Source organism: Myodes glareolus, chromosome 2, assembly GCF_982192425.1.
Source record: "Myodes glareolus chromosome 2, mMyoGla1.1, whole genome shotgun sequence".
Taxonomy (NCBI): domain Eukaryota; kingdom Metazoa; phylum Chordata; class Mammalia; order Rodentia; family Cricetidae; genus Myodes; species Myodes glareolus.
The window spans coordinates 414,900-559,078 of NC_142027.1; the positions used below are offsets into that span (position 1 = coordinate 414,900).

Sequence of the window (144,179 nt, forward strand, 5' to 3'; positions counted from 1 at the left end):
GATAGATATGGATCTATTTTCATTCTTCTACAGGTTGACATCCAGTTATGCCAGCACCATTTGTTAAAGACGCTTTCCTTCTTCCATTGTATACCTTTAGCTCCCTTGTCAAAAATTAGGTGTTCATAGGTTTGAGGGTTAGTATCTGGGTCTTCTATTCGATTCCATAGGTCGACTTCTCTGTTCTTATGCCAATACCAAGCTGTTTTCAATACTGTAGCTCTGTAATAGATTTTGAAGTCAGGGATAGTAATGCCTCCAGAAGTTCCTTTATTGTATAAGATTGTTTTGGCTATCCTGGGTTTTTTGTTTTTCCATATAAACTTGATTATTGCTCTCTCAAGGTCTGTGAAGAAGTTTGATGGGATTTTGATGGGGATTGCATTGAATCTATAGATTGCTTTTGGTAGAATTGCCATTTTTACTATGTTGATTCTCCCAATCCAAGAGCAGGGGAGGTCTTTCCATTTTCTGGTATCCTCCTCAATTTCTCTTTTCAAAGGCTTAAAGTTCTTATCAAATAGGTCTTTCACTTCCTTGGTTAGCGTAACCCCAAGATATTTTATGGTGTTTGTGGCTATCGTGAAAGGTGATGTTTCTCTGATTTCCCTCTCCATTTCTTTATCCTTTGTGTATAGGAGTGCCACTGATTTTTTGGAGTTGATCTTGTATCCTGCCACGTTACTAAATGTGTTTATCAGCTGTAGGAGTTCTTTGGTAGAGTTTTTGGGGTTGCTTATGTACACTATCATATCGTCAGCAAATAACGAAAGTTTAACTTCATCATTTCCAATACGAATCCCCTTGATCTCCTTATGTTGTCTTATTGCTATTGCTAGAACTTCAAGCACTATATTGAAGAGGTATGGAGCGAGTGGACAGCCTTGCCGTGTTCCTGATTTTAGTGGAAAGGCTTTGAGTTTCTCTCCATTCAATTTGATGTTAGCTGTCGGCTTGCTGTATATTGCTTTTATTATATTTAGGTATGATCCTTGTATCCCCAGTCTCTCCAACACCTTTATCATAAATGGGTGTTGAATTTTGTCAAACGCTTTTTCCGCATCCAATGAAATGATCATATGATTTTTTTCTTTCAGTTTATTTATATGATGGATTACATTGATAGATTTACGTATGTTGAACCATCCCTGCATCTCTGGGATGAAGCCTACTTGATCATAATGGATGATTTTTCTAATGTGTTCTTGGATTCGGTTTGCCAGTATTTTATTGAGAATTTTCGCATCGATGTTCATGAGTGAGATTGGCCTGTAATTCTCTTTCTTGGTTGTATCTTTGTGTGGTTTTGGTATTAGGGTAACTGTAGCTTCATAAAAGGAGTTTGGCAGTGACTTTTCTTTTTCTATATTGTGGAATACATTAAGGAGTATAGGTATTAGCTCTTCCTGGAAGTTCTGGTAGAATTCTGCATTGAAACCATCTGGTCCTGGGCTTTTTTTGGTAGGAAGATTTTTGATAACAGCTTCTAGTTCTTCACGACTAACAGGTCTATTTAGATTGTTCACCTGGTCTTGGTTCAACTTTGGTATATGGTACTTATCTAAAAAAATGTCCATTTCTTTTACATTTTCCAACTTTGTGGCATATAAACTTTCGTAGTAAGATCTAATGATTCTCTGAATTTCCTCTGTGTCTGTGGTTATGTCCCCCTTTTCATTTCTGATCCTATTAATTTGCAAGTTCTCTCTCTGCCTTTGATTAGTTTGGATAGGGGTTTGTCAATCTTGTTAATTTTCTCCAAGAACCAGCTTTTTGCTTCATTGATTTTTTGAATTGTTTTCTGTGTTTCTATTTTGTTGATTTCAGCCCTCAGTTTGATTATTTCCAGTCTTCTACTCCTCCTGGGTAAATCAGCTTCTTTTTTTTCTAGAGCTTTCAAGTGTGTTGTTAAGTCTCCAATGTGTGCTTTCTCTGTTTTCTTTAGGTGGGCACTTAGTGCTATGAACTTTCCTCTTAGCACTGCTTTCATTGTGTCCCACAGGTTTGAATACGTTGTGTCTTTGTTTTCATTATATTCAAGGAAGACTTTAATTTCTTTCTTTATTTCTTCCTTGACCCAGGGGTGATTCAGTAGTTGACTGTTCAACTTCCATGAGTTTGTTGGCTTCCTGGGGGTACCATTGTTGTTGAATTCTAATTTTAATCCATGGTGATCTGACAAGACACAGGTGGTCACTAATATTTTTTTGTATCTGTGGAAGTTTGCTTTGTTACCAAGTATGTGGTCAATTTTCGAGAAGGTTCCATGAGCTGCAGAGAAGATGGTATACTCTTTCCTATTTGGGTGGAGTGTTCTATAGATGTCTGTTAAGTCCATTTGATTCAGTACCTCCAGTAAATCTCTTATTTCTCTGTTAGGTTTCTGTCTGTTTGACCTGTCCATTGGTGAGAGAGGAGTGTTGAAGTCTCCTACTATTAGTGTGTGTGGTTTGATGACTGCCTTGAGTTCTAGAAGAGTTTCTTTTACATATGTGGGTGCCTTTATATTAGGGGCATAGATATTCAAGATTGAGACTTCTTCCTGATGAATTGTTCCTGTTATGAGTATGAAATGTCCATCTCCATCTCTTCTGATTGATTTTAGTTTGAAGTCGATTTTGTTAGATATTAGAATGGCCACACCCGCTTGTTTCTTAGGTCCATTTGCTTGGAAAACCTTTTCCCAACCCTTTACTCTGAGTAGGTGTCTGTCTTTGTGGTTGAGGTGTGTTTCTTGTAGACAGCAGAATGTTGGATCCTGTTTTCGTATCCAATCTCTAAGTCTGTGCCTCTTTATAGGTGAGTTGAGACCATTGATATTAAGTGATATTAATGACCAGTGATCGATGACTCCGGTCATTTTTTTGGGTAGTAGCGTGTATGTGTTTTCCTTCTTTGAGTTGTGCTTGTGAAGGGTCGCTAGATGTCTGAGTTAATGTAGGCAGTGTTGGGAATGTTGGATTCCTTGGGTTGTGATTTTCCTTCTAGTATTCTCTGTAAGGCTGGATTAGTAGCTACGTATTGTTTAAATTTGTTTTTATCCTGGAATATTTTGTTTTCTCCGTTGATAGTGAACAATAGCTTGGCTGGGTAAAGTAGTCTGGGTTTGCATCCATTGTCTCTTAGTTTCTGCAGTACCTCTATCCAGGACCTTCTGGCTTTCATGGTTTCCATCGAGAAGTCTGGTGTAAGTCTGATAGGTTTACCTTTATAAGTTACTTGACCTTTTTCCTTTGCAGCTCTCAATATCCTTTCTTTAGTCTGAATGCTTTGTGTTTTGATTATTATATGACGAGGGGATGTTTTTTTCTGATCCAGTCTATTCGGTGTTCTGTATGCTTCTTGAACCTTCATAGGAATATCGTTCTTTAGGATGGGAAAGTTTTCTTCTATAATTTTGTTGAGTATATTTTCTGGATCTTTGAAATGCAATTCTTCTCCTTCTTCTACTCCTATTATTCTTAGATTTGGTTTTTTTATTGTGTCCCACAGTTCCTGAATGTTTTGTGATGAGAATTTGTTGGATTTGCTGTTTTCTTTGGACAGAGTGTTTAATTTCTCTATGGTGTCCTCAGAGTCTGAGATTCTCTCTTCTATCTCTTGTATTCTATTGGTTAAGCTTGTTTCTGAAGTCTCTGTTCGTTTACCCAGATTTTCCATAGCCAGCCGGTCCTCGGTTTGTGATTTCTTCATTGACTCCATTTCAGTTTTCAAATTTTGAACTGTTTCTATTACCTGTTTGATTGTTTTTTCTTGGTTTCCCAGAATTTCATTTACGGATTTACTCATTTCTTCAAACTTTTTGGTATATTTCTCTTCCATTTCTTTACTCATTTCCTCAATTTTTTTGTTATACTTATCTTCCATTTCTTTACGGCAGATTTTCACCTCCTGTTTAAGTTCCTCTATTATTTTCATAAAGAAGCGCTTAGAGTCGATTTCTTCTATTTCTTCTGGAGTAGGGTGTTCAATTCTTCTAGTTTCGAGCTCCCTGGATTCTGGCGATGTCATGTTGCCTTTCAGGTTGTTGGAGGAATTCTTGCATTGGCGCCTGCCCATCTCCCCCACTCTAGATGAAACTCCTCAGCACTTTCTGGATAGAACTCCTCAGCACTCTCTGGGTAGGACTTCACAGCACTCTCTGGATAGAGCTCCTCAGCCCTCTCTGGGAAGAACTGCTCAGCAGTGCAACAGGGCTAGCTGGTCTTCCCAGGACTCAGGAGACAAAGGGCCCGCAGCAGTGGGGGGAGGGGAGGGGTCCCTTGGAACACCGAAGACCCTGCAGCAGAAGCTGAGGGGGGAAGGGCTGTCCTCCCTTCCCAGAGAGGCAGGCAGGCTGCCCAGGCTAGCACCCACTCACCTCTCTGGGAAGAACTGCTCAGCAGGGCCTCAGTTTACTTTTAGATATAGTAATTTCTATCAGGAAATTTCTAACAGGAAATTCAGATCACCAGGCAAGAAAAATTATACTCTGTATACTCTGTTATCTTGGGTGCTGTGATTGAAAATTAATAATTATTTCAGTCATATTTGTTGAAACAATGTGTAATCATATAGAATCCAATAATAGAAAAACTGTATAGTCATACATTCATTATGGATGGTAATAATAAAACACAGTAAGATAAAGTGTGTCTACAGTAGACTTCGGGTCACTTCAGTATTTGAAGAACTTTCAAAATTCCAGAACTTTTATTATTTTAACTTGCTATATAATATAAAATATTTTTTTAAAATTTTAAGTTTTATAAAGTCAATTCTTTATGAAAATGTGATCTTTATATTTAACATATCAATTTACAAAAATTCTCTGGTTGTGTCATTTTGTGTTAAATTATTTCTGAAGGATTGTCCAACTGAAAATTCTATGTTTCTCTCAATTTTTTTAAAATTACTAACTGGTGAATACATACATGTTGCTCTCTGGCTGCACTTTTAAGAGTTTCACTATTTGTTTTTCTCAAGCAACTACAGTTAATGTTCAGAAGTATAATTGTTAAATAACATTAAAAGAAAAAGTAATCCTATATTAAATTAGTATAATTTTACTTTTGTTGAAATTTAGAAGCAGGAAAAATAAAAATATGTGGTAGCATGTGTTAATTAACTCAATTTAGCTGTTTTAAATGTGCATATATAATGGTTTGGATACAAAAATGTATTCAGAAGCCTCATGAGGTTAAAGACCAGCTGTTGGTCACTGAGAGTTTGAAAGGTTACTGGGTCCTGAATAATTCATAGATGAATTCATAAACTGAATTGCTCTGAGAACTTGAGGCTGCATTGAAAGAAGTAGGTTATTAGGACAAAACTTTAGAGACTATATATCTCCTCCGATCTTTACTCTCACCAGTATTTTATGTAAATTAATTACTGTGCTCAGCCACACACTACATAACATGATGTTCAACTCCACCATGCACAGACTTAGAAGCAGGAGACTCACTGACAATAAAATGAAGCCTCTTACTCCATAAAAAAATTATTATTCACCCTTAGAAACTTTTTTCACCGGTTTTTGTCTACATTGATTAAAAACCAAATCAACTCAACCCTCACACTTCAAGGAAACATGTTATTCATGATAAGGATATAAATTTGTATTTCTCAATTAAACAGAGGCAAAACTAATATAAACAGAATGAAATATATAGGACTTAGCATCTTGTGATAGTCATATGTGCGGTTAGATGTTGAAGTGCAATCAAGGACAACTGCACATTCAGCATTGGAGAGGTACTGAAAAATATTTAAGGACAGAAACAGTTTTAAAACTATAGGATAGATGCTTTGAATAGCAATATGACTGAACGTTGTGAATATGTTGATGAAGAAATGTATTTCATTCAATAATTTATTTTATTCAATAATTATGAATGAAATATATTCACTCATGGCAGCAGTATATCTGGGAATAAAATTATTCTGAGAGGTAATATATCCCTTGAGGATTTCAATTTCCATTCATAACTGCTGGAACCTAAACTATCACAAAATGATTTAAGTTACCTAGCCTTTGGCATGGTACACTGATAACATGAGACAAGTCTGCATATTCAAATCAAAAACATGGTATCATGTTATTTTATAAGGAGAGGTCAGCAAAGTTAGACTGAATGCTGATGACGATGTTAAAACAATTAGAAAGATGGGATGTATTGACAAAGACAAATTTGTTCTTCCTGTCTCTGAGACTCTCTTTTTCTCTCTTTTTTTTTCTCTCTCACATTGTATGTAGGCAAAAAAAAAAATGCATTCTATAAAACTGACTTTTTGTTTTACTTGTTAGTCCTGACTTGGAATGGAGATAAAAAGCAGCAAAGCTATGGTGGTAAGCCATGTCTGTGAACAGAGACCTGGTGCTGAGGACAGTGCAGGAAACAGAGACGAGTTAAATTTTAATGAGCAGTATTGTGGTGGTTTTCATGAGAATGTCCTTCATAGACTGCTATATTTAACTGTTTGGTTTCCACTTGTATTGTTTTGGGAAGGGTTAGGAACTATGGAGGAGATGTGTCACTAGGGATGAGTTTTGAGGGATGCCAAGCTCAGTATTACCCTTCAGCCTCTAATTTTCAGATGAGATGAAAGCTCTCAGCTCCTGCTCCAGTGTCTGCTTCCCTGCCAGCTGCCATGCTCTCCAACATGATGGGAAGGGACTCACCTTTGATCCTGAAAAAAGACCCCAATTAAATATTTTCTTTCTTAAGTGGCCCCAGTCATAGTGTCCCTTAACAGCAATAGAAAAGTAGCTAAGACAAATACATCATCATTAACTCTGTTCATACTATTTTACTATCAGACCTGAGTATTTAGGGAAAAACAATGAAAGCAGTTGTTCCTGCTGCCATGGGGAACTTCATGCTTGAGGCAACAACTTTCTGCAAAGGACTACAATTGCTGATGAAATGACAAGATTTTGCAAATGGAATTATGTAAAATTATTTTTTTTCTGATGAGTAGTAAAGATAATGGGAGAAAATTCTAGACAGCTATATTTCAGACACTTTGTTGATATCTATACTGTATGGAGAACTGAAAATAAATAAATAAACCAAGAAGTAAATAAATAGCAAGAAATCAAATATAGACTCCATATGGGAGAAAATGAATGAGTAGGTAGTACTCCAAGGATAAAGTACAAATGGCTAAAATCCATGAAAGCATTTATTATCACTTCCTATGCTTCATAATTTTCTCATTGTTGTGGCTGAATAAAAAATGGTTTAAGGTAAGAGGTGTTCATTAAGGCTTAGTATTTGTCAGGGCCATTCCTTCATGACTGGGGAAATGGGTAGTAGGCAGGTTAAGAATCAGGAGCAGGATACCTGCTGGTAACAAACATCCTTAGTCAGCACACAGTGAGTAAGAATCAAGACTGGGTTCTAACTCCTCAATTAAGTGTCTTCTCCCTACATCTACTTGTCCCACAAGGCTCCAATACTTACAATATCACAACCTCCTCAAACAGGGACATCTAAATATTCAAAAACATCATCCTAAGAAAAATATTTTATGTTCAAATCACATTGCCCATAAGGAAATGGAAATTTAAGATGGATCAAAATTCTTTCATATTCCAATTGCAATGACAGTCATTAAAAAAACAAATAACAAATACTCCTAAATATGAAAGAAAAATGGGCAATAATGTACAAAGTGAACTGGAATGGTCTTATCCAGTATATAAATTAGTATAGATATTCCTCCAATACTAAATATATGATATTCCTGTTCCGTTATTCTGAAGGATTCTAAGTCTAAAGAAATACTTCTACAAAGTCAATGTTTATTGCCACACTCTTCACAATGTAAAGTTATTATATCAAACAAGCTGTCCATCAACAGAACGTGATAGATACATACACTGGAGTTACATCCAGCCACAATGAACAGAGCTATATTATCTATATTAAGATTATCATATTGAAGCAAATTAATACATAGACAAATATTGCATACATGTATAGGTTTTTATATAGCTACATGAATCGTGGATGTTTATATGTCAGGAGGATTAAGTGAAAGTTAATGATTGGAATTAACTTTCAAATTATCGGAAATTTGGAAGAGAAGCCAGAAAACAGAGGATTAACTGAAGATAATACAAGGAACTTGGTCAAACTGTGTACACTATTATGAAAATGCTATTACACCGCAAGTTATTGCATAGTGATATATGCCAATTAAATTGTGGAATCAATGCAAATGAAATAACTTCATAGACACAGAGCTCAGTTATATTATTTCTTCTTTCTCAAATTGTATTTATATTTCATGTATGAAAATGGACACATCTATAGCACTTTTCTTCCCAAAAAATCAATATGTCACTTGCTGATATCTTATTTTGATTTGGCTCCAGGGAAGTTTCCACCCTTGAGAACACACTATTATTACAGTTGGTGGATAAAAATGCATTAAAACTGAATTAGTATCTTCATCATTGTAGAATCAGCCTCAAAGGATGAATCTGGGATGAAAAAAGTCGGCCTCAAGCAAGCACTCTATGCTCTTAACAGTCCTAGATAATACCCAGAGAACAGATACTCATAATATTTCTCAGAAGAAGCTAAATAAAACATTCTATTCTCATCCACAAATACAATCATCTGAAAATAGAAAGAGAATATTAAATGAATTGGTAAGTCTCCATTTGGCTTCTCTTTAGTAATTGCTCTTCACTTATAAGGCAATATATCACTTAGTGATCTAGGAAGGTTATGTCTCTTGTAGGCTCAGAGAGTCTAAAAGTTCCTTCTAATTCTTTCTATGGACACAATAAAAGTTCTGGTCTACACATTTGATAAAAACTGGATAATTGCTTGAACTCCCTTGTTTATATTCCTAGATTTCCACATGATTAGATAAAAATAAACTGGGATAATTCACAGGTTCTATCTTCTCTGAGAAAGTTTGTTTCATGTCAGTGAAATGAGGATGAATTTTAGAAGATCACAGATCACCCTATAAGGTATCTGAGAAACTTGACCTGTTCCCCATTTCCAAAGCATTGTGAAAACAATCATCTAATCATCATTCTACAATGGTGAAGATATTACTTCAGTTTTATGCATTTTCATTCACCAGTTATAATAATAGTGTGTCCACAAGGGTGAAAACTTCCCTGGGGCCAGATGAGATTAAGGCACACCAGGTGAAATACTGATTTTCTGGGTAGAAAAGACTATTAATTAGATTAAGACTTCATGTACAGATCTCATCATTTTATGGAATTAGAGTATAGAAAAAACTTATAAAATATGATGAGTGCCCTCCCCTTGAGTTGTTGTTCTGAAGTTTCTCAGAGATTTCTGTAAAAGACAGGGCTACAGATTTCACGAGCTCAGAGAAGTTATTATTAACACAAGATCAATTCATCATTCTAGCATGGAGTGTGAAGGGGTTCATGAGCCCTTACCATTAACTGAGGAGTTATTGACACTTAATGGCTTCCAGAGAAGGGACAATCTATTTTTTTTTAACTTCGCAGCTTTTAGTAGGTCAAACAAGTTCCACTGGATGGCCCTACAACTAGCACCACATGGCATTGTAAACTGGAGTCAGTGAGCTATAAAATCAAGAAAAGGAAGACATGAAGTCGGGATAGTTGTGTAGGAATATGAAGCCATATCTTTGAAAAGTTAGCTGGAGGAGTTGAATATGATCAATATATAAAATTATCAAATAATTAATATTTACTAAAATACGACAAGTTTTATTGAATTAAATTTCTTGAATAAAGAATAAAAGTTTTTACTCAGAGGGACATGCTTGCCAATGAGGCTTATTTTTTTTAAAAGTTTAACTTAGTTTTTGTCTTTCAGTGTTTCTATCTTTTTTCATATCTTGATTTACATATTTGTTTTTCTAACTGTTTTGTTTATGTTTTGTTTCTCAAATACCAAAATATTTTATGTTTTTATTAGTTAGTTTTTATTAGTTTCTTTATTTTGGGTCAAGGTCTCACCATGTGTCCAGGTTGCTCTCAGATTTGCCTTAAGTCAGTATTTTTCTTCAATTCCTTCAGTACATTTATTTCTATTGGCTTTATTTTTAGTTTATGAGTTTTGTTCTCACAGACATACACCATATCTAAAAAACTGGTGCAATTAATCCATCCTTGTTTGAATAAATACTTCTGGAGATTAGATTTATAAAACTTAGAGAGTTAACTGATTTTCTTCTCTTCAATGGAGTAGCCTTTTAAAAAAGAAAGTCTATTATTTTTCTATTTATTTTATTTATTGTTCTCTTATACATTACATGCAAACCAAAGCTTTCCCGCCCTTCTGTCCTCCAAGTCCTTATCTCTATCTTCTTTCTTCCTCAGATCTATTCATCTTCTCTTTCACTTCAAAAAATGGCAAGACTCCAACAAGTTTCAACCAAGCATAGAATATCATGTTGTCAAAAGACTAGGCACATCTCATACTAAGGCTAGATGAACCTACAGAAATAGAAGGAATAGGATCCAAAAGGCATGCAAAATTATCAGATACAGTTTCTACTTCCACTATTAGGTGTCCTATAAGAACACCAACCTATACAACAGTAGCGTTGATGCAGAGGGCCTAGGTCAGACTCCTGAAAGCTTCCTGATTGTTGCTTCAGTCTCTGTGAGTGCCTAGGAATCCAGGTTAGTTGGTTCTGTGTTTTCTCATGTTTCCTTGACTCCTCTGACTTCTACAATCTTTCATCTCCTTCTCTCACAGCATCCCCAAGCTCTGAACTATGCCTAATGTTTAGCTGAGTGTCTCTGTCTCTGTCTCTGCTCTGCCCTTCAGTTGCTTGATGAACATTTTCTGCTCTCTGATGACCATTAGACTAGGCTGTAGTCTACAAGTATAGTAGAGTATTATTGGGAATCATTTCATGGGATTTTTTTTAAAGAATAAAGTTTGTTTTTATCCTAGATCTTGGTTCATAACCCTGCAGATAATGTCAGGCATGGTTTCAATTGAACAAGTAGGGAACCCTAACTGCTCTTTGGCCTGGAAAGGGAGGGGGAGGAGGAGTAGGGGAGGGAAGTGGGAGGAGGAGAGGAGGTGGAAATTTTTAATAAAAAAAAAAGAACAGAAAAATATTGAATAACTTTGTTAAGATTTTAGGAAAGTTTTCTTAAAAAATGCAAGAAATTTAAATTGCCTCTTACATCCTATCCAGTGACCTTGGATTAAAGAGTGATCTTAACAATAATAAAACAACAGAAATCCTACAAACTCATGTAATGGAACAACTCCCTAATGAACAAATACTGCGTAAAAGCAGAAATAAAGAAAAAAATTAAAGACTACCTACAATTCATTGATAACGAAAGGATAACATACCAAATTTCTGGGACACAGTGAAAGTAGTGATAAACAGATTGTTTGCCAGGAGCAAAGATCTATATTGGTTATTAAGCCATCTTAGTTCACAAGTTAAGTAAGCTATTCACCAGAAACCTCGGCTGTGCAAATTCTGGGCCCAGGAAATATCCCAGTATTTCCTTATTTCTGCATCCCTTTGTTAATTAACATTTAGAAACTCTCAGTATTTCCTTACCTCTTCCTATCAGTAAGGGACGTCTACATGCCTGACATTCCAGTTAGAACAATTGCATAGCAATCTACCCACCCCCTCCCAGCCCTTTTGCTATTTAATGCTCCTGAGAAAAACTGAAATTTGCAGCTTGATCAGAATACTGACTTGCTGTCCATTTTCTTGTGTCTCTTGTCCCTCCATTTCCCTCCTCCAGAGTCTAGGTACCCGATTCGTGTCCTGCTGGTCAGGACAATTGTTCATAGAGCTAAAACCTTCATAAAGAAATTGGAGGGATCTCATACTAGCAACTTAAAAGCATACTTGAGCAATCTGCTTCACACTGAAGCCTGAACAAAGGAGACCTGTAAGACCACTCCCACAGTGAAAGCTTCCTCCAACAAGACTACACCTTCAGTAGTGCCACTTTCTTTGGAGGTCATTGATATGGGACTCCCCTCTATATGCTGTGAGTATGTTTATTACCACTGATTAATAAAGAAAATACCTTGGGCCTCTGGCAGGGCAGAAAAGAGCAAGGAGGGAATTCCAAGCAGAGATAGAGGAGAAAAGAAGGTGAAGTCTGGGAGATGCCATCTCGTCACTGCAGGAGACAGATACTACACAGAGCCTTACTGTAGGTATGTCACAACCACCGGTCAATACACAGATTAATAGAAATGGGTTAACTGCCGGGCAGTGGTAGTGCAGATAGATCTCTGAGAGTTTGAGGCCGACCTGGTCTTCAAGAGTTATTTTCAGGACAAGCTCCAAAGCTACCAAAACAAACAAACCAAAAAAAAAAAACCACAAAACAAAAAAAAACAAAAAACCAAGAAAAGGGTTTATTTAATATATAAGAGTTATTCAGACAGAGCTGTGTGGTGGTGATGCTATCTGTTAATCTCAGTACTCGGGAGGCAGAGGCAGGCAGACCTCTGTGAGTTTGAGGCCAGCCTGGTCTATGGTCTACAAGAGCTAGTTCCAGTACTGGCTCAAAAACTACAAAGAAACCCTGTCTCGAAAAGAAAAAAAAGAGTTATTTAGGAATACATCTAAACTATTAGCCAAGCAGTGTTATTAATTTCTGTGTGATTATTTTGGGTTTGGGCAGCGGGAATGAATAAGCAGTGTCCACCTACAGGCCATTTTCTTTCAAACCACCACAGACTTGCATGACAAGAACTTCAAGTCTTTGAAAAGAAATTGGAGAAGATATCAAAAACAGAAAGATCCCCCATGTTCATGGATAGGAAGGATTAACATAGTAAAATGTGCCATCTGCAGATTCAATGGCATCCCCATCAAAATTCCAACATAGTTCTTTAAAAACCTTGAAAGAAAAATACTCAACTTCATATAGAAAAATAACAAATACAGAATAACTTAGATAATCCTATATGGTAAAAGAACTTTCAGAGTTATCACCATCTAGGATTTCAAGTTGTACTACACAAATATAGTAATCAAAAATGGCAGGTTGTTCAATGGTATTGAATGGAAGACTCAGACAAAAATTCACATATCTATGAATATATTATTTTGAAAAAATCAGAAATATACAATGGAAAGTAGATAATATCATTTTTTTTACTATGCAATGAACTCTGGACATTTATTTCTGTATTGCATAATTCCCCCAACCCCCATAGGTGGTCTGTAGTAGAATTCCAGATTCTGGAATCAGTCACAGTTCTGAGACATATCTGGCGTTTACCAGGTTTGTTTCCATTTCCTCAGGCTTAGGCATTCAGTTAACAGCTGCCAGGCACTGCAGAAAGGACAAGGCAGCAGGCTCAGTGGGCCTAATATCTTCAACAAATAGTGTTGTTCTAATTAAATGCTGGCATGTATAAGACTGCAACTCAATTTAAAATCTATCATTCTGCACAAAACTAAAGTCCCAGTGAATCAAAGACTTAAAGTCAGATACACTGAATTTAATATGAGAAAATAGAGAATAGCCTTGAATGCACTGGCACAGGAAACATCTTCCTGAACAGATCAGCAGTAGTGCAGAAACTAGGATCAACAATTAATAAATGGCATCACATGAAATTGAAAAGCTTCTGTACGACAAAGGACACTATCAAGACAAAATGACAACCTACAGAATGGAAAAAAAAATTACAAACCGAGGGCTGATTTAGAAAAATATATAAAGAACTAAAGAAATAGACATAAAACAATAAATAATCAAATTAAAAAATGGGTTCAGATCTAAAAAGAGAAGTCTCAAATGTTTGAGAGAAAAAAGAACTATTCAATATACTTACCTATCAGAGAAAAGAAATTTAAAACTACTTTGAGATTCCATCCATCTTACATCTGCTTGAAAGGCCAGGATTCAGCAGTTAGATACCCCAGAGATCTAAGATAGAATCAAATATGAACAGAAAAAAATCAAATAGATGACTCCTAATGGTATTCTCCTTTTTTCATAGATTTGTGCCTATCTAAATCATCTTTCTGATGAGGCTTCATCCAGCAACTAAAAGAAACAGATACAGAGACCCACAGTCAAATATTAGGCAGTGCTCTTACAAACCTGTGAAAGATGGGGAGGAATGATTATAGAAAACAGAGGGGGTCAAGGACATCTTAAATTCCATAGAATCAACTAACCTGTGTTCATAGGAAACCACAGAGTCTGAACCAATACAGGGAGCCTGTATGGTAATGACATAGGCATTCTGTATATATGCTACTGTTGTGTAACTTGGTATTTTTGTAGAAATCCTGACAGTGAAAGCAGGGGTTGTCTCTTACTCTTATATCTGCTAGGGGGACATTTCCCCTAATACTGGGTTGCCTTGTTTAGCCTTAATACTAGTGGAGGTGTCTAGTCTTCCTTTATATGTCATGTTTGGTTGATATCTATGGGAGGCCCACTCTCTTCTGGAGAGAAAAGGAGGAGGAATGGATTGATAACAGGGGGAGTGTGAGGGTAGGAACTGGGTAGAAAAGAGGGAGAGAGAACTAAAATAGGGATGTATAACAATAATAATCATAATAAATAAAATTTATCTGATATATCTGATTCATTGTAGAGTTTGATTATAGTGAATCAAGTAATTTTAATTGAGAGTAAAAGTTATGATGAATTTATAATTTTGTTGGAATACCCTGCATTTAAAGTTCACCATGTCTATTCAGCTCTCTGAACTTGGTGTAATATGGAGAACTCCCTTTACAGCATGACTCCATTTCTACCTTATTTGGATTGAGTCTCTAGGATCACATGCCTGACTTTATTTAGACCATTACCTTGCATTAAAACCTTCCTGCAAATGCTGTTTGACTCTCCACACAAGCCCCTTCCCTTTTCCATGCTATGGAATTTGAATGGGTTCACCATGTTCTCTTGTCCTCAATCAAGTCTGCATATGTAAATTAGGTACATTCCCTTCCTTGTTAACCTCCCCTGACCTGAACCATATGAACCTGCCTCCTGGCTTCATTAAACTGAGTTATCTTACTAAGGCTGGCATCTGAAAGTTCTTTCAGTCATACTCACAGCTATCTGAACCGTGCTTGACTTTACTGTTCTTTCTTCCTGGGCCTGATGCCAGCAAACATAGAGGAAGAAAGAGAACCATAGTATTTATTACTAATTTTTATTTCAAAGTAAAGAACAGATTTATGTCCTTTGTAGGAAGATAGATCAAGCTGGAGATCATGTTAATGAAATAAATCAGAGTTACAAAAAAATAGATTTTTCTCTTATATGCAAGAATTGGATTTCAGTATTTATATTTGTGCTTATATAGTAACTTATATTTTATGAACCTACAAAGTGGCAATATGATAGTATTGAACAGGTTGAACATAGTCAGAATCAAATAAGCACAATAGAATACATACTATAAAATGTTGAAGATGGGGCATTCTGAGAAGAAGGGAACCATTGTGTATAGACCATAGTATACAAAAGACATTTTAAAGAATAAAATCAGTAAAGAAAACATATTTGTGATCAAATAACATAACAAAACAAACTACTTTGTGTGCTCATTAACATACAGCAATATAAAAGGTAAAATTAGCCTACGATAAAGTTACAGCCAAAAAGATAACAAGAAGACATGATAATAAATTTAGTGTAGCATAGTGCAATAAATCCAAGAGTTAAAAAAAGATTAAGTAAATTCCCAAGGATATGAATTCAGGACTATATTCTGGAGTACAGTTCACAGTGCATCAAAATTGGTTTATTACTAGTGGTTGACTTATAGGCGGCCAAACACAAGGGATTAGGAATGCAGAAGATAAGAAAAGGTGCATAGAAAAGGTATAAAATACTTAGTCACAATTATTCATTAAATCCATGTCTATTTTAAATAATAAACACTTTCAAAAAGAAAACTCATAGCAAAAATATAATAAGGTGTCATGTTTATATTAAGTTGATTAGTACTGGTTTTAAAGGAAATGTCAAGTAGTTTTAAAAGATGAACCCAAACCCTATAACAGGTCTTAATATCTCTGGGTCTAAGTTAAATGGAGACCCCCTAAGACCACTTATGTGAGGCATCTGTGAGGATGCTGTGCATCATCTGCCTGTTTTAGTCACCTCATCTATAAAAGTGACATAGAAATACTGACCACATTCAACTTTATAAACTTGGATTATGACAGTAATTATTGTAAGTGTATCACTTGGAGTGTAGAGAGAACTCAGCAGTATTCATCATGTCTCTCTCTTCTGTGGGGAAACTCAATGGTGACTTCTCACCCTTTATTGTATCTGTACTGAACTGTAGAAATAAGAAAAACATCTCTTATGCCACCTATTTACATATTACACAGAGGTAATGCCCAGTAGTAGCATACATTGTTCATCAAGAAACTTGAATTAAATATTGTTATCTTAGGATACACTGAATCACACTGATTAATTTTATAACTCATTATACTAATAATTGAATCTCAAGAGGGAGTAATTTCCTTGCTGTTACAATGATATTCCACAGAGATTGGTGCTTGTTTTCAGAAGCTTAGGATCATAGGCTTTGGGGATACACACACATAAAGACGATAGCATTTCTGTACTGATAACATCAGGAGAAGAGGGTGGCATGTGATGTTTGTTTGACAGATTGGTTGGTTGGTTGGATCTGCATAGATACATTATTTTGTGGTGGAATACACTACAATAATAGCTTCTTACAGTTCAATATTTGGATTTTCCCCTATTGGATAATACTTGCCTTAGAGTCTGGTTATATTATAAATTCTTTATTAAAACATAAGAATAAAATTATTCAAGTAGAATGGAAAAAGCAAAACATGCAGTTTATTTTCACCCTATAATTATCATGTTTTGAACTTATGATTTTCTCTTGTATTTTGTGAGATCAGATTATGAAAAAATATAAAATCAAGTAATGTGTTTTCATAATTATTAGTGAAATTTCAGAATCACCCTCTTTTGTCCACTTGATTTATAAACTCTTTTGTTGTTATCTTTGTTTTGGGTTTTTTTTTTTTTTTTGGTGGCGGTGGTGGTGGTGGGTTGGTTTGGTTTGATTTTGGTTTTTATTACTCTGTGTAACTGTTGTGGCTATCTGGTAACTCATACTGTAGATTAGGCTAACATAGAGACACTCCTGTCTGTTCCCAAGTGCTGGAAATAGAGGTATGAACCACTACTGCCCAACTGATTTATATGCTTTAGCACATTAAATAATTTACAATTATCAGTAGGCAGTCTTCTTAAAGATTTTCGGTCAACATCTTGATTAGAAATTATCTTTGAATTTCCCAAGAGATTCAAACCATTATATTTTTAAAGTCGTTAAATATATATATATATAGATAGATAGATAGATATATAGATATATATGTAAGCTGAAGACCCATGAACAGAAGGTGAAAAATAGCACTCAAAGATGTTTATTTACTGAAGCATGACCGGAAATAAGTCTTAAGATTACCTAAATCAGTGTAATTATTTCACAGTTGTAAATGACAGTATAGAAACTAACTTCATTCTCCCAATTTTAAAATTACTTACAGAAGCAAATAACTCATCACACCAGCCATATAAGTTTCTCTGGAGACAGTAATGGCCACCTCTAAACTTAGAAGGGAATTCCAGGACCTTAATATTTAGAAAATATGTGTCTCATTATCCAGATGAGACTTCTGGGTGGATGGAATATGAATTTTAGAGATCAGGGAGTTAACTAAAAAAGTAATGCTTCAAACTTTTTCCTATAGAGTCACAATTATGAAAAAAAAGTAAAACCATTACATACAATGCACAGATCTTAATTTTGCTTTGATTGCTGAATTAAACTATAGACTTTATGCATTTATTATCAAGGCCTTGGTCAAAGATAAATTCAGATAAACATTTTCTTATATCATTACAGATATTTATAACCCCACATCCAGAATCTCTTTGTAGAAGAGAGGCCAATCTACATTTTAAAGCACATGATAAAGAATAATGTAGTTCTTTTCTCCAACCACTTTTAAATGTAACACATGGTTGAGGGAAACTGCACCTCTGTGGCACAATTCATTCTCCATGGATTTTCAGATGTCCCTGAGGTGAGTGTTGTCCTCTCTTTGGTGTTTCTTCTCATTTATGGGGTGACTGTCTTGGCCAACCTGGGCATGACTGCCCTGATTCAGTCACCCCCCCCATGTACTTCTTCCTCAGCCACCTGTCATTTGTGGATTTCTGCTACTCCTCCAAAATGCTGGCTAACATCTTCAATCAGGACAAAGCCATATCGTTCCTGGTATGTTTGGTCTAATTCTATCTATTTTGCACATGTGTGATCACTGAAATCTTCCTGCTGGCTGTGATGGCCTATGATTGCTTTGTGGCCATTTGTATCCCACTACTGTACAAGGTCATCATGTCCCCAAAGCTCCGCATGGTGCTGGTGTCTGGCTGCTACCTCTGTGCACTAGTGTGTTCTCTGATTCACTTGAGCTTAGCCCTTGAGATCCCGACATTTAGTTCAAATGTGATAGACCACTTCTGTGATCTGCCTCCTCTCTTAAGTCTAGCTTGCTCTGATGTCACTGTTAATAAGGTGCTGCTGTTTGTCATAGCCACCTTCAAACAGAGCTTGAGTATTGTGATTATCTTCACCTCCTACTTGTTTATCCTCATCACCATCCTGAGAATGCACTCTACAGAGCAGAGGTACAAAGCTTTCTCTACCTGTGCCTCTCATCTCACAGCCATAATTGTATTCCATGGAACGATTCTTTCCATTTATTGTTCTTCCACTTCAGAAAACAGTGGGGATGCCGACAAAGTGGCCACAGTGTTCTACACTGTAGTGATTCCCATGCTGATCCCCTTGATCTACAGCCTGCAGAACAAGGAAGTCAACGGTGCTCTCAAGAAAGTTGTAAACTCTAAGATAAATTCCTAATGAGCATTGTATTGTCAATGTTCAGAATTCTATGGTAGATGTTGACAGAGGGATTAATAGATGAAACAAGGTTTTGCTACAAACTGAAGAAACAAGGCATTTCAGAGTGACTCTTTTTGTTTTGTGATTTTTTTTTCCATTTTGTGACTCTTAAATTACAGGCAAACATTTTAAAATATCACAATTGCTTTTAGACTATTGAAAAATATGCAGTCTTCTAAAGAAAATATTTTTTAATATTGAATAATGCATTTTTTTTTCAAATGTATTGGTGTGTGTGACTCTGTACATGATCTGTGCGTATGAGTGTAGTGTCCACAGAGAACAAAATAATCTTAGTCTTCTGAGACACCTGATGTGTGTCCTCATTATGATTTTCAGGACACCTGAAAGATAAGAAAGGCATTGTAGTCTCTGAGCCATCTCAACAGTTTGTTTACAGGGCATAAAGCATGCATAAGAAACCTTGAATTCCTAGAAAATGAGTGCTTCCAGCCCATTTTCAGTATGTCAATTAAATACTGTCATTGTAAAGAAATGAACACTGTAGAACTAACAGGAGAACACTGTTAGTGCAGGCATTAGTTTCAACAATTAATAAATGGGACCTCATAAATTTGATGGCTTCTGCAAGACAAAGGACACTGTCATTCAGATAAATAGTACTCTACAAAATGGGAAGACATTACTATCTCCACATCTGACAGAGGACTACAATCCAAAATATATAAAGAACTCAATAAAGTAGATATTAGAAAATAATAATCCAATTAAGATGGTTTACATATGTAAACAGAATTCTCAATAGAGGAAACTCAAATGGCTAAGAAACACTACAAGAAATGTTCAACATCCTTAATCATCAGGAAAATGTAAATCAAAATTACTTTGAGATTCTATCTTATACCTGTCAAAACACGAGAAGCAGCAAATGCTGGCAAGAATGTGGAATAAGGACTTATCCTGTAGCGGAAGATCCACCAGAAGGGTCCTTGGCCAATAAGGGAACCTGATCCTGTACCAGAAGATCCATTGGAGAGCATTTGAAGGAAGAGATGGGCAGGTGCCAAGGCAAATATTCTTCCGACAATCTGAAAAACAACATGAAAACAGCAGAACGCAGTGATCTTACAGCAGAAGGACTTGAACACCCTAATCCAGAAGAAGTGGAAAAAAGTGACATTATGAAAGCAATAGAGTCCCTTTAACAGAATATGAATAACTCCCTTAAAGAAATGGAGGAGAAGTATAACAAAAAGTTTGAAGAAAAGAGTAAATTCATAAATGATACCCTGGGCAACCAAGAAAAAACAATTTAACAGGTAGTGGAAACAGTTCAAGAATTGAAAACTGAAATGGAGGCAATGGAGAAAACACAAACTAAGGGCCAAAAAATATGGAAAATCTAGGTAAACAAACAGTGACTACAAAAACAAGCATAACCAATAGAATACAAGAGATAGAAGAACGAATCTCAGATTCTGAGGACATCATAAAGAAAATAAACGCTCTGATCAAAGAAAAAAGCAAATCCAAAAAATTCTCATCACAAAATATTCAGGAAATCTGGGAAACAATAAAAAGACCAAACCTAAGAATAACAGGGGTAGATGAAGGAGAAGAATTGCAGATCAAAGGCCCAGAAATATATTCAACATAATTATAGAAGAAAACTTATCCAACCTAAAGAACAATATTCCTATGAAGGTTCAAGGAGCATACAGAACACTGAATAGACTGGATCAAAAAAAATCCTCGCCATATAATAATCAAAACACAAAACATACAGATTAAAGAAAGAATATTAAGAGCTGCAAAGGAAAAAGGTCAAGTACCTTATAAACATAAATATATCAGACTTACACCAGACTTCTCGATGGAAACCATGAAAACCAGAAGGTCCTGGATAGAGGTACTGCAGAAACTGAGAGACCATGGATGCAAGCCCAGATTACTATACCTAGCCAAGCTATCATTCACTATCAATAGAGAAAAGAAAATATTCCAGGATATAAACAAATTTAAACAATATGTAGCTACAAATCCAGCCTTACAGAAAGTAATAGAAGGAAAATTTCAACCCAAGGAATGTAACATTGCCAGCACTGCCTACAATAACTCAGACATCTAGCGACCCTTCACAAGCACAACTCAAAGAAAGGAAACACACAAACTCTACTACCCAAAAAATAAAAAATAAAAAAATAACCAGAGTCAACAACAACTGGTCATTAATATCACTTAAAATCAGTGAACTCAATTTACCTATAAAAAGGCACAGATTAAGAGATTGGATACAAAAACAGGATCCAACATTGTGCTGTTTACAAGAAACACACCTCAACCACAATGACAAACAGCTACTCAGAGTAAATGGATAGGAAAAGGTTTTTCAAGCAAACAGACCTAAAAAACAAACGGGTGTGGACATTCTAATTTCTAACAAAATTTACTTCAAACTAAAATCAATCAGAAGAGATGGAGATGGACATTTTATACTCATAACAGGAAAAATTCATCAAGAGGAAGTCTCAATTCTGGATATCTATGCCCCTAATATAAAAGCACCCACTTACGTAAAAGAAACACTTCTAGAACTCAAGGAAGTCATCAAACCACACACACTAATAGTCGGAGACTTCAACACACCTCTCTCGCCAATGGAGATGTCAATCAGACAGAAACCTAGCAGAGAAATAAGAGAATTAATAGAGGTGATGAATCAAATGGACTTAACAGACATCTATAGAACATTCCACCCAAATAGGAAAGAAAATACCTTCTGCTCTGCAGCTCACAAAACCTTCTCAAAAATTGACCACATACATGATAACAAAGCAAACTTCCACAGATATAAAAAAGATATTAGTAACCACCTGTGTCTTGTAAGATCACCATGAATTAAAGTGAGAATTCAACAACAATGCTACCCTCAGAAAGCCTTCAAACACATGAAAGCTGAATAGTCAACTACTGAATCACCCCTGGGTCAAGGAAGAAATAAAGAAAGAAATTAAAGTCTTCCTTGAATTTAATGAAAATAAAGACACAACATACTCAAACATATGGGACACTATGAAAGCAATGCTAACAGGAAAGTCCATAGCACTAAGTACCAAATTAAAGAAAATGGAGAAAGCACACAATGGAGACGTAACAGCACACCTGAAAGCTCTGGAAAAAAAAGAAGCAGCCTCACTCAGGAAGAGTAGAAGACTGGAAATAATCAAACTGAGGGCTGAAATCAAAAATAGAAACAATATTAATAGAATAGAAATAGAAACACAGAAAACAATCCAAAGAATCAATGAAGCAAAAAGCTGGTTCTTGGAGAAAATCAACAATATTGCCAAACCCTTATCCAAACCAATCAAATGGCAGAGAGAGAACACACAAAATAATAAAATCAGAAATGAAAAGGGGGACATAACCACAGACACAGAGAAAGTTCAGAGAATCATTAGATCTTACTACAAAAGCATATATGCCACAAAGTTGGAAAATGTACAAGAAATGGACATTTTTTTTTAGATAAGTACCATATACCAATGATGAACCAAGACAAGGTGAAAAATCTCAATAGACCACTTTGTCAAAAAGAATTAGAAGCTGTTATCAAAAACCTTCCTACCATAAAAAGCCCAGGACCAGATGGTTTCAATGCAGAATTCTACCAGAACTTCCAAGAAGAGCTAATACCTATACTCCTTAAAGTATTTCACAATATAGAAACAGAAGAGTCATTGCCAAATTCTTTTTATGAAGTTACAGTTACCCTAATATCAAAACCACACAAAGACACAACCAAGAAAGAGAATTACAGGACAATCTCACTCATGAAGATTGACACAAAAATTCTCAATAAAATACTGACAAACTGAAACCAAGAACACATTAGAAAAATTATCCATTATGATCAAGTAGGCTTCATCCCAGAGATGCAGGGCTGGTTAAACTAACAAAAATCTATCAATGTAATCCATCATATAAATAAACTGAAAGAAAAAACCATATGATCATTTCATTAGATGCTGAAAAAGCATTTGATAAAATTCAACACCCCTTTATGGTAAAGGTGTTGGGGAGATTAGGGATACAAGGTTCATACCTAAATATAATAAAAGCTATTTATAGCAAGCCGACAGCTAACATCAACCTAAATAGAGAGAAACTCAAAGCCATTGCACTAAAATTAGGAACACGACAAGGCTATCCACTCTCTCCATACCTCTTCAATATACTGCTTGAAGTTCTAGCAACAGCAATAAGACAACGTAAGTGAATCAAGGGTATTCGAATTGGAAAGTAAGAAGTTAAACTCTCATTATTTGAGGATGATATGGTATTGTACATAAGCGACCCCCAAAACTCTACCAAAGAACTCCTACCACTGATAAACACTTTTAGTAATGTGGCAGGATACACGATCAACTCCAAAATATCAGTTTCCCTCCTATACACAAAGGATAAAGAAGTAGAGAGGGAAATCAGAGAAGCATTACCTTTCATGATAGCCACAAATAGCATAAAATATCTTGGGGTAACTCTAACCAAGGAAATGAAAGATCTATTTGTCAAGAACTTTAAGTCTTTGAAGAAATAAATTGAAGAGGATACCAGAAAATGGAAGGACCTCTTTTGTTCTTGGATTGGGAGGAGCAACACAGTAAAAATGGCAATTCTACCAAAAGCAATCTATAGATTGAATGCAATCCCCATAAAATTCCTATCAAAATTCTTCACAGACCTTGAGAGAACATTAACTAACTTTATATGGAAAACCAAAAAACACAGGATAGCCAAAACAATCATATACAATAAAGGAATTTCTGAGGACATTAACATTCCTGACTTCAAACTCTATTACAGAGCTACAGTATTGAAAACAGCTTGGTATTGGCATAAAAACAGAGAAGTCGATTTATGGAATCAAATAGTAGACCCGGATATTAACTCACAAGCCTCTGAACACCTGATTTTCTACAAGGTAGTCAAAGTAGACAATGGAAGAAAGAAAGCATCTTTAACAAATAGTGCTGGCGTAACTGAATGTCAACCTGTATTTTTAAAAATAGATCCATATTTATCACCTTGCACAAAACTCAAGTCCAAATGGATTATAGACTTCAATATTAATCTGATAACATTGAACCTGATAGAAGAGAAAGTGGGAAGTAGTATACAAGACATGGGCACAGAAGACCACTTCCTACATAGAACCCCAGTAGCACAAACAATAAGAGAATCAATGAATAAATGGGATCTCCTGAAACTGAGAAGCTTCTGTAAAGCAAAGGACACTGTCATTAAGACAAAACATATACCTTATGACTGGGAGAAGATCTTCACCAACCCCTCATCAGACAAAGGTCAGAACTCCAAAATATACAAAGAACTCAAGAAACTAGACACTAAAAGTCTAATTAACCCAATTAAAAAAATGGGGGTACTGAGGCAGGGAAACTTTCAACCAGCAAGTAGCACTGATCCTGTAGCAGAAGATACAATGGAGGGGTAAGTGTGTTCCTGATCACCACACAAGTCCAGTAAGGGAACACACAATCTTCCCACCATCCTTATCTTTCTGGCTACTCCAAAGGGGCGGCTTCCCCCAGCTAAACCCTCTCTCCTCCTACCCTATCCTGGCTTTCTGCCTGGAACCCCTACCCTTCCTCTCTCCCTTTTTTGGGGCTTAAAATCCTTCAGCTCAGTCTGTGTGGGCACTGCCAGGACAGTGAGTGCAAACGGGAGGGAGTTCCTTCGTTTTAATAGCCTGCCTGCAGCAAGGTAGGACTGCAGGCAAAGTGATTCCTGGATAGCAAGGGGCACTAATCCGGTAGCAGAAGACCCAGCGGAGGGAAGAGCCATTGGAGAGCATCTGAAGGAAGAGATGGGCAGGCACCAAAGCAAGAATTCCTCCAACAATCTGAAAAACAACATGAAAACACCATATCCCAGCGATCTTAGGACAGAAGGACTTGAACACCCTATTCAGGAAGAAGTGGAAAACAGTGTCATTATGAAAACAATAGAGTCTCTTAGACAGGGTATGAATAACTCACTTAAAGAAATAGAAAAGAAATATAACAAAAAGATGGAAGAAATGAGAAAAGAAATGGAAGAGAAATATAACAAAAGTTTGAAGAAAAGAGTAAATTCGTAAATGATACACTGGGAAACCAAGAAAAAACAATCAAACAGGTAATGAAATCAGTTCAAGAATTGAAAACTGAAATGCAGGCAGTGAGGAAAACACAAACCGAGGGCCGGCTGGATATGGAAAATCTAGGTAAACAAACAGAGACTTCAGGAACAAGCATAACCAATAGAATACAAGAGATAGAAGAACAAATCTCAGATTATGAAGACACCATAGAGAAAATAAACCTGAATGTCTATGCCCCTAAAATAAAGGCACACACATATGTAAAAGAAACTCTTCTAGAACTCAAGGCAGTCATCAAACAACACACACTAATAGTAGGAGACTTCAACACTCCTCTCTCACCAATGGACAGGTCAATCACACAGAAACCTAACAGAAAAATAAGAGAATTATTGGAGGCATTGAATCAAATGGTCTTAACAGACATCAATAGAACATTCCACCCAAATAGTAAAGAATATACCTTCTTCTCTCAGCTCATGGAACCTTCTCGAAAATTGACCACAACTCGGTAACAAAGCAAACTTCCACAGATACAAAAAAATATTAGTAACCACCTGTCTTGTCAGATCACTATGGATTAAAATTAGAATTCAATAACAATCCTACCCCCAGGAAGCCAACAAACTCATGGAAGTTGAACAGTCAACTACTAAATCACCCCTGGGTCAAGGAAGAAATAAAGAAAGAAATTAAAGTCTTCCTTGAATTTAATAAAAACAAAGACACAACATACTCAAACCTATGGGACACTATGAAAGCAGTACTAAGAGGAAAGTTCATAGCACTAAGTGACCAATTGAAGAAAACAGAGAAAGCACACATTGGAGACTTAATAGCACACTTGAACGCTCCAGAAAAAAAAGAAGCTGATTCACCCACGAGGAGTAGAAGACTGGAAATAATCAAACTGATGGCTGAAATCAACAGAATAGAAACATAGAAAACAATCCAAAGAATCAACGAAACAAAATGGTGGTTCTTGGAGAAAATCAACAAGATCGACAAACCCCTATCCAAACTAATCAAATGGCAGAGGGAGAACATGCAAATTAATAGGATTAGAAATGAAAAGGGGGAAATAACCATAGACACAGAGGAAATTCAGGGAATCATTAGATCTTACTACGAAAGTTTATATGCCACAAAGTTGGAAAATGTAAAAGAAATGGACAATTTTTTATATAAGTACATTAATCAACGTTGAACCAAGAACTGGTGAACAATCTAAATAGACCTGTTAGTCACGATGAATTAGAAGCTGTTATCAAAAATCTCCCTACCAAAAAAAGTCCAGGACCAGATGGTTTCAATGCAGAATGCTACCAGAACTTCCAAGAAGAGCTAATACCTATACTCCTTAATGTACTCCACAATATAGAAACAGAAGAGTCATTGCCCAACTCCTTTTATGAAGCAACAGTTACCCTAATAACAAAACCACACAAAGATACAACCAAGAAAGAGAAATATAGGACAATCTCACTCATTAACATCAATGTGAAAATTCTCAATAAAATACTGGCAAACTGAACCCAAGAACACATTAGAAAAATTATCCATTATGATCAAGTAGGCTTAATCCCAGAGATGCAGGGCTGGTTCAACATATGCAAATCTATCAATGTAATCCATCATATAAATAAACTGAAAGAAAAAACCATATGATCATTTCATTGGATGCAAAAAATCATTTGACAAAATTCAACACCCATTTATGATAAAGGTGTTGGAGAGACTGGGGATACAAGGATCATACCTAAATGTAATAAAAGCAATATACAGCAAGGTGACAGCGAACATCAAATTGAATGGAGAGAAACTCAAAGCCTTTCCACTGAAATCAGAAACACGACAAGGCTGTCCACTCTCTCCATACCTCTTCAATAAAGTGCTTGAAGTTCCACCAATAGCAATAAGACAACATAAGGAGATAAGGGGAATCGAATTGGAAAGGATGAAATTAAACTTTCGTTATTTGCAGAAGATATGATAGTGAACATAAGCAACCCCAAAAACTCCACCAAAGAACTCCTACAGCTGATAAACACCTTTAGTTATGTGGCAGGATACAAGATCAACTCCAAAAAATCAGTGGCCCTCCTATACACAAAGGATAAAGAAGCAGAGAGGGAAATCAGAGAAACATCACCTTTCATGATAGCCACAAAGAGCATAACATATCTTGGGGTTACTCTAACCAAGGAAGTGAAAGACCTATTTGACAAGAATTTTAACTCTTTGAAGAAAGAAATTGAGGAGGATACCAGAAAATGGAAAGACCTCCCCTGCTCTTGGATTGGGAGAATCAACATAGTAAAAATGGCAATTCTACCAAAAGCAATCTATAGATTCAATGTAATCCCCATCAAAATCCCATCAAACTTCACAGACCTTGAGAGAACAATAATCAAGTTTATATGGAAAAAAAAAACCTAGGATAGCCAAAACAATCTTATACAATAAAGGAACTTCTGGAGGCATTACTATCCCTGGCTTCAAACTCTATTACAGAGCTACAGTATTGAAAACAGCTTGGTATTGGCATAAGAACAGGGAAGTCGACCTATGGAATCGAATAGAAGACCCAGATATTAACCCACAAACCTATGAACACTTAATTTTCGACAAGGGAGCTAAAAGTGTACAATGGAAAAAGGAAAGCATCTTTAACAAATGATGCTGGCATAACTGGTGTCAACCTGTAGAAGAATGAAAGTAGATCCATATCTATCACCATGCACAAAATTGAAGTCCAAATGGATTAAAGACATCAACATTCATCTGTCCACTTTGAACCTGATAGAAGAGAAAGTGGGAAGTAGTCTACAAGATATAGGCACAGGAGGCCTCTTCCTAAGTAGGACCCCAGCAGCACAGACAATAAGAGAAACAATGAATAAATGGGACCTACTGAATCTAAGAAGCTTCTGTAAAGCAAAGGACATTGTCAGTAAGACAGAAAGGCCACCTTCTGACTGGGAGAAGATCTTCACCAACCCCTCATCAGACAAAGGTCTGATCTCCAAAATATATAAAGAACTCAAGAAACTAGACACTAAAACTCTAAATAACCCAATTAAAAAAATGGGGTACTGAACTGAACAGAGAATTCACAACAGATGAACTTCAAATGGCCAGAAGACACTTAAGGTCATGCTCAACCTCCTTAGTGATCAGAGAAATGCAAATCAAAACCACTTTGAGATACCATCTTACACCTGTCAGAATACCTAAACTCAAAAACATCAATGATAGCCTATGCTGGAGAGGTTGTGGAATGAGGGGAACACTCATCCATTGTTGGTGGGAATGCAAACTTGTGCAGCCACAGTGGAAATCAGTGTGGCGGTTTCTCATGAAACTGGGAGTCAACCTCCCTCAGGATCCAGCAATTCCACTCTTGGGAATATACCCAAGAGATTCCCTATCATACCACAAAAGTATTTGTTCAACTATGTTCATAGCAGCACTATTTGTAATAGCCAGAACATGGAAACAACCTAGGTGCCCCTCAATAGAAGAATGGTTAAAAAAGATGTGGAACGTATACACATTAGAGTTTTACTCAGCAGTTAAAAACAATGACATCTTGAATTTTGCATGCAAATGGATGGACATAGAAAACGCTTTACTGAATGAGGTAAGCCAGACCCCAAAAGAGGAATATGGTATTTATTCACTCATAAGTGGATTCAAGCCATAATTAAAGGTCTTTGAGCCTATTATTTGTGATCCTAGAGAAGCTAAATAAGAAGGTGAACCTGAAGAAAATCATGTAGTTATCCTCCTGGAGATTGGAAATAGACAAGAATCCCAGGTAACCTCAGGTGCATGGGGGGGTGGGAGGGTTGTTGGAAGGGGAGAGGGTTAGAGAGAAGGGAGTAGGGGACGAATGGGGAAAGCTCGGGGGACTGGGATTGGGTGGAGGGAGGAAGGATGGATATGGGATCAGGGAAGAAAATATCTCAACTAAGGGAGTCATTTTAGGGTTTACAAGAGACTTGATTATAAATGGGATCCCAGGTCCAAGGAGAGATCCCCAGATTGTTCTCTGGACAGAGGAGAGGGTGCCTAAATTGTCCTTGGCCTATAACCATACTGATGAATATTTTGCTTATCACCATAGATCCTTCATCTGGCGATGGATGGAGATAGAGACAGAGACTCACATTGGAACACTGAACTTAATTCCCTAGGTCCAAACGAGAAGCAGAATGAAAGAGAATGTGAGCAAAGAAGGCAAGACCAGAGGAAACCTTCATCCGACGATAGATGGCGATACAGACGGAGACCCACATTGGAGCACTGGACTGAGCCCCCCAAGGTCCAAATGAGGAACAGAAGGAGGAAGAACATGAAAAAGGAAATCAGGACCATGAGGGTTCCGATCACCCGCTGATACAAGGGGACTGACCTATTGAGAGTTCACCAAGGCCAGTTGGACTGGGACTGAACGAGCACGTGATCCAACCCGATTCTCTGAATGTGGCAGGATTCTCTGAACGTGGCTGGCCTAGAGTCTTTCTGAAAAGCCATTGACAATGACACTGGGACTTGTTTCCTCTGCATATACTGGATTTTGGGGATCCAGTCTGTTTGGATACTCACCTTCCTGGACCTGGAGGGAGGGGGGAGGAACTTGAACTTCCCACAGGGCAGGAAACCCTGACTGTTCTTAGGAATGGAGAGGGAGGAGTAGGGGGATTGTGGGGAGTGGGAGGGTATTGGGAGGAGGGGCGGAAATGGAAACTTTTATAATTTATTAAATTTCAGACAGTTGAAAAAAATCTTAAAAAAATATTAGTATATGTATACTATATAAAATATAGTATAAATTTAACCTTCAATAAAATATTAATGCATTTAACCAATTTAAAAAAAAATAACATCAAAGCCAATTTATGTCACCTAACAACTTTTGAAAATCATTCAGGGTCTTTAAATTATCTCAATTCTACCTTTTGTGGAATAATTTGTTTTTCACAAACTCGTGCTTCGAGATAATTGACCATCTTATCCTTTTGTATTATAGAAGGGCTATAGACAGTCCCTTCTTTTTAAGCAATTTAACTAATCCACATGGGCCTGGTACAGCATTTGTTCTCCTTGCTAGGTGTCATGCAGTATCTCTTCAAGGCTTCCACCTGTGCCATAGTAAAAGAGACTGTAATCCCATAAGTTTTCATAGATTCAGCCAAGGACTTAATCACCTTAAAATCCAGGGGCTCTTTGTACCTATTTCCTTGCGAATCTTGAAACACTGGATATGCTAATCGCAGCTCAGTTCTCACTGTTTTTCAGATACCCGGACAAAATGTGCATCCGGAGCCACCCTGACCTCTTTCCACATAAGATGGAGGGGCAGAGGGTGTCATGGGGTGAGGTGTCAGAGCCTTTGAACCTCCTTTTTCCTTTTTTCTCTCCCTCTTTCTCAGTTTTGCCTTCTCCAATTTTTTTATGAGTGCCTGCAGTTCCTCATCTGACTCAGTTGATTCCGGATCTCCTTTCTCTGACTCTTTTAATTCAGAGAGGTCTGGGTATAACTTTCCCTGCTTCTGATGGTTCCTTTCACTGCTTGCCTTCTTTGACTTTTCTGATCTTTCCTCTTGCAACATCTCCAGCATTGCCTGTCCATTTTCTACCGCTTCACTGTAGCGCTGGTCCTCAAGACAGCCTCCAACTAGTTTCCAAAATGGCCTGACCCCACCTTTAAGGGTCCCTTTCTCAAAGGCAAAATCTAGGTCTCTCCCTAGCTTCTCCCAGGATATCAAGAGACTGCCTGAAATGGCGAACTAGGGTGCAATGGTATTGCACTCCTTCAGAAACCTCTCCAAACTACTTCGTTTTACCTTTAAATTCTTTGAACGTAGCAGGTCGTTAAGAGCCAAAAAAATTGGGTGCGACTGAGAAGCACCCATAATTGAGTTATTTTTCCTTTTACTTTCGGTTCATCAACTTGCAAAACCGCTCTTCGCTCTCTCTTTATCTACAGAGTAGAGCAATTAACCTCCGCTCTTATCGCGGATTCCCAACTTATCTGCGAACTTACCAGTGCACTGCCCTGGCTGCAGAGAGTTCAGAGTCCTTTACAAGAGGAGTCCCTGTACAGGCCACCACTTGTCGCGTTCGCTTTGGCCAGCAAAGACGACACAGCAGACTCTTCTCTCTGCAGTTTATTCAGGAACCTTGAACAATTTTCTGACCCCAGGGAAAGCCCGTTTGAAGCCAACCCCAGCAAGCCACATGGGAAATGCGGATAGGCCCAGGTATGCAGAAGCAAGCCTGATTATAAGTTTTGGCCATAAATGGAAATGTTTATGATTAGAGAGCACTCACCGATCGGGGGGTGGAAGGCAGAAGCAAGCACCATCTTTAAGGCGTGTCACAAAGCAGCTCTCTACAATTTCCCAAATTTTCACATTTCTCAGCTATGTCTATGCCATTAACAGTTTTGTATTATACCTTAGCATTTATTCCAATTTTAAAGTACATTCAGTTGTTGATAGAAGAATTTCTCCTTACATCTGTAATGTTAATAAAGCAAAGGACTGGAGTTTAGGGAAACCAGGTTGGTGTCTTCATTCTGATTTTTAATTGCCATTTAATTTATTTTCATTCATTAACTTTTGAAGGTTTGTACAAGCACCTAAGTAAATACTTCTAAACACATATGACAAAAAACATAGACTGTTTTTCTTTTTAAGATTAGCTTAATACTTGCAATATGATTACATGTATTTCTTACAAATGGCCTATTACATGAATTCCACTGTATATAACATGTCATTTTTATCTCTTCCTCAGTTTTTGGACACCTATGCTAAACTTCCACGTTTATTCTATTGTGAATAGTGCTACAATAAATGTTGACTTTAAAAACTGTTGTTAAATTAATTTTTTTTGCTGTGGTGGAAAACCACTGGGGAATGCTCTTTGTAGAACTTTCCAACCACTACTTCAGCCCAATGAATTGAAAATTTTCTCAGCAAACAAATTGAAATTCAGTCAACATCTTAGTGGCTTCAAGTGTAGAATGCAGGAAAGACATTTACTTGCTTACATCACAACAAGAGTGCATTGTTCTCCTTATGTCTGGACATACAGCATAGTTATTTCTCTAACATTGCTCTAAGTTTATCCTTTGTTGGTTTAAGATGTTTAAGTAATATATGATACAGAGGAAGAAAGTCTACATAGGAAAATTATATGAAAAAGCTTCTGCTTTCTCCAGAATACCATTAATTAATATACCTTATTTTCTCAAAAATTACCTTGCTGAGGTGACAAAATGCAGAGTATAGAGTGTGGAAGAAGACAGAAGGGAGGCATAAAAGACTCAACTGTAATGCTTCAGATTAGATATGTTTATATTTATTTTTGTGGTTTAGCTTAAAATAATGTATTCAAAGCATATAATTGGCCATAAAACTATGAGGAATTTTTTTTCTTTAGTACAATTCCATGTTATAAAATCACCTTATCTTGACTAATATGAGATGATAGTTCTATAACAACCAGATATTTAGGGAATTAAAGAAATTTTAAAAGAATAAAATACAACCTATTAACTTTCAATGATACTTTTGACTACTTTAAGTGAGGCTCCTATGAAAACAATATGATCCTCCTTCCATGGGATTCTAATGTTTTTTTAATGATTTAAAACTCATTCACCCTATTAATAAGATAATAAATATGACATAATTTGATAAAGTCCTTCAATTTTATGTATGATATATGCTTTTAAAATGTCTTATATACATATTTCTAAATTTTTGAAGCTTAAGGAATACAAAGATGCCAGTAACTATTGTTCCATTCAAGTTTCTTCTAAAAAATTTTTATGCTTTTTGTATTCACAATTCAAATTACTGCTTTTTCCTGTTCTCTTATAAATTTTAATTAGATGTTTATGAGGTATTCATCAAATGAACATTTCCAATATAAATGCTAGCATCTACAGCATTACTTATTGAGTTTAAAGTTTAAAACATTCCTGACAACAACGCTGATACTTCAAAAAAAATTCCTTGTTATCACCATCAGCATTTATACCTGGTCTTGATTCACCATTTAACATCTTGGTAGACATCCAAAGTCTCTTTAAGATGTGTTTTCGGAATGCTTTTGTGTTAAAAATTACTTTTCTTGAAATGACGCTTTGCACATGAACATCTTAAAAGGCATTACATACATCTAACAATACACAGAAAAGCACAGCATCAAGGTCTAGATTGGTATTTTAAAGCAAGAAGAACACTCAGGTAGAACAGGTAGAAATGCAGCTTTCCATCTACAAGTTATAACACTGTGCTGACATCTCTTTGAGTTTATGCCTTTGTCCATAGAGTCAAGCAGATGGGGAGTCCAGAAGTCAAAATTGTGCCATTTCTAGCAACTTATTTTGATTTTATCAATGACTTCTCACTGTTTTTCCTTTGTAAGACTACCACAAAGACTACACTATATTTTGGTTGACTATGATGAGGTTAAAATGAAATAGAATTTATACAAACTTTAGGAGAATCTAATTGTATATTATTATTATTCACTTCTAATCATTAGAGGGTGGTCCCAGCTGTGAGTTAAAATGTTTCCAAACAATATGATAAAAGAAAACTTTATAAGAAATACGCATGTAATGTGAACTATAGTGCTCTCTCTCTCCATACACACACACACACACACACACACACACACACATTACATACTACATCCATTTAATTTGATGTTGTTTTTATGTTCCAGGACTGATCATTTTGTATATTTTAAGATATGTAATAGTTTGACATTTTAATTTTCATAATAGTTAAACATATTTGGGGGAATTCTGATGTTTTGACTGCACACGTACATTATTCAATTATCAAGTCAGAGCAATCCACCTGCTCTGCATACAATTCAAGTTTGTTTTACAGTGAGAACACTGAGCTTTGATTCTAAGTCATAGCAGTGAGGCAGAAGCCAAAGTGTCACACTGCTCTCCGTATCTGCCTAAGACATCTTTGCAGTGATCTTCTCTCAGATAATGCTGGGAGTCTTTACTTCCCTGCAGAAAAGAATTATCTAATGGTCAGTATGAAGGAGAGATGGAATTTATTTAGTGTTCAGACAATGAATAAACCACACCTAACTGTGGGTGCTTTCAAGAGAGTGTCTCGGTCAAGTGACTTTATAAGAATTTCTGTGACTTCTGAAATTACACTGCAAATCCTTAATATGGAAACATAGATTTGATAATAATGCTAGTAATAATAGTCATTGGATAGGTTTACTCTTTTAAGATAAATCTCTAGGTCCCTAAGGTTGTTCATAAAATTAAATGTTTTCTTTCTATGTAAAAGTTCAGTGTTTTGTTCATGAGATTTCTAGAAATTTCCAGGAAATGTTTATCTATGAAACAAGTGAGGGACTTATTAGTAGGGTCAATAGACTCAGACACAAGAACAACTTCTTAATATTTTAACACTTTACTTGAAAATATCTCCAGTTAAATGAGTGTCATTTAATCTTTATAATGGTAAAAATTCAGTTCAAATGATTTTTTTTTTACATGCACTTTATGTTACTTTAACTAAACCTGGATGGTTCCACAGAGAATAATTTTTAGTCTTTTAGGACATACATCTTTAGTTCAACTTTATTACCTTTATGGCACAGAAGTTAGGCTTTGCTTTCCATAATGGATCCTTTTCCCTGGAGCTTAATTTACAGAGAAAACTCTCTGCTTATGAGAAATGTTTAAAATCTCCCATGCTAGGGAAAAAAGTCTCAGGTTTGTTCAAAAACAGAAGACTCTAGCAGCCAGAATTTAGAAATGGACACATTTTATTGAAATTTTCATTTTAAAATGTGTCTTGCTTACCTGTGTTCTAATGCAGGTTGCACAAGAGAATGCTTCAACTTTACTTGTTGCTTTATCGAGAGACAGTTGATGATGAATGAGAATCGATTTTACTGATAGCAAACATTTTCAGCATAAGTTTCAGACTACAAAATGTAGTAAGAAGCTTTGGGCAGGCCTGCTTTTTATCCTGCCTGGCTCCCACACGGCTAGCTTAGCCCTGGGAACAGCAGCACACATATTGTATTCATTTAAACACTGCCTGGCCCATTATCTGTAGAGTTAATTACTGGCTAACTCTCACATCTTGATTAACCCATTTCTAATAATCTGTGTAGCACCACGAGGTGGTGGCTTACTGGAAAATATTCAGCATATCTGACCTGGTGGCTGGCTCCATGGTGTCTGCCTCATTGCCGTCTTCTCAGCATTCTGTTCTGTTTACTCTGACTACCTAATTTTTTTGTCCTATCAGAGGGCCAAGGCAGTTTCTTTATTAACCAATGAAAATAACACACAGACAGAAGGACCACCTACATCATTTCCCCTTTTTCTATTGAAACAAAAATGAAAGGCTTTCACTTTAACATAGTAAAATTACATATAACAAAACAGTTATCAAGCAAGAATTACAGTTACAATATTTATATCTATTTCATCTTGCATCATAACTAAGGAAAACTATAACTTAACATTCTTCAACTCCATCAAAGACTCCAGAAGGATATAATATTACCTAATTAAACAAGAAATAAGCAACTTCTAAAAATCCAGAAATGACAGAGACATCTCACTGCCTGTACAGTCACCCAAAGTTCTTTTGTACCGTTCGGGCATCCATCTTCAGCCTACAGGCCCATAGTATCCAGAGACATGAAGCAGGAAATTTCCACGAAGCATGAACTTTTAAAGACAGTTCAGTCACTATCTGCTGTGTCCTGCACAATGTCTTGCATACTCTTTCATGAATCAGAAACAACGAAAGATCAAATCACCTTTTGGCAAGTTCAGCAGTCCTTTCTCTGTGGGTTCTTTGTGTCCAGTCTATGCATCAGTCCAGGCAAGAGCAGTTTCTTGCCCAAATGGCTATCAAACTCCATAAGGAGCCTCTTCAATGCCCATCTTCCTCCTGAAGTAGATTGGTGCCGCCAGGAGCAGATGTGTCTCATTGTCATGAAAAGCCCTAACTTATTAAAACATTTAATGCCATGTTCTGTAGTCTTTTAAAGATATGAAGAATGCCTATCTTAAATATATCTATGCACATCTAGAAAATCAAACTAACATTACTACTAGCTTGACTATTATCGATGATTATCCATTAACAACCTATATTTTTAATTTTACATTGCATTTTTAAATGAACTACACAATCACAATACCTCAATCAAGATCAGAAATATATATACATATAACAAAATTGTCCTTAAAATCCATACTAATGCAAATTATTCATATATATATCATATCCCCCTTTAAATGTAAAAGAACATTTATAAGCAATATTTGGGAATATGGACATAGTTATTTCTCTCCAAACTTCTTCCTGCTGTATAGGGGCACTGTTAATCAGGTCTTTTATGGTATAAACTGTGTGCTAGATTCATCTCAGTCAGCAGTTGAGAAAAGTAATTTCTTGAGGGTGTTCATAGCAACCTTTCAGGAGGATGGATTCTATCATACCATGTTGGGATAGAAGCAATCCATAGGGTTTCATCCTCTGTGTAAACAAAGAAAGAACTTTTCCAATGCATCATAACCTTAGATCCAAACTTTAAAGTCAAAGTATTTTCAAAATATCTATCTTGGATTAGTTCAGCAGTATTTATCAATAAATATCTTTTAGCAGTTGTTGATTCTTCCTCAGCATTCACACAGTTCAAAGAGAGCATAATAGCATACAGTATCAAGATTCTCTGTGTATTTTCCATCTTTATGTGGCTTTACTTTAACCTCTATTTCTTTTATTTTTACCTTTACTTTTTGAGACAGGTTCTCTGTATATCTTTGTCCTGGGATAACTCTGTAGACCAGGCTGTCCTTGAACTCACAGAGATTCAGTTGTCTCTCTCTGCCTCTCAAGTGCTCTACATTTTTCTGTTCTTCTCCCTACCTCTCCCCTCGCCTTCTACACTCTCCCATGGTTCCCATTCTCCCAATTTATTCAGGAGATCTTGTCTTTTTCTACTGCCATATAGATTAGAGTCCTCATTGTTGTCAAGGTTCTCTGGGATTGTGATTTGTAGGCAGGTTTTCTTTGCTTTATGTTTAAAAGCCACTTATAAGTGAGTACATATGATATTTGTCTTTCTGGGTCTGGGTTACCTCACTCAATATGATGCTTTCTAGATATATTTTCTTGTTATTCTCAAGATGCTGTTTTATTTTCTGTTGTGTAATTCTCCATTGCGTAAATGTATCATATTTTCCTTATTGATTCTATATATTTAGTGGAAGTTTTAAAATTATTTTTGCTTTTGTTTGGAGGATTATAATAATTACATTTCTCCCTCTATACCCTCTCATATATTTCCCCCAGCTCTCCTTCCATAGCCTCTATTGTCACTAATTATCATTACATATATATATATATATATACATATATATATATATATGTACATACATATATATTCCTAAATATAACCTGTTCTTTCCATATTGAGTTACTGGTGTGTATGTTTTCCAGGTTGATATTTTTAGCACCATGCAGTCAAGTGATGAGCTTTTTCCTGGAAAAGAGTACCTTCATGCTCCAGCTTTAGTCAGTTCATTGTGTAGAGTTGAGGCCTGATGGGCTTTTCCTTGCTCAATTTAGCATGTTTGTTAGTGTCTTCCCTTCATTTCTTCCTTCCTTTTTATTTAATTTTAATTCTTTTTTTTTGAGACAAGGTTTTTGTTCTAACCCCAACTGTTCATTCATAGGGTTTCTCTCCAGTATGGGTTCTTTTATGTGTTTGGAGAGCACAGTGATGTGCAAAGGCTTTACCACACTGATTACATTCATAGGGTTTCTCTCCAGTATGGATTCTTTCATGAGTTTGAAGATTACCATGCTGTGCAAAGGCTTTACCACACTGATTACATTCATAGGGTTTCTCTCCAGTATGGGTTCTTTTATGCCTTTGTAGATGACTGTGATGTGCAAAGGCTTTACCACACTGATTACATTCATAGGGTTTCTCTCCAGTATGGGTTCTTTCATGCCTTTGTAGATGACTGTGATGTGCAAAGGCTTTACCACACTGATTACATTCATAGGGTTTCTCTCCAGTATGGATTCTTTCATGCCTTTGTAAATTACTGTGACGTGCAAAGGTTTTGCCACACTGATTACATTCATAGGGTTTCTCTCCAGTATGGGTTCTTTCATGCATTTGAAGAGTACTAAGATGTGCAAAGGCTTTACCACACTGATTACATTCATAGGGTTTCTCTCCAGTATGGGTTCTTTCATGACTTTGAAGATTACTGTGATGTGTAAAGGCTTTACCACATTGATTACATTCATAGGGCTTCTCTCCAGTATGGGTTCTTTCATGCCTTTTAAGATCACTGTAATGTGCAAAGGCTTTACCACACTGATTACATTCATAGGGTTTCTCTCCAGTATGGGTTCTTTTATGTTTTCGAAGACCACTGTGACATACAAAGGCTTTACCACATAGTTTACATTCATAGGGTTTCTCTCCAGTGCTTGTTCTTTTATGCATTTGAAGATGACTGTGATGTGAAAAGGCATTACCACACTCATTTTCTTCATAGCATTTCAGTCTAGTATTTGTTTTTTCATGATTGTCAAGATGACTGTCACATGCAAAGGTTTTAACACATTGAGTATATGCAGAACTTATTTTTCTAGTTTGACTTTTTTCATGCCTACAATGATAATGGTACATGTGAAAGCATTACTACATTCAATACATTGTTGAATATTTTTATCTGAATAAATTAATTTTACAATTTAGTCCTATTTTAAAGAGGAATTATATGTTAAGGTTTTATCACCATGTTTACAATCTTCTTTTTCCCCTTCATTAAGGCTTGCTTTTCATCTTTGAAGATAACTAATAACAGCTTTTAATACATGGTTCACATTTACAGAATCTTTTTTCTGTATGAGAATTTGCATGTATTTGAAGAGAACTGAAAAAACTCAGAGCTTTAACACTCTTATTGCATTCATAACATTTCCTATACTGTGAGTGATCCTACATTTGCTAAATGAACTATGACACAGAGAAGTATTTACACAGTTCTAGTACTCATGGTGCTTTTCTGAAATTTGAGTTTGTTGATATATTAACAGTTAAACTAGAAAACCAATTACTTGTATACGTGTACATCAAATTCAATAAGTATACTCAACATGGAGACTGCTACATATTTTCTATTTGTTCTGAGAGAGAGGTATGTTATATCTTTTCACATCCCTATGCTCATGTGTCTTGTATCCAGAGTAAGTAATAAATGATGTACCTAGTAAAGGAAGAATAACAAATATAAGGTTTCCACATTGAGTTCACACAGTTTGACTTCTGTCCTCATAGACTTTTGATATACGGATTAAGGCAACTACAAAAAAGCTGCCCCTTGATTTGTAACTCTAAATGCCCCCTCACTAAACTTACACAGTCACAAGTATATGGGTTAAACTACCTTTTCTATGGACTATAAGTGTAAGAGATAGTTTTAAAGATCTACTTATCACCTATTCAACATGTATATCTTTTATAATATGAATAATTTGAAATAAATGGATTGACAACTTTACAGTATAGCTCTCATTGTATTATGATTCAAATGGTACTATAGGTCAGGACATTGTTTTCTTAACTTCTTTCTTAAAAGAATGGCTTGCAAATGTAGTTCACCTATCTGAAATTAAGGTATACGATTTTGTGAGAATTTAATAAACATCAATGTAGTTTATTATTTACATGTTGCTTTTGCTTAAAACATATAGGATTAATTACAAATTCTTCAGAGGTACATTTGTTTCAGCTTATACATGAAAATTACCTTTCATGTCTTCTAGAATTTTGACAATGTTCTTCAATATTGTGGTCTTCCCAACTGTATCCTAAAATATAATGCCAGAAATTGTATGAATTATATTAAAAATTGTAAAAAATTTAGTTACCATTTGAAGCAAGCCTTACAACCATGCCTGATTTATTTACCCCATTCTTCTTTCTCAATTATATTACAAAAGAGCATCGGTAACCAATGAATAGTTGTCCCCTTATACGAAACATAAAAGATAATACAGTCTTACCTATAGTAGTGAGGTTTCTGTAGGTCTCCACCATCACATCTTTGTAGAGACTCTTCTGGGAAGGATTCAGCAAAGTCCATTCTTCCCAAGTGAAGTCGACATGCACGTCATCATAGGTCACTGAATTCTAAAATATCCCATACATGTGTACAACAGAAAGTATGATTTTGACAACACTGTAAATGTGTAATTCTTTGATAGTATAGTCATAGAATTCTGGTGCTCCCCATACTTATTCCATGACAAAGACATCATAATTTAATCACCAAGACACTTTAGAAGCAAACTGAATAGGAGGTTCACCTCTGCCATTCTGAACCCTTTGAATGGGATATCACCTTGCAAGAGAAATGCCTACTAACCAACAATGAAAGATACATAAACAGATCAACAGTACAGAGTACAGATATGAAAAATTGTATGAATGATTAATTCCTAACTACAAAAAAGAAAATAAAATGAAAAAACTGATTGCATTGAATCTTGCCTCTAATCTTTGCACTCAGAAGGCAGAGATATGTATTTCTATCTACCTCTGAGTTGAATACCAGCCTAATCCATGCAATCACTTCAATGGCAGCCAGAAATACATGTTAAATACCTGTTTCACATGGGAAAAAAAATCAATCAAAAAACATAAAAGCTAAAAATAACTCATAGGCTTTTGCTGAAGTTTCTACAAAGAGTTACACATTCACTTCAACTCTTTATTCATCTACCAGAAATCTGAAGTGCCCCAATTTAAAGTGCAACATAAATGAGATTTTACTGAAAGGCATTCTGTATTTAAGAAATTATAAATGGACAAATGAAAGCAACAGAAATTAATATGCTGATTACAAATAATCAACACAGAGCAGGAAAGATGGCTCAACAGTAAAGAGTCCTCCTGGTCTTGCATACAGGTAGGCTCAAGGACTTACATGGGGGAATCATAACTATCCATTATTCAAGTTCAAGGTTTCTAATACCATCTTTTGATCAATGTAAGGACCAGGTACTCACATGGTGCATATCCACGCATTCAGGTATAATACTCTTTTTAAAATAAAACTTCCAAACAATCAAAACAGGCAGAAAGAAGGTTATGCACCTGCAATCCAATAACACAGAAGGCACAGGCAGTATTAATGTCATGAATACATGCCATCCTGGGAAACATAATGATACCCTCTGTCAAATTTTAAAATTAACGATATGGGTGAAGCTCAGTACAATAGCATATGCTCGATAAGAACAAAGCCACCATACAACAATATAAAAACTAAAAAGCCCACCTTTAATCCCAGGACTTGGGAGTCAGAGTCAGAGGTTCTCTGAGTGTGAAGCCAGCCTGATATATTGAGCTACTTTCAGGACAGCAAGGGCTACACAGAAAAACCTTGTCTTCAAAAAATAACAAACAAAAATGAAAACAGTAGGCTACCAAACCACCTTAGCACCAAATAGCAGCTAATTCTACTGAATCTTGTGTGATTTAGTGATACAGTTTATGATGGTGGAAAGTTATACCAGCAAAAGAAGAAAGCTGACTGATTAGTTTCAATTACAACACAGCAGGCACAAAGAACAGGTTGAGGATATAAAAACCCATTTTACCTGGTAAGTCAGAGCCACATGGCAATATACAAATTAATAGAAATTGATTAAATTAATATGTAAGAGTTAGCCAATAAGAAGTTAGAGCTAATGGGCTAAGCAGTGATTTGATTAATACAGTTTCTGTGTGATTATTTTGGGACTGAGCAGATGGGAACTAACAAGCAGCTTCCCACAACAAACTAATGCCAATGCTGCCAACTAAAATCAACTTAAAATCTTAGAGAGCTAGGAAAGGAATTCTAGACACTAAATAATGAAGTTTAGCCACATTTATTTCCCCAAATGGGACTTGCTCACTGGTAACATGCTGCGGCTCCTTTTAGAGAAGTTTTCCTGATTTAGAGGTAGCAGAGAAAAAGCTGAAGATTTTCATATAGTTATCCTCCTGGATATTGGAAGTAGACAAGATTGCCAGGCAAACCTTGAGTGCATTGGAGTGTGGGGGGTGGATGTAAGGGGAGATGGGTAGAGAGAAGGGAGAAGGGGAGGATTTGGGAAAGCTTGGGGAAATGGGATGGGTAGGATGGAGGAAGGGTGGATATGGGAGAAGGAAAGTAATTATCTTAATTAAGGGAGCCATTTTAGGGTTTGCAAGAGACTTGATTCTAGAGGGGTCCCCAGGTCCAAGGAGAGGTCCCCAGATTGTTCCTTGGGCAGCAGAGGAGAGGGTGCCTGAACTGGTCTTGTCCCATAGCCACACTGATGAATATCTTGCATATCACCAGAGAACCTTCATCTGGTGATGGATGGAGATAGAGACAGAGACCCATATTAGAGCACTGGACTTAGCTCCCAAAGTCCAAATGAGGAGCATAAGGAGGGAGAACATGAGCAAGGAAGTCAGGACCATGAGGGGTGCGTCCACCCACTGAGATTGTGGGACTGATCTAATGGGAACTCACCATGGCCAGCTGGACTGGGACTGGTGGAGCATGTGATCAAACTGGGCTCTCTGAATGTGGCTGTCAATGAGACCTGACTGGGAGGCCAAGGACAAAGGCATTGGGTTTTGATTCTACTGCATGGACTGACTTTGTGGGAATCTGGTTTGTTTGGACGCTTACCTTGATAGACCTGGATGGAGGGGGGAGGACCTTGGACTTCCCATGGAGCAGGGAACCCTGATTGCTCTTAGGACTAGAGAGAAAGGGGGAGGTGGGGAGGTGGAGGGAAAAGGGAGGTGGGGAGGAGGTGGAAATTTTAAATAATAAATAAATAAATAAACAAATGAATAAAACTGAAGATTTTGAAATGCTGGCTTTCCGTATTGTGCTGCCAGTGTGAACTCTTACTCTTCCTGGAGGACTGACTATGGGATCTGTGAGCAGATTGCTAATGACAACTTAGACCCCGTGTATGCCTGAAAATGGGGCAATGTACATGGCTCTTGGAAGCAACAAATATACCTCTGCCATTTTGTACAATGTGGAGAAAGCAGGCAGGCCATATTTACTCTACCAATGGCACAGCTTAAGTTCATAAGAAGTGCTTAGCATTTTAAGAAGCGCTCCTTATTTTTCAAAAATAGAAGATAATGATAATTTCTAGGATCTAAACAGTTGTAGCTTCCAAGATCATATAGGATTCGCCTCTGTAAGCTGTAAATATGTTTTATTCCCATTGGTTAATACAAAAAAAACTGCTTTGGGCTTATGGCAGCACATGATAGAGCAAGGTGGGAATTTCAAGCAAAGATAGAGGAGAAAGAAAGGAGAGTCAGGGAGATACTATGTAACTGCCAAAGGAGACAGATGCCTGATGGAAACTTACTGGTAGGCTACAACCATTGGAAATACACAGATTAATAGAAATGGGTTAATTTAAGATGTAAGTATTACTTAATAAGAAGCCAAAGCTATTGACAAAGCAGCGTTGTAATCAATATAGTTTCTGTGTAATTATTTCTGGACAGCCAGGAAACAAAGAGCCTCTGTCAACAGAATGGTGTCAAAATGAGGCAACTTCATCAACAAAATACTTGAGAAAGTTAAAAAAAATCTAGACACAAAAGAACAGAGTGAAGTAAGACTTCTTGGAAGCCACATATTTTTCTAGATGGGCTTTGTTAGCTGACAGCAAGCAAGGGTGCCACAGCTCCTATAAGAGAGATCTTCCTGACTCAGCATTGGCAACAATTGATGCCCAGCTTCTTTAGGGAAGGGTTTCCTGCTTCGTGATGACACAAATAGCTCTGACTCTTTTGGGAGGAACTGCACTGAAATGGGGTCTGTGTGCACCATGTAAGAAATTGCTTAATGGAGACATAGACACACCAAGTTCCTGGAGCTGGGGCACAGAGAATGGCTCACAGAGCTGGCAATAAACATACCTCTGCCATGTTGGACTAAGTAGAGCAAGCAGGCAGGGCTGAGGAGTTGGTCCTAGCCATGCCTGTTCAGCATTTTAAAAACGTGCTTCTGGTCAGAAAATAATTACAAATGTGCAAATAAACAGATTCAGATTAAAAGACCTGTAAATGGGTCACAGTGTATAAATGTAAGCAAGCTTGGGAGAGAAAAGACAGTTACAGATTAAAGGAGTAAAGAAAAATAAGCCATGTAAAGATGGGAAATACACAGAGTATAGATTATATGTATTATTGTATTTTCTTTGAGTTTTTTGATTGGGAATGAGTTAAGTACAGAGAGACATTTCATTTTATGGGCTGCTAAGCCAAACCAATATATAGTTTAAAGGTATTTTGACTTCAAAATTTGGGTCTAAGGATGTTGCTTTGGAAAAAAGGTTCTGCTTTTGTTTCTGCAGAGGATGAGAACCTGTTGATTCCTTCCAGAATAAGGTGGTTTGATGGACCAAGATCCCCTGATAGGTTCCATGAACCCTCAAAAATACTTAGCCCAACAAAAAGCAGAAAGCAGTTTGGAGAAAACTACTCCAAAATTCCCAAATATTGTTTATAAATGATTATTTACATTTAAAGGGGATATGATATAGAAATAATACTTTGCACTTGTATAGATTTGGTCTATTGATACAAATTTAAGGTCAACTTTGTTAAATGAATCTTTGCTCTTGTTTAAGGTATTTGTTAAAAACAAATTAATAGATAGTCATTTATAATAGTTAAATTTGTAGTCATATTAGCTAGGCTTTCTAGATGTAGGGAGATAGAGTTCATATGGATAGATATTCTTCAAAGCTTTCAAAGACACACAGAATATGGCATTTTAAATGTTTTAAAAACAGGACTTTTCACGACAGTGAGACATGTCTCCTTCTGGTAGCACCAATTATTTCAGAGAGGTTGATGGGCATTGAAGAAACTCATTATGGAATTTGCCTTCAATGTGACAAGGCTAGCCATTTGGGCAAGAAACTGCTCTTGGCTGGATTGTTTGATGGCATGTTGTATAAACTGCACATGCAGGACCTACAAAAAAATGACAGTCAAAGTTGCCTAAAGAAGGTGAGACTGTACCTGTTTCAAGAAAGAGTCTGTTAGACATTCTGAAGGACACAAAAAAAGGTGACTGAGAAACTGCCATTATAGGTGGAACTGTCTTTGAAATTTTCTGCTTCATGGAAAAGTCTGCCAGACACTTTGGGCCTGTAAACTGAAGATGGATGCCCCAATGTTACAAAAGAACTTTGGGAAACGGTCCAGGCAGCAAGATGTCTTTGTCAATTCTAGAGTTTTGGAAGTGCTTATAACTTAGGAAATATATATTCATCTGGAGTCTTTGCTGGAGTTGAAGAAAGACAGTTTTATAATTATAATAGATGAGATATAAAACTTTAGACTCACAAAGATTGAATATATGATAGAGTATTTTCCTTAATTTGCCAAATTAAATGGACTAAATATTTTAACTATAATTCTTGCTTGATGATTTTTTTTGTTATATGTAATCTTGCTATATCAAAGTTAAAAACCTTTCTTTTTATTTAGATAGAAAGGGGGGTATTGTGCAATTCCTCTCTGTATGCTGTGAATATGTTTTATTCACATTGGTTAAAAAGGAAACTGATTTGGGCCTATGGTAGCACAGAATAGAACAAAGTGGGAAGGCCAAATGGAGATAGAGGAGAAAAGATGGCAGAATCAGGGAGATGCCATGTAGCCACTGAAGGAGACAGATGCTGAATGGAACCTTAACAATAGGTCACAGCCATGTGGCAATGCACAGATTAATATAATGGGTTAATTTAATATGTAAAAGTTATTTAATAAGAAGCCTAAGCTATTGGGTATGCAGTCTTATAATTAATAAAATTTCTATATAATTATTACAAGTCTGGGCAGTGGGGAATTGACCAAGCACCCTTTGTCTATAAAAGGATATAATGAAGTATGCGAGCTATACAGCACACATAAGATTAATATCTAAGTTTAATTGTCCTGTTAAGCATTCATGATTCCTTGACTACTAAGGGATCATACAAAGAAGCTCAAGTCAGCCTGAATGCTTCACTGCTTGAGGGAATGCAACAGTCTGTCAGGAACTGGGAGGTATATAGTGACCCAAGAACCATGGACTTTAACCTGGTCTCTCAAGGGAGTTAGGCTGGGCCAGCTCCATGATTCCATGAAGAGCCTACTGCCCAGTAAAATCCTATGACCTTTACCTTCACTGTCAGCCATTACTTGCAACATTTCTATCTTCTAGGTCCTACAAGAACAGATGATTAAGCTCTTTGTCCAGTTTTCTAATATCTTAAGCATTCTTATAAGAGTCAACATTCCCAGATCCTTTGCAACAACAAAATCCTCTGAGTCCCATTTATGTTTCAACTTTCTTCTCTGTTGCTGTTATTAAATTATGCAATCAAAAGCAACTCAGGTAATGAACATGTCTATTTGGTTGTTAACCCTATTTCACAATTCTTCCTTATGAGAGCTTAGGCTAGATACTCAAGCTAATAACTAAAGGCAAAACAAGTGGAACAATTGTTTTCTGGTTTTCCCTCTTGCTTTGTCACTGCCTTGTACTCAACTAGCTCTCCTATCTATCCCAGGGCTGCTTGCTCAGATATTGCCAACTCAGTGGAAGAGCCTTTCTATATCAATCAAAATCAACAAATCTCTCTCAGATACCTAAATCAGGTATTCTGAACTAGGCATACTCTCAATTGGTATTTTCTCAGATCAATCTAAGCTATGTCATGCTAATAGCTGAGGCTATCTAGAAAGAGACAATAATATACAAGAAGGTTTTAATGATTTAAAGGCAATGTATTAATCATATCAATCACTTAAGCAGCAAAAACACAATCAAAGATAGATATGCCAGGATATCGAAAGAGGCAAACATCTAAGATAAAGAGAAAACTAAAACTGTCTCTCCACAGAATCTTTCCAAACCAACAAAAACACAAAGAACTCATAACATGAGAAATCTGAATACAAAATTTGTGAGACCATTATTTTCCAGAAAATAAGCAATATACTTAAATAACAATGAATAAAATCAACAACACAGATGGGTATCACTGACAAAGACACAAAGACATAGTATGCTCCTTTAAATAAAAACTACAAGATACTAACCAAAATCAAACTCTAAGAAATCACTTGAAACCTTCTCATGTCTTGCTTTTATAGAAAGTGGCATTGACTACTAAAATAAAATCTCATTATCCTATAGTAAAGAAAAATATGTCTGTTAGGATCACTTAGATACCATTTTGCTCTCCCTGACTGATGATTGCCTGTATGTCTGCAATCAGAGTGAGGAAATGAAAACATTTTAAAACAAAATTCAAGATAACAGATTTTTAAAGAATCAGTGGACACCTAAAGCAACTTGTTTTACTCTAACTGCTTTATAAGTCACAAGCACTTTGAAAACAAATTTATTGCTGCTTTTTGCTATGCTTGCGCATGAGTGAGAATGTCTTCCATATGTATACAAGTAATATACAAAACAGAGGGGTTCAGATGCCCTGGATCTGAAATGGTAGAGTTATGAGTCTCACAACTTGAGTGTAGGTATCTGATCTCAGGTCACCTCCAAAATGAATATGTGCTGAGCCACCTGCCAACATCCATAATACCTTTAATCCAATAAACCAAAAGTTTCTCATAGATTAACAACAAGAACAACAAAACCTAAATATATAAAGTAAATAAATGATCCTTGGAAACGTGATGCATTAAAATGAAGATAATGTGTATGGTAAATCTGTACCATAAATGAATACAGTACAATGACAATTCTCAAAAATTTACAACAGGAAAGCTGATTACAAAGCTACATTCATATTGGAAGCACTCAGAGTAATCAATGGAATTATGAAAAAATAATTATGAAAAAAACACACTGACATACTATGACTTCTTTTTGGGTGGTGGTTGTACATACCTTTAATCCCTGCACTCAGGAGGCAGAGACAGGAGGATCTCTGTGAGTTTGAAGCCAGTCTGGTCTACAGAGAGAGTTCCAGGACAGGCTTCAAAGCTACAGAGAAACCCTGTCTCAGGGAAAAAAAAAATTACCACAAAGCTGAACAATCAAGAATGTGTAAGGTATTTGGGAAAGAGGATGGAGAGAGAAAGCCAAGAATAAAAGCAGAAAAATATAGTCAGCTATTAATCAAAAGACCAAAGGAAAATTAGTCAGGAAACGTGTGGTCTTGACCAATGTTAGCCAGCTACCTATGATTCTATGTGTATAGAAATTAAATAAAGACTTCACAATTTTCACAAAATTACTTCAAAGTGACCCCGAAACTGTTGTTTCTGACCCTTCAGCTACTGGTATTTCTTCTAGTGAGGTCCCATGCTCTAGAGCCCTCTTTGCAAAAACAGATGATCTCTTGCTATGGTTTTGCAGCCCTTTAGACTTCCTGGTGTTTTCAGGCAAACCCAGCCCCAATGATGCCCAATCCCAATATAGAATAATATCTACTTCCTGTCAAATGGATTATAGCACAACGTGTAGATTCTGCTCTATCTACCTGCCCAACACCATACACACCTAAGAAACCTCCGCAGCTCAGAAACTCCCTTTGGCCCTGGAACTAAACATCACTGAATCACACCATTGCAGCTGGTGGTAGGAAAAAGTTAGAGGCATTTTAATCATGTATTACTAAAAGACAATATCACCATAGTTCTACCAGCTCTTAAACTATTTAAAACATTTATAAGACAAACTTGAAAGTAGACTGCATATTCAAAACTTCTAGAAATCAGATTATCAGTTTCCCAATCTGTCTACCCACTGCACACCAAAATCATGACTCTGTTTGTACACTGGGCAGTGAAATTACTAGCATAATATCCTACCATATCAATGTTTGGCTGCAGTCTCCCTCTCCACAGGTATTCCATACACAGGGAGGCTCAGAGGACAAGGAGCACTGTGCAGGTCATTACATAGAGCAACATAACCATAGCCTGGCTCATGGTCCATCCAAATCCCAGCAGAAAGAATAGCTCAACAGACCTTCCCTGAACACCCTACACTCAGCATGGCATAGCTTATAGTCTTCCTTACAATTCATCAAAACAAAAGTAGAGAAGAATCCTGGAAAGAATGTGCAACCTACCTGCCACTACTATTCCTGATTGCTAAGACTTTCAGAGTACCTCATTGGCTAAGGCCACCCTGCTGGCCTCAGAATATTATTAGCTCCCCTAATGGGTGATCAGAGATCACCAGACAGCACAGTACTTCCCTGTTCTGCCGTTCCAGCCCAGTAGACAGGGTTCTAGTCCACAAAGTTTATATTTTAGTAGAGATTCATCAACTTTCTTAGAGTATACTCTGTTCCTCATCCAAAGAACAGGGTCCTTTGTGTGCACATTTCATTACACACTCAATGTGCAATGCAGTTAACCCATCCCCTCATACCTGGGAAATCCTGCAGACAAATACAAGTCACATTCAAAACTATTCTTAAAGAAAAATGGACCATGAATTAGAAGATAATAGGGGGTCATGGTGAGGCTTGGAGACAGGAAAGAGAATGTAGATATGATATAGTTAAAATCTCAAAAAATTATTTTGAAAATAGTGAAACAGGGTTTATGGCCATGTACTTCAGAAACTGGGGATTTATATTAGGCACAGAAAGATTTCCCAAACCTTTTATCTCAGGGTGTACATTTAAAACCAGTAAAATAACAGTCCTGTTAGGCAGGGCCACATTTTACTCAGATCTATTTTGGTTGAACGACTGCAACTATAGCAATTTGGTTTCATGAGGTCAGTTCTTTATCCATATTCTTGATTGCTTTGGCCTGTGGACAACAAGAAATGGCCAACAAGACACTTATGGAGCATCTAAAATTGATTACCTAATTCCTAATTAGGCAATCAGTACATAGTTAAACATTACTAATCTCTCAACTACTGTTGAAGTAGGAAAGTTCTCAACCACTGCCTGTCTCTCCCTTTCTGCACTGTGAATCTACCAGCTTCAGGCTTGATCTATAAACTCAATTCTTGCACAGATCCCTCTTAATTTATAAGCAAGCACTAAAAGACAGAGATACTGTAGGTCACTCACTAGCTGTTCTATTTTTCCTTCTCATAGACCAGTCAAGGCCCAGTCCTGCAGGAGTTGCAGGACTATCTATCTAGCACTGGGCAGCAGAGGCAGGATTAGTTGTTTAAAGTAATTTTCAGTTACATAGCATGAGGTAACAATAATATAAGCTCATAGTTTCCCACACCAGTATGGCAGAGTCTCCCCTTCCCCCAAGGAATCCACACTCAACAAAGCTGAGAGGCCGAGGGCCACTACCCAGGTCACCACTCAAATTAACATAACCTGTCTGGCTCATGGTCCATTCCTTTCCAAGCAGCTCTGACAGCTCAGCCAACCTGCTCTTCCTGGTTTGGGCACAGTGGCTCCTACATTCACCGTGGCATGGCTTTGTAGTCCTCCTTACAGCTCCCTTCAGCAGAACAAGAGAATCCTGTAAAGAATCTGTAAACTACCTCCTACTGGTGCTCCTGATTGCCTAGAAGAGTCCTTCATTAGCTAGGATCACCCATCCTGGCTTCAAAACATTAGCAATTATCCTACTGGGTGAATAGAGATCAAATGTCTTAGAGTACAAAAACCCTCCAGGTTTGTCCTTCCACACTATGGTGAGACAAGACCCTAATTTGTAGTTTAGTAAAATCCTCCATTCTCCCAGAGCACTTCCTGTTCCTCCTCCAAGGCACACAGTCCTATGTGTACACATTCCATTATACACTCAATGTCCAATGTAGCCATCCCTTTACTTCATAGCTGGGAGGTCCTGCAACCAAACACAGGACACATTCAAACAGTAATTGTTAAACAAAAAGAGGCCATAAATTAGAATATAATAAAAGGTTCATGGGAACAGTTGGAAGCAAGAGAGGGATAGTGAAAATAATGTAATTATAATATCAAAAAAATATGGTTAAAAAGAAGAAACAAGCTTCATGGTCATGTGCTCCAGAGATTAGGGATCTGTATTACAGCACACCAAGTACAACTCACATCATTCTCTCAGGGTATACAGTCATGATAGGCAGAACCACACCATTTTATCCAGTTCTTCTAGTTTGCAACTATGATAACTAGAGTAATTTGGTTTAATAATAAGTTCAGTTTTTATACCGATTCTTGAATGCATGGTCTGTGGTGTGTCACTTCTCATTGCTAATGTCAGCTACTGTCACAGCAGGAAAGCTTTCACCCTCTTTCTTGTCCATCCCCTTTTCTGTTGTGACTATGCTTGCTTTACAATTGGTCAGTGAACTAAATTCTTACACCGGTCTTACTTCACTTATAAATTCACAATAAAATATGGAGAAGTTGGAGGATACTCTTTCACTAATCTATTTCTCCTTCCCACAGACCAGGCAAGGTCCAGCTTGGAATGAGTTGCAGGACTGTCTTTCCAGCACTGGGTAGCAGAGGCAGGATTAGGTGTTCAGAGCATTTCCCAATTACATAGTGTGAGGGAAGCCTGAGCTACAGGAGACATTGATATAAACCAGTTGTTCTCAATCTTCCTAATGTTGTGACCATTTAAAACAGTTCCTCCCAATGTGTTGAACCTCCAACTATTAAATTATTTTCACTGCTACTTCATAACTATATTTTTGTTACTGTTATGAATTATAATATAAAATATCTGTGCTTTCTGATGGTCTTAGGCCAGTTCTGAGATAGGGTCATTTGATTCCCCAAAGGGATCTGGGACTACAAAGGTTAAGAAAACCTCCTTTAAACTGATATAAATAAATAAACATCACTTAAGAAAAAATAGAATGAAATTATTAAACTAGGAAGCATTGAAAAATATAGCAGTAATGCATTTTAAAAAATGAATATTAAAAATGATACCAATAATTGATGATTTAAAATGATTTAAAAAAGTAGAAAATTTATCTATACTCAATCTGAAATGGAGTAGGCTTTTCCCTGATAGAGAGAATGCCATTAATAAGAGATTATATGACTTTGTTCCATGTAAAATATTAGGTACTGAGTGCTGTAATGTGATGGTGTTAGAGTCAATTGCCTGTTTCTCAAACCTTTCAGCTGACTTAACTATGTCAACTAAAGTTGTACATATCTGCATAGGAGAGTTCTCTACTTGGAAACTGAATATTTAGTAGTTCAAGCTGTCCTCCCTAAATTGTACACCCACCAACTCTGTCTGCCTTGATTCACATGGAAGAAATTAATACATGAAGAGAAATTACAAAGAAAGTCACTCACCATGCCCCATCAGTCCTTCTTTGTAATGGAGATTCCTGCAGTGCAGCCTGTGACCTAGCCATTATCTAGTGTGTTTCCTCCTGCAGTGAACACAGAACAATGTTCCTCCTCTTCTGGTCTAAAGGAAGAAGCCATGCTCCACACACAAATCCTTTCCTGTTCTGCAATGAAAAGTCCACTATGTGACGCAAACACAATTTTACAACTGTGTGGTGCTGCAGACGTGTAATCCAAGGTTTAGTGTTTAGTCAAGATGAGAACAAGGGAAATGCCTTGTGGGGCTACGGACAGGGTTCAAGCACATCTCAATCAAAATAGGAGACCTTGACACAAAATTAGTTTTCAAAAAGACTGGAGATTAATTCTAGAATTAATACCTTTATGGCACAACAGAACTTAATGTTGGTTGTGACCCTGTAATGGCCCCTTGAGCAGCACGTAGAAGCCAGTTTTTTAATGGAAGGATGGTCATTTGTGCTGGTTGTAAATCAGGCTTGTCTCCTTTGTTATGGGAATGTAGTTGGTTAATCCTGGGAAACAAACTTTTATATTTTATCATACTAATCTCTAACAGGTTAGAATAACATTACCTTTGGGGTATCTGGGGTGCAGCATTCCCTTGCTTAAATTCTACGTTGTGATTTAATGTTTCCCAAAAACTGGAAATTTTATTTCCATCAATTCTACTCTGCTACATCACAGTTTAGCAGTGGAGTGCTACTCTATACAAGAAATACTGTTTAAAAGCTCCACAGAATTAACTCAGGATGGATCCTAAACCTAAATATTAAATGTTCAATGTGCAGAACTTCTGGAAGATACTAGAGGGTCCAGGCTCTCTGACCTTGGCTAATCTGTGTTCCATTGCGACGATACGAGCTCTAAGGGAGCCTGCACTTCACAGTGAAGTCAACAAGGGTATTTCAAAGCACAGTCCGTTCCCAAATCTCTGAACAGGCGCAGTAAGGAGAGTGTAGTCACTCAGAGGCTATCAGCCAGCTCGGGAATTTCAAAAAACATGCAGAATCACGGAGGATCACGCAGACCCTGCTGGGGCATGCAGGACCCGAAGGACCAGGCAGAAACTTGGTGAACTCTGCACCTGGTCACCGACTCCTACCCGGCCAGAAGAGGATCCACAACACTGTCTCCCATGGCTCAGCTAGCTGCTTCTCCCGGTCTGAGAATAGCCGCAAGCTCACCACATTGTGATTTTCCAGCTCGTCCATGCTTTGCTCAGCTTACTGCACTCACAGCAGAGAACAAAAATCCGCTGACGCAGACTTCTCTTCAAAGTCAAGCTTGAAAACGACTGCTGCCGGAAGAATCCTGCACAACTTATGACTGGCAGGTCACCTGAGGGCCTGATTGGCTAGTGAGGTCTGAGTGACAAGAACACCTTCCTTAGTGGTACAGTATACTTAAAGACACAGCACAATTTTTCCTGGCTGCGACTTCCAGCCAGCCACAGAACTTTTCCAGCCACAGGCTGCCGGATTAGCTTTGAAGAGGAGCTGGCGCCAGCGATTTTGGGGCTGCAGTGTGATCGCTGCTGCAGGAAGCTGCGCGGAGAGTTTGGGAAAGCCGAAAAACCACCACGTGGTGAGAGCTGGGCTGCTGGCCCCAGAGGGGGCGGAGCAGATGAAGAGGTGAGGGAGCCAGTATTGAGGGTCCTCCCCGGATCTGGGTGGGAACCTGCAGCAAGATTCTCTGCCCTGTGAGGTCTCTTGCAGCCCTTGCAAGTCCTTGGACCAAGAGGCAGGCCTTTGAATAACAGCTCCGTGGGCTGAATTTACTCAGAGCATTAGGTGTAGGGAGCTGTATGTAGAAACATCTTTCTATTCAACTTCTGCGTGCTTTTGGTGCTTCCATGAAAAGCAGGTTGCCAAACTCGGAGAGGCCTAGATTCCCCAATATCTTCTAGACCTTCAGCACTTTGCATTTAACCTCTACCTGTAAGATCTATTTGATTAATTTTGTGAAGGTTGTAAAAGGTATCTCATGTGTTGTGTAGCGCTCAACTACCCCGAGTCTCACAAAATAGAATTTAGCTGGGGGAGGACCCAAAAGCATATGCAAACTAAGCCTATTAGAGATGCTAGAGTACACATTTGTTCACCAGGATTTTCCCAACATTTGAATCCAAATCATTACAAAGAAGCCCCCCAACCATGTTTTACAACCAGCCTCTAGACCCATCCCCATATATCAAAGAACAGGCCTCTAAGTTGCTCAAGGTGGCATTACAGGGTCACCACCAGCCTTAAGGCCTGGTGTGCTATAAAGTTTAAGTTTTCCTCTTGAGAAAATCATAGTTCTAACAGATCCACAGTAAGACACCAGGTACAAGTATTTTAAAAGTAGAATTTGTCGTGTTCAGGATTGGCCTGATCAAGCAAGGTTTTCAGTTAGGACCTCAGGCAGGGAGGTGGAACAGCCTGAAGCCTACGCCTTGAAAACTTTTCCTATGGCCTGAGGTACTGATAATAAATCAGAGCTCCTTTGAAACCTGAAATAAGTTTGGAACCAGGGCCTTTGTGGAGAGGTTGCTTCAGATCCTGAGAATCCAAATCTTTCCACCAGATGGAGCTATGGTGATCAGTCCCAAGGCTACTGTAGGTTTAGTAATTAATGTTTTGAAATATTCTGTTCCCTTTGTGTAGCATTGCTTGATTAGCTTCCTCCTGAATTTGTCCCACTACTGACTTCATAGAAGCCTCCCATTTCTTTCCATTTTCCTAATGGAACTAGTAAAGACGCTATTTTTTTCTTGAGAAACTAACTTGGCATGGGACATAGCTTGTGCTAGACCTCCCCAGTCCAGCTTTTATCTTTCCACTTTCTGCTTGTCTTTTCTTGCTCATACCCTGTTACCTTCACTATAGGACCCTGCCACTGAAGAATGACCTGCTGTTCCAGGTCTCTGAGAATATCTTTGCTGTGGAACTCTCCCATCTGCCTAAGTTCCTAGACTGGCAAGTTGCCTGTCTCTATTTAAATTGTTGAAAGTGTAACCTGGAGTGTGAACCTAAAAGACACTGAAGGATAATGGCATATGTGGGATGAAAAATCTGTCTAAGATGGTTTCTCATTGAGCATCAGTTAGAGATGGATGCATAACATCATTAGAGAGATTAGATTTTTCTTTATTAATCTCTAAGTGTGTGAAGTGATTTCACACATGTTAATATAATTAATTCTAGAATAGCTGCATTTCCATCCCATTAGAAAAAAAATGTTTCTGAGACAAGGTTTCTTATGTTGACTCAGGTTGGTTTGATTTCAGTCTGTTGCTCTCTATGGCAATGACCTTGCTGTCCTCTATATTACACCTTCAAAATTCTTAAGTTAAATGACTGTACCATCTCAGAGTTTTAAAATTATCCATTTGAGTCATGTAGTCGACTATCTAATGCCGTCACAAGAAGAGGATTCACATGTGGAACATTGCTTCTGTCATCAGACCAAAATAGGAGAAATAGTTTATTATGTTCTCTTTAGGGAAAACAGGCTAGGAAATCAGCTGCTGGAGTCACTTTTATGAAGTAGGACCTGAGTGTGGTATGAAGTGCAGAGTGGTGATTTTGTAATTTCCCAGCATGTTTTAATTCATGTCATGTAAATGAAAACAGACCAGATTGTGTGGGTGTGCAGTTTGGGAGGGTTATCTTGAGCCAATAAATGTTGAATTTCTAATTAGGCAGCTCTCCTATGCAGATATGTATGTTCAATCCTGCTTGGCACAGTTGTGTCAGCTCAAAGGTTTGAGGAACCAGCCATTGACTATAACTCTATGTGTCAGGTTACAGACTTCAGCAGCCAATATTTACATATGGGCAATATCAATCTTATTAATGACATTCCCTCTACAAGGGAAGAATCTATTCTTTTTCACAACATCAATGTATCTAAGTTTTTTGGTTCTTAAAATACACTATTTTTATCATTTTAAAATCACTTATGGGTATCATTTTTAAATATTTTCTTTAAGTGCATTATGCTCTTATCTCCATTTGTTTCTGTTCTCTAGTGTTCTAGGTAATTAATAGTCTTATTCCTTTTCTCTCAAGTAATGGTGATTATTGATTTCTGTGTAGAGCAATGTCTCCCATAGCTTAGGCTTGCCTCATGCTATGTAACTGAGAATTTCTTTGAAACCCTAATCCTGCCTCAATAAGTAGGAAAAATGGACAAGTTAATGGGTGTCCTCAAATCACTTTGACTTTTATTGGGAACTTAAAAATGAAAAGAGACCTGTGTAAGAATTGAGTTCATTGACCAACTATGAGTCATAGTGAAGAAATGGAGAGGCAGGTCAGAGGGTGAGAGCTTTCCTACCTCAACAGTAGATGAAATTAGCAATGCAGAATTAGGCAGTCAATTTTAGATGCTCTGTAAATGTCCTGGTTGGTCATTTTGTATGGTCTACAGGCCAGGGTAATCAAAAATCTGGGTAAAGTATTGACCTTATCATGAAACCAACTTCCTATAATAAAAGTATTTAAACCAAAATTGAAGATCTGAGTAAAATGTTATGGCCCTGTCTAGCAGTACTGGTATTTTTCTGGTTTAAGATATTTATCCTTAGAGAAAAGGTGTGAGAGATCGCTAGTCTCTGGATGACATGGCCATAAAGCTTGTTTCAACTTTTCAAAATAATTTTTGAGATTATAACTATATCATATCCACATTCTCTTTCCTGCCTCCAAGCTCTACCATGATCCCTCATTTTTTGTTTTTTTTCTAATTAATGGCCTGTCTTTTTTTAACAACAGTTACTGTGTAAATGTAACTTTTGTTTGTCTGTGGAACTTCCCAGCAAAGGTTTCTCTACACTGGAGATTGAGTGTGTAATGGATTTTGCACACAAATAACTTTGTGTTTTGGATGAGGAACAGAATGTGCTCTAGGAGAGTGGAAGAATGTCTGTTAAAATACAAACTTTCTAGACTAGGACCAAGTCTACTGGGCTAGAAGGACAGAGCTGGAAGGACTGTACTGTCTAAATCATTTAATCTCTGGTCACCCAGTAAAGAAGCTGTTAATATTCTGAGGCCCAGCTGAGTCCCAGTAGCCCATGAGGGATTCTGGGGAAGTCTACCAATCAGGAGTCCTTTGTGGCTCATGTGGTCTTGGAAACTACCTGGACCCCCAGGTACCTGCTTGACTAATTTGCTCCATTTGCTGCCTTTGCACACAGTATTGGAAGCAGAGAGCTGTGTGCTGAAACATCTTTGTTGTTAAGGTTAACATGCTTTTTGTACATCCATGTGAGCAGGTCTCCAAATTCAGAGAGACCTAGTTTCTCTAGTATCTTATAGAAGTTCTGCACTTCACATTTAATATTGAGGTTAAAGATCCATTTGCATTTAATTTTGTGAAAGTTGAAAATGGTATCTCTTACCTTAGGGAACATTCTACTTCCTGTGATGTAGAAGAACAAACTGGTGATATAAAGGACTTCCCAATGCTTAGGAGATAGTCACAGAAAGTAGAACTTAGCTAAGACATGAATGCCTCTAAAATACCCCAAAGATAAGTATATGCTATTGAGGACTGTTAGAGATTAGGATGCTAGGATACACATTTGTTCACCAGGATTTTATAGACATCATTGCTCCAAACCATTATGGAGACACTCCTGATTTACAACCAGCCAGTAGGCTTGTCACCATATCAAAAACAGGCCTCTGACAAGCTGCTCAAGGGGGCATTACAGGGTCACAGCCAACATTCAGACCTGGTATGTCATAAAGGTTCAGTTTTCTTCTTGAGAAAAGCATAGTACTGATAGATGGACAAGGGGACAACTATTTGAAAAGGAAAACATTGTCATGTTGAGGGCTGGCCTGATCAATAGGACTTTCCCTTTATGCTTTCACACAGGGAGAAAGAATGTGCTTGGTAGAACCAGAAATTGTCAGACACCTAGGCCTTGGGAGTTATCCCAAGGGACTGATGTTTTAAGAATAAAAAAAGAGCTCTTTCTCTACAACCAGGAATATGTTTGCAGTATAACAGTGGTCTGGGTCCAAGGCCTTTGTGCAGGGTTTGTTTCAGATTCTGAGAACCCTATTCTTCCTACCACATGGGGCTATCTATGTTTATCAGCCCCAATGTTTCTGTGGGCTTAGTCAGGAATGTTCTTGAGAAACTCTATGTTCCCTTATGCAGCATTGTTTGATTAGCCTCCTCTTGCGTTTGTCCCATTGTATGATACTTTCTGCTTACTTGAAAGAATTTCCCATTTCCTTCCATTTTTCGCTGTTCAAACACTAGAAATGCTGACCCCACTACTAGTGAGCCCTCAGACAGCCCCAGCCATACAATTGTCACCCACATTTAGAGGGCCTAGTTTGGGCCTCTGCAGGTTCTCCCACTATGAGTCCAGAGTTAGTGAGCTCCCACTAGCTCAGGACAGCCAGCCCAGCTTTTATCTTTTCTACATTATACGTTTCCTATCTCTCTCATCCCTTGGCACCTCCACCTCAGGATCCTGTCACTGAAGAAAGTTCTGCTGTTTCAGGTCATTGGTGTACTTAAGAAATAATTTTGGTAATTTCTTTGCTGTGTCAGTCTCCCATCTGCCTAAGTTTTAGACTTGCAGCCTTCAGTTCCTATTTAAATTGATCAGAGTGTAACCTGGATTCTGAATCTAAAAGACACAAGAATGACAGTATAGGTGGAATGCAAACTCTGTTCTAGGGTGTCTCCCCTTTGAACATTAGCCGGAGATGAATGCACGCTATCATTAAAGATAGTTTCCTTATTAGTCTCTAAAGTATATGAAATGATTTCTCCCTGACAAAGTATGTTACTTCTAGAAAAACTGCACTTCCAGACTTTTAGAAAAATTATTTCTAAGACAAGCTCTCTTTGGTTGACTCAGGGGACTTTGATTCCGTTCTGTTGCTCTGCAGGGCAAAGACATTGCTGTCTTCTACATTACACCTCCAAAAGCTTAAATTAAATGATTGTACCACCTTAGTGTTTCAAAATTAACCTTTTGAGTTATGCAGTTGAATATTTCAGTACAAGGAATGGGATTTGCATGTGGAGCATAATTTCTACATTCATAGCAAAGTAGATGGAATAATTTATTGTGTACACTGCAGGGGAAACAGGGTAGGCAGTCAGCTGCTGGAGTCACCATTATAAAAAGGGACCTGATTGTGGTTGCGGCAGTGATTTTATTATTTCCCAAAATTTACTAATTCAGGTCTTAGTGAATGAAGACTGACCAGACTTACTTATTGTAATTTGGGAAGGTTGTCTTGCACCAAAGAATACTGAATTTTCCATTAGGCAACACTACTATGCAGATATGCTCAATCCTGCTTGACATAGTTATGTAAACTCAGAGTTTTGAGAAAAGGCCTATGACTGTAACTGTGTGTCCAGTTACAGATCCCAGCAGCCAACATGGGCATATGATCTAAATCAATCAGTCTCTTATTATTAAAACTACATTACCTCCTCTAGAGAAGGTCTTGTTCTTTTTCAAGTCAATATTGCTAAGCTTTTTTATCTTAAAAATAACATTATTTTTACCATTTTTAAATGTCAGTTATTGGTATTATGTTTTAACATTTTCTTTAAGTACATTACCACTTTCATCTGTATTTGTTTCTATTCTCTAATGCTTCTAAGTCATTAATGTTTAATTCCTTTTCTCTCAAGTGCTATTTATTATTTATTTCTGTTTAGGGCAATGTCTGCTGTAGCTTAGTCTTGCCCCATGCCATATAATTGAGAATTGTTTTGAACATCTAATCCTGACTCAAGTTCCCAGTTCTGGGAAGACAGTTCTGAAACTCCTTCTAGTTTGGACGTTAACAGCTCAGTGCAAAGGAAAAAATGGACAAGTTAATGAGTATCAAGTGGTCTCTCTGGCTTTTTTCAGAGGACATTCTAATGAAGAAGACCCATGCAAGAACTGAGTTTACTGACTGTGAAACTGGGGTAGTGACAGTACAGAAAGGGAGGGGCGGGAAGGAGGTGAGAGCCTCTGTATATGTGTTGCTTTTATTAGTTAATGAATAAAGCTGTTTTAGCCAATGGCTTAGCAGAGTAAAGTCAGGCAGGAAATCCCAACAGACATATATAGAGTAGGTAGAGTCGAGGAGAAGCTGTGTATCTGCCAAAGGAAAGGGGAAGGTCGCCCACCAGATCCTTACCAGTAGACCACAGCCTTGTGGTGATACACATTGATAGAAATGGACTTATTTAAGATGTAAGCATTAGCTAGGAATGTATTTGAGCTATTGGCCAAACAGTGTTGTAATTAATATAGTTTCTGTATGATTGTGAATGAGTAGTCTCCGTTTGCAGTTTCCTGCTTCAACAGTAGCTAAGATTAGCAATGTGGAGTCATGTAATCATTTTGAGATGTTCTATAATTGTCCTGATTGGCCTTTTCTTGGGGTTCACATAGTAGAGATTCAACATTCTAGATAATGGACTGATCTTATCATGAAGCCAAATTAATTACATTAGTTCAACCTATATAGAAGATCTGGGAAAATTCTGCGGCCCTGCTTAACAAGACTATTATTTTCCTGTTTAAGATGAATGGCCTCAGATAAAAAGATGTGAATAATCCTTGGTTTCCTCTGAAACAAATTGCTAGTCTCTGGAAAACATGACCACAATTTTTGTTTTAACTTTTGAAAAATAGTTCTTTGAGATTATGATTGCATCATGACCACAATCTCTTTCCTGTCTACGAGCACTACCATTGGATGCCCATTGTTTTCTAATCCATTGCCTGTTTTTCTTTAACATTAGTAACACAGTAATAACAGTTACTATTTGAATGAGACCTGTGTTTTGCTACAGGACTTTCCAGCTGTGAAGCAAAGATTTCAGTGCACTACACAGTCAGTGTGTATTGCTTTGGAAGAGGAACAGAAAGTGCTCTAGAAGACCCATTAAGGTCCTGTCTGCCCTTATGTTGGAAGGGCAGAGCTAGGTAGACTCTGCTGTCTGTGTCATTTGATCTCTGGTTACCCACTAGAGGAGCTGCTATGGTTCTGAGTCCCAGCTGGGTGGCCTTAACTAGCATGGAAGTCTGAGAAGGCTTAGCAATTAGGAGTACCAGTGGGAGGTAGGTTTCAGGTTCTTTCCAGGATTCTCCTCTGGTTCTACTGTGAGGGAGACCACAAGCCATGATAGAGTGAGTGTGGGGACCTCTGACACCCAGACCAAGAGGAGCAGTTCTGTGGAGCTATCGGAGCTTCTGTGACTTGGATAGACCATGTGCCAGACTGTGGTTCCATTGATCCATGTGATGACTTGGGCAGTAGCCCTTCTTCACTGAGACTTCCTGAGTGTTGACTCTGTAGGGAGGGGAAGACTGCTTCACTGGCTATGGAAGGCTGTATGTGTCCAGTGTGTATACACAAGCATTGCTTTAGTGGGAGGCAGGAAGATAGATTGGAAAACTGAAGGTCTGGTTTCTTGGAGTTCTGAATATTGCACTCCACTTTCAGATTTGTCTTACAAGTATTACAAATAATTTAGAAACTGGTAGAAAAAAGTGTTGGGAATTATCCTTCAGTAATATGTGATTAGAATGCTTTAAAATTTCTAATACCAGTCTTAACTTGATTCAGGGAAGTTCAGTTCAAGGGGAGAAAAGTATTTTCTGTGCTGTAAAGATATTTCAGGTTTGCATGTTGCTGGGCAGGTGGATAGGGCAGATTCCACATTGTGTGCCATAATCCATATCACAGGGCATAGGCATTACATTATTCTACACTGTTTTGTGATTGGACATCAGTTGGCTGGGTGTGCCTGAAACCACAAGGGGACATTAGAGTTTGCAGAGCCATAGAATGAGATTACCTCCATTTGCTAAGGGAACTCTAGAGCTTGTGCCCTCCTTGTTTGGAAAAAAATATCAGTAGTTGGAGGATGACACTTTAAGAGTCAATTTGTGTTAATTTTGTGGGAGTTGTAAAGTCTGTGTTAATTTCTACACATTTATAATTTATAGGTGGTTGGGCAATGTTGGTCAAGATCACACTTTTACTGGATGCATTTCCTTTGTTCTTTTGATTAAAACTTGACTATATTTTTTGGATTTTGTTCTTGACTCTTTCTATCTCATTTATTATTTCACAATTTATACTTATTCTTGATTGTTATAGCTAAGTAGTAAATATAGAAGTCATATGGTATCAATACTTTTTCATAATCCTATTGGGCATTCTGAGTCATGTTATGTGTCACATTAGAATCAGAAATCTTCATAAATTTTTGAGAATTTTCTTTGGATTGTATGCATTTCATGTTGCAAATTTAACAAGCGCAGCATCTTAATATTGATGTATCATGTTTCCATGGTTCATTCATTTACCTCTTTGATGGGGAAAACCTTGTTAGCCAATTTTCTTTAAGAGGTGGATATAAGTTAAGGCATGGCTTCCCAGGATTGAGGGAAAAATGTGTGCACTCCACAGATGCTCTCTCTCTGGGTGATTCCCATGGGACACAGTGGAACTTGGTCTTCTTGTTTCCTGTTTTGTGAGTTTTTTTCCCCTTATAATAAATAAAAATATAATTGTTTTATCCTTTAACTAGCTTGGTTATTTCTACACCTCTTTGTTTACTTAGATTTTGGTGTTAATCTGTAAAAGACTTATTTTATTAGATAAAAAGTATTATTGGGCTGGGCAAGTGGCACAGCATGTAATCTTCTTGGAGATTACCTGAGTTTATCCCAGTATCCAAGTTGGGAGGCTCATAACCACCTGCTACTCCAGATTCAAGGGATCTGACACTCTCTTTTCTTGTGTGCCTCCTGTATGCTCAAGGAAGACCTTCTGTATCCCACAAACATACAAAAAGTGTGGGGATAACCTTGGTTTCAAAAGCTTTGCGACTCTCAAAGCAATTAGAGCAAAACTTTCAGTGTATAATATAAATTATACATTGTTTCTTTAAAAATTTGTTATCGTGCATTTGCTTTGGAAAAGTTTCATTCCCTCACTCTGATGCAGATTTACAGACAATCATCAGTCATAGGAAATAAAATGGTGCCTAAGTGATCCAAATGTATCATTTTCTTTATTATAAGAGAATGATATCCTTTTAGAAATCAAAGGCATTATAAAGTCTATAAAGTTTAAACATCAGAAAGCTTCAAGCAAATCTCTCCAATGTTGGTGGAGCAGCTCTCCTTGCCCAATCCATTTCCTATTATCAGCAGAGCATAGAACTGGAGTGCGCCTGATGAGTGCTGATCAGGGATTTCTTGTGGTTTAATTTTGGTTAGAATATAGTCATTCTGGTCATATTGACAATGTCCTTTCCTTTACAGAAGCGTCTCAGTTTCAGGAGGTTCCAATTATTAATTGTTGTTCTCAGTGTCTGTGCTACTAGAGTTATATTTAGGAAGTGGTCTCCTGTGCCAAGGTATCCAAGAGAACTCCCCACTTTCTCTTCAGTGAGGTTCAGTGTGGTTGGTTTTATGTTGAGGTCTTTGATCCATTTATACTTGAGTTTTGTGCATGGTGATAGATATGGTTCTATTTGCATTCTTCTATATGTCTATAGGCAGGGGAGAAAGGAAGAGGAGTGGGGAAAATACATACCTCCATTAAAAAAGCAACAAAACATAAAAGAAAATCTTGTTAAGGGACCATTGTGTGTGTGTGTGTGTGTGTGTGTGTGTGTGTGTGTGTGTGTGTGTGTAATATGTCTTTTTGACTTGTTTGGTCAGTGGTGCCATCTATGTAGCTGATGTTATTAATTATCTAATTTTTTGTTGTTTCTCTGGAAAATGATAGGTGTTCACCCATTTTTTTCAGAAAATTTACTGTATTATATTATGAGTTCCTTGAAATTTTTGTTAGTTTGGGAAGTTCTTGGCATATCTGAGTTTTCCAGTTGTTACTATTTTCATGTTTGGGATTTGGCTACTTAAGTGATTGATAAAGTTACTACCTTGGTTTTGTGTGTTTAAAACCTTCTCTTATATTAGTGTCTCTGTCTTAATTAGCTTTAGCTGTCAACAAGATGTAGCCTAGAGTCATCCAAGTGGACATCAACTGAGGCTTTGCCCAAATTGGAATCGCTAGTTACTATATTTGTGAGAAACTGTGTTGATTAATGATTTGTATGGGAAAGCTTTTCCACTGATGTTTATCTCCCTAAGAAGTGTGCCTGACCTAGGTGAGAAATCTAGGTTAGGACAGGACAGTGACCAAACAAGAGAGGAAGTCAGTAAACAAAGTTTCTCTGTGGTTTTTGCCCTTACTTTGTAGCTTGAGTTTCTATCCTAAACTCCCCAATTATGGGCTGTATTCTCTCTGTATCAGACAAATAAGCGTGTTTATTACCTGAGATGCTTTTGGTTAGAGAATTGAATCACGACAAGAAACAAGCAAGTTAGACCAAAATGTAGTATGCCAAAACAATTTTGTTGCCAGGTGGAATGTGGGAATATTGTCTTTAGGAGGAATGTGGAAGATATTAGGACTTCAGATGGCAAAAATCATAGAAAGCTTCACAAAGAAGCTTAATCAGCTATTTTTGTAGGACTAGGAATATGGGAGTACAGTGCTTGTGGTCATAGGATTTAAATGGGAAATAGACTCCATGATAATTTAGCTAGCAGTTATTTGTATAATATTTTGCCCCCAAATCATTCCTATTTTCTCCATTACTGAGAAATTGAATAAAGTAGAATTAAAAATTAATTGGCTGATTTCTTCAATAAAGTATTGATTTTGTTGGGTGTAGACTCATTTAGGTCTACAATGAAAAAGAAACAAGTGGTGCAGAAAAAAATGAAAAGTCAGTTTCATACAGAAAAAACAGCACTAGGTGGTTTCAAATGGCAGTCCTGTGGTGAAACAGAGGCAGAAAGTTTTAGGAAGTTTTACATAATTAAAGAGAAGGCCCTTCTTGGCATTTAAAGTCTAAGAAGGTAAACTAAGGTAAGGCTCCAGCCATGCAAGCATTCAGTTTGTGGAAGAAATAGGGAACTGCTTCCTAATCCAAAGAAGCAACTTCATACAGAACCTGCTGTAACTCTGGTCCTAGCTTAGTAGTGTCCTTTACAACTTAGAAGGCAGATTTGGGGGTATCATCCATGTTGTACTAGTTCTGGAAGCAAGAAAGATGCAAAATTTATATTTCATAAATTCTTCTTCTCTTGTTTCAGTTCAGCACTGTTGCATGCGGAGTCACAGCGAGGAGACTGTGAGAGAGAGTTCATTGCATGAAGCTGTGAAGATGAAGTCAGTATTGTATTTTGAGATGATAGGATGTTGAGATACTTAAGCTATGAGACATCTACCATGGAGAACTGCATACAGGGAGTGGAAGTAGCAAAGGAGGCACAAGTGTAAAAATTTTCAGGGATAGAGTAATCTAAGCCCTTTGAGAATGAAGCCCCATCTGTCTGAGACAGCTACAGGTTATGTTATTTGCCCTGCGAAATTTTAGACTTTCCTGGTCCAATCTTCCCTCTCTGTGTTAATAATCCTTTCTTTTTTAAAAAAAAATTATTCTTCTCTCATACAATACATCCCAAGTACCGTTTTCCCTCACTTCACTTCTCCCAGCCCTCTCCACTGTTTCTCTCTCCACCATATCAACTCTGCCTCCATTTCCCATCAGAGTAGAGCAGATATCCCAGGGATATCAACAAAGTCCTGCATAACAAGTTACAATAAGACTAGGAACAAACCCTCCTCTCACGGCTAGCTAAGGCAACCTAGTAGGAGGAAAAGGGTTCCAAGAAGGAGTGAAAGAGTCAGAGACACCCCTCCCCGCATTCTCACTATTCAGAGTCACACAAAACCAAGCTACACAATGATAACATATATACAAAGAATCTGGTGCAGACCCCTGTAGGTTCTGTGATTGCTGTTTCAGTCTCTGTGTGCCCCTACGAGCCCTGCTTAGTTGATTCTGTGTGCTGTATTCTCCTGTATTCTTCAAATTAGGAAAATTTTTATCTATAAATTCTTTTGAAAATGTTTTCTGGGACTTTGAGATTCTTCTTCTATTCCTATTATTCTTAGGTTTGGTCTTACATCATATTTCCTGGATGTTATGTTTCAGCAGATTTTTATATTTAATACTTTTTAATCAATATATCCATTTCTTCTATCATAACTTCAAAACCTGAAATTCTGTGTTCCATGTCTTTTATTTGTTTGGTGAAGCTTGTCTCTGTAGTTACTATAAGATTACCTAGATTTTCATTTCAAGAATTCCTTCAGTTTGCTTATATTTTTTCCATTTTCAGGTCTTGAACAATTTCATTCATTTTCATCAACTGTCCCTTCATTTGTTTGTTTGTTTGTTTGTTGACTTTCTTTAAGGAAGTTATTAATTTTCTCTGATTCTTTAATAAGAGATTCACTCACTTCCTCTTTCAGTTCATCTCTCATCTTTATAAAGTTGGTCTTAACATACTTGTTCTTCACCTCTGTTGTAATAGTCAGGGCATACTGTAGAAGAATAGCTGGATTCTAGTAGAGACATATTGCTCTGGCTACTTTTGATTATGTTCTTATGCTGGTGTCTAGGCATCTGGGTTTGAGGTGATTGTGGTTGTAGGTGCTGATTTCCCAGGTTGTCTTTGTTGAATGGATTTTTTGTTCCTTGGTTTCTATTTGCTCTTTGGTATTCTGGTCTGTGTGGCCTATTGTTGAACATGGGTTCTCACCAAAGTTGGGGCTGGAAATCTTACAGTAGGGTGGCCATTGTCCCAGAAGGGAATATCTGCCCACTTTGTGACTGCAAAAAAAATGGTTTGGAGAGGGATCTTGGGGATAGTGTTGAGAGGACACTGAGAGAGTGGGGCAGGTCTGTGGGCTTATATCCTACATATACTTCTGGCAGATAGTGTGTCATTTGTTTGATGAAGGGATCTCCACTCATGTTGGAAGCCACAACACATAGATGAAGAGGAATGTGGGATTGGGGCTAGTATTGGGAGATTAATGAAAGAACAGAGGAGGTCCCCAGGTGAGCAGCCTATGTGGATTTCTGATGGTTGGCATGGTTCTATTCCAGCAGGGATTCTCTATCTCAGTTTGCCTACCTGTTCTTCTGGCCATTGTGGCCTGCACTTAAGCAGAGGATATATATCCGCATTGGAGGTGGGGACATGGCTTTAGAAGTGGCAGTTGTAGGGCTGGTCTGGTGGGGATTGTATCTATGGGAATTAGGGAGTGTGGAAGTTTCATGGGCTGGTGGCCTCCATACCTGTTCTTCTGATTGATGTGACATGCATATGCGTAGGAGATGTCTGCCTGAATTACAGGCTGAACACAGTCATATTCCCTTTTTCTGAATGGAAGTATATTCTGTGCCATCATAAATTGGAAATATTTAAATTTTTTTTGATTTTATAAGATGTGAGAGTAATGAGATTGCCCTTAGTGTCAGAAGAGACTTTGGACATTGGTACTGTTTGGGTTGTTACAGATTATGAGGATCATTAAACTTAGGCTAAGTGCATTTTCATTTTTTTCTTTGTATTTATTTTTCTTTCATTCAATACATCCTGACTAGAACATTTTCTTCCTATACTCTTTCTAGGCCCACTACTCCATTCTTTATTTCCCCAAATTCACTAATTAGTTTCCCTTCAGAAAAGAGCAAGAATATCAACCAAACACATGGTGAAATAAGACTAGGAACAAACCTTCATATCAAGGCTGAACAAGGTGACCCAATAGCAGGAAAGGGGTCCCAAGAGTAGGCAAAAGAGTCAAAATAAGACTAGGAACAAACCTTCATATCAAGGCTGAACAAGGTGACCCAATAGCAGGAAAGGGGTCCCAACAGTAGGCAAAAGAGTCAGAAACACAATGACTTCTAAAGTTAGGAGTCTCACAAACACCCTAAGCTAAACAACCATGGCTTGTATGCTGAGAACCTGGCACAGAGCTATGCAGACTCCATTAATGGAGCCTAAAAGGCTAGCTTTTATGGTTGCTCCAGGGTTGTAAAAAAAAAATTCCACAGCAAAGTCAGGGCTTTATGGAACTTGTTTATTTAAGGGTCTTTAGGAAAAGAACACACACTAATGGTAATTTCTTTATTCTCTCATTTGCTCTGTTCTCATCTAAGCTTTTGTCTATTTTCTCTAGATGACTCCTGCGTCTTCTTGGTCTCAACAGCTATATATACCCAATAGCCTCTTTTCATGTTGGATGTAGGTGCTACATTTTAAGGTCATCATTTGATAAGAAGCAGAGCTATCCTGATACATACAAGTAGCAAAGCTCAACTTCTTAATTGGCTGTAAAGTACAGCTGCACATCAACAATCAGTCATTATGTTATCTAACATTTTGTGATTAGCAGAAATGCTGGCTTCCTATAAGTGCTTATAGAAAGAGAGTTGTGCCATAAATGCTTTGGTAGGGACTTAGGTTTGCCTTAATTTTCTTAATATTAGCACACTATTGCATTCTCCAATAGCACAGTGACGATAAGAACATTTTTAAATTTTGAAATATATTTTCCTATCTTTTGTGTAACTTCTGGTTACCTAAGAATACCAACAGTCCTCATTAGGAATTACAGAGTCAAGTTATTTTCTATAGCTTTGACTAGTCAGAATATATTTTTATAAATTGAGGTCAGGAATGGGTGCAAGGACTAAATCATTTGCCAGCTAGTAATAATTGGCCTTTTTTTGTATTTATGACCTATCCAGATAGCTCAGTATGTCCTTGTGAACTAGACTTCTATTTCTGGGAATGTATATCTTAAAATTTATTAGCAAGCATCTGGTCTTAATTTAAAGTTACTTTGAAATATTGAATCAGCTAATGATATACAGTTGTCTTAGAGCTTGGGTTTGTAACTATTTTCTTCTTTCAGCATAAGCTATGATATAAAACAGCTTTCAGGTATGACTCACAGGCCTTGTATATAACAACAGACATAGCTTTGAAAATTATCCTAATGTTATTTCTATTCATAAAAATTATACAACTTAAGAAGACATCATCTTCCCAAACATAACACAGATATACATGTGCCCAATAGTTGGAATATATTTATGAGATAAACACACAGGGAGGGAGGGAATTTCCATACAATATACATAGTAGCAATGGCATGCAGGGAGACAGCAGAAGCAAAATACATTCTGGAAACTGCATTCTTCTAAGCCTTGCTTGAATGAGACATATCCATCAGAGAGATAATCCTTTAGTGGACTGACACCTGAACTTCAATTACCGTCAGCTGCACATCTGATAAAGTTATTGTTATCAGCACTCCATGATTGCTACCTCAGTTTCTTTGAGCCCCTGTGAACCCCGTTTAGTTGACTTTGTGGGCCTTGCTCTCTGGGTTTTCTAAACCCCTCTGGATCCTACCATTCTAACCCCCTCCTTCCACAGGATTTCTAGAATACAACTAATGTTTAGGTAGGAATCTTTGCATATACTTCCATCAGCTGCAAAAAGAAAACCCTGATGACAATTGGACCAGGCACCAGTCACTGAGTATAGGAGAATATAATTATGAATCATTTCATTGATTTTCTTTCTTGGTCAGATGTATTTGGTTTTACATTAATTCTCTAAGCCATCCAAGTTCTGGTTCCTAGCCATCCACGCATTGTCTTTACTTCTTATTCCATGGTTTGCTGTGTAGCTGGGTGGGAAGCCCATGGTGTCCTCTCCTTTTCCTACTCCCCTTACTTATTTTTCTTTTTTCCCAGAGTTTTCCTCCCATTTCTTTTCTCTGCCTACCTGCCCTGCCTATCATTTCAGATCAAGATTTTGGCCATTCAGCTATTTATTAGACCAATGATATATTTTATACAGACAAAGTTTCACGGCTTCACAAATGCAACACAGAATAATAGAAAACATCTTTGCATCAGTAAAGCAAATGTTCCACAGTGTAAACAAATATAGCACATCTCATAATCATCTTCCACAACAGCCTGGGTTGCATTTTGAGACCACAAGATTTTCAGATACCTAAACTATGAGACATCTTTCATGGAGAGGTGGCTACATATAGGGAGTAGAATTAAACAAAGAAGAGATGTATGAGAAGTTGCAGTGATAGGGCCATCTAAGACCTTTCAACCTGAAGCCCCATGCATCTGAAACAGCTACAGGATTTGATGTTTGTCCTGCTGTGTTTCAGTCTTTGCTTGGTCCAATCATCCCTCACTGTCTCCATTTCTGTTTTTTGGTACATGAATGGTATTCTGTGCCATTGTATGTTGGAAAGATGTAACTTGTTTTCTGAAATTACAGGATATCACTGTCTGAAGAGACTTTGGACGTTTGAACAGTGTATAGAGCATTGCAGACTATGAGGATCACTGAAATGACTGAATGCATATTCTTCATGGATGACCATGAGCCGATAGTGATTTAGGTCAGAATGTAACTGATTGATTGTAAAACCCACCAGACAGGATGATGTATTTGAACACGAATCTCTCCTTGGTGACTTTCTTTTGATTGCTTGTGAAACCTTTAGTAAGAGGAGCCTTTCTGGATAAAATTCATCATTGAGGGTGTGATAGGAGTCTCTGTAGCCCCGACCCATTTCCTGTTTTTTTGTGTCTACTGGATTGTGATTAAAACTACTCAGCCAGCTTCCTGCTTTTACTGTCATGCCTTCACCACCATTATAGACTCTCTCTCTAAGTCACATAAGATACAGTAGAAGCAATTGCTGTTCAGTGCTAAGACACTTTGTTTGGTAACTTTCTGTTTTAATATCTTGGTGTGTTTGTTTGGTTTTGAAGACTAGGTTTGTCTGTGTAGCCCTGGCTGTCCTGAAAGTAGCTCTTTACACTAGGCTGGTCTCTAACTCAGAGCTCCCCCTGACTCTGGCTCCCAAGTCTTGGGATTAAAGGTGGGGCAACATTGTTGGAATTTTTGTTTCTATGTCATTGGGTGATGAACCTGGAATGTAGGTTTTTGTATATGTCAAGCACTTCTTATCTTGAATTTTATAATTTTGTAGAGGGTATCATTCTGTTTTCCGAGATGGTATGTATTCATGCCATTAATACTGGCTGAGCTTTCTGAGTCATTGGATTACAGGTGTATTACCTTCTTCCTGCCTGTTTTGTTTGTTTTGAATTTTAATGAATATGAGTATTTTACCTGTATGTCTGGATATGCATCACATGTGTACCTTGTCCTCATAGTGATCAAAAGATGGTCTCAGAAACTCTACACTGGAAATAATGGATACTTGTGATCCCCCATATAAGTACTGACAATTGAGGCCACCTGTATGCAATACCAACAAGAGTTCTTTACTACTGAGCCATTTCTCCTGCCCTGTGTTGATTAGCTATAGTCAACATTTATATTCTTAACTCTTTGTAGAAGCTTCAGTAAACACCTGTGAGTTTTTCTATCTTTTGTTTGTTTCACTGATTTTTGCATGGAAGACGAGGTCTTAATATGTACTTCTAACTGTCTTGGTCCTGACTGCATAATCTAGGCTGGCATTCAACTCAGAGGCAGGTAATCTTGCCTCTGCCTTCTGAGTACTGGAGTTAAAGGCATAAGCCAATATAACCAGTTTATCCATCTTATTTTCTTTTATAGTTAGTTTTTCCATACAATTTCTTTTACATATATTCTGTACTGTTGATCTGTTTACTTTTCTCTTGATGTTTGTTAATAGATATTTCTCTTCCAAGGTGATATCCCATTTAAGGGTACAGAAATGACAGAGGTGACCCTCCAGTTTACCTCTAAAGTGACTTGGTAATTACATTATCATATCTATGTCATAGAAATTGTGTGGGGGGCACCAGAACTATATAACTATACTGTTAAAGAATATACATTTACAATGTTGTCAGTATCATACTTTCTGTTGTAAACATGTCTGGGATATTTTAGAATGCTGTGACCTATAATGATGTGCATGTCAACTTCACTTGGGAAGAATGGAGTTTGCTGGATCCTTCCAAGAAGAATCTCTACAAAGACGTGATGCTGGAGACCTACAGAAACCTCAGTACTATTGGTAAGTCTGCATTTTTCTTCATGTTTTAAAATAAGGGGACAACTATTCCTTGGTTATTGATGCATCTAGTTTCTTTGGAATGTAAATTGTAATCTGGCTTTCTTTCCTTTATGTCTAAAAGCCACTTATGAGGGAGTACTTATGATATTTGTCTTTCTGGATCTGGATTAGCTCACTCAATATAGTGTTTTCTAGATCCATCCATTTGCCTGCAAATTTCAAGATGTCATTTTTTTCCTGCTGTGTATTACATATTGTGTAAATGTACCACATTTTTCCTTATCCATTCTTTTGGTTGAGGGGCATTTAGGTTGTTTCCATGTTCTCGCTATGACAAACAATGCTGTTATGAACATCATGTCCATGTGGTACAACTGAGCATCCTTTGGGTATATACATGAAAGTAGTATATCTGGGTCTTGAGAAAGGTTGTTTCTTCTTTAATAGTCAAGAAATATTAAAATTTGACAGGACAATTGTTCTTAGACATTAATATTGTCTAATAATTACCCTTTCTAGTTTGCAAACTTTACTATTTCCTGGCAAAACAGCTGTATTGATCCTGTCAATTGTCATTAGATTCTGTTTTTGACAAAGTTATATAAAGTCTGGTTGATCTCATTAAAATTGTCACAACCTCAGTCTTTCGGTAACCCTTCGAACCCAAGCCTGTTTTCATTCCTAATGGCTATATCAGGTGGCCTGCTAAGTAAGAGTGGGCACTTATACCAAACCACATAGCAGAATATATTCTCCGTGTTCAAGGATACAGAAGTGTAGTCCTGACCTTGTCTCATCCCCAGCTCTGTGAATGGCAAAATAAATCTAAAATTTTGCAAATATCAAGACTAGAGATTCCAGTTAAGTTCTCTAGAAGAGCTACTTATTGCCTGCCATATGCCATGTCAGGTTCTGTTTACCCAAATTAGACCTTACCCAATAGAAACGAACTGTAGACTGGCCACAGTCTTAGGTCAGCCTCATAGACCCTGATTTCAGCTAAAATCAAAGTCTCTAACCTTCAGACTAGTCTTACAGGTCATGGCCCTCTATCAGGACAGGCTAGCTCCCAAAACAAAAGTTCAACACCACATACTCCTCTAGGATGGTGCATGTCTTTAAACCTTTGATTGTATGGGTGCCTTCAAGAAATGAGTCAAATCCTTCAAAAATTTCTGTTTCCCTATTTCACCCTATATCACATGCACCTTCCTAAACAGAGTTAAAGGCCTCCCGCATCAGACATGAGATCTGTGTTCACTCCCACTAACATGACCACTTCTTAGAATTTGTTATCAAGGCCAAATCTTGAAACCAATTAAAATATATTGCCACTTATAGACTTATACTGAGACCTGGATGTCACTTCCATTTGAAGTTGCACATTATTTATAAATTTATGAATACATATATATGTTAATATATACATATATATGCACATATACATGCAAATCCAATTAATGAAGGATAGAGGCACTGAATTCAAAAGAGATCAAAGACTATATGAGATTTGAATGAAGGAAAGATAAAGGAGAAATGATGGAATTACCTTATAATCTCAAAAAATGATAGAAACAGTGTTCACCTATTATTTAAACACTCTTCCTAGCAGAAAACTAACATTATTCTCATTTCTGTGTTTTTGAGCTGCATCTTTATTTGGAATGTAGCAGGCATTAAAGTTTTCTCCAAATTTGTGTGAACAGAGAGCACAGATCTTGAGACTCAGTAGTACTGATAGACTCTCAGTCTTCAGTTGGCATGAAGCACCTCAGAGTATGAAATATTATTGAACTTGACAACATTATTATCAATTCATTCTTTTGTTTTATTTGAGCCTGTAAATCTCTTTGCTTTATTCCTTTCTTTTTTTATTAAAAACTTTTTTACATAACCTACTTTGATTATGTTTTCCTCTCCCCCGATTTCTCCCAAATATCTCCATCTCTCTCATTCAACTTTCTCTCTCTTCTCTTCTCTTCTCTTCTCTTCCCTTCTCTTCTCTTCTCTTCTTTTCTCTTCTCTTCTCTCTGTCTCATATATTATATATAAAAATAATCAAAAGCATAAAACCAATGTATCTATATATAAAATAAAATATGCATTATAATATATGCATGAAATAAAAATCTACAAAACAACCACCAAACAAACAAGCAAATGATAAGATAAAACCTTCACCATCAACAAACAAAAGAACAATAATAAAAAACCGTGCAAAAATGGAGCAAAATATCCACAAAAATACTAACAAATTTCTCATGTAAAGGAAACTATTCATGGGATAGTAATCTGCATTGGAGTGTGGTTGAGATAGACAAGGAGACTCTCTTAAAGAAAACAGATTTTTTTTCTTTGCCGATAGATATCAATTGCAAATAGATTCTTCCTTAGGGTTGGCACCATCTGTCCCCTTCCCTCTCTCAGTGCTGGCAGACTTAAATTGAGCAAGTTCTGTGAATGTTACCACAGTCTCTGTGAGTTCATGGTGTACATCAGTTCTCTTTTATCTAGAGAACACTGCTTCCTTGGAGTCATCTACTATATCTGAATCAGTGAATCCTTTTACCTTTTCTTTGTAACTCTTTGAACACTCAGGGGAAGAGTTTTATGAAGACATTCTATTTAGTTCTTAGTGGTACAAAGTCTCACAGACCATATATCACCCAGTGTGGGATCTCTGTGTTAATTCCCATCCATATCAAGAAGAAGCATCTCTGTTGAGGGCAAAAACATTCTTTGACCTATGGGGATCGCAGTATATGTTTAGGAGTCATTTTATTGCTATGTTCTTTAAGCAGAAAGATACTAGCAAACTTTCCCATAGGGCCATGACCTATGACAGTGTCAGTTTTTTACATGATTTTAATCTTGGTGATATTTTTAAACTCCTCCCACACCCTACCCACCTCGCTACTCACCCATATTCACACCCTTTCTCTCATTAGAAAACAAAAATGAATCTAAACTTAAAAATACAATAAATAAGATAAAAATAAGCAAAGAACAGAACAAAAAAATAAGAGAAAAAGATCTCTCCTTCCCACAAAAAAAAAACCCCACAAGAAAAACATACAGGTCACATTGATGATTTCCTTTATTTTCCAATACCATGCAGAATATCTTCAATACCGTGAATACCATGAATGCTAGTCAGTAAGGGTAAAACTTCTACTTAGTACCCACTAGTGGATTCAATTTTTTCTGTTAAATTAATGTTAAGCTCTTCAATAGTATTAATTTTTCAGCTAACTTTTGATTTTCAATGGTATTAATCCTGCCTACTAGCTGTTCATTATTACCCTGCCGAGACTGTATGATTTCTAAAAGTGCCACATTCTTTCTTAAGGATATAATATGAAGAAAAAAACTGAATCCCAATATCCGATAGATGGATTATCACCATAAACATATAAGCCTTGCATAATACAATCCATAGTACTAGCAAAAAGTTACTAAAAGTTGCAATGTTAATGTAGTCTGCCATATTGATTTATTAATTTCTTGTTATGAGATCCAGTAAATTGTTTTAAGTGTAATTATCTTTATTGTCCAGCAGATGTTTTGATTGCAGAGTTGAAACTACAATGATGTAACTGGTCCCAACAGAGAGGGTCCTGAGCTGCATTAGTTTCTTGACTTGGTACTGGCTAAATACTGAGAAATATGCTTTGCTTGACAAATAAAAAGCAATTAAATCAATTCCATACTCGGAACAAGAAGCCCAGAACTCATGGGCAGCGAACAGAAACTGGAAACTGCACAAGAAATGCCAGTGACAAGGAACATGGCAATTGGTGTGGGGGGACATAAATGTGCTTGGGAAATTTTCAAGTCACCTCATGCAGTTATCATTGCTATGACAGTGGTTGTACAAACAACTGCTTGGGGAAAAGCAAACCAGACAGGCAGGGTTGGGAGACATTCTGGGTTGTGGACCGGTTAGATCCTCAGGCCGTCCACCAGGTAGGCATGGAGTCCAAATCCGCATGAGGTGCCAGATGAAGAAAAATGCTTAAATGAAGTCCCACACTAGCTCAGAATTGAGATTAAAGAAAGAGTTATTTATTTAGGGGCAGACTCACAAATCACAATTTTCTGCTGTAAGGGAGAACAGCAACTGAATCCCACAGCTGGAAAAAAGAGAGCTGTATGTGTGCTTTACATTAGCCTTAATAGTGTAAGAGGCCATGCTCAAGTGGGTTGGTAACTTAAAAGCTACTGGCAGTAAGAATTTCTATAGCAATAAGTGAGTACATACAATTTTTGTCTTCCTAGATATGAGTTATCTCATTCAGAATGATTGTCTTTTCTAAGTCCATCCATTTGCTTTCAAATTAAATGATTTAATTTAATTTTTAACAGCTGACTATGACTCCAATACATAAATTTAGTGTCTTTTCTTATCCTTCCCCTGATTGAGATACATCTATATTATTTCCACATTCACACGATTTCAAATAAAGCGTACGTGAACATAGTTGAGCAAGTGTCCTTGTGGTATGATTGACCACCTTTTTGGTTATCTGCCCAAGAGTGGTATAGCTTGTTCTTGTGGTAGATTGTTTTCTTCTTTTCTGAGAAACCACCATATTGATTTTCAAAGTGGCTATATAAACTTGCACTTCCACCACCAACGGAGGAATATTCACTTTGCTCCACATTCACCACAGCAAAGTTGTCACTTGTGTTTTTTATCTTAGCCATTCTGACAAATATAAGATGCCAGCTAAGGATCATTTTGATTTGCAGTTTCCTAACAACTAAGGATGCTTTACATTTCCTTAAGTCTTTCATGGCCATTTAAGATTCCTTTGTTGAGAATTCTCTGTTTGGATCTTTACCTCAATTTTAAATTGGATTATTATTTTTGATGTCTAGTTGCTTGAGTATTTTTACATATTTTAGAGATCAGACCTCTCTCAAGTATGGGGTTGGTGGAAATATTTTCCCATTTTGTAGGCTGTCATTTATGTTATTGATGGTGTCTTTTGTCTTAGAAAACCTTTTTAGTTTCATGAGGTCACATTTATTAAATGTTGATCTTATTGTCTGTGCTATTGGTGTCCTGTTCTGGAAGCTGTATCCTATACCAATGTGTTCAAGGATATTTCTGACTTTCTCTTCTATCAGGTGCATCTGAACTTTTGTTGTTTGTTTTATCCACTTGGACTTGAGTTTTGTGCATGGTGATAGATATGGATCTATTTGCATTTTACTGCATGCCAACATTTAGTTATGACAGCACCATTTGTTTACCTTTGTTGAAGGTGTTTTCTTTTTAATGTGTTCTTGAATTTGTTTTAATGGCTATTTTTACATCAGTGGTCATGAGGGAAATTGCTGTGTAATTTTCTTTGTTGAGTCCTTGTGTGGTTTGGGTATCACGGTGTCTTTGGCCTCAAAGAAAGAATTTAATCATGTCCCTTCTTTTTCTATTTTGTGGAATAATTTGAGGAACAATAGTATTATCTCTTTGAACATCTTGTAGAGTTCTGCTTTTAAACTACCTGTCCCTGGGATTTTTGGGTTGGGAGATTTTTTTTTTTTTTTATTTTTTTTTATTTTTTTATTTTTTTTTTTATAGTAAATTTTATTAAATTATAAAAGTTTCCAATTCCGCCCCCCCCTCCCAACACCCTCCCACTCCCCCCACTCCCCCCCTCCTTCCCCTCCGTCCCCCAGGGCAGTCAGAGATTTTTAATGACTACTTTTGTTTCCTTAGCAGTATAGGTCTATTTTGATTTTATATCTGACCTTAATTTAACTTTATTGAGTGGTATCTATCAATAATTATTCCATTTCTTGCAGATTTTCCAATTTTGTGAATTACAGTTTTTTGAAGTTTTACCTAGTTTATTCTCTATATTTCCTCTGAGTCTATTGTTATGTCCCTATTCCTGTTTTAATCAATCCTTAATTGATATCCCTAACCATGAGGAAAAACTTTGTTCAAAGAGAGGATATCATCTTCTGGAATTATTTCCAGCTGTTATGGGGTTGATGTTCTTCCTATGTGATCCTGTAAACATGCTTGGACTTAGAGAATAGCCATTGTTCAACTCAAAAGTGAGCTTTAATTTTTAAGTAGAGATATATACATGTTGAGGTAAAGAAATTTTTACCCTGCAGATAATATATCATCATAAGTCAGATTTCTCTTTGCTTGGTGACTCATTCCTGATAGGTATTTTTTTCTTCTTTAGGCATTTAGATATTCAAGGTCTCTCAACTTTTATAAAATGAGTATTTTCCTGCAAAGACAAGATATAACAATGACCCAAACCTTATAAGGTTTACTTACCACCTTTATGATTGACACCTCTGTGGAAGAGCTGTCATTTCTCTGTCTCAAGAGGTTTCTCTGTTTCAAACTGAATCTTTATTAATTTTGATGGTTTCCATATCGTTTCTTCTCCTGTGAAAAGAAGAACAAAACTACTTCCCAAACATAGGTTTCCATTGTGAGGTCAACACATTCTTGAAATATACTGGATGATTTAATTCAGAAGTTTCTTTTACTAATTAAAGGTTAGTAAAGCATTATGCAATCTATTTCTAGGGATATTTTTTATTACTTTCTGTTTGTTTAGCATATCATTTATAGTTTGATTTGGTCTTTCTATAAGTGCCTGACCTGTAAGATTGTTTCGTATACCTACAATGTGCTTTACATATTATAATAAGCAAAAAGTTGTTTTATTTTCTTAAAGACATATGCTGGACCATCAGTCCTTATTTGGGTAGGTATACCCATAAAGGTTATACCTTCTAATAAATGGATGATTATTGAATCAGCCTTTTCTGAGCTCAAAGCAGTTGCCCACCGAAAACCTGAAAAAGTGTCAATGGTGTGGTGTCCACATTTTAATTTTCCAATTTCTGTGAATTGGAACACATCCATCTGACAGATTTCATTCCTTTGAATACCATTTGTGTTATTTCCTGCAGGCAGTGGTGTTTTGTTAGAGAAAGAGCAAGTAGAACATCTCCTTATAATCTCCCAAGCTTGTTGTTATGGAATAGAAAACTCTTTCTTTGAACCTTTGCATTAGACATGAAAATTTTTGATAAAATTCTGAGGCCTTTAGCTCATTTCCACTTAATAATTGTTGAATTTCTGAATTGCCTTGTGCTAAATGACCTGGTAGACACATATGGGATTTGATGTGTTTTATGTATATGGGACAAAGTCTATTGTAACATGAGGGGCCGGCTTGTTGGGGTTTCTATCCCGCCCGGTACCCCACAGCCAGCAAATCCCAAAGAGAAATCACACACACAGGACTCCATAAGGTTATAAACTGATTGGCCCCTTAGGTCAGGTTTCTTGTTAACTCTTATAGCTTATATTAACCCATTATTCTCATCTATGTTAGCCACACAGGTCAGTACCTTTTCAGCTGGGCAGGTTACATGCTGTCTCTTCGGTGGTCTGCGCAGGAGTGGCGGAGGGAGTTTCCTCCTCCCTAGCCTTATCCTATTCTCATTGCCCCGCCTCTACTTCCTGTCTGGCTGACCCGCCTATACTTCCTGCCTGGCCAATAAACACTTTATTAAAATATGGTTGACAGAAAACAGACAATTCTCCCACACCAGTCTATTCCTAATTACACCTTGAACCTGAATGAATAATAAAGTTATTTTTGTATCATCTGGTAAAAATATAGTGATTTCAATGAGCAAAAAAAAAACCCTCTTTCTGTGCAGTTTAAATCAGTAACTATATTGAGAGATTCTTTTAAAAAGCATATGATTCAAGCTTTTGGACAAAATTATAAGGGCTTTTTTCTACCTTACTTAAATCTTGTGATTTGTGATTTCCCTTCATTATTTATTTGCATCAGTATAGAATGCATGGGCTCCAGTTATTGGTGTGTCATATACAATGAAGAGAAGGATACAAGTAGTTCATTTTATAAGGTTAATTCTATCACTTTGGGGATAATTGCTATTAATTTCTACTTTCTGTGTGCTTAAAAGTTATGGATACTTGTGTTCTACTTTCCTCAAAGACTTAGTAAGCTTCAAGACATAGCTGCTAAAACAACTTGCATTCTCAACTCATTTGTAGACTTCACTTATATGGGTTTGAATTGTGCATTATATTGCACATTTTCTATTTTTGTATCAGATTTACATAATGGGAAGTGCTTAGACAGAAATATCTTAAAACTAACACTTTGTTATACATAGTGGTCTGAATTCTTTCTACCACTGTTTGGAAAATGTCATGCCACAACAGCCCTGCTTCAGAGAAGCTGTATACTATTTAACTTCATTTAAGTTAGCTTTATCTTTGAGATTACAAATGTATGAAGTATAAAATAGGATGGATACTGCAAATATATCCTGAAAAACATTACTTTTATCTACATGCTCTCCACAAACTTAATTCCAGTTGATAATAAGAGGCACAGAAAATTTAATGAAAGTTTCAAGGTTTAGTGGTTAACTCAGCCTCATTTGGAGATTTACTCCTTTCTTCCATGTTCTTATTAAATAGACTGCTTGGTTGTCTCCTATGATGATTAATTTACTGAATTTTAAAAGTAGAAGAAACTGCAAAAGTGGATGATAACCATCTAGCTCAGTTCAGGTGAGTATAAGGAAACCCCATGCAAGACCTTAGCATTAAAAACATCTGGGTAGACAGGGTAGTATTGCTTATAATAGATTAATCTCCCAGGGTTATTTCATTTCCTTCACTAATTCATTGATAATAGATTTTATTTTTATTATTCTCATTAGAATAATGTGAGAATACTTTCTTTGGTATTTTTGCTATTAGAATAATGTGAGAATACTTTCTTTGGTATTTTTGCTATATTTGAGAAATAGCATATAGCTTCACACATGTTAGGCACAAGCTTAAATATAGAGCCATATTATGACTGATATTTTAAAATTTTACCCCTTCCATGAGACAGTCTCGTATGTAGCGCTGACGAGCCTTCAACTCATTGTGTAGCTGAGGTTTGTCTTGAGCTCTTAATTCCGTAAATGTCCTTCCAAAATTCTGGGAGTTATGTGAACATCAACACATCCACTTAACATGTCTTTATTGAGCATATATGTGACTGTATAATTGGATATGGATATAATGTAAACTATTTGCTCAGATAATAAAAAAGTTAGAAGGAAAACATGTGTGGTTATCAACAGTGTATGACATTAAAGTTTGCTTTATTACTTCTTGAGTAAGTTGTATTTCTGATTTATGTAAAATGGTTATATAGTTTAGATATGTAGAATAGTAGGCTTAAAGAAATTAGCAGTTTTCTAAAGGTCCAAAAGCTTTGCAATAAATTCAAGGTAAGTGTATTTTGTAATTTCCCAACTATTAGTTAGACAAATACTATATAAATCGTGTTTTTGTTTAATTGAGGTAATGAATTTCACATTACTTCTTTGAAACTTGTCCTCACTGTATAGTCACTATGTAGTCACACGGTTACAAAGGCCTGGGACTCACTCTGTAGACTAGGCTGTTCGCACACTCACAAAGCTCTAATGTTCTCTGCTTTCAAAGGGCTGAGATTAAAAGTGTGTGCTACTACACTCGGCCTTAGGTCACAAATTTGTATTGCATATGAGGAAAAGTGTTCATATTTGAAATTCTAAACAGTTATCAATAAATAGAAGAAGAGAAATGTAACATATTTTGCTTCCTAGCCAAGAGTGAGTATTAGGAACATTCAGTATTTGTGTGGACGCACATGTGTGTGCACGCGTGCATGTACACACATGCATGCCTGTATATTACTTTTTGAACAATAATATCATTTTCTCTTGGCAGATTGTGTTCATGAAATCTTTCTCTAAGAATACATAATATAAATTTAAGGGATGTTGGAAACTAAATTATGATTATCAAGAGCAAGGCATGTTCATGATTTAGGGCATTCAAACTTAAGACATGTATATTTTGTTAAATCTGAAGAAACATGATTTTATTTTTGAAGATTTAAAATACAATGTTTATAAAACTCACATATCTCTTTATAACAACATGTTTATGTAAGTACAAGATCCAGCTCGTGGATATTAAGATCATTCAATGGGTAGTCTGCTATTACTTTGCATGGTCTCTTCCACAGAGATGAGGGATTCAGCTATCCTTAGGTATATTCATGTAATGTGCCTCATTTGCTTACATTTAAATTATAGGTAAGTCATTTTTTTATAAGTAGAGTGCCATCTGAAAATAGAGTCTGCTTTAGTTTTATTTAGACAAGGACAAATTTGGTCAATAAAACAATAATTCATTAAATTCTGGTTTTGACACTTGGCTTTTAGAACACTGTGAATGGTGGTTATTTTTGCCTTGAAACAACACCAATAAATACATACAGCTTAAGCAGATTACAAAGGAAAATATAGATACTATGGTAGGAGCAGAATGTTTTATTTTTCTTCCACAATGAATTTACATTTGAATGATAAACTTGAGTAGAATTAGTTTCTTAAAATTTTTATTCATGATATAAAGTAGTATAAGTGACACATACTTTGAATTTTTTACTAATTTTATATGTCCTTTATTTTTTCCATAACAAGTATCAAATGAATTTTAGAAAAAAATCATGTAATATTTGAATATGACAATGAATGAATATGTTCATAATTTTATAGCTATCATTCCATATTTGTGGAAAATTATTTTGAGCATTTTTTTGTTTCTTGATATTTTGACAGTGATTTTTATGTCCCTTCATTATATGGGTTCACATGAGAAAGGAGATCATTTTCTGCACAGATGTTAAGTTGTGTTGATGAATTTTAACAAGATACGCTTTTGTGTGTAAACGTATATTTTGGGAATTTCCTCCCAAACTAAGTGAAGAAAAGTTAAATCAATGGATAAAACACAATTATTAATAAAATGTAAAATATTTTGCTTTACTTAAATTAAATCTGTTAGCAAGTATTTTTGGTAGTAGTTAAAATTATTCTTTGTGAACAGAGCAACTCTTAAAATATGGTAATTTTTATCTTTGAAAATGCTAGAAAAATACAGTCTTTTCATTGCATGTCATCACACAAAAATCTTTACATAACAGACCTAATAATAAAACATTTCTTACTGTTGAATATAAATTATTTAGATTACATTTAGATTTAGATTACATTTAGATTTAGATATTTGTTAATTTTACACAATGGTTGCATTGATCATTTTATGAAGATTTTTCTTTCTTTTATTTTTAGATATCTAATTTTTCTCCTTCTCAACGATGAAATTGAAACACCAAAAAACATGGAGAATCAGAGTACTGTCTCAGAATTCATTCTGCTTGGATTTTCTTATGACCACAACATACAGATATTTTGCTTTGCACTTTTTTTAGTCTGTTATATTGCCCTTTTGCTAGGAAATTTTATGATCCTTATTTCAATTCGGTTCAGCCCTCTTTTTCATCAGCCAATGTACTATTTCCTCAGCCACCTATCTTTTAAGGGTATTTGTTTTACCTCCTGGGTGACTTGCTAGGAGTTAGGAAAACCATCTCGTCCGCGAACTGCATGCTGCAAGTCTTTGCAATGCACTTCTTTGGCATGATTGAAGTCTTAATTCTAACAGTCATGGCCTTTTTACCGCTATGTGGCCATCTGCAGGCCTCTTCACTATATGGTCATAAGGAACAGGACAAAATGCCACTTTCTAATGTTAGCAACTTGGGTTGGTGGAGCAGCCCACTCATTTCCCCAGTTTCCTATTGCTATTTTTATTGCCCTTTTGTGGACCCAATCAAATTGACCACTACTTCTGTGATATTTTTCCTCTGCTTAAAGTTGCTTGTACTAACACATACATCATTGGTGTCCTTATTCTGACCAACTCATGTATCGTCACGTTAGTGACCTTTATGGTTCTATTTGTGACTTATGTCATTATTTTACTCACTTTAAGAACTCACTCAGCAGAAGGAAGATGCAAAGCACTGGCTACATGTGCGTCTCATGTCACTGTTATAGTTTTACTCTTTGGGCCAGCAATCTTTTCCTATCTTAGACCTCCTACCACTTTCCCTGAAAATAAAATATTTGCTCTGTTTTATACCATCATTGCTCCTATGTTCAATCCCTTAATTTACACACTGAGAAATGCAGAGATGAAAAACGCAATGAGAAAAGTTTGGCATTGGTCTATAATTTTAAGGACATATACAATTAATTTGTTTATTAGGTGTGTGGCTTTATAATAGAAAATTGTAGGTGTAAATTAAATAGAAACTATGTCATGCATGTTATCTATTTCACTATCTTTAGGAGAATGAATATGTCCAATAAAACTTGTTTTATTTAATAACTAAAAGACTATTAAAATATCAATTTTTTGGACTACAGAACTGAAATCAGCAGAGTTACTTCCAATGAAAATGGGAACCAAACCAAGCAACTGATGCTATAATTTTCAATGATTTATATTTAATATTTCATAGATTTACTGAGCTTTGTGGTATATGGTGGTTTGAAAGAAAATAATGCCCAAAGAGGGTGGTACTATTAGGAGTTGTGGCTTCACTGGAGTAGGTTGTTGGAGGAAATATATCACTGTAGTTTTCCAATTCTCAGCTCCTCCCAGTGCCACAGTTGATTTCCTATTGGCTGAAAAATGTAAACAGTACAATGTCTGCCTCCAAGCCACCATGGTGATAATGGATTAAACCTCTGGACTGTAAGTCACCTAATAAAATATTTTCATTTACAAGAGTTGCTGTTGTCATAGTGTTTCTTCACAGCAATAGAAACCATACCTACGACAAGGCTTCTATTAAATTACATCTTTTTTTTCTGGTTGTAAAACAATTGAAATTTATTAATCAATGCTATGTGTTAGGAAAAAATTTTAAGACGAGCAGATCCTCTGCCTCAAAGAAATCCAGTTAGGTCAGATAAACCAAATTAAAATGCCCATTTTTTTATTAAATATGTCTCTCTGGTGGCTGAGCACACGGTTGGGAGACAGGAAAGCAGGGAGCACATGCAAACCTGGAACCAAGTGTTTCTCTTCTGGGAGCCCACTTAAATACCCTGTGGGAGTGGTCCTGACTCCTCCTAGGTCCTGGGATTTGGAGTCCAGACCAATACAACTCTCAGGCCAGTGGTCTAAGATGAATGCCAGGGGCTGGGGCTATGTTCCAGACTTAAAACTAAATTTTTAAGTTTTGACAGCATATGCTCTTGCACCTCGTCTACTAGTATTCAGAAATCAATTTTGGGTCTGAGATATCAATACAATATAATGTGGAATAAATTAGATCTTGGGTTAATAGTTGGGTTTACCAATGCAGAAATGTGAACCACTAATGAAAATAAAATAGGAAGTAGTAATTCAGAATGCCAAAAACTTGTGCTGATGGTTTATTAATTACCCCTGCTATAAGAACACTTCCCATAAAAAATCAAAGGAGCCACATAATAAAATCATTTGCATATCTCTGCCCCTATAATACCTAATGCTTTTATGTAGATTATTATTGATTGGATATGACTCAAAGACATTTCTTGTTGCAATGAGTGAAATACCACAAAGAAGAAGGGATTGTCCTTTAGAAAAAGAGAATTATACTGTGGTGTCATGGTTGTACTGACAGGATTTTAACTGTCTTACAATAAAATTTACCACAATGCTGTTTAATTACATGGAACATGTAGGGAAGATTACTTCATGATGATAAGAAAAAATGTATGAAAACATTTAAAGAACTCAAATACATATTATATCATAAAATAAACCATTTTGAAGGGGCTGTGTATGTCTATGTGTGGAATATCTTGCATACAGGAATTATCTGCTTCCTGTTCATTTCTGGTGTTAATCCAAAATTCTCAAAGAATAAAACTATTGACTTAAATTTCTTATGGCAGAAAAGTACTTCAAGAGTTTATGTAGAGAAATCATATGCAGAAAGTCTTATCAAATTACAGTGAGCATTATTTGCTCATATTCACTTAGAAATCCATTCCAAAAAGCAGCATAGCATTCTTAAAAAAGACTGGGTAACATGACTGTATGGGAAGGAAGATAATTAAAACACACAAAATTTTAGAATACAGAAGTGAACTGTAGGACTTCCATTTGCCTTGAGCTATGGAAAAACAAAAGGTAAATGAGGAAGATGCTATTATTTGCAATTCTTAAAAGAAAATATTAAGTATTAGAAACGTATCAGTAATTAATAAAGTAAATATCTCTTTTGAAAAAACACTTCAAAGTATTTAATAATCCAATGGTTAGAAAGTAATAAATTTAAATGTTCAATATCCTCAGTGTGTGGATACCTCTATTCCAGATGTAAGTAGGCAGTTTCAGAGGATTCGAAGTCCCCTAAAAGCCTCCTTTGGATCTGTGAACCTGGATAAGAATGCCTCTTCAAGAGCAAATTAACTAATCTTATGGGTTAGTTGAGATGGATGAATTAGCTGATTGAATGCAGATAAATGAGGGAACCTTGGATAGATAAGAAACTGATTCCAACAGTGCCCAAAGATCTCCTGAAGAACATGAAAGAGTCTCTTCCCTAATTCAGGACATTTTGTTAGATTTGTTTCCATTCTTATTGAATTGCCAGGATCCTGCAAAGTCTTTTTAATATTCATGTCCCAAGGAGAGCTTGGAATCTCCTTATCATTTGTCTTTCTGATCACTCTATGAAATAATGTTTAAATCAAAGGCAGAATTTCACAGTAATCCCTTTATATCCTCTTAAGAAAAGCTGGTTTCAAATGTCTATCAGTTCATTCTGAAGATTTCTTGAGCATCTACTTTTGGCCTTGTCCTAGACTTAAGTGAATAAATAAAATAAAAGGGATGGTCCTATAGATAATCACAATTCAACAGAGGAGCTAAGACTTGGTTTTTATTGGGGATTGGAAAGAATGCACTATTTGCAACAGGAAATAAAGCATAGACAGTTGTAGAAATCCTTAAAGTATCAAATTTATTGATTTTTCTCCCCCTTGTTGTTTAACCCAGACTGAACTCAGACTTACTGCTCTACTTTAGCCTCCTCAGTGCTGGGACTATGTCACACGTTTCACATCAAGGTCTATGTGAATAGGAATGTAGACTTTTAAGAAAGTAGAAAAATTGACAATGAATTCAAAGATATGGGTTTGAGTGTATACCAAGACTAGGTGGATTTGGAGAATGCTGCTTTAAGTGAGAGCCTGCCTCAATACCCATATAATTGAGGACAATTGAGGAAGACAGCAAATGTAAACTCTGGGTCTCCATATGTACCTCTGCACCCAAACATATACAAACAAACAGATGTATGAATTAATAACTGAGTTTGAATCTAGCAGGTGCCCAAATTTGAGACCAAAACCCAGCAATTTCAGATGTTGGTGAACTTGCTAGCTAGCTTTCCTTCATCCTCACTACCCAGATGAGGTCTCCAGCACTGCCTCAGCTAGCACACTCAATGAACCCTGAAGCAAGGAGCTGGGACAGTTCCCCTGCTCTCAGGACCTCATTCACACTCACATGGCCAGGGCCAGCACTCTTATTTTGCTGAGGCAAGGTAGGTGCAGGGCCCTTTATCTCTTGTTTGCCTTAGCAGGTATATAAGAGCGGTGGGGTCAGATCTGCTGCTCTGTTGTGTGTGTGTTTCTTGTTTCTTCTTTTTACTTACAGAAGGGAATCCCAGATGAGAGAACAGTAATCAACAACCACAGGCAATTTTAAATACTTATAACTATAATAAAGATTGGCTTGGCAATTCATGACAAATGCAATAGCAGCACCAACCATTTTGGGGGGTGGCGGGGTTGAGTCCCAATTCACAAAATGAAGCCAATACCTAAAGCAATTATTAGGCTAAGAAACAACAGCTCTACCGGTCGAATATAGGGAAGAGCCTACTACCACTAATTTGCTAAATGGCCATAGTGTTCAGCTGACTCCTAATAGCTTATTATTATTCTCATAGATTATTATAGCATTCTACTCTCATTTGAGAGAGTCTTTATTTGCAAGAGATGGTGATTAGCATGGAGACTCACAGCTGGCCAAGGTGCAGAGAAGAGAGAGCATGATGTTCAACCTCAAATAGAATTTTCATACTATTGCGGTTCCTGTAAGAACAGTTCCTGTAGGTTCATTTGTTTGAATAATTGGTGTCCCGTTAGTGGTACTGGCTGAGGAAGTTTAACCAGTGTGACACTGTCGAAGGAAGTGTGTCACTAATATCAGACTTTGAGGTTTAAAAATCTTGATACCATTCTCTATATCCCATGTATTTCTGTTTATAGAGAATTATCCCATGTTTCACTGTTTAGAGAGAGCCAGCCCATGTATTTTTACAGCCTGCATCATTCTGACAGCTCTCAGATATTCCTAACTTATTCAGTACCTCATTTTGTGTTGCTTGAATTAGACTGAAAATAAATTATTTTGTAATCTTTTTCATCTTAATGCAGTTTTTTCAGTCCTTTGAATTCTTCTGCTTTCAGAATAAAGTAGTTACTGGTCCTTTAGACATTTTTTTCATCTTGAGTTTACATGTATTTCTGTTTCTTTTATTTGTTCAAGGGCGGCAATCAATTTTCACTAAAATTTTCTTTGATTTTTACAGTATTAAATAAGGAATGAAACTATTTTAATTACCCTTTTAAAATTAAAATGATTATTACATAAACACATAGCAGGTCAAATCTCAATGAATAAGCATTGATTGTTCATCTGTAAATAAAATATTCATAGCACAGTGCTGCCTCAAACTGCAGAATAGGGGTTGATGGAAGTTCTGTAAAAATCAGAGGTGGGGAGGACTGTTGTAAAAGATAATTTTTGGCTTGAAAAAATGTATTGGTTTTAGAAATGTGAAAAACTAAAATAAAAATAATAACTTAATGCTTGTTTTTTAAAATTAAGTCATAATGTGAAACTTTTGAGAAATATTTTGTGACCCATAAAGTAGATCTTTTAGACTATTCTCTTATGTGATTTATTAAGAGTTGGTTTTAGTATTTTTGAAATCTGATTACTCGTTTACTGAACACAGTCATACAGTATAAATATTTTATTTGTTCTCTGTGTTCTCTTGATTATAACTGGTGAACACATTGCTAAGGATAATCTCCTGTCAAACATAATTTGTTATAGATCCAAACATGCAAAGCAATACAGACAATGTGAACATCAACAACAGCAGCAGATCTGAATAGCAGGATTATAATTAGGAGGTCTGGTTTAATAAAGAGAACAGTAAATATTTGCTTACAGATAGCCCCATACATATCAGTAGCGTGCAATATACATATATACTATTGATATACATATTGCTACATAACATCAAAAGGTTATTTGCCATTTGATGCTTTAAGTTAGAAGTACTTTCCAGAACCTGTGTCATGGTGGAAAACAGTTATGATTTCAGTCTATTTCCCTTGTCCTCTGTGATACGGTGATACAATCTCTTGATGGCCTTCTTCATCTCCTTGTTTCTTGTTTCTGAGTGTGTAAATCAGGGGGTTGAGCATGGGGGCAATGATAGTGTAAAAGAGAGCAAATATTTTGTCTTCTGGTAATGTTATTGCTGGTCGAATGTAAATAAAGAGTAGAGAAGCAAAGAAATGTGGGAACTGCAAGTGTATAGGGCTTTGCGATGATTCTCTGCAGAGTAAGACCGTACAGTATATATGATCACAGCGTATGATGTCAACAAGACCACAAAAGTCACTAAGCCCATCAGGCCAGAGTTAGCAAAAACCAAGAAATCAATATTTCTGGTGTCAGCACAAGCCAGTTTGAGCAGAGGGTACACATCACAGAAGTAGTGATCTATTTCATTTGGGCCACAGTAAGGTAAGAACACTGCCAGGAGAAACTGACCAAGGAATGCAGAAATCTCCCAGCACAGGAAGCGGCAATCATTGCATCGCATCTTTGCCTGCTCATAATGATGGTGTAGTGCAGGGGTTTGCAAATGGCCACGTAACGATCGTAGGCCATACCAGTGAGGATAAAGACCTCAATGCCCCCAAAGAAGTTCATGGTGAAGAGCTGTGTCATGCAACCATTGTAGGAAATTGACTTTCTTGTTGCTACTAAGTTGATGATCAGCTTGGGGGGTCAGAGTGGAAGTGTAACACAGATCTGAAAACGAGAGGTAACTCAGAAAGAAATACATAGGTTAATTGATAAGGTGACTACATGTGACAGAAATCATGATAAATAGGTTCCCGAATAAAATTGCAATGTAACAAAGTAAAAATAAGACAAAATAAAGAGATTGTATTTCTTTTGTCTGAGAAAGTCCTAGAAGAACAAATTCTGTGATATTAGTCTTATAGTCCATGATCCGCAAATGTCTGTATTAATCTGAAATAAATTTAAACATGTGTGAAATACATTTAGCACAATGCTGCAAATTGTCCCCTTTCAGCGAGCAGATTAGATTAAAAAATATTCAGAGTTTGAATAATGTTAAATTTTCATCTTTATTTAAGAAAAATTTCCAACGGTGTTTTTTTTGTAACATCTTAAAAACAGGAATAGCTGTTAAATAGTCTTACATATTTGAGATGAATATTAATGTTGTAGAATAAAACATTTTGGTATTGTGATTCTATAGTGATGCATTGTCAAACAAAAATGGATAGGATACCACCAAAGAACTATAGAAGAGCTACTTCTGTAGAATCCCAGTCTAGTATACTTTTTTCTGTTCATTTTTGAGAAGATATACAGAAACAAATGATTAAATGTGAACACATTTACATGTAAATTCATGATGTATAATACTTGAGTACTGCCACAAATAAAATATGTTGAGTCATACACTCTATATACAAATATATGTGAATAATGGGCTTGTGTATTTGGAATCACTCCATAGTTATATAGGGTTTCTTTTTTCACCTAACTGAAAAATCTGTGTTGATAAAACACAGCCAAAAGCCAATTTGAGAAGGAAAAGATTTATTTGTCTTACAGACAACATTCCTTGATGAATGCCAACCCAAGGCCAGAAACTGGAGGCTGTACATGAAACATAGAAGATAGAAATCTGTTCAGCTGCAAGTTTCCAAGCTCAAATACAGCCAGCCTAGGGATGGAATTGCCACCCCCCCCCATAGCCTGGAACCTCAATGAGCAAACAAGAGCAATCAATGAGCAAACAAGAAAATGCCATATGGACATCTCACAGGTAAATTATATGTAGGTGATTCTTCAACTCAGGTTCCTTTTGCTGGGTGTGTCAATTGGACAATGGAGACTAGCCATCACACCAACCTAGAAGTGATAATTCTTAGTTTCCAGCAATCTCAGTTTCAGAATTTCAAACTGCATTTTTCATGTTCTCCCAATTATTTTCTCTACACTTCCTACTTTTTATCATCTTGAAGTAAAGTAATCCAGACGTCATGAGTATTTCTGTGTTAACTTTTTCCTAGCTTTACTTTCTTTCGTGATGCCAAAAATAGAACCCAACACTGCATAACTATTCTACCCACAGAATCTCACTTTAATACGCATAAACACTTTTGACTTGTAGACTTTTAAATATAATTTTATTAAATTTATTAAAAATATTAATATAAGAAAAATAATATAGAAGAAACTTTTGATCAGTCTGCTTGATCGTACAAGAAATTCACTTTTTTATGCAAAGGAGAACATTATAAACTATTTTATATTAGTTGCGCATAACACCAGTTCCAGTAAGTTTGAGATTCATTGCCCTTCCATTTAAGTTCTCATTTAATTTGTGTAAAGATTAAGCATGTGTAAATCTTTTCAGAGTGTTACAGAGTTGGTGGTAAGTGCCAATACATCCTTCCTGGAATCCATTACACTAGACAGTGAGGAAAAGTTTTTTTTGCTGTCACATGAAATTTTAAGTTCAATTAACAGACGTATTTTAGGCTTCCACATTATTACCAATGATTTAAAAATGGGTAATGCTCTATTTTATCCTTTTCTAAAACTCAGATTCTTCTGACTACATGGAAAGAATGAATTATTTATTCTTAACATTTTATGTAAGCTGGATCAAGACTCTTTTGACTCTTTTTCTTCATTTTGTATAGGTAGACATTTTGTCTACCTGTTCTTATCCACCGCAGCTCTTTGAGATTCTTCAAAACATCATACTAAATCAGTGTTTAAAAATATCAAAGGCCTGTGTTATTATAACAATAACAGAAAAAATTCTGAAGAATTTAAAACTTTCAAAGTGAAGATTAAAAGATCATCATTTTGTATGTTTTAGATACACAGAATTAATTTTAAAGGAATAATTTTATGCTTGAGTACAACTGAACATATTGAGACATGCTAAAGAAGCTATCATTTAGTTTACTTTGTACCTTATACAAAAGTCAAATAATCAAATAAATCAAAATATAAACTAATGCTCTAGATATTATTTGAATTTATTATGCACCCCATTTTTATCATCCTTTAGAATAATGTGTGTGTATGTGTGTACATATCTGTCATGTTCGTAAATTGAGAAAGTCACAAAGAATGCATGAAAAAAGGAAAATTATTTGAGGAGGGTTTCTGCAGGGAGAGGTAGGGAGTAAGAGAGAATAACAGGGGGATAAATATAATAACAATACTATACACATATCTATCAATGTATTTAATTTATATGACATATATAAGCCATTTTATCACTACTCAGTAAATAATGCTGAAGTTTGTCTCTTTCATCTGCCTGTATTATTTGATAATTCCCTGAACTTAAATAGGTGACATCCTTTTGTGCAGTTCTGCTTAGGTGTAAGTCAAAAAGAAGACAAACCTTGATTTTCAGAAATCAATTCTGAACTCATTGTTACTTATTGTTTTACATTGGTAGAGAGGGATTTGAAGCTGGGACTAATGGCTGCTTGCATTTCTGTAAGCAGATCAGAGTAGTTTTGCACAGACAACCTCTTCTACTTTTCCTCCTTGCCACTGATGCTTTTCTGATCCTAAAATTATGACATTTCCTTTTTCCCAGAATGTGAAACTCCCTTACCTACATAATGTAAGGAATGTCATTAGTCAGTGTGTCCTACCACACTGACTCCAACTCTTTACACACTGCCTTCATGCCACAGAATGAGAAATCATGAGATCAGAGATAGTTTAAATTTCCCAGCCTTCTCTGATTTTTTTTGTTTTTGTTTTTGTTTTTTTGTAACTGTACTTGGATGAAGTTGGACATTATGCCATTTCCTGTTCAATTATTTTCAGTTTTATCATAATTCCTATAGTTTACAAAATATTTCATTATTGACTTATCACAATAATATGTATACTCAGAATCAATGTGCCCTCTGGTGCTACAACTAACTGCTTTATATGGATTGTTTATTTGTTGAATGTTAAATTCCATAACTTGGTTCTGTACCGAAATTCTACCTCTATGAGTATTAGGGCCATAATGTTAGTTTTCCTTTACAACAACATAACTGAAAGCAGAACAGAATAAAACAAAAGTAGACTAAATGAATCAATTTTGTATTGAATCTTGATTATCTGACTGTGGGATTAATTATACAGAGTTTCTGAATCTAATATTTTTGTCCGTCAAGAAAGGGAAATAGATCTCACATTCTGTTAATTTGCATAAAATTAACTTTTCAATCACTGCTTACTCTGTGGTAGGTATTATGCAAGGTTCTCAAGTCCCCAAATCACAAAGGGTAGACTAAGATTGCTATTTAGGAAGAAAAATAGCAATTTATCTTTGTTTGTTAGCAAGATTTTTAAACAGATAAGAAAATTTTCAGGGTTTCATAAGTTAGCTACAATTCTAAAATGTAATCAGTTACTCATTGGTTATCTCACTTGACTTCAGTGAATACTTACAATGTAATATACATATGACTCTGATTATATTAAATGAGTTACAAAACAAAATGGGAGTCTTCAAACATGGAAAGGGAGTGATAGGAAAAGAGAATTAGATAGGTGTTAGAGAAAGGCAAGAAAAGTTGGGAAGAGAATGTAATCAGAATATATATGATATTGACAGAGAACTAACATAAATGTTATACATATGAAACGGTCAAAAAACTAACATAATAAATTTTTTTCTTTTAATCAACTTCATACAAATTGTCCCTAAAATTTTAAATAAAGAATAGAAGCATCATAAATAATGATTTCATTTATTTTTTAAAAATATATTATAAGAGCATGATTCATAATGCTTCATGCAGAATTTTTACTGAGAGCTGATATTGAAAAATAATTTAATTTGCCATCTACTTGATTTAAATTTTATGCAGCATGATCCACAGCTACTCTTAATTTGGAATCACCCATTAAGTGTAATGGATATGTGTTTAAATTTTCACCTACAAGTAATTTTGTATAACCTGAAGATAACACTTACTTGTTTTGAAAGAAAAGTCCTGTGGTATGTTTCCAAAACAAACTTGACTCTTTCTAGCTTTAGTTAATATAACTGAAGAGGTAAGGAAACTGATGTCATGCATATTGGCAAATATTCACAGCTCTCTTCCAATATCACATTTACTTTAGTCCCGAGGGGAAGTGAAAACGTAAGTATTTCATGGTTTCTGTTCACTTACAAACTAATTTTCTTGGCAGATACAGTGCTGACAGAAATGCAGCACAGTATCACTGTTTCTAGAGTAGCTCACTGAGATCAGTTGACCAAGGTTAAACAGAACTCTTATTTAAAACTTTGTTCAGGGGGCTGGAGAGATGGCTCAGCAGTTAAGAGAATTGCCTGCTCTTCCAAAGGTCGTGAGTTCAATTCCCAGCAACCACATGGTGGCTTACAACCATCTGAAATGAGATCTGATGCCCTCTTCTGGCCTGCAGACAGACACACAGACAAGAGTATTGTATACATAATAAATAAATAAATAAATAAATAAATAAATAAATAAATATTTTTTTAAAAAAACCCTTTGTTCAAAAGTCTAAAAAGGGCTAGCATCAGTGCATCCATCATTTGAGTATATCAGAAAGCTACAATAAAATCACCTGTCATTGTGGTGAGGAAGTAGTCATTGGAAAACTGATTTTTGTAAAGAAAAGTTACAATACTTAGATATTGAACAGCAATAAAAATAATATTAATATGATAGAACTGGAAACTCGATGTAGCCAGTTTATGCAAAATATAAGTTCTAACTCTATCTACAGTTTTTGAATTATCCCACAAATTCCATAAAGCATATACTATTATCTAATGGAAACATTTAAAATTTAACACCATTGCTTGCCTTTACCCTGCACTCCATTTCTCTCTCTCTCTCTCTCTCTCTCTCTCTCTCTCTCTCTCTTCCCCCGTGTGTGTGTGTGTGTGTGTATGTGTGTGTGTGTGTGTGTTCATGTGAGTGTATGCACATTATAGAGATTACGTGTATATTTGTACAAGCACAGAGATTAAAGGTTGACTTCCTGTGTCTTCATCAATAGTTCTCCACCTTGTTTGGAAGGAGTTCTCTCAATAAACCTGGAACTCATTTACTTAGCTTGGATGAATACTTAATAAATATCAGAGATCTATAAAGAAACTTTTCAGTTTTATAAGGGCCCATTATTGATTGTTGATCTTAGTGCCTATGCTAACAGTGTTCTCTGTGCAAAGAGTCTTCTCTTGTGCCAAAGAGTTTAAGGAAATTTCCCACTTTATCATATATCAGCTTGAGTGTATGCAATTTTGTCTTGAGGCCTTTATTCCATTTGAACATGAGTTTTGTACAGGGTGATGATCATGGATATATTTGCATTATTCTACAGGCAGATATATCCAGTTTGATCAGCACCATTTGTGGAAGATGCTGCCTTTTTTCAAGTGTACATCTGTATAAATATCATGTGTCCGTAGGTGTATAGATTTATGTCAGGGTCTTCAATTTGATTTCTTGATCATCCTCTAAAAACTGAAAGTAAGACTGTTATGGAGACACAATACACAAATCATAAAACAGAGAAATCAAGCAAGTACTGGTGTAAAGGACTCATCATTATAGGTTATTTCTAACATGCCTAGAATGTGATAACACCTACTAGAGATGAAAAGTGTGACGCGCTTCCTGACCAGCAGGAATGGACGATCACAAAATCAAGAATCCTTCTCAATCACAATTTATTAGAGCTCCTTGATTGAAAGGGGGAATGGGGAACAGGGATGACGAGAGAGAGCTAAAAATCCAAAGACAGCCGCTTTTCTAGGGTGAGAGGCTAGAATGCTGATTGGTTGATGCCATTCTACTAGGACCCAAGGCCACGGGACAGGTCAGGAGACTGAGTCTCTTGAAATGCAAAACAAGGCTCTGAGCACACCGGCCTAAGGCGGCAACATCAAAGAATATGTATACCTCCAGGCTGTAGGACTGCTGGCACTATCTGGCCAAGGCCACATCCTGGCAGCTCCCTACAGAAAAGTAATCATCAATGTTATCCAGTTACATGCCCTGAAAACTGCAGTTCATGACCTGCTGATACATGCCACTTAGTACAATGATAGTATGAATTTTATGGAATGAAACAACTATTCTGATGTGATTTCAGGACCATTCCATGAGTTGGAACTACTGCATGGCATCATTATCTCATGTCCAAATACCTGTGGCTAGAGAGTTAAAAGGTTGTTTTGGTTAATTGTATTATACCTGTAAAAAGACACTATGCATAACCAAGAAAACTTATAAATGAAAGAGTTTCTTGGGGCATTCACTTTCAGGTGGGTTAGTTAGAGTACAGGACCATATTGCAGGGAGAGTGGCGGCATGCAAACACGTATGACATCAGGGAAGCAGCTGAGATTTTGCATTCTAATCTTTAACCACAAGCACTGAGAATGGCATGGACTTTTGAAATTTTGAGGCTCATGCAGTGATACATTTCTCCATCATTTTCAAATAGACTCACCAACTGGTAACCAAGCATTAAAATATATGAGTCTCTAGGGGGCATTCTCATCAAAACTGTCACATGGAACCAAAAGGAGATGCTGCTATAATAGTTATGTTAAAAAGATATCATGTTAAAATAACTCCTAATGATTCACCATTATACTCTTAGAATAGTGCATTTCTTAAGCCTCTTTGGAAGAGCTTCTTATTGGTATTGAAAGACCCTGATATGGGGAGACTCTCACTCAAGTCTGGGGATAACACGACCCCTCAAGTAACTCATGAGAGACTGTCATTGCGACAATCACATGAGGTTTAATCGATGGGAAGACAGGAACCAGTGCACTGGGGCCGAGACTCATAACCCACGCAGGGGAAGAGTTCAACCCCGAGTAGCTGGGAGAAGGGGTTTTTAAAGGAAGAAACCACAGCCCAGTAATCCAAAGGGGTAGGGAGGGCATCATAGAAAATTCCAAAAATACCAATGATAATCACAAGAGGGCAACTCCCTGTTTCTCAAGATTATTCTCAAGATTACAATCTAACTTTATCTTCAGCTAGTTCCTGAAACTGAACTGTCTAATCCTAGATTTCTGATTTTTCCCTCCCTGTTAGATTTTTGGCTCTATTTTTTTCCTGCTAGAGGGATTTGGGTTTATCCAGGTCTTTCAATATAAACACAGAGACTCACAATTGGTCAAGGTGCAGATGTGACATGGTGCACAAGAGCAGAAGTTCATTAGAAAAATAAAAATCCTAGCAAGGTGTAGAAATATAGAAGATATAAAACACCATGATGTAGGCATATAGTCTCTCCCATAGGTGAGGAGTTGTTGGAGACTGACAGATATTACAAGAGAAGAGAATTTTCTTTAATGTCTTGGATAGTAGTGCATCAATCTAAGGCAGGCAAAACATGCAAGAATATTTGGACAATACAAATTGTGTTTGATTCACACAACTCTATGGTAGGGGAGAGACAGAGACAAAGAGATAGAAACACAAAAACAGAGAGAGTCAGAGAGACAGAGAAAGAGAAAGATACAGACAGACAAAGAGAAACACACTGAGACAGAGTCAGACACAGATAGACACAAGGAGAGGGAGAGACATAAGTTGGGTATCTATGAAGGTAAACAGTTAGAGTGGATTTGGTAGGAAGTAGGGGTTTGTTTCAATGAGAAATGTTGGGGTCCGATGCCCTAACATAAAACTACTTTTCCCTAACCGGACCAGTACAGAGGTGTGGGAAAAATTGAGACACAGTTCATACAGCAATATCGCAATATCGGAAAGGAGTCTCAGGGTTCATTCATTCCTGAAGATCACCCGCGTTTATTATTCAAACACCTTTTATTCCCCCAGGTAAACCAAGGTGGAAACTTATTAATATTCTCTTTCCAGGGGATGGGTCACACCTGCAACTCAGTCACCAGCTTGGAATCCACACCTCTCTCTAGGCAAACTACAAAATAACAAAAGAGAAGGAACAATACATCTTAATGCTTTTGTTAGGTAGCCACAGCTTGTCTGGCAGGATGGCAGTGCTTTAGAAGCCAAGCATGGCCAGAGAACTTGACTGTAAATATCTTGTATGAAATGTGGGCCTCCAATCTACTTCCTCTTATTAATTTTAATAAAACCTATGCTTCTGCAACAGAACAGGTAGATTGCACATGGCTTGGGCAAAGATTTCCTCATTTATACAAATTTTCTCATCTTTGGAACAGACATTGACATATGATAGCTCCTATGTTAGGCATCTGGGTAGAAAAAACTTCAAACCCGTCATTGACTTCTGATCTCTGTAAAGAAAAGAGATTAGTGGAGAGAAATATTCTTTTGGGCCCTATGTCTCATAGCCATACCTTTTTGTCAGGGTAAATCATAACGCTTTATGAATAATCAAGCTCCCAAAGGCTGTAGTCTCCTATTTAAAGGAGAAGAGAATGGCCTAAGTTGAAAATGTTTTTCCCTCGATTTAGAGCACCACTTAGATCTAAAATTCTTAGGACATGTAGCAACTTCCAACATTTACAGTGTCTCTAAAACTTTTCTCAGTAGTTACCAGTAACAACAAGTCAAAATCATAATTCTTAGCATTGTCAATCAATACCAACTTTTTCAAATCTCTTTTGGTCAGTACCATTGTTCTTACATTATAGGCCAATACCAATTTTTCTCATTATCTTATAAGCAGTTGCAAATATCAGGTCATTACTGGTAAGAGTACAATACCATTTGTTGTTATTACATACCACTTTCATTCTCTGAGCAGCTGTTAAGCCCTCAGTCTGCCCCCTTCTTAAGTGAAGAAAAATTTTTGTCATTTCTTATTTTGAGTCTTTCTTTCCCTGAAAGTAATGTTTAGGTCTTAGTTCTTAGGTTTAATATTTTAATCAAAATGAGTTCTGTGTGTCAGAAATTAAAAACACTCGAATGTTCAGTCTGCATCTTAGTTCTAAAGCAAACAGGTTTCAAACCACAGCAAGCTGCAGACACCATAGTCAGGTCATCTCAACAATGTCTCTTTGTCTGAAGTCTCTGGATACCAACCCTTCTTGGGTGGTTTTGAAAGAACCCCGATATTGGAAGACTCTCACTCAAGCCTCGGGATAACGTGACCCCCCCCCCAATAACTCACAAGAGACCGTCCTTGCTGCAATTACACGAGGTTTAGTGACAAGATAACAAGATGGGAACCAGTGCACTGGGGCCGAGACTCATAACCCATGCAAGGGAAGAGTTCGACCCCAAGTGACCAGGAGAAGTAGTTTTTATAGGAAGAAACCACACAGCCCAGTAATCTGAAAGGGGGCAGTGAGGGTGTCACAGAAAATTCTGAAAATTCCAGTGATGATTACAAGGGGGCAACTCCCTGCCTCTCAAGATCATTCTCAAGGTCATAATCAGCTAGTTCCTATTCCAAAAATACCTATGATAATTACTAGGGGGAAACTCCCTGTTTCTCAAGATTACTCTCAAGATTACAATCTAACTTTATCTTCAGATAGTTCCTGAAACCCTGAAACTGGCTAATCCAAGATTTCTGATTCTTCTCTTCCTGCTAGATTTTTGGCTCTATTTTTTTCCTGTTAGGGGGATCTGGATTTATCCAGATCTTTCAGTGTCACCTTTTCCTGGATCACTGCTTTATTAGATTCTACTTTTCTTTTTGTGATTCTGAAATGAATAAATGTTGATAATCATTATTTCTGCCTGTGGATTTTTTTCAACCATGTCTTTACAAACTAAAATCATGGTGGGAATTGCCCCTTCTCTCTGCTTCTTTTCTTAAAAAATAGAGAGGATGTAGAGATAACATAAGTGAATTAGTTTATTTACCCTCAGATCTTAAGAGTCAGATTTTCACTTGCTCTAGTAATCTTTCTGAACCCTGAGAGGTTTAATGGGCATAACTCCAAAATAAACCTTGAAAAGGATGATTTTTGTTACCATTTTCTTTTAAACATAGTGTCTTAGTTAATGTTTCTATTGCTACAAATAGACACCATGACAATGGCAACTCTCATAAAAGAAAAAAATTTATTTGAAGCAGGTTTACCAGTTCAGAGGATTCATCCATTGTTGTTAAGGAGGGAAGCATGGTAGTGCACAGGCAAACATGGTACTGGAGAAAGATCTGAGAGTTCTTTATCTGCATCGTTAGGCAGCAGGAAGAGAGAAAGAGATACTCGGCCTGGGTTAAGTATTTAAAAACTCAAAGTCCACCTCCTGACACACTTTGTCCAAGAAAGCTACACTTACTCTAACAAGGACACACCTTCTAAGAGAACCAATCCCTATGGACCAAACATTCAAATACAGGAGAATATAGGGGCTATTCTTATTCAAATCACCACACAAAGTAAAATGGGATTTTCTCCTCAGTGTGTCTTGGCATTGTCTAAAGAAAAAGACCACTTCCTGCATGCATCAGCCAACTATTACTAAACACTGGCCAAGGACTTTGTAAAAAGTGCTATTGAATGTTTTCAGTATCAATCATAATATTTGTTTTGTATGATACTAATATCTTTCAAAAAAAATTAACTGAAGGGAGGATGCAATTTAGATGGGGTCAAAACTATCCATCTGTGTGCTGAGTGGGGCCTCATTTCTGAAATTGGGTAGACAAATGTTCAGTAAAATTATTTATTATTTTTATATTATTTATAAAATAATATCAATATGAAGGAATACTCCCCTCATTGGTACATAGTGACTTTCATATTATCTCTTCTGATCACGTTTGTCTAAAAATGGCCTACACAGATGCTGGTGTAGCAAACTACATTTGATTTCACATTCCACTAGCTTAGGTTATTGCAGTCCAGCCTCTCACGTATAGTCTTATGTCTTTGTCATGGAGTTAGTAGTTCATAAGCTTTTGCATCTTTATAGGTGCTATTTTTTAAAATTCACTAAATTAGTCCTTTTTTTTTTAAATTTAAGTTTCAGGACCTTTTGTATGGCTCTTTTTAGTAGGAGGTTTACTAAAACTGGGACAATTAAAAGAAGATTATTATGGGCATTGTAAAAAATTTCATGTAAATTTATGAAATGTTTCTATTTTTAAAGGCCATTTATAATTAGAATTATTTAAAGATATTTAGTGATTCCTCTCTTATTAATATTAGTCTTAAAGTTTAAAGGACTCTATTATAAATCAGAGTACGTTTATGGCAACTTTAAAATATTTACTGTAAAAAATAATTTTGTTGTTGAAAGTGCTCAATGTATAGTACACAGATATGTTTAACATTAAAACTAATGTAGTAAATATTTTAGTTATATATAGATTTATATAGATTTTAGTCATATATTAATTGTTATTTTGTAGTCAACTATGCCTTTTATTTTTAAAATTAGTGATAGTTTAAATGATAAAGAGCCAAAGAATTATTTTTAGTCAGAATTTAAAAATATAAGGGAAAAAGTACATGATCATTTGAATTCAGGCATGTCCTTTATTATTTCTGAAGATCTGTTTACTGTGTATTAATTGATAAAGCGTTGGAATCAATAATCAAGTTCTAATAAAAATAACGATTGCTGCTTATTCAATATTTCTGTCCTTAAAAAAGATCGTTTTTTCCTGTTGATTAGAATTATGGTGCCATTCTGCCACCTAGTGGAGTTTGCTTGTAAACAAACCAAAATCTCACTGCTGTTGATCTGAAGAGTTTTGTAGTATGATTAGCGCATCTAAAAAAAAATTCCATCAGTTAAAGAGTAATAGCATTTGCCGTGGAAATATTTATGTTATCATTAATTTCTGGATATATAATTTCATAAGATATAAGTGTAAACACAGAAAGCATGAGACTAAAAAACACATTTCAATGTACGTATGAGTGCATACAGATATACTAGTCCTAGACTGCACTTATCCATATATAAAACTTTCTACCACCATCTGTTAATCCAAAATTATGTGTTTTTGCTAATTTTAACCCTCCTTTTAAAACTTAAAGCAAATGAGGACTTAGACTCTACAGATAAAATGTCTTTTATCTAAGGACAACACATTGGGAGAAGCCTTTGACTGTCATCTCTCCTTCCTCTAAATCATATAAGATTTCCAATTAACGGCATTAACACTAAACACATTATGAGGTCAAATCTTGGGATTAAAATATGTAGTAATTTAGCACACAGTTTTAAGAGTTTACAATAGTTGGAACAATTATATAAACTTGTGTGGAGATGGAGAGGTGAGGGCTAAGCTCACAAAATTACAAACCTGAGTGAGAGCAGCATCATGAAAGGATATTTTGCATTTCTCTTAACAGGACTTTAAAATCATCACACACATACAACTATGCTTATATTTTAGTCGTAACTAGCAAGCTGCATATTTTACCAGTTCTTCATAGCTGTGTTTTATTACCTATTAAGAACTTAAACTTAAAGTATCCTGGATATAAATTTATTACATGAACGCTTGTGAGTATACAATTTGGTGTCCCCAAATGTATTCACAGTGTTGTGCTGCTGTATTCACTCTCTCCAGAACATTTAACCAGCCCAACAAGAGTTGTGGACATGCTGGATGATTCTTCCCCAGCTTCTGTACCTGGTTAACTGTATGGAAGCTTATTGTATCCATGAAGTTCGTAAGTACCACACAGGGTTGGATTTGTGCGCTATGCGTTTTCTGTGTTGATTTCATCTATTCTAATGTCTGTATAGATCATTCTTGCTGAAGGATGCATATCTGTTGATAGCTAATTGCTTTGTTTCTGTCATTTGCTTATTGTAAGTAAGGATCACCTGAAAATGAATATGTGAGTCTGGTATTAATTAATTTGGTACTTATTTGAGGTAGAATTTCTGTATTATGTGGCATTTGCACATTAATTGCTTTATGAAGCACCTTACATGTTTCCATAAACATATCACAGATTTACATATTCTCCAATAATACTAAAAGGACACCACGATCTCCATATATTTTACCCACTTCCCATGCTTTCCCAACCTCCTTACAGCCGTCTCCTTTTTTTCTTCTCTTACTTTCTTCAGCTTTGACTATCCTGGAATTCACTTTGTAGAACAGGCTGCCCTTGAACTCACAGAGATCTAGCTGGCTCTGCCTCCCAAGGTGGCTAGTAATGGTGTGCACCACCACATCTAACTGAAAGGAGTGGTAACAGCTCACACCATTAATCCAGCACTCAGGAGGTCAAGATAGGAAGATCGCTGAATTCAAGATCATCCTGATCTACACAAGAAGTTCCTGCAGCCAGGTATATACAGTATCTCAACTACAAAGCAAAACAAAACAAATGTACAAACTAACAGAAAGAAATGAAGAAATACACTTCTTACTCAAAATCAGTGAGTTGTTCCTGATGTTTTTTTGTCATTTCCCTAGCAATTACCAATGGTGACCTGCTTTAGTCCTGATTATTTGGCATTTGTATATCTTCTCTGGATATATGACTACTGTGCTTCTGTGCAAAATATAGTGTTTAGTTTTTTCCATTGTATTATTTTTATAGCTTCCTAAAAGGAGTAGTAATCTTGTAAAACAAATTATAAATAAATAAATCATATGTTTCTCTATTTTAGAAGGAAAGAAATGTGTGATCATAATCTTCTGAAGTTGTAAATCCATGTGTAAATCAATACTATGTTGCATTTAAAAATATTTTTAAAAAGTTTGTATTCTTATTTTAAGCAAATGAATATCTTTTCTGCATGTAGTGTGCCCAAAAAAGCCAGAAGAAGGTATATGAATCATTAAAATTAGCTATGAAAATGTTGCTAATATTAGAGAAAATTACAAGAAAAACATCACATGTGGTTTCAGTTCATCTATTTGTTTGATTTGTGCCTCCATGGAAATTCTTCAGTCTCATTCTCTAGGGTTCACATTCCCAAAGTATTTGTGACATACATGTAGGTTACAGTTTGGTGCTGGATTTCTGCTTTTTCCATTTCCTTTCTCTCAGTTTTCACAGAGACATTTTTTCATGTTTTTATTATGCTTCATACAATTAATTAATTAAAAAATAAATTGAATTCTTAGCAGAGACGGCTCTGGAGCCTTTTAAATTTTGTTAAGAGTCTTAAGTAAATGAATGCATCAAACTTTTCTGCATTGTGGTGAGTTTGCTCAAATCTCACTTTATTTTATTTTAAAAGGAAAGTGATATAAGGTCTTAGTCTTCTCAGGCTTTAAAATCTATGCATAAATCTACCATCTATGATCATCATATGGTCCAACTAACTAGATGAATTTATTGTGTTGTTTCCCATTGTATGGTTCTTGTGTTACAAATATTTCCAAATAATTTTATTTGTTTGTATATTTAAATGTATTTTCTTTAGATATACAAACATTTTAACTTTAATCAATTATAAGATGTTCATGAAATACTTATTTGTAATTATATATGTATATGTATATATGTGTGTATACATATATCACTTTATATTAATTCTCAAAAGAAAAATTGAGGATACAAAATAAATTTGATAATTCTTTAGTTTCTAAAATATTCAATATGATATTCCATGCATAGAAGAAATTTAATGAGAAGTCTAAGTTGGATCTCAGAGAAAGAAAGGAAGGACTTGCTCTTTACAGGAACGTATTTATAGTGTGTACAGCACACAGAGCCATCAAACAACTGAATAGAGATGACACTTCCTAGAGTAAAATGGTTGATTTAGAAATTTAGTACCAAGTGCATTAAAATAAGCACCAAATATGAGAAATGGACTGAAAAGTTACACATGTTGAAAAGATGTATCAGAAGTTGTTGAAATCACATTTGTTACTGATGGGAAAGATTTCTCCTTCAACCCTAAGTTGCTCACATATTTTTATATTAGGATCAGAGAAAGAATGGAGGTTTGTGTAAAGTTTTAAAAGGTCTAGTTATAGAATTTGGACTCAATAAAGTTTGTGTGAAATTTGTAAATGTATTCATGATATAATAAGTGTTGTGCATTGAATTAACCAAACCCAAAGTAGTATTTGAAGAAAAACTACATATATACATCAATGATAGTTTTTATATAGAGGGCACAAGTCTACTATTATTTTAAACAATAAAATCACAATATAGTGAATACTATAAGGCTTTAATTTTTGCACACAGACATGTCATTTTTATCTTATGTGCAACAGTGTTAATTTGATGCTGAGTAGTCAGTAAATACTTATAATGTAGTTCTAAGAAAAATGTAATTAAAATCATAGGAAGGAGCAGTTAAGACATTTTGGAAGAGCATAGCACATATAGGAGTAACTCCTTTTCATTTTTTCTGTAGCTGTAGTTATTTTGAATAATTAGGAAATTAAAAGATCCAAGTTTTCACTGTAGCTGCTGCTTTGTATAAATAAAATATGTCGTGATACACCATGAGTTTACAGTGTGCTTGCTGTAACAGCCAATAATACTTTCTACAATTTATGATGAAATTTTATCCTATGTTTGAGTGATCCATCTTTAATCTTGTGAATTGTATTTTATTATGGAGTAAGCAACATTATACTGCAAAGGAAAGCATATATTATGATATGTCAGCTTATATTTTGAATTAAAAAACTTAACCACTGAAATGAAATTATTTGTAGTTCTTTACAAACATTTTTCACCCTGTCTTATTAATTGTGTCTGTTTTTCAATTTTTCTGTTTTATCTCAGGGACCAAGAAAACCAGACTACTTCAGTGACCTTCATCCTCTTGGGCTTCTCAGAATATCCGGACCTCCAGGTGCCCCTGTTCCTCCTCTTCCTGACCACATACTCCGTCACTGTATTGGGAAACCTGGGCATGATTGCCATCATCAGGGTCAACACACCGCTTCGCAACACCCCCATGTCCTTTTTCCTTGCTCACCTGTCCTTTGTGGATTTCTGTTACTCCACTGCTGTGACACCCAAACTGCTAGAAAACTTGCTTGTATAAGACAGAACCATGTCCTTCTCAGGCTGTATCCTGCAGTTCTTTGCATGTACATGTGTGGTGACAGAAACCTACACGTTGGCAGTGATGGCCTACGACCGGTTTGTTGCAGTGTGTGATCCTCTTCGCTGCACGGTTGCCATGTCCCCCAAACTGTGCTCCATTTTAGTGGGCGCATCATACTCTTGGGGTCTAATATGTTCCACAACGCTTACTTACTATTTGATGAGATTATCCTTTCAAGCAGTTAATATTTTAAATAACTTTGTGTGTGAGCATGATGCTATTGTGGCTGCATCCCACTCTGACCCTTACATCAGCCAGAAGATTATTTCTGTCTCTGCTACATTTAAGGAAATAAGCAGCTTGGTCATCATTCTTACATCCTATATTTTCATCTTCATCACTGTAATGAAGATGTCCTCCACCGGGGGCCGTAGAAAAGCCTTCTCTACGTGTGCCTCTCATCTGACTGCCATAATTGTTTTCCATGGACAATTCTTTTTCTCTACTGTGTACCATACACAAAGAGCTCATGGCTCATGGTCAAGGTGGCCTCAGTGTTCTATGCAGTCTTCATCCCCATGTTAAATCCCCTGATCTATAGTCTCAGGAATAAAGATGTCAAAGAGACAGGAAGTTAATCAGTAAAATCATATAATGCCATATTCATTCATTTTAAAGGAATATTGTACAGAATGTCTCACACTTTCTATAATGATAAACAAAATTAATACTTAAAAAATAAAGAAGACAGCAAGTTTAACTCCAAGTTATCTTGTTAACCATTTTTTTTAACTTGAGGTTGAGTATTTAGCTACAAATAATAAAGAAAGTAGCCATGAGGTTTTTTATTTAAGTGAAGATTTCATACTTGAAATTCAATGTGCACAATTTTTAAGATAGTACACATTCATTATGAAACAAATTTCTCCTTTTTTCAGTCATTGGCTAGCAAAAATTTAGATACATGGAATTGATTAAATTATTTTGTAATTAGTAGGGTGCTTAATTGCCCGAAGTAAATTTTTGTATTTTTGCAACTCTCACTTGCTAATCAAGACTGATGTCTTTTGCAGTATCAAAATTTTCATAAAGTTCAATGTAGTTCAATGATATTCTACAACAAATTGTAAATTAAAGTTCTTTTTATTTTTAATTATTGATTCTTATTTCTAAAACAAATATTGTAATTTCCTTTATTATTAGTGATTTTTAAAAAAATACTTATCCAATCAGAACTTTCTAGGTGCTTAGAAATAAACATTACTATATCAACAATCATAGAGTTTAACTATCGGGATACCTCCTTTATTTAATATCTGGTAGTCTGTAAATTAGATATGATATGTATTTAACAAAAAACTCTGCCAATTGTTATATACATTTAAAGTAATGTTTTGAACAAGAAATAATGTAGTGGGAATGAAATTACAATAAAAATGAATTCTATTTGTCTTATATGTACTTTTAATGTATATCACAAGTTTTAAAAACCATACGTGATATTTATATATTAAATTATAATTTTGACACTGTAACTGGCTTTCCTCATTTGTAGAAGAAAACAAAACTACAAAAAAGTGATTGTGTTGTGGTAACCACCCATTCTGGAAATAGATTTGCGACCCACTAGAGGGTATAGGAAGGAATCCATACTTTGTAATGTAAATCTGTTACAAAGCCTATGGCAGGGTATGAAACTGAATCTAGGGGGGAGACTTAATTCTAATGCTTAGCATGAAACCACCTTCTACATAGACGTTTATATCCATCACTAACAGTCTGAGTCAGTGAAGTTTATCTAGCAAACTTCAGTGAAGGCTGTCTCATAGCTACACAAAGTGCTGGAAGAAGTGATGCTTGAAAACTAAGCACTAAAGTTACATGTACTTGGGAATATCTGAAAATAATTTCACAAGTTGAAAGGAATGTTGATCTGGATAGAGATGAAAGAGTGTGCTGATACTCAAATCTTCTTGCCAGAATATTCACTTCAGGGATTACTTCTAAGACATTTGTGATTTTAGGCCTGTTAATTTCTGTAATGTAAAATAGTGTGATAATAATTTCTTATAAGAGGGTTACTTCACATTTGTGATTTGACAATTTGACATTGAACAATAGCACAGTTACTTTCTAAGTGAAATAAAATGTCTAAAATGATATGCTTCACTATATCAGTTGGTATTTATTATCTATCTCCCTCACATCGTTGTTGCTTAGGCCATAGTCCAATGATGATCTATCAAACAATGACAAAGGATACCTTCTGAAAGCCTTGATATTTTACAGCAAAAAATAAGACAAAGAAAACAGGTACCATGAAAATCTTAGTGACATATGAAAGACATGTAGACAGCTGTGTATCATCCCACCATTGAAATCATGATTATGCTGATTTATAGGAACATAAATATAAATAAAGGAAGAGAGAAAAATAATTCAGGCTATGTATTTTATTCAAAAATTTAGAGAGAAAAAAAGCAATCTCCTGGCTGATGTCTTATTCGGAGTAGGATATTGCACCAGTGCCAAGAAGCTCACAGAGAATAGTTTGTGAACTTTGTACTGAGAAAGGATCAGGTCAGCAAATAACACATTGCTATTAAAGAATCAGCAGTAGCTCAAGAGTGTGACAAAGACAATGACAAGGAAGTAGCCTCCTGAAGACTATAGAAAACATGATTATAGATTGCCACAAGTAGCTATAGTCCAACTCCTGCCAACATGGATGCACATACTAGCAGGGTCCAGAAAGACGGTCCACTGATCAAGAACGCACGCTGTTCCTACAGAGGATATGAGCTCATGTATCAACTCGTACAAAGGGCAACCCACAAATGACTGTAATTCCAGTTCCAAAGGTTCCAAGACTGTTTGTGACTTTCATGGGCACTGCACTCAGGTTCATAAGCCCACACTCTAACATGCACATAATAATTAAAGGTAAATTTCTTTAATAAGATACATACAAGGATTAAATGACTGAAGCATGCAGGACTGACAAGAGAAAACAAAGAAAGAATCCAGCTGTAATTCAGATAAACAGATAGTTAAAGGTCATATAAAAGTAAATGATGTTTCAAATAATAATGTAAATACTGCTTTGAACAAAATCTTTAAAATTTTATCTACCCTTTGTATGTTCTGTACATTACAATTTTATATGCATAAGTTTCAGATGTGTATGCAAAAGCAAATTATGTAATCTCAGAACCAGCAGTTAGTAACTATGATGGCTAAAATGTTATAAACTTTATAATTTCCAAAGTGTATTTCTTTCTTACGGATGGAAGGCAAGATAAATGATTCTAAAAGTGCTCAAATGAAGTTTAAAGAATGTGCATAATATAATATGCCTTCTTATTGCTTGCTGGAAAAGCAAACAAAGGGAATTATCATTCATATATACTCATATATAAATATAAAGGTCCTCCTGTACAAATGTTAACATGCATACAAGGGGGAATTATAAAGGGTAGAGAAAGGGAAGAAATAGGTGTGACTTAAGAAAGAGAAAGGAAAAGAAAGAATTAAAAGAGAGAAATACAAAATATAATGAAATTTATATTTATATTTCATTATAGAATCATGATTTAGCTCTCTCCATTCTAAGATTAAAAAACATAATTTACATTCTCTATAAAGCCATTTGTAGTGAATAATGTAACTGTTAAACACACACATTATCCCCATTTTCTCAGAATTTTTTTGTTTCATTACATGAATAATATGAAATCAGTGAATAAAAATATTAATAAAAAATTCTTTAGGTGTGTGTGTGCATGTGTGTGGCTATGAGGGAGAAAGGATTTTTACATGGATTAACTTCTTCACAGTCTCCTTTACATCCTTATTTCTTAGACTGTAAATAAGAGGATTGAGCATAAGGATGACCATGCTATGAAACACAGTGACTATCTTAATAAGAAGCAGTGAGCTCTTGGACTTGAGCACACAGTGAAGAAGGAGAATGATTCCGTGGCAGAGGGAGATAGCAGTCAGGTGGGGCGCACAGGTAGACAAGGCTTTTTGGAGTGCTCCTTAAGTAGGAATCTTGATGACAGTAACAAAGATAACATTATAGGAGACAATGATGATCAGGAGACTACAAATCTCATTGAACATACAAACTAATAAGCATGCCAACTGGCTGAAGGAAGAATCAGAACAGGCGGTTGAGAGGATGGCAGAGTACTCAAAACAAAAGTGGTTAATGATGGTAGATCTACAGTAAGATAGTGCCAGAAGAAAATATGTGATTGTGGTAGCACAGAGCCCACCCCAGAGGTAAGTTATGCTTACAAGGAAAGTACAGGGCCTACGAGACATAGCCACAGTATAGAGCAGAGGGTTACAAATGACGACAAAGCGACATGAAGGTTTGGGCAACCACACAAGCACAGCCAAAGTAAAACTGGACTATGCATCCTTTGATGGACATAGATCTGTCTGTCGTTATCAAAAGGTCTAAGAGTTTGGGTACAATCACTGTGGTGTAACAAAGATCAATGAAGGATACATGACTGAGGAAAAAGTACATGGGAGTGTGGAGTTTGGCATTGATCCTGATGACCAAAATCATACCCAGATTTTCCAAAACAGTGATAGTGTATATGATCAAAAACACCAGGAACAAAGGCACTTGTAAGTTCGGATACTCTGAGAATTCCAAGAAGACAAAGAAGACTCCAGTACTCTGGTTTCTTGAGTGATGCATTTGGATCCTATTGGAGAAAATCAGAAAATTCATTACAGGCACAATGATACAGTGGAAGATGTTTATAGTAAGAAGGGAGAGAGAATATACCTTAATTCATGCTATAGCATACACCAATTGGTATTTGAAAAGAACATAGTGTGACTTTGAATCACAATTTTTTTTATACACATTGGTTTCTTATATCAGTTGGAAATAAACATTACCTCATTTAATATACACCAAGAAGTCATGAGCACCCCTGTGTAAACACTTTAATGTTATCACTCAGGGATAGTCAACACTCCAAACTGGATATAAATCCCATTTCACCATCTAAGTTTTAGGACACCATCTCTGATAGTTCTGTTACTGGAGTAGAGCTTGTAAACAAGGCTCTTACTATACAGATGTGTGCAATGGCTTTAGATTCCCAAATAACTCTTCTTAAATAACGGTTGGTATTTTTTAATTAATTAATTTATTTATTTATAAAAATTTCTACTTCCTCCCCTCCTCCCAATACTCTCCCATTACCTCCACTCTCTCCTCCTCCCTCTCCAATCCTAAGAGCAGTCAGGGTTTCCTGCCCTGTGGGAAGTTCAAGTTCCTCACCCTCCCTCCAGGTCTAGGAAGGTGAGTATCCAAAACAGATTAGGATCCCAAAAAGCCAACACAAGCAGAAGAAACAAGACCCAGTGCCATTGTCAATGGCTTCTCAGTCAGCCCCCATGTCAGCCACATTCAGAGAATCCGGTTTGATCACATGCTCATTCAGTCTCAGTCCAGCTGGCCTTGGTGAGCTCTCATTAGATCAGTCCCCTTGTATCAGTGGGTGAACGCACCTTTAGCAGTCCTGATTTCCTTGTTCATGTTCTCCCTCCTTCTGCTCCTCATTTAGACCTTGGGGGCTCAGTTCAGTGCTCCAATGTGGGTCTCCATCTCGATCTCCATCCATCATCGGATGAAGGTTCCCTCTGATCCTGCCTTCCTTGCTCACGTTCTCCCTCCTTCTGCTTCTCATTTGGACCTAGGGAGTTAAGTCCAGTGTTCCAATGTGTGTCTCTGTCTATATCCCCATCCATCGCCAGATGAAGGTTCTATGGTGATATGCAAAATATTCATCAATATGGTTACGTGCCAAGGCCAGTTCAGGCACCTTCTCCTCTGCTGCCCAGGGAACAATCTGGAGACCTCTCCTTAGGCCTGGGAACCCCTCCAGAATCAAGTCTCTTGCAAACCCTAAAATGGTTCTCTTAGTTGAGATATATACCTCCCTGCTCCCATATCCATCCTTCCTCCCTCCCCCCCATCCCATTCCCCCAAATCATCCCCAATCCTCTCCCTCTCCCTTCTCTCTAACCATCTCCCGTTACTTTCACCCCCCATCCCCCCCACCACCCCGTGCACCCAAGTTTGCCTGGCAATTTTGTCTACTTCCAATATCCAGGAGGATAACTATATGATTTTCTTGAGGTTCACCTTCTTATTTAGCTTCTCTAGGATCACGAATTATAGGCTCAAATACCTTTAATTATGACAAGAATCCACTTATGAGTGAGTATATACCATAGTCCTCTTTTTGGGTCTGGGTTACCTCACATATCTATCACCATGCACAAAACTCAAGTCCAAATGGTTGGTATTTTTATGAAAAAATTTAAACATTGTCTTATTAAATTGTATGGTGTTTGAGTTTTAGTGTCTATTTCTGTTTTTGTCTTCCTGTTTCTATATTCTAAGATATAAAATGCCTCTATTAGTAGTTATGAACATTAAACTATTTACTAAAAGAAAAGGAATTTCAGGGTTTCATGTGCATGTTGATAAAATGACATGCATGGAAAGGAATACAATATAAAATCTCAAATTCTTTTGAAGTACAATGATATATACATAATGTAAAGAGTACAGAAATTTGCAAATGAATTTAGCATCACAGTCATGATTTTATGAACTGGGACATGAAACATAAATAAAATTTAGCATACACTCTAATATTCAACACTCCGCAGAATCCTTTAATAAAAGACAAGATTATAAAGCCAGTTCTTTTCCAATACTGACTCATCTTACACAAAAACATTAACACAAAGGGTAGAGAGTCACATCTTTTGTCTCCTTCATTGTTTATTTTGTGGAACAGATAATTAAATAATTAAAATGTTCATTTTTATTACAAAAATTTAATTTATATAATTTAGGGAAATGTTGTTTTGTAAGACAGAGGTATAATATAAATCGTCATTTTTTACATTGAAAACCAAAAGTTCTTGATTTATCTTTTCTATAAAAAGGCATATGCACTGGTTATTCTATTCCTTGTTTCGTAGGTTTAATTTCCCTTCTGCACGATTCTACATGGTGGATTCTCTACATTGAGAATGCCAATACAGAAATTCACTTTTAATGGGGTATCTTATACAGTATTTTATATTCAAGGACAAATTATTTTTGTCCAATCATTTCTAATCTTGAATACTTAGATTACTTAACATTTTCTAGCAAACCTAAATCTCTAAAATAAGGTTACAGACTCTTTTGGCCTATTTTTAAAATCTTAAAGTTTATAGTTTTCTGTTTGAAATTTGACCTTTAGAAGTAAATATATGCTTCCTCATAGAAACATTCTTATAAACAAGCATGAAAAACAGTAGTGCTCTGTACTCTTCCATATATACGACTTTCCTTGTACTTCTGATAATTGAAACTTGGGTAGAGTAATACTACATTTTCAATAGTACACAATATAGGTTTTCAGTATGTGTTTTACCCTTATTACTATTTAAGATGTAATGCAATTTTGGCTTCTGAAATGTCTCTCCTTTCTCTTTGCATTAATTTGACGTTTAAGTGAATTGCTCTATACCTAGCATTCTCCCACTTAATAACTGTGTCCCAATATTGTGAACAACAGGGCTTGCTATACAAGTCTTAATAACAGGCCACTTACTGATTCTTTTGAATATACAGATGTGACTTCAGTAAGACCATTGACTGGATTGGGCAAGCATATGCTAAAATTCTGCTTAAATAAACTATTCATATGTGGCGCCAACAAGTTATGTAAGGTCTATTGCCCTTGCACATGAAAACATAATGAGTAATTATTAACTAACAGTATTGGTGTCACTGTCATTGTTATCATATAACTTAAATAAGTTACTTTTAGAGCAATAAATACTTTTTGACACATATCAGTGAATGCCCACAAAATATAAGCTGTTCTTTCCTGCTATTTCATGGTTTCTTGAGTTTACTTAAAATTTATAATACATGAAAAGCAAATATAGAATTACCATTAATATTTTGTAAATTATGACTTGTGTAACTAAATGAGAAACCATGAATGGAAACACTCTGACAAAGATACAGTAGAAGCGGTGTTCTTCCTTGATCTTATTATGATCACTATTAAGCTTTCAGATTTAGGTTCCCGCAGTTTCCCAAATTATCACACATTGTTTGCATCATCTTTTTTGTTACAGTTTTTTATTACAGGTAAAATAGAAGAATCATTCAACATGCACTCATGTGTGGATTCTAACTTCATAGCATTTAAACTTATCAAATTACCAGTGTCTCAAAGAGAAGCATTTATATGTACATGCTGCCAAATTATTGTTAAAATTAAATGTTTAATTAATATTACTTTAATTCTGCAATGCCTATTACACACTCAATACACTAATAAACCTCAAACACAAACTCAAGTCAAGATTTTTACTAATATAATAAGTAGTTCAGTACCTTGTATTATAAATCTCAGGTGAATCTTATGTTGTCACAGAGCTCCTTCCCTAATAAAAATATACTTTCAACTTAGAGTCTCTCACATCTGAATTATGATATGACATGTTAATTAACTAACCACCCAAAACCATACTCCCTCTGTAGGTTTATTAATTGAAGGTTTTTTGATCAATTCCATAAATTATAAAAAATTATAAAATTTTGATTAAAGACATGAATCTAATTTGGAATTAAGCCATAAGAGTTGCATTTTCAAAATATGCCAGGAAAAGAGCCAAGAAAATTTATTTATTACTAAAAGGATAATGTTCAGCTTAAAAATTCTTATAATGTGAGTAAGACTCAGAAACCAAATATGATGGTCAAAGATTGTGTTTTAACTCTCAAAGCATGGCCCCAGGGAATCAAACCACAGAAATCTTGAGAAAGTTTACCATGAACTAGAAACACGATGACTAAGAACTGCTTCCCAATTATGAGTATAATTAACTGAAATCACCAAATCATATGGGACAGTAAATGGATTGGTAATCATTAGTAGAAAATTACATCAAACTTACAGCAGCAAAAGTGCAATTCAAAATAATATGAATTTATTGTTGAAAATATTACATTTCCAAAAATTATATCATGTTTATCAGCTTGCATTTTTAAATAAGTTAATAACAAACTTTCTGTAGCATTATTTGTCTTTTAATATCTCATTTTAATTGCTAATCTTACAATAAAGCTGATTATACATACAGATACTTATTGTCAGTTGATAGATGTGGTAATATTTTGAGGATTTACTGAGTTGTATTACAGAAGCACTTTAAGGGGGCATCCTTAAAGTTTGTTGTTATTTATAATGATTTTCGGCATAGTAATCCAAATCTTATTTTATTAAAGCATTACCAAACCGTGTGTCTTGAATTAAACTCTTACCACACTTAAAACTTGAAGTTAAGACATTTCAGCAGACTGAAAGTAAAGTGTTTCCACCTGTCTACTAATTTTGTCAAAAGGAAGTCAAATGGATTTCAAATTATCACTTACTTGAGTTTATTTTCATTTATTCTATCCCATTTAATATGGTATTCTCTTATATGAGATTGATGGTCGAGTTTTTCTTTCTTATTTATTTTCCCTCCCTCCTCTCCTACCAATTTCTCTCATCTCTCCTCTGCGACTCTCACCTCTATTTCTCCTCCATATCTGTTAAGAAAAGGGCAGACTTCCCACTGATATCAACAAAACATGGCATATCAGGATGTGATAAGTCTAAGAACCTTCCCATGAATTAAAGCTGGACAAGGCAACTCAGTATGAGAAATAGTATTCCAAAAACTAGTAAAGGAGTCAGAAACAGCCCCTCCTCTTACTGTTAGGAGCCCCAGAAGATCAAGCTGCATAAGAGTCACTTATATGCAGAGGACCTAGCTTAGTCCCATGCAAACTCCTTGGATGTCCGTCCGTTCAGTCTGGGTAAGTTCTATGAGTCCAGGTTAGTTGGTTCTGTGGATTTTCTTATGGTATCCTTGACCTCTCTGCTTCCTGCAATCCTTCCTCTCTTTAGCAGGTTTGCCTAAACTCAACCTAATGTGTGAGTGAAGGGAGGGAAACTCGGCCTCTGTTTCCACTCGTAACTGGATGAAACCTCTCTGATGACTATTGGGCTAATACTGTGGTAAGCACGGATCTACGAGTACAGCAGAACATCGTTAGGCACAGGTGAAAGCACAGGTGGAGAATGTTTTTTGGAGTGCTTCTTTAGTAAGAATCTTGATGACAATAACAAAGATAACAATAAGTAAATATTCTTGCTCTCAAGTTTGGTGTCTCTTTTGTGTGGCTTGAATCTTTGCACTCTGTTTGATCCTGTAATGCGCTCATATGCCTTACTTATTAATTTCCTCATCTACAGAACAATAAATGAAATCAATACATTTGCAAATTAAATACTTGCCTTATATATATATGTTAAAATTAATATATAAACTTATTTTTGACTCTTACTAAATCTTTCCCAAGATTCAGTTCTATTCTATTCTGCTATAATAAAAATAGAAATAGAAATAAAAATAGAATTTCTATTAAAATAGAAATTTTTAAATAAAATCAAAAAGAAAAGAAAAATGGGCTGAACACTACACTTCACAGCAACAAGATATATTATACTAATGACCCTGAAACTAGGAATATTGAAACTCTATCTACCTAGGAATTTTTTATTTTTACATACTGTCAGAAAACAAAAGAGCTTGGATATCTCAGTCGGTAGAGCACCAGATTTTTAATCTGAGGGTTCAGGTTTCAAGTCCCTGTTATGGTGGAAGTAGTCATTTGCCGGGTGGTGGTGGGGCATGCCTTTAATCCTAGCACTTGGGAGGGAGAGGCAGGTGGATCACTATGAGTTTGAGGCCAGCTTGGTCTCTAAGAGCTAGTTCCAGGACAGGCTCCAAAGCTACAGAGAAACCCTGTCTCAAAAAAACTTAAAAAAAAGAAAGAAAACAGATAAAGAAAACAATTGCCACCCCACATTACCACTTGATGTTGACTGAAATCCAGATCTCAGGATGACTGTAATCAGGCGCTCTACTAATATTCTAAATTCAAAACTGCATAAAAATTTCCATATGAACAGTCTCTGTATAACTTCACATTTTTCTAATAAAACTGATCTTCGATTTTTCAATAATTTTCTTACCTTATTCCATCTGAAAAGGATCCAGAAATCTACACATCATGGTTCCTAATGAAGAGTTTCAGACATTTTTTTGAATTTCTTAATGTTTTATTATCTTTCTGGTGTTGATAAAGCACTTAGACTTAAGTCTTTACATCTCTCTGTGTATCTAACTGCTTCCCTGTCTATCTATAAAGGCATCTTAGAAAGAACAATAAGTAATGATTATCAGTAATTATGAACCATAAAATATGCAAATATTAAGGAAACTGGGTTTTATAATGACAGCAATTTATCCTGACATTGGCATTAGTCCTTGAAGTCCATTACATTGTCATATGTAAACATATTAGTCTTACCTAGCTTCAAAAATTAGTCAGGACTCACAAAATAGTGATAATTCTACCACATTTAATATTAACTTGAAGGCTTCATTGAAATCCATGTCAACTTGGAATATTAACTGAAATATTTAACATTTCATAAATTCTTTATAAAAAAGACAATAATGTAAGAGGGCAATTTTCAGAGGATCTTCCTGGAAAATTGCTCCAGGCCAATACCAAGGTCAATGGTAGGTGCTGCCTTGTAAACATCTGTTGCCTAGGCCAGAGAGGAACAGAAAAATCCTCTGAAAAAGACTTAATTTAAATGGCTTCAACTTGGAAAAGTCAGAATATCATATATAAAACACTATTACCACACAGGCAGCTAAAACAATCTGTAAGAACAACAGATGAAGCTCATCTTGAGGTTCATTAAAATTGAGGCTAGAGAAGAACTCAGTACATCTCTAGCAGTTTAAGTCGCTGAAAATAGGTATACTGTGACCCTTGATTTTATATATGTTTGGTTTTTATTTCTTCTGTGTACCGTATTTTGTTGTACTTAATATTGACATTGTTGCTATCATTTCATTATTGGTTGTTAAGTGCAGACTGGCAATTACTGAAAACATATACAAACAACAAAAAGAGACTTAGCAAGTTGTGTTTATGTATTTGTACACACACACACACACACACACACACACACACTTCTGGCTCCAAGAACACAGATTGAGGTCAAATAAAAAGTTTTGAAAATACAACCCTTTCTTTTTTTTTATTTTGCAACACTTCTCAGTCAGCAAATGGTAGATAATAACAGGTTTTTGTTCTGTACCTCGCCTTAAAATCGACAACTGTCTTTAAAATTATCTGGGTTTGAATATAAATATGTATACATCTATAGCCTGACTGTAAAAATAATTGAGAGTGCTATTTAATTACACTTAAGGTCAGTCTTCCAAGTGACACAGCAAACATTCTCCCAGGCAATAAGCATTTCATGACACCCATCTCTCTCTTGTAACTATAATTATATCCTTAACATTCTATCAAATATGAATGCAGTCACTTTTCTATCCAATCCCAGACCAACCTTCATGAAAACATCAGGGATTAATGCAGATACCAAAAATAAACTGCAATTATTTGCTTCTAATACATATTAGAAAATTCCAATTATATAAAGCCCACTAAATGTCGTCATTGCTGTATATATTAGCAAAATATATCCTAAATATACATATAAATTCAGAATTAAAAAATATTGCTTTCCTAATATAATTATTAGATACTATTAAATTAGTAAATGAGTTTAGAATACAAACTCATTCAAATATTTTATACTTGTAAGATATAATGTTTAATACCTTGTGTTATTTCCTACTTGGTGAGATGGATATAGCAGATACTCCTATCATAACAATATTTTTATGACATTAATGTAATATTTTAAAAATTTCCACATAAAATAAAAATGTGCTAACATGTAAGGTTTGACTAATAATTCATTGTAAACTAGGCAAACTTAAGCAAATTCACAGGACTACTTACTGATGGATTTTATTCTATTAAGTAAATTATTAAATTATTAAAATATACATTTTTTTCCAGTTTGTCCATACTTATCCTGTCAGTGAAAGTTTCTTGCAAATTGGTAGCCTCTAAGGAAGCAAAGAAATCTGATTTATTCCCATTATAAAAGAAAGCCTTGGGCTTCACAGAATATCTCTGAAGGGAAGCCAGACTCAGAGGACAAATTTAGGTGCTATGCTTTACAATAACGGCATGGTCAGGAGGGAATAAAATCCCTGGATACTTGGGGTACACATGTGAACTGAAAACAAAATTAAACCAAGTTTCATCATCCTAATTTAGTCAATAATTACCCTAAAACATTAAGACATATGAGGAAATTCAACCCACTAATAATCTGGCCATAGGAAAATAAATTTTGTCAAGAAAAACCATCCAGGCATTATTAGCATCTTTTTTTCATTACTGAGAGCACTCAGAGAAATGAAATGCACCTTCCAGGTCTTCAAAACTCACCTGGACTCAGAACTTAGAATGTCAGGTTGGAGAACAGTCTGCGGGACATGGAGGACTGTGGAATATTCCTTTATAGTATATGAATACATGTTGCTGTGATTTATAGCAGAATGTGTTTAATAAAGAAACTGATTGGCTCATAGCTTAAAAAAATAAGGTTAGATGGGAAAACTAAGCTAAGAATACTGAGAAAAAGAAGGGTAGAATCTGAGGAGATTCAGGAGAAAATAAGATGAACATGCTGATCTGAAACTAGGACATATAGTTCCCAACAAGTAATTATGGGATTATATTTTATATTAAGTGATGGTACAGGCTATTGTTAATATGCAATGCATATGCCATTCTTATGTAGAATTTGTAGACATAGTAAATATAAATGTTAGTTTTTCTAATTTATTAAAGAATTTTTCTGAGGATGCGTAACTCTCAACACAATTTCACCATTAATATAATAGAAGTGACTTTAGGGGGAAAAAAGACAGTAAACATTCCTTCAGTTAGGGTAAAAGAAAACTCATCAAAACCCAATTACAAATTTGTGCAAAGAGTCATCATATAGGCACACTGTGTGCTACTAGGGACCCTTTTGAGTGTATTGTGTCAATAAATTAGAAAACCTAGAAAAATGGATACATGACTTTACACTTACAACTTTATTTCTTTTAATCATAAACAAAAATTTTCATTAAACTTATAAGAAATAAAATTAAAGCAGTAATAAAAATTTTACCATAAAGAAAATAAGAGGAAATTTTTGTCACTTTTAATTTTACTAAATTTGTACAAATTTAAGAACAGAGATATGGTAGTAATTACAATTCACAAGTTTGCTTGCTATTCCTCCTAATTTTGTAATATGGTAAGCCTTAATATTAAATGATGTAGGATGTCATTCTGTACATGTGCTGTTTCTTTCGTTGATGAATAAAGCTCTTTTGACCAACAGTTTAGCAGAGCAAAGACAGGTAGGAAATCTGAACAGAAATATAAGGAGAGTAGACAGAATCACAGAAACACCATGTAACTTCTGAAGGAGACAATCTCCAAAATCTTGCTGGTAGGCCACAGCTTCGTGGTGATACATTGATTAAATGGGTTAATTTAAGACTATAGTAGCTAACTAGAAATATGCCTGAGTCATCAACCAAGCAGTGTTTCAATTAAAATAATTTCTGTGTGATTATTCGAATCTGGACAGCTGGAAAACAAATGAGCATTCTCCATTTTCAATTAAATTCAGAAAATGAATTAATAACAGTTGAATATTGCTGGAGAGAGATTTTTCCTTTGAGGGCACTGATGACTATGAGTTGCCCTTGATAAAATAAGTACAGTTTATTGTGTTTCTTCAAAGAAATCCTGATTAAATTCATTGTTTCAAGCTACTTGATTGAAATTGCTTCTATTCTTGGTGCCCTATCTTGGATGACAAGATACTTTGTTCGCATTTCTTCAGAACAAGTTCGCACGACAACACACATGTTATGAAATATACTTCAAAATATAAATATGACCAGCTAATATGAGCCAATTAAAAATAAAAATTTTCCATACAATTATCTGTTATGATGGCTTGAATAAGAATGACTTTCAAACACTTACAGACACAAATACTTGGTCAAAAGTCATTGACACTATTTGAAAGGATTAGGAAGCATGGCATTGTTAGAGGACGTGTGTCACTGGTAGTGTTCTTTGTATTTTCAAGGACCTAAGCCAGGCCTAGTCCCTTTCTCTTCCTGTTGTCTGTTGATCCAGGTGTAGAACTCTCACCTACTTCTCCAGTACCATATTTCACTTCATGTGCCACGTTCCCACCATGATGACAACAGACTAAACTTCTGAAACTGTAAATTAGCCTCAATTAAATATTTTCCTTTAAAAACATTGCCATAATTATGGTGTCTCTTCACAGTAAAGAAACTCTGACTAAGACACATGTGAAGCACAAATTTTAAAGTGAAGAAATAAAAATATTTGAACTTACAGAAATAAGGTACTTTTTTAAACAAACACAAAATTAATTGGTCAAAATGTATGAGAAGTAAGAAAAAATGGAGAAGCCTCAAAATCATCAGAAATGAAAGAGTAAACACATAATCTGATGCTGGAAAAATAAAAAAAGAATTTGAAGTGAATCACAAAAGAATTTGCCAACATATTTTATAAACTGTAGGAAAAAGATGAATGCTTGTAAACTGTACTCTTTCATGAATAAGCTATGAGAAGATAGGAGATACTAGTAAATATAAAAACTCAAGTGGGCAGAAAGCATCAGTTGATTAGCAATAGCAAATGGTAAGTCCTGGAAACATACATATAAGTAACATTATGTAGCCTGAGGCAATCCTATTTAGAATATATTTGTACATTTATGCATGCAAGTAAGAACAATTAATGAAAAAAGATGTCATGAATTTGGAAGAGATTAAGGATGTATATATGAGAGGGTTTGAAGTGAGGAGTGAGACAAGGGAAATGACATATTTATATTATAACCTCAAAACTATGAGAAATTTTCTTAAAGTCTATCTTGACTCCTTTTAAATAAATTTAAACATTTCAATATACTTAACATTCCTTTTAAATGTAATACAAAATTAAAGCAATAAATTGGATATTTATTTCGGTAAGTTCAATTGCCACCAGTAAAGAAAGTACAGTTGTAAATCTTTATTTTATAAATATTCATGACAAAGAAATCATAAATTCTGGTGCATTATGATGAAAATACCACAGGTGAATGAAAGAGGATCCTTATATCAACGGAGAGAGGATCACTGCCCGGTCTGTGCAATTCACACTAATAAGAATTTAGATTTTATTACTAAGACACTGGTAGTCCTTACATTTATATTTTATATATTACTTTTATATTTAATGCCTTCTTACACATTAAGATCAGCCTGAATTTTATGAGACCTTATATCAGAAAAATGGTAAAAAGGAAAAAATAGAATAAAGGGTTTGTAATTGACAGCTAGAAGCCTTCTTGCTAGCTTCCATACAGAGAACAAGAGATAGTTTGCCATATATCCCGGTACAATAATGTATTATAGTATTGAGAAAGCCATGGAAAAGCTAACATTCGTGATGAATATGTACAATATATCAGGTTGATAAATCTATAGGGTTATAGAATCTGTGTTGATGGTACTGAAATTGTTTAGCTGGGTAGTATTAGAAGTCAGGAGAATGTAGATTTTATGTTTCCTTAATAAAACATGTAAATCAATAAAATCACCACGGTCAGGTTTGAATGGTGAGGTAAATTATCCTCACCTAAGTGTTACATAGACTATTTTAAAATCATAGGGAAATTCTAATAATATGATCAGAATCCTGAAGTGTTGCACTTAAAACTGTTGAGTGTTGTCTAGCAATTGCTTGGTATGTTTTTATGACAGATACTATTACCACAGGAAGAAGCCCAGAAGAAGCAGAGAAAGGGTAAAGACAAGGGTACAAGAGACTAGGAAGACATGAATAACTTGACTAGGTTCTTGACTAGGTTCTTGTACAAGGGTACAAGAGACTAGGAAGACATGAATAACTTGATGAGGTTCTGCATATCAGTTTCACAGTTTCAGGGAGAGAGAGTGTGATTGTTCAATCCCAAGAGATGACCACTACAGGTAGCTGTCCACATGTGTGCCTGATTATGAGAAGTATATAGTTCATAAAGAAATAAAACAAAATACTAATGGCTCAAAGCCTGATGAACTCAGTGAGGTGTATCTACTCTCTACCATGGTGTATTTTATCACCCATATATCATGATAAACCTCATTTCATATTAGTAAATCCCCCTCCAACTGTTGAGGATGCAACTAAAAGCATTAAAATAGGGATATTAGATCTCTGCTTTAACAGTTATTTTTATCAATTCTTTAAAATTCAAGAAAATATTTTCTTCAATGGCTTAAAATATGTTTATATTTCTAGTGTATGTCAGTGGCTATTATGTCTGAATTTCCTATCTTGTGAAAAATACCAAACCCAGAAAAAGAGCAGCTTTATATTCACTACTCTTTTTTTAACTATTATATCATAGCAGGCAAAGCCTGTATTTGGCTGTACATACAATACAATGAATTCAAACTTAACAAGAATTTAAGTGTTTTTATATCACCAGACTATATATCTATAATAGCTCCAATAATTTGTTTCAAAATATAAAAAATAGCATTTAAAAGCAAAATTTTAAATGACCAATATAACACTGAAGTTAGAAAAAAATAAGAAAATTAAAATTTTTAATTTTTTTCTTTTTTGTTTCTAAAGCAGTATCATACAGTATACAAAAGTATTACATTTCTGCTTTAACTTCCAAATACTGAAAATCAGAGCATATAATATTATCTATAAGATTAAATAATGGTAACAGTTAAAGACATGAAAAGTTTTGAAATTTATGACGTATGTTTCCTCCAACAAATTTCCCACCTTACCTTTAGTTCAATTATTGGATGTGGTTAGAATGGACGTTTTTCAGGAGGCTATGTGTGATAGTATTGAATCAATTTATTTAAATATATCTAGTCACTATCTCCTTTCATCAAGAAATTGTTTTTATGATAAGTTATATCATAACATAATATGGGTTTATGGGATACGTGTTTTATAAACAGGCATGAATATGAGAGATGATGATTTATTATTTTCAGCCATATTCTTTACTACCTGTTAAACTGTGCAGTATTTTTTCTAACTCTTTTCTATTACAAATATTAGTTATGAATTTTGATTGTGAGCCTAATCTTTAACGGCTGAGCCATCTCTCCAGCCCTTAGTTCTGAATTTTACAGATAATTTTTTTCCTCTTTTCTCCATAGTACTCCTGAAAACCAGACTTCTGCAGTGACTTTCATCCTTGTGGGCTTCTCAGAATACCCGGACCTCCAGGTCCCCCTGTTCCTCCTCTTCCTGACCACATACTCCGTCACTGTACTGGGAAACATGGGCATGATTGCCATCATTAGGCTGAACGCCAAGTTTTACACCCCATGTACTTTTTCCTCACTCACCTGTCCTTTGTGGATTTCTGTTGCTCCACTGTTGTGACACCCAAACTCTTAGAAAACTTGGGTGTAGAAGACAGGAGAATCTCTTTCACAGGTTGTGTCCTGCAGTTCTTCTTCGCATGCATATTTGTGGTCACAGAAACATTCATGTTGGCAGTGATGGCCTACGACAGGTTTGTGGCAGTGTGTAACCCCCTCCTCTACACAGTGGCCATGTCTCCGAAGCTCCGTTGCTCACTGGTAGCTGCATTGTACTCGTGGGCTATATTCTGTTCCTTTATATTCATATACTTTCTTTTTAACTCTGTTTTTCTTCGGGACCAAGTTCATAAACAACTTTGTGTGTGAGCATGCTGCCATTGTTGCGGTATTCTGCTCTGACCCCTCCATTAGTCAAAGGATCCTTTTTATTTTTGCCACTTTCAATGAGCTAAGCAGTCTGATGATCATTTTCACCTCTTAGGTTTTCATTGTCATTACTGTCGTGAAAATGCCTGCTACTGGAGGACGCTACAAAGTCTTTTCCACCTGTGCCTCCCACCGCACTGCCATCAGCATTTTTCACGGCACCATCCTCTTTCTCTATTGTGTTCCCACCAACAAAAGTTCCTGGCTGCTGGTCAAGGTGGCCTCGGTGTTCTACACCGTCATCGTTCCCATGCTGAACCCATTGATACACAGCTTCAGGAACAAGGATGTGAAGGAGGCAGTGAAGAAGCTAATTAGCTCTCATTTGTCATTGAAAATATAGTTCTAGAAGGATGAGGTATTTTTATTAAGGTCCTGTAGTCTGTTACAACAATCAGTAATCTTGTTGTTCAGATTCCCTATATAAATCATTCCAATATTCCAATTCACAAAATACACATTACAATAACCTCCAAACTTTAAATATTGTTAGAAAATAAATCTCAGCCCATTTTCCCATATCTTCAGATATTTTAAGAACAATTACTTCTTGTATATTTCCATGTTTATGTATGTTAGCATAATGCTGCCTAGGAAAATGTTTAACTCAAGTTGTATATTGAAAATACAGGACTTTTCAGATGATCTAAAGCAACTCATCAAGGAAGTTTGTATAATAATTAGAAAGCAAATATTTAGAGCTATTCAATAACCAGTAATAAAAAGGAGGGAAAAGCTTCACGTAATTCTTTAAGGGTTACTTTTACACTGGCCATTTTGCTCAACGCAAATGTGCAATAAAAATCTTAAAAGTAACTCTTGCCATATTTATAATTAGTATATTTAAAATATACTCGGTATTATATATTACATTATTATTATTTTTATATGTCAATACTAGTTTCCCTTACATTTTGCTTCCTTCTTTTAAACAGATTTTTGTTTTAATTTTATTTAGATGTGTGTAGGTGTGCTCTCTCTCTCTCTCTCTCTCTCTCTCTCTCTCTCTCTCTCTCTCTCTCTGTTTTTCTTGAGACCAAGAGATGGCATAAATTTCCTCAGCAGCTTCAGTATATACTCTTTGAGATAAACATCATGGGTGCTGGGAACCAAACTTAATAACTCAATGTAAGCCTTGTATATGTTCTTAGCCACTGAATAATCACTTCTACTCGCATTTTGTTTTAAAATATATCAAAAATAGCATTGAAAATATTCACAAATATGTAAAGTCATTTATTGAAAATTATTTGCATATTTATAGTTAATTACTGAAATTTTATTTGATAACAATAGATGTGTATGTATTTAACACAAGTCTATATTGTTTCCTTAGAAATGCTGATACTCTCAAGAAAGCTGGCCAGAGATGGTGGCCGTAGTTATATAAATATTTACATTTTCTTTAGTTTTGGTGTGAATTTTTCTATTATATCCATATTTACTGTAGTGGTATGTTATCTCATTGTGGCATTGATATGCGTATTTATCTAGATGATATACACTCAAGCTAATAAATGTAAAGTCCTTAACCTGTGGATCTGAGAGGGGAATATTCCAGATATGATTTTTCTATGCATTTTAGTTATTGTACCTAATGGTTATTATCTATGTAAATGAAGAAATATTATTAAAAATAATATTCAAGCATTTTATAAAATGAGACAAGTAATTGTTAGAAATTTAAAATTGCCTTAACATTTAAACTTCATTCATGTGCATAGGTTTTTATGATATAATTTAGTATGTATGTATTTATTTGGGTCATTGTAGTGCAAGTGTCTTAATAAGTTTTGTCACCCAATCACAATCAATATTACCTATATCTATCTATATATCAAACATATCCATCAGAATAAAATTTGTGATTAGGTGTAAAAATGAATTTCTGTGGAAATAAAGATGGCTCAGGGGTTATTTGCACATCCTGCACTTCCATAAGACCCAGTATTGTCTGTCAGTATCTAGAATTTTAGTGTAAGCCACCCTGGCCTATGAAGGCAGAAAACCTTACTGGCATATAACTTCATTAAATTTCATAGACACATACACATACATAAAAGAGTGGGAAGAAGGTTGAAGAGACAAATCAGGGGTTAAGAACACTGGCTTCTTTTGCTGAGGAGCCAAGTTAAATTTCTGGGGCCAACATGAGAGGTTAGAGTCACCTGGAAAACCTATGACAAGGCATATCTAGCTCTTGTCTACCAGCCACATGTACTGTGCACAGACAAACATGCAGACAAAACCCCACTACACATACAATAAGCAAATAAATACATTTTTAAAAATGAACAGGATCATGTCATTAAAATTTGATTTTATGGGTCCTAATCAGTAAAATAATTCCAGGAGTTGTCAAAAAGCACATGTCTAGGACAGTTATGGGTTATAGAATATATGTGTGTGTGTGTATATATATATATATGTGTGTGTGTGTGTGTACATATATACACACAGACACATACATACATATAATATATATACATTTCAGATAAAACATTATATATAATGTATGATAGAATGTAATATATAAGAAATATAATTGTATATTTATATATAATAGCATATATACAGCTGAGGTAATTATATATATTACACGCATAATATTATATACATACAATAATTTTAACTATATATAAACTTTTATAAATATTAAGTATTTATATTTACATTATATATTATACATGTTATTTATACCTACATATGTACTGTTACATGCAGGATATAATACACATATATATGCATACATATTCACATAACACCCATATATATGATTTGCTGAACTTCTATTGCTAAATCTTTTTCCTAAACTTTTCTTCATTTTATATCCATTAAAGTCATTACATTTTTATTATTAGAGTACAATTGATAGTATGAACGCCTCAGAGCTTTAGAGATATAACATACAATCACAAGGGACATAGTCACACATGTTAGATGAAACTTTAGCCTTCCAGGCAAATTTTCAGTGAATATCCCTAATGTCTTGATTTCCAAGACCTTGATGAAATACATTTGTAACCAAATTTGGAGCCAGTATTTACATTTTTATTTATTTATTTTTTTCTTTCACCATTTATTTATATATTTTACATACCGTGCACTGTTTCCCCACCTTCTTCTGTTCCCCACATCTCCCCTATACTTCCATCCATGTCTCCTGTCTCTATTGAGATGAGGTAAGTCTTCCCATGGGAATCAACAAAACATGATCTATCAAGCTGAGTCAGGACCAAGCTCGTCCCCTCTGCATCAAGGCTGAACAAGTCATCCAACTATAGGAAATGAGTTCCAAAGTTCCAGCTCATGAATCAGAAACAGCTCCTGGTCCCACTGCTAGGGTCCTCACAAAAGACACAGTTATCAACACAAAAGCTATACAGTTATCAACCAGATACAGAGGACCAAGGTTGGTCCTATACTGACTCCTAGCTATCCCACCAAAGTTCATGAGCTCCCACAAACTCCGGTCAGCTGTCTCCATGAGTTTCCCCATCATGTCCTTGACCCTACCCCCTTGCTCATATAATACCTCCATACTATCTTCACCTGGACTCCTGGAGCTCAGCTCAATGATTGCCCTGAATCTCTGCATCTGATTCCATCAGGTATTGGATGAATGCTCTATAATGATAACTAGGGAAATAATCTATCTGATTGCAGGGGAAGGTCAGTTCAGGCATCCCCTCCACTATTGCTTGGAGTCTTTCTTAGCTGAAGTCATTCTTACCGGTTTCTAGGAGCCTCCTTGGTATCAGGTTTCTTGCTAACCCCCAAATTATTCTCTCTATCAAGATATCTCACCGTCTCCCCCCATCCTTTCCGCAACTTAACCATTATGATCCCTCCTGTTCTCATTCCCCATACCCTCCCCTCTACTCCTCCCTAACTGCCCCCAGTTTACACAAGACTTTGCATGTATTTACTCTTCATAGGGACATTGTTACCTATCTTCACTGGAGCTGAGCATTGTATCCTTTGTTTTATATCTACTATCTACTTATGAGTGAGTATATACCATATTTGTATTTCTGGGTCTGGGTAACCTCACTCAGAATGATATTTTTTCTAGTTCCATCCATTTGCCCTCAAATTTTTGTCTTCAACAGTCCTTGCAGAAACTCAAAGTTGGTCCAAATGGGCATCACAAAACAGAACACCTTCCCTTCTAAGTCCCAAGGAACATTGTGGAAGAAGAGTAGGTTGGCTTATATGAGAGGTATTGAAGGAATACTATGAATCCATGCCTTCTGAACATAAGGCAGAATTTTCACTTAAACTACAAATGTGTTTATTTGAACAAGACCAGTACAAGATTTGAACGTTTATTCTTTTCACTATGAGGGAATGTGGACGATGGATAGTTATTGGTAATAGGGGAAGGTATGCACATTACCATGATCCACTGAATATTTATCTATTAATGTTAATATGAGCAGTTGTAATTAAGTTCAGCACATAAAAAGTAATCAAAACAACAGTTTATTGAGAAGGCTTTCAGTGGGAATGCTGGTTAGTTTTTGTCCACGTGACACACAATGGAGTTACTTTTGGAGAGGGAACATAGTGTGAAGAGCTTTTTCCATTAGATTGGCCAAAGAGCATCTCTTGATTAATGATTCATGTGAGAGGGCTCAGTCTATTGAAGGTGAGGCCACACTTGAACATATATAGTGTTGGTTTATATGAGAAAGGAGGCTGAGATTTTCAGTAAATGGCATTTCTCCTTGGCCTCTGCTTCCTGGTTTCTACTTTAGTTTGTGCCTTGACTTCTTTACTGATGGACTGTTAAATAAAAATGTAAGCCACACAAACACTTTCCTTGCCAAACTTGGTTTTTTTATTAGTGTTTTGCAACATTATTAAAAAGTAAATTATATTAATGGAGATGGATAGATGATGAGAGTGAGGACTTAAAATGCCCAAATTTGAGTAGGTAGATAGATATGAAAATTTTCAAAACAAAATTACAGTGACTTTTTATTGTAATGCTATAGCAAAATATATTAATTAGTGTTTGGGAATATAAGACAAAATTCTCAAAATTCAGGTGTATAATGAAAATAATTTGTAATGTATTTTAACTTTTTAATATTATTTATATGTTTTAATTTCAATACTGAAATTTAACTATTTGTATTTATATTTTATTAGTATATCTCTTACATATTAATAGATTTCTTTATTTCATTTTCATGCATATAAATAACATATTTAATCACATTCTCCTCTGCCACACATAATTTTGCATTTCCTTATTATCCTCTATAAAAATCCTTTCAACTGTGGTCCAGATCCTTATGCTAAATAAAGATATACATTTGACTCTAAATCAAATAAAAGTAATGACAATTACAATTCTTTAATATGCTTTTAGATCAAACTTGGAGCCTACTATTTCATAAAATAACTTTTTAAAGATGTGTTCTTATGTGTCAACATTATTTTCCCTTTTCTCCTTAGATACTTATTGTAGTAGTAAACCATAAATGTCATAAAAAAAAATCCATTTTTTCCATTTGTTGTATGATTGACAGCATTTGCCACCTTTCTTTAAAACAAAATTTTAATTATCTTTGCTTAATTTTTTTGTACAAGTATATTTGACTCACTGCCACATATAATCAAGAATTATGATCTTTCTTATTTAAAGTTTTATTTATACAATGGAAAAACTAAAATAAAATATAAAAAATATATAAAATATACCTCCCATTGCACACTACAAATTCCCAACTTTTTTGTTATAAACCACTAAGTTCAGTTAGAGATGTTGCAAATGTACATGTAATAGGACAATGTCCTGAACATAGGAACCATAGCTAGTATAACTCTTCTTGGTGAATTCTACTAGATTTGTTCATATATTCATACACTTGTTAATTTAATAATTCTCATAAATATAAATCCTGTTGAAAGAAACTTTGTATATGAGGTCTGAAAATGAACACAATATTGTCCTGGAAAATTATGCATTCTAAAAACAAAAGGGGAAGTTTCTTCTAATTAGATATTTGTAGTCCAAGACAATCATCAGTGCGGATTCTCTAGGGTGCATTTCTCCGAAGTCAAGTAGTTGGTTCATATTAAATAATGCCATCTTTAATAAAGATTAAAAACCTGTGTCTTCTTCAATATGTTTGTATGTTTCTTTTAAAATATTTTGATGGTTGCATTCTCTATTTAATTTTGATTTTACAAGGATCAGTTCCTGCCTTTGTTTGAAAAACTTGAAACATTTTAATTTTGAAAGATATTGTTCATGTTTATTAATAAGAAAATGACATAATCTTAAAAGCACATCTGGAAAATCAGGCTTTTGGTGAGTTACTTAAAACTGTTTGAATCTTCTGGAATGTATAAGAAAATCCTTAAAAACTGAGGGATGGTGGATAGAAAAGTGATCTGAGACAGTGACATCTACTCATTGAAGTACATAGCATTTATTCAAGTGCTATTTCCTTTGTTCTTACCAATGCTGATTGTTTGAGCCATTTCTTCTATTGCTGTGTTACTAATACAAAGATTTTAAAACTAAATGTTAAATACAAGTTGTCACAACACAAAATTTGATTTATTTAGGTACATGAAGGTCAACAAACATGAAAATATACACAGAGCAGAGTAAAATATGCAATACACCACAGATATTAAGAAGTTATAGATGCAAGAAAAATAAAACTGTAGGAACAAGTGATATCCATAGAAAAACTTCTTTCTAGGGAAGCCATATTGAAAATGCTGACTGAAAGCTAGCATTAAAAATTAAGAGAAAGAATGGAATTATTCTTCAGCATTAAAAAAGATTAAATCTAAAGAATAAAATAAGTGCCTTGTTCATGTAGTTGTTTTGGAAATCAATTTAGAAGAGCTAATCTTATAAATTTTATAGCAAATTGTAAAAATTTCTTAAAGTATTGCATCTAATGTTAGTAAAAGTTTGATTATAGTGTGATAACAGAGGAAGGGCTTTTCTTTGTAAATTACTGATTGGAGTGGAACAGATGGAGATTGGGGGCATTTGCAAACATTTCTGTGTAGTTTCCATTAACCCTGGTTTATGCCACAATAGTCACAAAATGGGATACTTTAAAGATCATAGATTTTCTCTCTGATGGTGAATAAAAGCCTTGGGGAACTTCGAGTGACAGTCCAGAGTCCTGGGTGACAAATCATTGGACATCAGAGGTCAAAATTGAATGTTAATCATAAAAATCTAAGAGTAAGTATACATATTTGAAGCCCCCTGCTCTATTGGTTTCTATTATAAACACTAGTTTTGCAGTAATCCCAGAGGTAGTTAAGGTATTTAATTTAATTAGTTACAAAGAAAACTTTATTTTCATAAAAATATATCATTAACATTATATTTCAGCTACTGTGTTCTTGTAGATTTTCCTGAATTTTTTGAGAAAAAGTGTTACTCTGTAGCTCAGTCTAATTTACAATCCATTATCCACTTGCTAAAGACTCCTGAGCCCTTGGGTCATGAATATGGAGCCCCATGCTCCTCTCCTCCTTTGTTTTTACCAAAGAAATGATGATGATCTGTGTGGGTGTGGATCTTAAATTGCTACAGTGAGGTAACAGTTAAAACTATTAATACATGGTCCAATTTTAATAGTATGTAGAAAGATAAGATTGTAACAAATGTTTACAATAATTTCTGGAAACTGGAATTTTACTGAATGATAGTACGTATTCAGGGAGTCCTGAATTAAGGCAAATAGGTGTCAAAGATTCAAGAAGATAACATATAAATTGATAACAATATGCATATTAGAAAATTAGAACAAAGTGAATCGGAATTTGTAATCTAACGATAAGCTGGTGACCTCCAATTTATCTAAGATTTCTCAGTACATAAGAATGAAGTGTTTGTCTGATGTGTAATGCGTGAATAGTTTTTGTAGACCAGTAAAATCAATAAGTTCGAACAGTTTTACATTCTTATTTAATAGTTATATAATAAGTAAAAAATTCACAATAGGTCTCCTAATTCATAGTTTTATTGTCTTTGGCAATTTTTTTCTAATGCGGTAGATCCAGATTTTAATATTGAATTTAGCTCAGGACAATATTATAATAGTTTCTTTTAAAAATACGAACTTGTGAGGGTAAAACAGTTGAGAGATTATTTAAAGACTTAAAGGAAGAAAGAGATGAAATTAACACATATGTATGGAAAGATTAATAAAAATAAAAATAATATTTTATAGAGGCTCCATCACTATTGTATGTATATAAATACATATATATTTAATTAGTCTGAGAAAGCAAATGAAAATATTACTACTAGTGGTAATACTAACAAAAGTAATTATTAATGAAGGACTTCCTATTACACAACTGAATATGGAATTAATTTTGATGATCAGTGTAATGATTATTGTCAAATCAAACTGAGGAGGTTATAGGCGTTAGGAGAGGAGACTCAGAAAATAAATTAGGGAGAAAGTATTGCTAAGATGGAAGTAAAAACTATAGAAGTCATTAAAAATCATTTGGTTTTAAACTGTATCAATGTTGCTTTGATTCTGATGCAATTTCAGAAGTTAACAAGATTAATTCTAGTCAGCCTTGGCACCAAAGACAAGTTTTTCTCAATATTTTTTAAAAAGTAAAAAGAAGATTTTGTTAACAGCATAGTCGCATTCTTGTCTAGCAGTTACAAGGCCATAGGTTGAGTCACTACTAAAACAAATAAACAATCAAACAAAATACAGCACAACAAAATAAAAACACCTTTAAAATAAAAAGTTGTGAATTTTTATGTCAATACTTTGTTTGACTAGTTTCTATTATTTTATTTTCCTTGTATGCTGTATGTTTTTAACTTTCCAGTTTTCTCAAACATGAGACTATGAATGCACTGATCATATTGATTTTTCTTATTTAGCTTAATGTCTCATTTGCAATTATTTTCTGTGATGAAGCATTCTAACGATCAAAATAATCATGAGGAATTTATATGCACTTCATATAATTAATTATTTTTATTCCAGATGAGAACATTAGAGGATTAAAGAACAGATCCAACTTGTAAAGACATGCACAGTTTGAGGTAAAGAATAAATCCTGAAGCAGAACACTACTGAGTTCAAGACCATCATAATTTTTTCTTGTTGTTTATATCAGGTGTCATCTGAGATTTTACCCTTTCAAGTTCTACTGATCAAATTTCTTCATTTTTGTCCTTTCCTTGTCTTTGTAAGTGGTAACTCATGGTGCATGCAAAGATAAACCAGAATTCTGTGACCACATTTGTTCTGGTGGGCTTCACGGATTACCCACACCTCCAAGCGCCACTGTTTCTTATGGTTATGGCCATATATGCAGTCACTCTGGTAGGCAACGTTGGCATAATTGTAGTCAGAAGGATCAACCCTGAACTCCATACCCCCATGTACTTTTTTCTGAGGCATCTTCCATTTCTGGATATATGTTATTGTAGTGTGTTTACACCAAAATTACTGGAGATGTGGGTTGTGGAACAGAGAACTATCTCACTCAAAGATTGCATGGTCCAGCCTTACAAATTATTTTCTTTAATTTTAAAACATGTCCACATTCTAGGGGAGAGAAATTCACTATTCATTTAGTTCAGAGTGCCTGGTAAACTGATCGTGCTCCAGTAAAGGTCCATATAATAGAATAGATAGGTGCCAGAAACTCTTCTTGCTGATTTTGAAAGAGGGAACATTAAAATTTGAGTGGGTAGAGAAGGAGGAGTAGATCTGAGAGAAATAGGGGAGTACATGTGAGCACACACATGCACACACACACACATACACACACATACACACACCACAGAAACAAAATGACAGGAATCAACACATATTATGGATATCTTTCAACATGAACAGTCTTAATTCCCAAATAAAAAGACACAGAATAAATGTGAAAAAGCAACCCATACTCCCAAGGGACAAGGAGTTTCAAATAGTGCCAAAGATCCTGCCTGACCTCCACGGGTCAAAGATGAATACCAATAACAACAGAAATTGTTAAAATTTTACAAATTCATGGAAATTGAAAGCTATTACTGAATGAAAAATGGGTAAAGACAGAAATGAAGAAATAATTTAAATATGTCTTAGAATTTAATTAAAATGAAAATCAGCATACTAAAACTTAAAGTACTCAGTGGAGGTAAATCAAAGAGGCCAGTTCACAGCAATAAGTGCCCACTTTTAAACTACTTAGGACCAGTTTGATTTGTTAATGATTTCTAAAACGACTTTCAGGAAAATAAAGCCAATATTTCTGCAGCTAGTCCACAAAATAGAAACAGAAAGAATTTGTCCAATTCATTCCAGGAACTATCCTGATAACTAAACCACATAAGGACTTAAAACCAAGAGAGAATTACAGACCAAATTCCTTTGCGAACAAAAATGTAAATTTTCTAAATAAAATACTTACAAGAAAAATTCATGAACATATTAAAATATGATCAACCATGATCAAGTAAATTTTACCCAAAAGATGCAAGGATGGTTCAATATACAAAAATCAATAAATGTGATCTACCATATAAGCAAAATGAAAGAAGAAAAAAATACATGATCATCTCATTAGAAGGAAATGATTTTTGACAATATCTAATACCCCTTTATGATAAAAGTCCTGGAGAGATTAGAGAAATAAGGGAGATACATAAATAAAATAAAAGCAATGGATTAAATAAATTATTTACCAAAACTAAAACTTGACTCTTTACAGAACTTGAATGAACACTTACCACCTTCATATGGAGACCCTATGTTTAATAAAAGTTATAAAAATAAAAACAAATGAAAAATTAAGATTCTATAGCTTTTTATTACTGTATAGGTTTTACATTTTCCTGGGTTTTTCTTTTCTTTTTCTTTTTTTTTCCTCTTTTTTAAGACACAGTTTCTCTGTGTAGCCCTGTCTTTCCTGGAATTTACTTTGAAAACTGAAATTTTGAAATTCATGCCCTGACAATGCTGAAGCATGCATGGGCAGCCTGTATATGACAGTTTCATTGAACTTCTCCATATTGGGTTTCATGATCTAAGTTGCTGAGGACGACTGACCAGGTCTCTTCCTCAAGAGGGAACCAGATCTCATTACAGATGGTTGTGAGTTGTGATGTGGTTGCTGGAAAATGAACTCAGGACCTTAGGAAGAACAGGCAGTGCTCTTCACTGTTGAGACATAGGGTTCTAAAGCTTTACGTGAACTGTTGGTATTCCTGTATAGATTTTTCATTTTGCCAGATTGTTCTTTTTCTTTTTCAAGACAGAGTTTCTTTGTATAGCCCTGGCTTTCCTGGAACTCACTCTGTCTCTTTCAAATTCATGGTAAACCACTCTGGCCTCTAAGTCAGAGAGATCTGCTTGCCTCTGCCTCCTGAGTATGGGATTAAAGACATGTGCTGCCACCACCTAGCCGTTGACAGATTTCATTGCGCAGTATGATATAATATCAGAGTTTTGATTTACCTTCTGATATTGTTTTCATTTTAATTTAACATGAGTTATTATCCATATAAACAAGTTTAATGTAATAACATGGAATGCAAAAGATTACAATCATTGTTAATAAAATATCTAAATTTGCTATTGTAAAAATTCATTGAAATTAATAAAACAGGACAAGAATCAGAATAATAGTATCATTACATTAACATGAAATAGATCTCTGATTTTTTTAATCACTATGGCTATTAAGAATTTCCCTTATGTTAGTATTTATTTGTATCGAGTAAGATTTGCTTAAAACTTTGATTATTCTTATCAGGTGGCTTATTTCTATCAATTTACTTTTATTTTTCACTAATTTAATATTTGCATATTCGATGACTTTGCTTAATTAAAATATAATTGCATTATTGCCAACCTCTATTTTCGAATATTATTTTAAGATATGTTACATTTTTAAGCTGTGTAATATTTGTTTAATGATGCAAAGATGTGTTATATTCTTTTATGTTGCATTTGTTTAACTCTGTAAAGCTGTGTTACTTTGCCTTTTGAAAACACCTGATTGGTCTAATAAAGAGCTTAATAGCCAATATCTTGGCAGCAGAGAGAAATAGTTGAGGCTGCAGGTAGAGATAATAAATAGGAAGAAAAAATCTATGCCCCAAAGAGAATGCATAGGAGTTAATCATAATTCCAAACTGGTATGGGATTGTCTGTGACTTACGCCTTCAGAGGTCAAAATACAGATGAGATAATTTAAAAATAGCTGGCTATAAACAAGTCAAGACTAGGCATTCTTAAGTATGAATAAGTCTCCATAGATTTACTTGGAAGCTGAGTGGTGGGTCCCAAAAACAAGATAAAACAAAACAAAACAAAACTAACTGTATTTTGGCATTCCGATGTGAGTCCCATTACATGTAAGACCTGAGAAAGCTGAAGGAAAGGGGGATACGGATCCTATAAGAAACTCTGCAGTATAATATTTAAAAAAGATATTTTTGCCGTAAATAGAAAAAAAAAACACAAAGTAAAAAAATGCCTGCTACAGTACAGGGAGAGGTGGAGGGTTAAGTACAATTCTCTGTCACCAACTTCCAATCAGGCAATCAAGATTTGGGTGTGGCTTTCACTATTCAAAAGAGGACAGAACCAGCTGCCAAAGTCACAGCAGAGGTTCTCCTAGCTGTGCCGATTTGCAGTTTTATGTTCATGCAGACAAAAGAGTTTAGAGATTCACATAAATACATATCGGGAGGGGGAACCCTCTAAACCAGTTCCAGTGTGTTTAACAATGTGCATAGTCATAAGAAAAGAAAAGGGATAGGGACAGTCATCGAAAAAAATGAAAAGTTTTAAAATAAAGTCTTTAAGAGAGAAGAAAAGTAATATAAAATAATGAACAATGAGAGCCGTTTCTTCTTAAATAAGAGAAAATTAATATTAAGATACAAACAGTTTCCTAGACTAAGATCTTGTATCAATAAACTGTGGTGAAAGTTAGTACCTTACATATCAGTAACCTGTTAAGACTTTAGCAGGGTTAATTGAGATTGCATTTTCCCATATCATCTGAGGGTGAATCCAGGCTACCCAGTCATCCTTATTTGTGAGGACTATGAATCAATAAACTCAGACATACCATACTTTTCATCATAGGGTGATGAGGGATTCCTTTCTGTATGCTATGAATATGTTTTATTATAATTGGTTATTAAAGAAGGAATTTGGCCAATGACTTAGTAGAGTAAAGCCAGCCAGGAGATCTGAACAGATAGAGAACATAGGTAGAGTTACAGGGACGCCATGTAGCTGCTGGAGGTGAAAGATGCCAGTCATCTACCAAAACCTTACTGGTAGGCCACAGCCACAGGCCAGACACAGTTTAATAGAAATGGTTTAATTTCAGGTGTAAGAGTTAGCTAGAAATATGCCTAAACTATTGACCAAACGTTCTTGTAATTAATATAGTTTCTGTAAGATTGTTCAGGTCTGAGCAGTCAGGAAATGAAAAAGCAGTCTCTGCCTACACTAGTGTAGACACATTACACTATCTGTGAAGGTCCCAAATGTGAACTATTTGCAAACTCCTCTCCTGGCTAAGTATCCTGCCATAAATTATAATTGTGGGGACCCAGCTTCAAATTTAAGTATCTTAGAGAATGGAATATAGATTTGACTGTGGGAACAAAGGATTTGAATGTGTGACTAACCAGAGTCCCACCAGAGTCCCACAGTGGGCAAGAAAGGTGACCTGGTATAACAGTAATGGAATAATTGAGCTCAATAATTGATTAACACAACTGAAGCTTTTGAGTTGAGTTCCACTATTAAGGGAAAGTGCTATGTCCTTGCAAGGGATTTACAGCAAGAGCAACCACTATTCAAAAGGCAATAGTACCAGCATCTTTCATCTGGGCTTATGTCTATCAGAGTTCATAATTCTGGTTGGTTGACCTTCTAAATGGTCAGTTGAAATCTCACTGCATAATCCTGTGGACTGTAGCAGCACAATCCACATAGATATGGTAAATAAGAGAGTCTGGATTCTGTGTGTTGATGTACTGACCTTCAGAATTTTTATTGCTGATAAGAAAAGAACAGTTGCTGAAAGACATGGAATTGTGAACTAGACTGCTAAAATAAACCATCCTATATATTTTAAGAATGCTGCTGGGCAGTGGTGGCACACACCTTTAATCCCAGCACTCAGGAGGCAGAGGCAGGCAGATCTCTGTGAGTTTGAGGCCAGCCTGGTCTACAAGAGCTAGTTCCAGGACAGGCTCCAAAGCTACAGAGAAACCCTGTCTTGGAAAAACAAACAACAACAACAAAAAATGCCTTGACTTTAAAAATCAAACTCAAAAAATTCGTTTCACAGGAAAAGAGTGGTTATGGATTCCTTCAGGGTTGATATGGATTAGGGTTAATCAGGGAACTAAACCTGGACAGATGATATATATCTACAGAGGTTACAGCTGGTATTCCCAGGGATTGGGCATTATCTCATTTTCTCAGGGTCCCCTAAAGATACGTTCAAGCCTTCATCCACAGACATAACCTGAACCATGGGAAAATTGAGGAGTAGATGATTTTTGGTGGGTTATGGATGTTGAGGGAAAATGGGAATATAAGATAAAAGGACACAAATTAATCTCAGATATATTGCATTGGCATGGGTTTTGGTATATTTATACAAATTTAAAATTATTTTTGTTGTACTGTATATACATTTCTATTCTTATTTGGGAAAATATGCTAATGAAACTCATTCAAAAATTCAACCTATAATTAAGAAGCAAGAATAATAATTAATGTATAATAATCAAACTTTTAGTCATAGTAGGTATATTTTCAAGGTAAAAGAGGTTTATTCTAGATAGATAGATGGTTTTCAAAGACTTCAACGATCTATAGATTATGGCATGTAAGATGTTTATTAACCTAAAGTTTTGAATGACAATGAGACATATCTGCTGTTAGCAATACAGATTTACATTATAAAAGGATGATTGGCATTGAAGAATGTCTTTATAGAGTTTTATAGAGTTTGTTTTCAATGTGACAAGGACACAGAAGAAATTTAAAACCTTTATTTTTTAGCTAGACATAAATGGAAAATGTGGTAGATGTGTTACCACATTTATTTATGCTGTGTAATGTTTGTTTAATGATGCAAGGATGTGTTGCATTCTTTTATGTTGCATTTGTTTAATTCTGTAAAGCTGTGTTACTTAGCCTGTCTTAAACACCTGCCCTGCCCCACTCCATAAGTGATTGTCTAGGTTACCACTTCAAGGCATGATTTCCTTAGTGATAAGAGTACTTCAGTCCAATAAGATAGCTGATGGTTAATGCCAAGGAACAAGCAAAGCCCCCTATTGCACCATTATCGTGTTATGCTGGCCAATGTTGTGGTAAGTAGATATCTTATCTAGGCAGACTTTGGCTGCTTTTGTCCCTTGACAGATTATATGGCAAATTAGGGGACTATGAAATATTACATCCTCCTCTTCAGGGAGGAGGCATTTAGGCCATATACAGCTAGAGTCTTCTAAGTCTTAAATATACCATGTATTCAGCAATAGAGACTTATCTCAACCTCTTAAAGGGAACCAAGGTCAACAGAAATAACCTATATTCTTTAGGAGTCGACTAGACTCTTGTGACCAAGTACTCAAACAGAGTTTCCTTATGTTTTGTGTACATATATTCTATACAAATTATGTATTATATGTAAATTTTGGAGACTATAAAATAAGATTCCTTATCAATTTTAAGACATCCTTAGTATTACTTATTTCTCACCCATTCTATTCTTTCAGCACTGACCACTCTCCCAGCCTTAGTCAGGTTTCTTTAAAGAAACAAAATATACAGAATACATATACATGTATATATAAAGTGAGTTTATTAACATGACTTGCAAATACTCTAACAAAATGGACGACAAAAACAGAAGGTTCCAGAATCCAGTATTTTTTTTCAAGTCACAGTACATAAAAGACAAACAGCAAAGATCTTGTAAAATATAATGCTCTTTATATCTGATATTATAAACAAATAAGCAATATAAGCAATGTAAAAATAAATATGTAAAATATATTAAATACAAACAGATAAATTTGAAGGAATCAGAAAGCATTTCCAAGCATTCTAAAAACCAAAGGTAAATAGTAAAATGCAGTGTATGTTTCATATTGACGTAATGAATGCTCTAGAAGTGCAGAGAAGGGAAACTCAAATTACTGTAATAGAAAAAATAAATAATGCTTACTTTCAGAACTGCATGAATTTCATTGTATATTAATTATATCTCAAAATAGCAATGGTGAAAGTTAGCAATGATCCAATAAAGTATTTAAGATAATGCTTCAAAATGAAATAAATGCAGGAAGGTTATAAATAATGTTTAAGTATGAATACATTTTAGTTAAATCCATTTCAGTTTGGAATAAAGATAAAATTTTATACTAAAAATGACATTCCTATAAATTACATTTTAGAGTGTGAAATTAATTGAGGATGACAGTCATCAAGACTTAAACTAAAGCATTGCCTACAATGTATATGTATTCACTAGGGAAAACACAGAACTAGAAACATAATAAATTAAATGTTTCATTACACCAAAGCCTTAGGGACGGAACTTCAGGGATGGATGATATATACATGGAATTTTCACTGGCACAAAACATCACCAGCTGCCCAATATTCATACACCATTGATCTGTTCACCTCAGGTAAGTTCCCGGGTTTCAACTCTTAAAACACAAGGTTAAAAATATTGCTCTTCTTTGGTAAACAATAAGAACAATATTCATGAATCAATTTCTCTCTGTTCACTTATTTCTCTATGTTTCTTTTTTAATAACTTATTGTACCACTTTATAAATAACAACCCGATATAATTCAATGTCACTTCAACATCATGTAAGTCATACATAATACTTATTGAGCCAAAATAATAGAAAAAGTATTCAGGGTCTATCCATCCCTGTTTCCTTTCCCTTTCATATAAGCTCTACATTTAATACTGCAAATGTATCACACATTGAAAGTCAAACATATATATTTCTGCAAACTTTATATTTCCTTATGCCCTTTTCAAATTCAAAATAAAACTATGACTTAAGAATTTGAAATAGAACAAATATAAAAGGGTTAGTTACAGAGTTTCACATTTTATTTCCAATTTAGTTATATCTCTTCAAATGCCAGAATCTAAGACTTTATTTATAGATCATTCTTTTGGAGCAAACGCATAAAAATAAAACATATTTGTTATTGAAAATCTGATTTGTTCCCCGTGTTATTGAATGTTATAGGCTATAGAGCATTAGAATAAAATGATTTTAATTTTCACTAGCAAATGGCATAGACTTCCATTGCTTTTTGAACTGACAAATTTTTTTTCAGAATTTGGAGAATCTAGATACTAGTAATTAATATTTTGTTCAAGTGAATCTTTTAAATTAAGAAGAAATAGCAAACATTTTATTTTACAGCCTCACATCACTATGATTATTCTTTTGTCCACATATGTTGAATATTCAGTAAGTTTCAGTTAATCAAAATATATTTACAAAAGGGAAAGGGAGATTCAAATATGTTAAAATTGTAAGAAGTTATACATTTCACAGTTCAAACTGGATGTTACACCTCATGACAACTTAACCCTAAGACTCTCTGGTACGTTTTATTATGATCAATATGATAAAGATCTACTTACAGAGTAGAATGTGACCAGGTATATTTCTTAGAGATCAAAATTAAGAGAATTATTTATTTTCTTTTTTAGATATAACTTGAATATACCTACTCAATTTTGGAAATATCTTTTAAAATATACATAAGAAGAAAGAAGAATGGACAAGGGAAATTGCTCTTATGTGGATGAATTCATTTTTTTGGGAATTACCAATAACTCTGGCACAAAAGTAGGCCTGTTCACCACGTTCTTACTTGTTTATCTCATTACTCTTCTGGCCAATCTTGGGATGATCATTTTAATTAGAGTGGACTCTCAATTCCACACACCCATGTACTTTTTTCTCAGTAACCTCTCTTTCTATGACCTCTGCTATTCCACAGCAATTGGACCCAAGATGCTGGTGGATCTCTTGGCTGAGGAGAAATCAATTCCCATTGTTGGTTGTGCTCTACAATTCTTGACATTCTGTGTCTTTGCTGATTCTGAGTGTCTTCTGCTAGCAGTGATGGCCTTTGATAGGTACCAGGCCATCAGCAACCCCTTGCTCTACACAGTTAACATGTCCAGCATGGTGTGTTCCATGCTCACGGCTGGGGTTTACCTGGTAGCAACAACAGATGGTTTAATACATACAACCTTGGCATTCTGTTTATGTTTTTGTGGGTCTAATGAGATCAACCACTTCTTTTGTGATTTGCCTCCACTTTATCTCCTCTCTTGCTCAGACATACAAGTCAATGAACTGGCCTTATTTACTGTTTTTGGCTTCATTGAACTGAGCACTATCTCAGGAGTTCTGGTCTCTTATTGC

The 144,179-nt window shown here is 35.6% G+C and overlaps 2 protein-coding genes and 6 pseudogenes across 3 annotated transcripts in view; 5 read left to right on the plus strand and 3 right to left on the minus strand.

The window, feature by feature from the left end:
* Positions 1-18,015: 18,015 nt before the first annotated feature.
* Positions 18,016-18,923, plus strand: LOC125409637 (olfactory receptor 5L2-like; annotated as a pseudogene).
* Positions 18,924-34,543: 15,620 nt separating this feature from the next.
* On the minus strand, positions 34,544-67,825 carry LOC125393630 (uncharacterized). Its single transcript, XM_087896672.1, has 8 exons — positions 67,716-67,825; positions 67,552-67,665; positions 53,902-54,232; positions 53,690-53,859; positions 41,217-41,304; positions 40,212-40,338; positions 39,956-40,016; positions 34,544-38,812 (listed from the first exon to the last, which is right to left on the minus strand). The coding sequence occupies exons 1-8, from the start codon at positions 67,823-67,825 to the stop codon at positions 37,849-37,851; spliced, it is 1,965 nt and encodes a 654-aa protein (XP_087752798.1). The 3' UTR covers positions 34,544-37,848.
* LOC146895757 (olfactory receptor 4P4-like) lies at positions 53,813-85,204 on the plus strand (annotated as a pseudogene). Its single transcript, XR_015735497.1, has 6 exons — positions 53,813-54,136; positions 65,659-65,734; positions 72,156-72,222; positions 72,361-72,487; positions 80,994-81,086; positions 83,699-85,204. The product of XR_015735497.1 is annotated as an olfactory receptor 4P4-like (transcript).
* Positions 85,205-89,865: 4,661 nt separating this feature from the next.
* On the minus strand, positions 89,866-90,798 carry LOC146895381 (olfactory receptor 4P4-like; annotated as a pseudogene).
* A 12,247-nt stretch (positions 90,799-103,045) lies between these two features.
* On the plus strand, positions 103,046-108,928 carry LOC148122823 (olfactory receptor 5D3-like; annotated as a pseudogene).
* Positions 108,929-110,560: 1,632 nt separating this feature from the next.
* Positions 110,561-111,518, minus strand: LOC148122824 (olfactory receptor 1165-like; annotated as a pseudogene).
* A 13,581-nt stretch (positions 111,519-125,099) lies between these two features.
* LOC125399387 (olfactory receptor 5D3-like) lies at positions 125,100-126,041 on the plus strand (annotated as a pseudogene).
* A 17,478-nt stretch (positions 126,042-143,519) lies between these two features.
* Positions 143,520-144,179, plus strand: part of LOC125399481 (olfactory receptor 5W2-like) — a 969-nt gene continuing 309 nt past the window's right edge. The window contains exon 1 of the mRNA XM_048432891.3: positions 143,520-144,179. This exon is cut by the window's right edge and continues 309 nt beyond it. Within this exon, the coding sequence (XP_048288848.3) occupies positions 143,523-144,179 (657 nt within the window). The 5' untranslated portion in view covers positions 143,520-143,522.

Excerpts from the sequence above, each read along its gene's own strand:
- LOC125393630 (XM_087896672.1), bottom strand. The coding sequence starts at position 67,825 with ATGGCACAGAATATACTTCCATTCAGAAAAAGGGAATATGACTGTGTT. Across the intron at positions 67,666-67,715 it reads CACATCAATCAGAAGAACAG|ATACAATCCCCACCAGACCA; the intron begins GTATGGAGGCCA and ends TAATTCCCATAG. Across the intron at positions 38,813-39,955 it reads AATTCTAGAAGACATGAAAG|GCATGAAAAAAGTCAAACTA; the intron begins GTAATTTTCATG and ends TTATCATTGTAG.